The sequence below is a fragment of the Nycticebus coucang genome, chromosome 5, assembly GCF_027406575.1.
Source record: "Nycticebus coucang isolate mNycCou1 chromosome 5, mNycCou1.pri, whole genome shotgun sequence".
In the NCBI taxonomy this organism is placed as follows: Eukaryota; Metazoa; Chordata; class Mammalia; order Primates; family Lorisidae; genus Nycticebus; species Nycticebus coucang.
In genome coordinates, this window is record NC_069784.1 from 20,404,343 (window position 1) to 20,548,521 (window position 144,179).

The following is a 144,179-nucleotide window of genomic DNA, read 5'->3' on the forward strand; positions in this document are numbered from 1 at the left end:
ATGACACCTTGGGAGCTTAATCCAGGTGACCGTACCCATTTTTTCTAAGGGAGATAAGTTAGAATATTTTTTCACACAAAGGCTGCTATTAAGCAAATATCTACCTCAATTTCCAAATGGCAAATGATGAACTATATGAAGGAAGGCACAGCAAAGTTCAGCATATAACAAATTGTTGTGTCAACTCTCTCATGGGAAAATGGAACGGTATCCATTGATCCTGAGTAAAATGGGGCAATATTAAAGGACCCTATTTGTTTGGATCTATAAACACTGCTTTTCTAGTGACTTTCATCCTGATTTTCTAGTGACATCTAAAATACCTATATGAAGTTGGGCATGGCAGCTCACACCTGTAATCCTAGCACTCTGGAAGGCCAAGGTAAGTGGATTGCCTGAGCTCAAGAGTTCAAGACCAGCCTGAGTAAGAAGGAGATCCTGTCTCTAAAAATAGTTGGTCATCAGATGAGCACCTGTAGTCCCAGCTACTTGGGACTGAGGCAAGAGGATCACTCGAGTCCAAGAGTTTGAGCTTGTTGTGAACTATGATGCCACAGCACTCTACTCAGGGTGACAAAGTGAGTCTGGGTCTCTAAATAAATAAATACATAAATAAATAAAAAATAAAGTATCTATATGTGAAGGGGCACGGTTCTCAGCACTCCAGAAAGGCAGCTTTGTCTCATTATGTGCTCCTTGTGGTACGAGAACCTAAGACGGGAAAATTCCATTCTCGGCTATAAGCCAGACTCGGGGGTTAATTCCTCCCTGCTTGCTGAAAAGGCCTTGAGAGATGATTCCCTGAGGTCCCTGCCAAGTCAATAGCTGGAGATTTAGCACCTATCTGGAGCTGAAGTGTTACTCTTCATTCCCTAACTTCAAATTACACAAAAGCTTCATTTAACTTGTTAGGGAGGTGGGCAAACAGGAACAGACAGCCTGGTGTCCTTGTAGTTTATCTTCAAGTTATATGCTCCAGATTTAGAAATGACGTATATGTGCTTTGCAACATTTATGCTGAGAAGAACTTTTTTATAGCAGTCTCGATTAATGCTTTTGTTCTTTATTCTTACTTATTCTTATCTGATTGTACATCTGAATAAAGATGTACAATCACTGTAGGCCTGAGCGAGCCTCAGTCTTCCCTTAATAAATCATTCCATCTGCAGTGATATCTCTGTGTCGTTGATTGGGCTGGTGGACAGCAACATATATGGATGTGCTTGGTTCTGCCTACTTAATAATACAATGGTGATCTATTTTTTCTAAATTTTTGTAGAGAGGACATATTTTTGCTATTATTTTCCTTCACCAACTATATGAAAGAAATAAATTTACTATTTCCCTTCCATACCCATTTACAGAAGAAATCAAATTGTAATGTATACATAAGATGGATATATTGGTTAAGAATAATTCAGTACATCATACATATAAAGTCATTCTAGTCACAAAAACTTACGAATCAGAATCAGAGGGAGCAAGATGGTGGCTGAGTAACTGCTTCTTTGCAACCAGGAGCAGTGAGATTGGGGAGAGAAGACTCCAGGTATCTCTGGCTCGTGGGTCCTGTCCAGAAACATCCTTTTGGGGACACAAGGAGACAGCAAGAGACTTCTGGACCCCGGGATGAGGACAAAAGCAGTAGAGAAACCCTAAGAAAAGAAATAGCAGAGGATATTAACAAATGGAAGAATATACCATGTTCATGGCTGGAAAGAATCAACATTGTTAAAATGTCTATACCGCCCAAAGCAATCTACAGATTCAATGCCATCCCTATTAAAATACCAAAATGGTACTTTCAAGACTTGGAAAAAATAATTCTTCGTTTTGTATGGAACCAGAAAAAAACTAAGCTAAGGCAGTTCTTAGTAATAAAAACAAAGCCAGGGCATCAGCATACCAGACTTTAGGCTGTACTACAAGGCCATAGTCATCAAAACAGCACGCTACTGGCACAAAAATAGAGACATAGACATTTGGAACGGAATAGAAAACCAGGAAATGAAACTAACATCTTACAGCCACCTAATCTTCGATATACCAAAAGAACATACACTGGGGAAAAGAATCCCTATTCAATAAATGGTTCCGGGAGAACTGGATATCCACATGTAAAAGACTGAAACTGAACCTGCACCTTTCTCCACTCACAAAAATTGATTCAAGATGGATAAAAGACGTAAATTTAAGGCACGAAATGAAAAAAATCCTCAAAGAAAGCATAGGAAAAATACTTGATGATATTGACCTGGGGAAAGACTTTATGAAGAGACTTCTGTGGCAATTGCAACAACAAAAATAAACAAATGAAGCTTAATTAAACTGAAAATCTTCTGTACAGCTAAGGAGACAACAACCAAAGCAAATAGACAACCTACACAATGGGAAAGGATATTTGCATATTTTGAACCAGACAAAAGCTTGATAACTAGGATATATAGAGAACTCAAATTAATCCACATGAAAAAAGCCAACAATCCCATATATCAAAGGGCAAGAGAGATAAACAGAACCTTCTCTAAATAAGATAGTCGAATAGCTAGCAAACATGAAAAAAATGCTCATTGTCCCTAATTATTGGAGAAATGCCAATCAAAACCACCCTGAGTTATCATCTAACCCCAGTGAGAGGGGTCCGCATCACAAAAATCTCAAAACTGCAGATGCTAGCATGGATGTGGAGAGAAAGGAACACTTTAACACTGCTGGTGGGACTGCAAACTAGTACAACCTTTTGGAAGGAAGTATGAAGAACCCTTAAAGAACTCAAGATAGACCTCAGAAGGAAAAAATCCCTCTACCGTAAAGACACTTGCAGTAGACTGTTTATCACAGCTCAATTTACAATTCCCAAAATGTGGAAACAGCCTAAATGCCCACCAACCCAGGAATGGATTAATAAGCTGTATACCATGGAATACCATTCAGCCATTAAAAAAGATGAAGACTTTACATCCTTTGTATTAACCTGGATGGAAGTGGAACACATTCTTCTTAGTAAAACATTACAAGAATGGAGAAGCATAAATCCTATGTACTCAATTTTGATATGAGGACAATTAATGACCTAGTACATGGTAGGGGGTGGGAGAAGGAAGAGCAGAGAGAGGGAAGGAGGAGGGTGGGGGTCTTGGTGTGTGGCACACCTTTTGGGGGCAAGACACAATTGTAAGAGGCACTTTACTTAACAAATGCAATCAGTGTAGCATGGTTTCTTGTACCCTCAATGAATCCCCAACAATAAAAAAAAAAAAATTTAAAGATGTGATTAATCAGAATGGTCCCCTTGCAAACCTCTCTATTTCTGCTCAGAAGCAGGATGATGATGCTTGAGGACAGGAGGATAGGTATCATTTTCAGTGAGATTTTGATGCTTATATAAAGAGCATGGCTCTACTATTTAACAAAAGTAGCCTGAATTAATAGAAGAACTATGGCAGAAGTAAGAAGTTGGCATGACTCTGGCACTTTATTATAATTTTATTTTTTTATTTGAGACAGAGTCTTACTTTGCCCCCTTGGTAGAGTGCTATGCTGTTATAGCTCACAGCAACCTCAAACTCTTGGGCTCAAGCCATTCATTTGCCTCAGCCTCCCAAGTAGCTGGCTATGTTTTTTTTTTAGAGACGAGGTCTCACTCTGGCTCAAGCTGGTCTCACAATCAGCCTGTGAGCTCAGGCAATCAACCCACCTTGGCTTCCCAGAGTGCTTCGATTACAGGCATTAGCCACCACACCTAGCCATAATTATTCAGGGAGCAAATGGTGGTGACTTCGCCCCTCGGGAATTATCATGGGTGAGAAACTGGGGAAACATAGAACCCAGGGATTGTGTCATCCCTCCGAGGCAGCAGGGCAGCAGACTCAGGCAATTGTTCATGCCCTTTCTGAGTCAGTGAGTCCCTTCTGCACTTGTTCCTAGAATGGTGGGGAGTTTTGGTTTTGTTTTGTTTTGTTTTTTGAGAGCTGTAAGGATCAGGAAATATGTGAGGATGTGATAAACTTGGACCTTAGTGGATGGCAGCTTATGTATTTAATCAACCCACACTTATGTTTATGTGGTGGCTTTTGTGTTTATAGCTAAAGATAAGATGATGAAGACCAAGCACCTGAGATCAAGAGGAGCTAGTAAATAGTAATTTAGATTTCACAATTATATAAAACTTTCTGTGATGGCAGTGACAGCATGGTGCCATGGCAAGACAGAGAGGGGACCTCATCCAATCTTGGGAGGTCAGGAAATGGGGCAACCTAGAGAGCAGCAGTGGTTCATTGGCAAAGAGGATAGAAGGTGAGGAGTCAGAGTGGTTTGAAAAAGTCTGTGTCTCATGTGCAAAAGCCCACAACAAGACATAATGCCCAGTTTGTGGAATTACAAAGGGTCATTCTAGGTACAAGTGACTCTCAAGCATTAGACATCTGAAATGTATCCCTAAAACGTTCAGTTGAAGACACTATTTCCTTCTAACTCATCATCTTTTAATTGTGGGGCAGAATCTCTACTCCACATCCCAGGGGGCTGTGTCTGAAAATAGGTTTGGGAATAAACTTTGAAATCCTCATTGAAAGGCCATGATAAAAACGTGAGGGTGCATATATTATGCTCTTTCTAGTTCCCTGTTCTGATGAGCAGACTTTTCCTGTAGAGCTGATTTATACTACTTCTAGCAGTAATCACTTTCATCCTGTCCTGGGGACTCTCCCATTCATGTACTATTATTTAATTTTTAATTTTAATAATTATATTTATTCCTATTCAAATATACAATCCACTCATACACAATATTAAAGGCACATAAGAATATACAGTTTAAAGTTATCATCTCCTTTCTCACCTCAACTATTCAGGTCCTCTACCTGGACACTAGTGTATCTTGTATTTTTCTTGAGGAAGATAATAATATATGCATATATTCATTATTTTCTATATTCAGAGGCAGTAATTATCCACACTCCCTGAATCACAGTTGTTTGGCTTATGACACATCTTGGAGACCTCTCATCTTGGAGACCTTCTCAAGAGGCACAAATAGAGCTTCTTGTTTCATTTTAGTAACTGCGGAGTACACCCTTTTAAAAAACAATTTATTTCAGATTAATATGAGGGTGCGAACGTTGAGGTGACATTGTTTTCATTTCTAAGGTAAAGTTCAAGTTGTAGCTGAGCCCTTCACCCAGGACATGCCGAACACCTTCGCATTCTGTGTATTAGGTGAGATCCCCCCAATCGCCCTCCTATTGAGTATTCCTTTGAAAGTGTTTTCTCAGATTTACCTTATCCATAGCTACCAGAGGAAGTTAAAATTCATTTTCCGTCTCTTGGCATTACAGAGATGCTGCAACACATGTACTGTTACTTAGGTTATTTTCAACTCGAGTAAACAAATATATACACAAATACCTCCATGTGGAATTGCTGAATCAAAGGTATGTGCGTTTGCATTTTCAATACATGATTCCAACTGTTCACATGCTCACTAGCCAGTATTAGACGCTGCCAATTTTCCTAAACTGTTACCCTCTCCGTGTCCTGTCAGGCTGTTCTTCTTTGCCCATCGTAGAGGTGAACAAGAACCTCCTACTTTAACTTCATCCATCTTTTACTATCAGTAAAGTGAAACATTTTCATTCTCATATTTTTGCCTATTTAAACAATGTCATGTTGCCTTTTTCTAATTGACTTGCAAGAGCTAATTATAACTGAAATCATCTCTGGGACTGGATTATAAATTGTAAATGTTTTCTTCATCTGACCATTAGTCTTTTTGCTTTACTTAAATCTTTCTGTGACTAATTTTGCTATCTTCTAACATAGGCCCAATTCCTATAAATTAATTCAATCAAAATTAAGCTTGATTTTTGTGGATGTCAAGTCCTGATATTCTTTGTTCATTGCTTTTTATTTTTAGACTGTCCTTGAAGGAAACCATTGTGACACATACACTGAAAAAATGAGCAACGATGTTATCCAATTATAACAAAAGAAACTTTATTTTATAATTTCCTTGCCAGGAATTCAGCCTATACCATACCTGAGGTGAGAAATTTCATCCCTGCACCAAGAAGCTTACCAGCTCCAGGTAGGGCAAAAATCAAAAAGTCGGCAACCAGATCAAGGATAAGTGAAAACACTGAGGGTTTTTCCTTGTTAGTTCTTTCCATCTCTTCTTTTAGTTGAATTATCTCTTTATTTAAATCCTCAGATTTCTTTTGAAATCCTTCATTAAGCATTTTTTCTTGGAGCTGTAAAGGAAGAATAATCCACTTTTGAAAATCCCCAATTTGTAAGTGTCAGAGTTTTCTATCTGACATTTTATTACTTAAGTGTGTGCCTATTTTTGCTAACATCTATGACACTTTTTGAGGAGTTTATCCAAAATTTCCAGATGATCGGGCGTCAGCAGTGGGAGTGCCCTTTGTAAATTCCCTTACTGGAAGGAGGAGTGGAGTTTTCCTCCCATACAAGGAATGTGCTTTGAGAGGGATGCAGCTTTCATTCTAACTCATCCTTAGTTACTCTGAGGGAGCAGGGCCAGGCTCCTCTCACAAATACTGGGAACTGCTGACCCTGGATACAATGCTACAGGTTGGGACAAAGAATGCATGTTACTCTCATATGGGCTGAATCAGGTAGAAATGGAAACATGAAGCAATTTCACAGCTTTCAGCATGCCTCATTTCACATCATGCCAAACCTGCTACCTTCAGATCAGATGGATCTAATTCAGGTCTCTCTGATGGGGGTGTCGGGAATCTGAAGGACCTGTAGACTAAACCTGTTCACTGGGGCATGGTGAGAGCATCCTACAGTCTCCACACCCAGCAGCCAGCACCCTGGGATGTCCCGTGTGCTCTCCAAGGGCTAACGCTACAGAAGGTGCTGGAGTCTGCAGACTTACAGGCTTCCCGAGGAACCAGTCCCCCCGCCCCCACCCAGCGTCGTCAGGCTTCGTCCAGACTCACCTGCAGCTTGTGCTCCAGCATCCTTTCGTGCTCTCTCACCAGGTCTGCCTGTTCCCTCTCCATCTTCTCTTTAAGTTGGGCCATGTTTTCTCGGAAGCTTCTCTCCTGAGCCTGCATCTTCTGCTCCAGCTCCTCCTGCTTCTGTTTTTCCACCAACATTTCCTGCTCAGCTGCCTCTTTCATGGCCCGTTCCGCTGTTTTACAAACATTTTGCAGAGGAAGAAAATTACAGCCAGGCCAGAGTTCTACCCTCCTGAACTCAGCGAACAAACCAACTTTAAAAAACTCAGAGAGGTGACCTATCGGGAATATCTGAATTCTCCACCAGCCACGTCAGACAGAGCGTGTTTCAGACTACAAAGGAAAGGAAGTGACTGGCCAGATGTGAAGCCCCAACTCTCCTTGTGGCTGTAAGATTTAGCAGAGCACGTGTTCTCCACCAGGATGAAGCTCCTGGTGTCAGGAAGATCCTTCTGTCTGACCAGGCAGAGGGCACTGCAGGAACCTGCCCACCCAGTGAGAGCTGAGCCCTGCCCCTCACCTGCTATGGCCTTCTCTCCAGCGGTGAGGGCTTTGTCTGCCTGCAGGATGGATTGCTCTGTAACCACCTGCTGCTGCAGGAAGCTCTGGAGAACCTCGTTTGCCTGAGGAACCAAGAAGGAGTAAGATCTGTGAGGCTGCAACGATCTTGTCTTCTAATGAGGAAAGTAATGTTCAACAAAATTAAGTATGGAAATGCTGTATCCTCCTTAGGATCCCACAGTGTTTTGTCCTTCCCCAGCCCGAACAAGAGGTCTGAGTTCTTTATGGAGACATGAGGACCCTCGCCAGCAGTCCCCTTCCCAGCTCTCCAGCTCCTCTCCCAGGGAAGCTGCCACCACTGACCCCAGGGAGCAGACAACCAGATTTCCTGCATTGCTACCAGCACTGGTCCTCCATTGTTTGGAATATTTTCATTCTTTTTCTTCTGCCTGGATGCTGTGCCGCTCTTTCTTACCTACCATAATATCTCTCAGTCCTTCAACTGAGAGTCCCCCCCTGATGCCAGAAAGCTTTCCAGGCTGCCTCTGAGATTTTTCAAACCTTTACTGAGGTATGATAGATAAATAAAACTTGTATGCACTTAAGGTATACAACATGATGTTCTGATGTATGTATACACTGTGAAATGATTACTACAATAGAACCAAGTAAACTATCCATCACTTTGTATACAGTTACCTTTTTTATGTTCTGAGAACACTTGAAATCTAATATCTTATCAAATTTCAGTATATAATTCATAATTTTGATTAGAGTCACCACGCTAGAAATTAGGTGTTGAGAACTCACTTATATATGAATAGTTCTGACTTTTGGCCATGATGATCCATTTCACCCCATCCCCCAGCCCCTGGAAACCAACATTCTTCTCTCCATTAATATGACTTTGACTTTCTTCTTTTAAATTTCACATAAAAGTGATGCATGCAGTATTTGTGTTTCCAGGTTCATTCATATAGTAACAAGTGGCAGGATTTCCTTCTTCTGAAGACTGAATAATAATTCATTATATTGTATATGCATCTTCTTCACCCATCCATTTGTGGATATATATGCACTTAGGTTGTTTTCATAGCATAGCTAATGTGAATAATGCTGCAATGAACATGAAAATACAGATATTTCTTCAAGCTAGTGATTCTGTTTCCTTTGGAAACATAACCAGAAGCCCACCAATAGCTGTTAAGAGTAATAAATTCATTAAACCTGAAGGAATAATAAATTCAGTAAAGTCAAAGGATAAAAAATTAACATACAACGATAGTTGCATTTCTACACACTAAGAAGAAACTATCCAAAAAGAAATGAAGTAAACAAACATATAAAATAACATGCAAAAGAGAAAAAGACTTATACATATATTTAACCAAGGAGATGGAAGAGCTAAAGTGAAATCCAAAAAGTATTGTTGAAAGAACTTGAGGAAGACACAGAATAAATTGAGATGTTTTCAGTGTTCATGGATTGGAAGAATTAATGTTGTTTGAAATGTCCATACTACCCAAAGCCACCTACAGGTTTAATGTAATCCCTAGGAAAATTCCAAAGACATTTTTCATAGAAATAAGGAAACGTTTTGAAATTTGTATGGATGTAAAAGATCCCAAATAGCCATATTAATCTTGAGCAACAATAATGAAGCTAGTGGAATATGCTGTTTTCAGTGAAATATTCTGATTTCAAAATCTACTACAAAGATATATTAACCAAGTAAGATGGTACCGGCATAAAAGCAGACACATAACCCAGTCCTACAGAATAGAGCCCAGGAAATAAACCAAATAATTTTCAACAAATATGCCAAAAAACACAATGTGGGAGAGTGTCTCCAATAAAAGGTACAGAGAAAACTGAATACCCACAAGCATGAAGTGGACCCTTATCTTACATCATACACAAATCTCAACTAAAAATGGATGCAAAATTTAAACATAAAACCAGAAATAATATAACTCCTATAACAAACCACAAAGGGAAAGGTCCTTGCCATTAATCTTGGTGATAATTTTATGAATTAGATACTAAAAGCACTGACAAGTGCAAAAATAAACAAGTGAGACTTTATCAAACTAAGAGTTTCTGCAGCAAAGGAAATGATCAACAAAATAAAAAGGTAACATATAGTCCAGTTCGGGAGTAGAGGGAAGTGGGAAAAAATACTTACAGATGTATATTGGTAAGAGGCTAATACCACGTATCTATCACTATTGGGATCTCATACAGCACAATAGCCAAAAACCAAACAACAAAAAACAAATAACCCAATTTAGAAAAGGACAATGTAACCTAATCATTTATGCCCTCATGTTAATCTGAAAATTTTTTAAAGGGACAAAGAACCTAATAGGTATATCAAGAAAAAGATATGTAAATGGTCAGTACCCAAGTGAAAATATGCCCAACATCACTAAGTATCAGGGAAAAGGAAATTAATACCACAATTTGATATTATCTCACATCCATTAGAAGGACCATTATAAAAAAATCAAAAGATTACTATTATTGGCAAGAATGTGGATAAAAGGAAACCCTTGGATACTGTTGGTAACAATCTATGTTGGTATAGTACACTGTTTCCTCAAAATTAAAAAGTTCTTTTTTTTGAGTATTATTTTTATTTTTTCAAATTAATATGAGAGTACAATTTTTAGGTTACATTGTTTTCATTTCCAGGGTAAAGTTCCATTTGTAGAAAAGCTCTTCACCCAAGGGGCATCTTATACACCCTCACAATGTGCACATTAGGTGAGATCCCACCTCATGCCCTACCTCTTTTCTGCCAAATATCCTCCTCCCTCTCCCCTCCCACTTCCCTCTACCCCTGAACTGGACTATTTTCATTTATATATCGATTTCATATTAGTATGAAGTGCATTGGATATTTATTTTTCCTGTCTTGCAATACTTTAAAAAGAGGAATGTATTTCAACTCCATCCAGGTAAATGTAAAAGGTGTAAAGTCCCCATCTTTTTTAATGGCTGAATAATATTCCATGGTATACATATACCACAGTTTGATGATCCAGTCATGGAAAATTAAAAAGTTCTGAGTGTCAGGCTGGGCCTGTGGCTCAATGGAGTAGGGCACTGGCCCCATACGCCGGAGGTGGCAGGTTCAAACCCAGCCACGTCCAAAAAAACTGCAAAGAAAAAAAAAAAAAGTTCTGAGTGTCTAATGGATGCCAAGAGCACAGGTGAGCCCTCTCAGCTCTGCCTCTTGCTGGCTTCATCATCTCAAGCACATTACTAGCTTCCCCATGCATTACATTTCTCACTGCCTGATGTGGAAGACAGTAATACCTACTTTATGTTATTATGAGAATTAAACTGATAATCCAACAAATCACTTAAAACTGTACCTGGTACAGAAAGTGAACGGTTCCTGTGTGTGAGCCATGATGCTCACCACCACGGTCATCATAGCGATCACTGCATACCACTATGGTAACCTAATCACACCAGAGCCAATCGACTCCCAAGCTGTCAACGTCAGGTGAGAGCATAATCTTCCTGAAGACAAAGTTGTTTCTTTCATGATGTCTCCTCCATCCTGAGCACGAAAAAACTACCCCATTGTTTGATAAATAAAGGAAATGATTTGTGTCACTTGGATTCCTGATTCTAAATCCTCTTCGGGAAAAAATATTTCTGGTTTCTTTAAGATTATCTAACTAATTGCAAATGTAAAACTAGAAATGTAAAGGTATCATTATGTTCTGCTTTCACTCTACAAATGGTACTGTGGTCTTAGACTTCCAGAAGGGGCAACAAAGACCCTCTGACCATCCTCTGGTGGCCATCCCCCTGGTCCCTATTCCTCACCTTAACTCCTTTCCTGGGCACTAGCTCATACTCCTGTTCAACCTTTTTCTTTGCTTCTAAATATAGCTCGTGTCCTCCAGTAACAGAGAAAATTCCTCTTGAAATGCTTTCCATCAGGGGCTCTGAAACACGTGAAAGCTCAGCCTGGCAATATTTGACAGATGCCTCTTCATTCTGCAGCACAAATTCTTCTTTCTTTTTTTCTATGGCTACCTGCCAGGAAATGTAGGGAAATGGAATGGAGAGAAAGTGTTAAAAGGGAAGGTCGAAGTGTGATCCTTTTAGAGGAGATAGTCTCATGGTCTGTGAGTGGACTGGGATGTGGGATGGAGAAGACTCATTTCCATCCCAGTTCTGATCACCTCTCTGCATGACTTCTCGCTTAATTCCTCTGGGGTTACACCCAATTTCCATAAAATTAGGAGGTGACAAGATAAACTCCATGTTCATTGAGCTATAGAATGATTATCAGAGATTCAGAATCCAAATATGAGTAATAGAAAGCTGAATTATTGCTGTAAGTGAAATTTCCTTGGAAATCATAGATCTCTATGGATAAAAATATATACATGGCAAATTAATTCCCCAGTAAGGAGTTAGGTCTATTCTGAAGAGAGTATGAACCATCTGTGCATTCTTCCAATAGAGTTTGAACCATGTGGGGATTTAAGAAAAAAAGTTATTTTGCTTTTATTTTTTTTACTTGTAAATTATAGTCCAGCTAGATTTCATCATTATGAATTGAGAGAATTTTGTCCTTTTAGGTCAGTCCCAGACAAACTGAAAGGCCCTTTCACTAAATGTGTTAAGGAGAACCATGATATTACATAGGATTTATCCCCCATTGGTATCTGCACCCTGCAAAGTTCCTGAGACTGTGTATACAATGGATGGAGTCTTGTGACTAGATTATGCTACATAGCACATGTTGAATTTAACAAATAGGGGGACCTTATTGTGCATTACCCAATCACATGAATCCAATTAATTAATTAATTTATTTATTTATTTAATACTGAGCTTCCCTCTGTCACTATAGTGCTAGGCATCAGCCTAGTTGACAGTAACCACAAACTCCTGGGTTCAAGTGATCCTCCTGGCTTAGCCTCCTGAGTAGATGGGATTACAGGTACCTGCCCCCCATGCCCAACTAATTTTTCCATTTTTAGTAGAGATGGGGTTTTGCTCTTGCTCAAGCTGGTCTCATACTTGTGAGCCTGCCAGAGTGCTAGGATTACAGGAGTGAGCCACTGTGCCTGGCCATGTGAACCCTTTAGAAGCAGTTTTCTCTACTTGCTGTCACAGGAGGCAATCAGAGAGATTAGAAACACAATGGTTTGATGCATCATTGTTGGCTGAAACACAGAGAGTGTTTCTCCAGCACCTCCATGTAAATCTGAGCCCACTGACATGCTGTTTTCAGCTTGTGCTACACTAAGCAGAATGCCTGGACACCCTGATTAGGACTTGTAACCACAGAACTGTGAGCTAATAATGTGTGTTTTTTTAAGTTGCTAAACATGGCCTAGTCTGGTGGCTTACGCTTGTAGTCCCTCCCATCTACTCAGGTGGCTGAGGCAAGATGGTTTTTAGAGCCAAAGAGTTTGAAGTTTCTGTGTGAGCTTAGGCTGATGCCAGGGCACTCTACCCTAAGTGACAGAGTGAGACTTCATCCTAAATAAATAAGTAAGTTGCTAAACTTATTGTAGTTTGTTTTAAAGCAATAGAAGTAGTGACCTTCTTTTAGAAAAAGTGTGATCAGTAGCCCACAGAGCCCTTTCGTTTGCAGGAACTCAGTGTATTTCTACCATGGTAATAAGATAAACTATGGGGTCACAGACATCAAGTTTAGGCATCACCCAGAAGGACCAGAATCAGGAAGGATAAATACTAAAAGTACCAAGAGCTGTCTGTGGAACTCCCGTGTGTCATCTTTGAAGGAGTGCTCCATGAAGATGGCAATGGCCTCACTCTCACAGGCCGTGTGCACCTCCAGCAGCTCCTGGAGCGTGTCCGTGGGAAGCCGCGCTCGCTGCGCCATCTGCTGGCTGTAGTGGTCAGCTGCCCACTGCAGAGCTGCTGCGTTCTCACGCTGGGCCAGCATTGTCACTGCATTCTCCAGACAAGGCACTGCTCCGCTGTTGATGGCATCCACATAGGTCACCACCAGAGTCCCCAGCCCTGAATGGCATATATTTAGGAAACAGAGAGTGCTATTTAGTTTTTTTCAAATGTTAAGAATCAACATTCTAAAAATTATAGAAACTTTATTTATATTTTCTCCTCTTCCTCCCCCTGCTCTTCCTATTTCATCTTGCTTTATGAATCCAGCTATTTATAACACAACTGAGTCTCCTATTTCACTCTTTTATGGCTTTTGAATTCACCCCATTACAAAATTAAATTACTCACTGTAAAATACAACAAAACCTCTGTAAGCTGAACACCAAAGGGACTGTCACAACTGTTAAACATACAGAGGTGATCAACACGACAAATTAGGCCTACTGTACTGACATGTATATATGGTGCATGCCCAGTCTATGAAAATTAGATCAACTTGAGGTGGTCAATGTAGGTACATGGTCAACTATGGAGGTTCTATTATATATGTCCTGTTAAATACTTTCTCAGCTAAATAAAGTATACATGAGTTTACTAGACAAGGAAAGTATATTACAAAATTTATGAATCTTAGTTCCAAATAAAAATTCAAGTCCCCTTATAATAAATATCATAAGGAGTTTTAAGACATGAACATAAGGGTATTGAAACAAGCTTGGGTCATCTCAGCATGGGGTCTGGGTGAATGCACAGGTCTCATGTCAGGAAACCAGTCCTGTACTAAGTGATATTTAAGTTTGTTTCTCAAACTCTCAATGAGCTTTCATGGGACTCATGGCCTACTATTTATTTTCTGACTGATGTAAATTTGTAAAATGTCCTGCCTATCTTCACTGAGAAACATTCATCCTGTACGATGTCTCCTCATCAGCAGATTTCTCTCCTGAGTGTAGTTTAAGCTTACAACGTACATGTATTAATTTAATGAGATATATTAGGCTTTAATTAATACCCATGAAAGGAAACTTTATTTAAGAAATATGCATTTAATTCTTAGAAATAAAAACAAAACTAGAGGCATCACTTTACCAGACTTTAGGTCTATAGTGATTAAAACAGCATGGCATTGGCACAAAAAATACAGACACAGATCTATGGAAAAGAAGAAAATACATAGAAATGAAACCAGCCTCATATCACTAGCTGATCTTACCAAACAACCATACACTTGAGAAGATAATTCCTGTTTAATAAATGGTGCTGGGAGAACTGGTTAGACACACATGAAAGATTAAAACTGAACCTGCACCTCTTAGAACTTACAAAAATTGACTCATGATTGATAAAATATTTAAATCTAACAGAAGAAATGACAAAAAGAAAGTGAGGGGAAAACTCTTGAGGATATTGGCCTGGGAAAAACTTTTACGAAGAGATCCTAGTGACAATTATAGTAACACCGAAAATAAATAAATAGGATGTGGTCAAGCTAAAAAGCTTCTGCACAGCTAATGGTACAACAATTAAAGCAAATAGACAGCCTTCAGAATGGGAGAAGATATTTTCATGTTATAAAACTCACAAAGGGATAATAATGAGAATCTACATAAAACTCAAACTAATCATCAAAAAAATAGCAAACACTCCCATTTATCATTGGGCAAGAGAAATGAACAGAAACTTCTCCCAAGAAGACAGACAAATGGCCAACAAAAACATGAAAAAAATATTCATCATCCCTAATCATCAGAGAAATGTAAATCAAAACCATCTGAGATATCACCTAACCCCAGTTAGAATAGCCTACATCAAAAAGTCCCAGAGCTGCAGATGCTGGCATGGGTTTTGAGAGAAGGGGACACTTATACATCATTGGGGGAACTGCAAACTAATACAGCCTTTTCGGAAAGAAGTATGGAGAATCCTCAAAGAACTAGAAATAGATCTTCCATTTGACCCTGCAATCCCAATACTAGGCATCTACCTAGAAGAAAAAAGTCATTTTACCAAGGACATTTGCATTAGAATGTTCATCAAACTTCAATTCACAATCACCAAGATATGGAAACACCCCCAGTGTCCATCAGCTCATGAATGGATAGATAAACTATGGCATATGTGTACCACAGAATACTATTCAACCATAAAGAAAGATAGAGAATTTACATCTTTTGTGTTTACCTGGAAGGATATGGAGAACATCCTCCTCAGTAAAGTATCATAAGAATGGAAAAGCAAGTATCCAAAGTATTCAGTACTAATAGGAAACCACACAGACAAACAACTATATGCCCTCACAACAAAAAAGTAATTAAAAGTTTCTTCACACACACAAAAAATAAAAAATAAATAGAAGTATCATTTCTGGGTGGACCAGAAATGGGACCATTCAACTGAGTTGTGATTGTGACTGGATGGGACCAGCTGGCATCAGTCAGCCACCCACAGACACCTAGGAGGGGAGGAAAATGCCTTTCTGGAGTTTTCAGTTGTTGGGGGAAGCTGTGCATTGAGTGGAAAGCTTAGAAGTATGGGCAGACTAACAGTACACAGCAACCAGATTTGAATGCCAGTTACAGTGGACTTGCCATAAGTTTGGTGGCTGGCAATGCAGCCATACAGAGAAGGTCTCGGCTGCAGGGGGCTGCCAGTGTGGGAAAGTCGTTAGAAGGTCTTAGCAGGGGCCTAAAGCATGGCCATCTTAATTCCACCTGCCAGGATCAGAACTCCACTCTTAGTACAGGCTGAGGAACTCTCACACCCCACAGGAACGAGTCAGGGGGCACTATGAGATCTGCCCCTGAAGGATTCTTGTGAACTTTAAGATCAACATAGCAGGTTCTGTATGCTAAGGAAATACAGAGGAGATCACTGGAGGCAACTAAGTTAGGAATAAGGACCATAGAGTTTGCTGGCTGTGCTCTCTGACTTCTAAAAAACCACAGCGTCATCTGGTGTCCTAGTGACATATTATAACATATTGTCATCAAGAGCAAGGACTTCTGTTTGAAACAGAGGAGGCAGTGAGAAGGAAAAAGGAAGACAAGGAGGTGAACAAGAAGAAAGAACACATGAGGAGGAACCAACAGAAAAATTCAGGCAACATAAAAAACCAAAACGGAGGAACTCCCCTAAGGGACCATGAGGCAGCTACTGCAGAAGACTTCACCTATAAAGAATTAAAGAGAATTAATTCTTTTTTTGACAGAAAGAGAATTTAAAACATGGGTGGTAAAGACAATAAAACGAATGGACAAAAAAAAAAATAGAAAGATAGAACCAAAAGTCAGACAAGAGATATACAGAATATAGAAAGGATATGGCAGAGCTTAAAGAAGTGAGGAGACAATCAGGGAATGTAAAGATGCAGTAGAAAGTATCAAAAATAGGTTAGGGCATGGAGAAGAAAGAGCCTGAAAGCTAGAGGATAAAGTTTCAAGTTAACCCAGGTAGTAAAGAGACAGGAAAGAAGAGAAAGAAAGCAGAACAGATGCTTAGAGAACTACAAGACTTCATGAAGTGTTCAAATATATGAATAAAAGGGATTCATGAAGGAGAAGAAGATTGTCTCAAAGGAATGGAAGCCATACTAGAGACCATGATAAAGGAAAAGTTCCCAAGTTTTACTAAAGACCTGGACACACTCCATTCAGATGGATATCAAACCCCAGGTCATCTCAACTCAGAGCCTCTCCAAGATACATTGTAATGAAGTCAAGATGAATGAAAAAATTCTGCAAGCAGCTAGGAGTAAGCGCCAACAGATGCAGGGCCATTAGGATGACAGCAGACTTTTCAACGGAAACCTTTCCGGCCAGAAAAGCATGATTATCCACCTTCAACATTCTTAAACAATTTTCAGCCCAGAATTCTGTATCCTGCTAAACTAAGCTTCAAAATTGATGGAGAGGAAGAACATTCCAACCCCAAACCCAGTAGAAGAAAAGAAATAACCAAAATTAGAGCAGAATTAAATGAAATTGAAAACAAAAGAATAATACAACAGATCAATAAATCAAAAAGCTGGTTTTTTGAAAAGGTCAATAAAATAGATAAACCTCTGGCCAACCTAATCAGGAAAAAAAGAGTAAAATCCCTAATATCATCAATCAGAAACAACAAAGACGAAATAACCACAGACTCATCAGAAATCCAAAAAATCCTTAATGAATATTACAAGAAACTTTATTCTCAGAAATATGAAAATCTGAAGGAAATAGACCGATACTTGGAAGCACGCCACCTTCCAAGACTTAACCAGAATCAAGTGGAAATGTTGAACAGACCCATATCAAGTTCAGAAATAGCATCAACTATACAAAACCTCCCTAAAAAGAAAAGCCCGGGACCAGATGGTTTCACGTCAGAATTCTACCAAACCTTTAAAGAGGAATTAGTACCTATATTACTCAACCTGTTCCAAAATGTAGAAAAAGAAGGAAGACTACCCAACACGTTCTATGAAGCAAACATCACCCTGATCCCCAAACCAGGAAAAGACCCAACAAGAAAAGAAAATTATAGACCAATATCACTAATGAATATAGATGCAAAAATATTCAACAAGATCCTAACAAACAGAATCCAGCAACACATCAAACAAATTATACATCATGACCAAGTCGGTTTTATCCCAGGGTCTCAAGGCTGGTTCAATATACGTAAATCTATAAATGTAATTCAGCACATAAACAAATTAAAAAACAAAGACCATATGATTCTCTCAATTGATGCAGAAAAAGCTTTTGATAATATCCAGCATCCCTTCATGATCAGAACACTCAAGAAAATTGGTCTAGAAGGGACTTTTCTTAAACTGATAGAGGCTATCTACAGCAAACCCACAGCCAATATCATATTGAATGGAGTTAAATTGGAATCATTTCCACTCAGATCAGGAACCAGACAAGGCTGCCCATTGTCTCCATTGCTTTTCAACATTGTAATGGAAGTTTTAGCCACCGCAATTAGGGAAGAAAAGGCGATCAAGGGTATCCATATAGGGGCAGAAGAGATCAAACTCTCGCTCTTCGCAGATGATATGATTGTGTATCTGGAAAACACTAGGGACTCTACTACAAAACTCCTAGAAGTGATCAAGGAATACAGCAGTGTCTCAGGTTACAAAATCAACATTCATAAATCGGTAGCCTTTATATACACCAACAACAGTCAAATTGAAAAAGCAGTTAAGGACTCTATCCCATTCACAGTAGCGCCAAAGAAGATGAAATATTTGGGAATTTACCTAACAAAAGACGTGAAAGATCTCTATAAAGAGAACTATGAAACTCTAAGAAAAGAAATAGCTGAAAATGTTAACAAATGGAAAAACATACCATGCTCATGGCTAGGAAGAATCAACATTATCAAAATGTCCATACTACCCAAAGCAATATATAATTTCAACGCACTCCCTATTAAAGCTCCACTGTCATATTTTAAAGATCTTGAAAAAACATTACTTCGTTTTATATGGAATCAGAAAAAACCTCGAATAGCCAAGACATTACTCAGAAATAAAAACAAAACAGGAGGAATCACACTACCAGACCTCAGACTTTACTACAAATCGATAGTGATCAAAACAGCATGGTATTGGCACAAAAACAGAGAAGTAGATATCTGGAACAGAATAGAGAACCAAGAGATGAATCCAGCTACTTACCGCTATTTGATTTTTGACAAGCCAATTAAAAACATTCAGTGGGGAAAAGATTCCCTATTTAACAAATGGTGCTGGGTGAACTGGCTGGCAACCTGCAGAAGACTGAAATTGGACCCACACCTTTCACCATTAACTAAGATAGACTCTCATTGGATTAAAGATTTAAACTTAAGACATGAAACTATAAAAATACTAGAGGAGAATGCAGGGAAAACCCTTGAAGAAATTGGTCTGGGTGAGTATTTCATGAGGAGAACCCCCCGGGCAATTGAAGCAGCTTCAAAAATACACTACTGGGACTTGATCAAACTAAACAGCTTCTGCACAGCTAAGAACACAGTAAGCAGAGCAAGCAGACAGCCCTTAGAATGGGAGAAGATATTTGCAGGGTATATCTCTGACAAAGGTTTAATAACCAGAATCCACAGAGAACTCGAACGCATCAGCAAGAAAAAAACAAGGGATCCCATCGCAGGCTGGGCAAGGGATTTGAAGAGAAACTTCTCTGAAGAAGACAGGCGCACGGCCTTCAGACATATGAAAAAATGCTCATCATCTTTAATCATCAGAGAAATGCAAATCAAAACTACTTTGAGATATCATCTAACTCCAATGAGACTAGCCTATATCACAAAATCTCAAGACCAGAGATGTTGGCGTGGATGCGGAGAAAAGGGAACACTTCTGCACTGCTGGTGGGAATGCAAATTAATTCATTCCTTTTGGAAAGATATATGGAGAACACTCAGAGATCTAAAAATAGATCTGCCATTCAATCCTGTAATTCCTCTGCTGGGCATATACCCAGAAGACCAAAAATCACAACATAACAAAGATATTTGTACCAGAATGTTTATTGCAGCCCAATTCATAATAGCTAAGTCATGGAAAAAGCCCAAGTGCCCATCGATCCACGAATGGATTAATAAATTGTGGTATATGTATACCATGGAATACTATGCAGCCTTAAAGAAAGATGGAGACTTTACCTCTTTCATGTTTACATGGATGGAGCTGGAACATATTCTTCTTAGTAAAGTATCCCAAGAATGGAAGAAAAAATACCCAATGTACACAGCCCTACTATGAAACTAATTTGGGACTCTCACATGAAAGCTATAACCCAGCTACAACTTAACAATAGGGGGAAGTGGGAAAGGGGGGGAGGTGGGTAGAGGGAGGGGAATCGGTGGGATCACACCTGTGGTGCATATTACAGGGGTATTTGCGAAACTTGGTAAATGTAGAATGTAAATGTTTTGGCACAGTAACTGAGATAACGCCGGAAAGGCTATGTTAACCACTGTGATAAAAATGTGTCAAATGGTTTATGAAGTGAGTGTATGATGCCCCATAATCATATCATTGTATACAGTTATGATTTAATAAAAAAAAAAAAGTCATTTCAAAAAAAAAAAAAAAAACAAAATTGATGGAGAAATCAAATCTTTTCTGTATATACAAACACTGAGGAAAATCGCCACAAGAAGACCAGCTCTACAGGAAATACTTAGACCTATTCTCAACACTGACAACCAAAATGGACCACCAGCAAAGTAAACACCCAGAAGCTACAGGTCAAAACTTGGCTTCCACAATGGTGCAAAGCATAAAACTACACCACAGGCTTTCACAAAATAAGAATAGAACTCCAGCACACTTATGAATTCTTTCAATAAATTTCAATGGACTGAATTCACCAATAAATGTCAATGGACTTAATTCATTGAAGAGGCACAGGCTGGCTGATTGGATAAAAAAGCACAAGCTATCCACATGCTGTCTTCAGGAGACACACCTAGACTTGAAGGACAAATCAAGACTCAGGGTTAGGGGATGGAAAGCATTATTTTAAGCAAATGAAATCAGAAGAAAGGAGGGGAAGCAATTTTATTTTTAGAAACAGGTGTATTTAAAGCAATTAAAGTTAAGAAAGACAAAGATGGACAATTTATACTTGTCAAAGGGACAATTCAACAAGAACACATTTCAATTTTAAATATTTATGCACCCAACTTAAATGCTCCCAGATTTATGAAACAGACCTTCAATGGTCTGAGCAATGTGATATCCCATAACACCATAATAGCTGGGGACTTTAACACCCCTCTGACAGAACTGGACAGATCCTCTAAATAGAAACTAAACAAAGATACAAAGGACTTCAATGTGACCCTAGAACAAATGGGATTAATAGACATATACAGAACACTCCATCCCAAAGGTAAGGGATATACATTTTTTCTCATCAGTCCATGGTACATACTCCAAAATCAACCACATCCTAGACTACAAATCAAACCTCAGCAAAATTAAAAGAATAGAAATGGCGTCTTGTATCTACTCTGACTATAAGGCAATAAAGGTGGAACTCAACTCCAACAAGAACGTTCATCCCCACACAAAGACATGGAAATTAAACAACCTTATGCTAAATGATAGTTGGGTTCAGTAAGAGATAAAAGAGGAAATCATTAAGTTCCTCAAACATGACAACAATGAAAACAAGTTACCAAAACCTATGGGATACAGCCAAAGCAGTCCTAAGAGGGAAATTTATCACATTAGATACCTACATTTGAAAAATAGAAAGACAGCACATCAACAAACTCATGAACCATCTTATGGAATTGGAAAAAAGAGAACAATCTAATCCTAAACCAAGCAGAAGAAAACAACCAAAATTAAATCAGAGATTAATGAAAATGAAAACAAAAGAATCATTTAGAAAATTAATGAAACAAAAAGTTGGTTTTTCAAAAAAATAAGTTTGGCCAGATTATCTAGAACCAGAAAAGTAAAATGTCTAATAACCTCAACCAGAAATGATAAAGGAGAAACAACAAAAGATGCCTCAGAGATACAAGAGATCAACTCTGAGTACTACAAGAAGCTCTATGCCCAGAAATGTGGAAATGTGGAGGAAATGGATCAATACCTGGAATCACACCCTCTCCCTAGACTTAATCAAGAAGAAATAGATCTTATGAACAGACTGATTTCAAGAACAAAGATCGAAGAAACAATAAAAAATCTCCCCCCCCCCGAAAAAATTCCCTGGTCCAGATGGCTTCACACCAGAATTCTAGCAAACCTTCAAGGAAGAGTTTATGCCCATACTACGGAAATTATTCCAAATAATTGGAATAATGGAGAAGGAAAGGCTCGGTGCCTCTAGCTCAGAAGCTAGGGAGCCAGCCACATACACCAGAGCTGGCAGGTTCAAATCCAGTCCAGGCCTGCCGAGCAACAACGACAACTACAACCAAAAAAATAACCAGGCGTTGTGGCAGGTCCCTGCAGTCACAGCTATTTGGGAGGCTGACGCAAGAGAATCACTTAAACCCAGGAGTTTGAGGTAGCTCTGAGCTGTGACGCCACAGCGCCCTCCTGAGGGTGACATAGAGGGACTCTGTCTCAAAATAATAAATAAATAAATGAATAAATAATTGAGAAGGAAGGAATCTTCCCCCAACACATTCTTATGAAGCAAACATCAAAACCAAGAAAAGACTCAACAAAAAATGAGAACATCAGACCAATTTCACTAATGAACATAGATGCAAAAATTCTCAATAAAATCCTAGCCAATAGATTCCAGCAACACATTAAAAAAAAATCATTCATCACAATCAAGTAGGTTTCATCACAGGGATGCATAGCTGGTTTAACATACACAAGTCCATAAACATAATTCATCATATGAACATAAGCAAAAACAAAGAACGCATGATCCTTTCAAAAGATGCAGAAAAAGCATTTGATAAAATTCAGCATCTTTTTCTAATTAGAACACATAAGAATTTAGGCATAGGTGGCATATTTCTTAAACTGATGAAAGCCATCTATGACAAACCCACAGTTAATATTATACTGAATGGAGTATAACTGAAAGATTTTCCACTTAGAACTGGAACCAGAGATGGTTGTTCTCTATCACCACTACTATTCAGCATAACGCTGGAAGTTCTAGTCAATACAATCAGGCAAGAGAAGGAAATAAAGCACATATGAATGGGTGCAGAAGAGGTGTAAATGGTCGCTCTTTGCCAACGATATGATCTTATATCTTATACTTAGGAAACCCCAAAGACTCAACCACAAGAATCCTGGAAGTGATTAAAAACTACAGTAATGTCTCAGGATATAAAAATCCATGTCCACAAATCAGTAGCCTTTATATATGCCAATAACACCCAAGATAAGAAGCTAATCAATGACACAATTCCCCTCACAATAGCTTCAAAAACAAACAAACAAAAAAAAATGAAATAACTGGGAATATACATAACCAAAGAGGTGGAGGATTTCTACAAAGAAAATTACAAAATCCTAAGAAAAGAAATAGCAAAAGATATTAACAAATGGAAGACATACCATGCTCATGGCAGGGAAAAAGCAACATTATTAAAATGTCTACACTTCCCAAAGCAATCTATAGATTCAATGCAATCCCCATTAAAATACCATCATAATACTTTCAAGATTTGGAAACAATTATTCTTCATTTTGTATGGAACCAGAATAAACCCCATATGGCCATAGCAATTCTTACTAATAAAAACAAAGCCAGGGTTATCACTCTACCAGACATTATACCAGAAGGCCATAGTGATCAAAACATGGTATTGGCACAAAAATAATTGGCACACTGACATTTGGAACCAAATAGAAAACCATGAGATGAAACTGACCTCTTAGAGCCATCTGATCTTTGACAAACCAAAGAAGAACACACACTGGGAAAAAGAATCCCTATTCAATGAATGGTACTGGGAGAATTTTTCTAGAATGACTTGTGTTGTTCAGTCAATTTAAAGCTTAACATAACAAAATTGTCCTCTAAGCCCACAGTCCTTATTCCCCATGTTGTTTCCTTACTGCCTGGAAGAGACTCTTTCTCCCTTTCTGCACATCAACATTCTACCCCAAATTTAAGGTGTGGCCCCTTTACTTCCTCCTTAATGTCTTCCCTGAAAAATGTTATTTTAGAGTAGGATCTAGTCTTCTCTCTTTCCCAGTGACATAGGGGATCGTTAGGTCTTTTTTTGTAAGTGGGGAGAGGTGTGAAGACTGAAACTGGAACCACACCTCTCCCCACTTACAAAAATTGATTCAAGATGGATAAAAGATTTAAATCTAAGACATAAAACAATAAAAATCCTTAAAGAAAGTGTGGGGAAAACACTTGAAGATCTCGGCCTGGGGAAAGATTTTATGCAGAAGACTTCTGTGGCAATTGCAACAACAAAAATAAACCAATGGGACTTAATTAAACTAAAAATCTTCTGTGCATCTAAGGAAACAACAACCAAACCAAAAAGAGAAACTTCAGAATGGGAAAAGATATTTGCATATTATGAATCAGACTAAAACACGATAACTAGGATCTATAGAGAACTCAATCAATCAACAACAAAAAAGACCTAACAATCCCCTATATCACTGGGAGAGAGAGGAAGACTACAACCTACTCTAAAGAAGACAGACGAATGGCTAATAAACCCATGAAAAAATACTCTTCATCCCTAATCATCAGAGAAATGCAAATGAAAACTACCTTGAGATATCACCTAACCCCAGTGAGAATGACTCACATCACAAAGTCTCAAAGCTGCAGATGCTGGCGTGGATGTGGAAAGAAGGAAACTTTCACACTGCTGGTGCAGCTGCAAACTAACACAACCTTTTTGGAAGGAAGTATGGAGAATCCTCAAAGAAGTCAAATTAGACCTCCCCTTTGATCCTGCAATCCCATTACTAGACATCTACTCAGAAGAAAAGAAATCATCGTATGATAAGGACATTTGCACTAGACTGTATATGGCAGCTCAATTTATAATCTCCAAAATGTGGTAACAGTCTAAATGCCCACCAACCCAGGGATGGATTAACAAGCTGTGGTATATGTATACCATGGAATACTATTCAGTCACTAAAAAACATGGAGACTTTATATCTTGTATATTAACCTGGATGGAGGTGGAACACATTCTTCTTCGTAAAGCATCACAAGAATGGAGAAGTAAGAATCCAATGTACTCAATTCTAATAGAAAGGTGGTACATAAGGCAATACAAGGGGGTATTGGGGAATGAGCAAGTGGGAAGAAGGGAAGAGAGAAGAGGATGGGGGAATCATGATGAATGGCACACTTCTTAGGGACAGGACACAATTTTATAACTGTGATGGCCTTATCTAACAAATGCAATACCCAATTCTTTGTACCCTCAATGAATCCCCAAAAAATAAGAAAAAAGTAAGTATCATTTCTATGTGTAGCATAAAGATCTGCTCCACCATGTTTTTTCAGAAGGAAATAAAATTATTGACCAACCCACAGAGGCATCCCACCTTCATCTCACACACTGGACCAGAGTCTAGCTGTGGGTAAAAAGTGACTCACGGTTCCCAGTGACAGTGATACCCTCTGTCAGAGTTTTGGTCTTCGCATGGGTGAAGATGTAAGAACAGAAATTTGCAGACTGCACCCGGAAATTCCCTTCCAGTTGGTCTTCTGGTATATCTTCCAGATGAAATAAATCTTTTGTGTTACTTGTAGGTCGGTCAAAGACAAAGCACTTCCGTTTGGGAAAGAAACGCCTAATACACTCTCTAGGCATGTTGGAATTGAGGATTTTGGGGTTGTTCCCTGTGGAATTGTAAAAAGAAGGCTTATTCAAGAGACAAATTGTAGGCAAGGGCCAGGACTATTTACTTTTCCAAGGATCACTGCATCGGTGCAGCTCCCTGCCTTGTAAATCTTCTTTTATCCAGTTATACAAAGCAGCTTGATTCTAATCCTCCCAAGCCTTGGAAAACTCATCTTTGTACAGGGTGAGAAGAAAAAATGTACTTCTGGAGAGGAAAGAGAGGTACACACAACAAGTAAAAAATTTATGATTGGTTTACTCAGTCCTTGAATGGTGGCCGGGACATAGATTATTTCTTAAATGTTTTTCAGTAATTGATTAGTCACATAATTTGTCATAAATACCTTTCTGATATGTGAGTCCCACATTAGAAATGGAATCTGGGCCTTAAAGCCAACTAATGCTCTAAAAGGATAAGATGATGTTGGAAATGATCTCATGAGGAGGACAGATGATACCCATGTCAGTAAGGAAAAATGGATCAAAATCAGAGCCAAAAATTATAAACACCATAAATATGTTTAGAGAATCCTTTAGCAGTAAATTCCAGATTAGAGTTAATCTAAATTTGGAGAACTCTTCACTTTTCTCACTTTTCTACATCAGAATATATTGGATTTGACATTGTCATCCAGAGGGATTCTGTGGTCTATATCATGTTTTAAATAAAGGCCTGTTGAAAGGATGAATAAATGGATGAACACATATTGATACTGATTTCAATTGTCATCAGTTATCCACTCCACTAAATGTAATCCATGTGATAACTTTATGGTAGATTGACAATATATTGATAAGGTTGTACAAAGAAGGTGATGGTATGGAAATGTAAAATGAAGAATTTGACAGTCTTGTCAGCAGAACATATCAGTGTTGTTTTATGTATTTCAGAATCATTTAGCGTATAAATATCCTTTTCCCTGAAAATTTAACTATCCAGGCTAGTAAAATATATTGAAAGAAATGTATTTTCAAATTTTTATCATTTGATTTTTAAGATTCTGTGTTTACCAACATGCAATCAGAAGAAGTGGTTTTTTACACATTGAATAAGAGGAACACTTAGATTTGATTTAATGAGGAACACAAATATGTGAGTCTTAGGACATGATAGCATTGATTGCAACGTTGAAGTTTTTCTTTCATGGAACTGACTGGTCTAAAATCATTTGTAAGAACATTAAGACCTAAATTTCCTCAGCAAATTTAAATGCCAGCTTCTGGAAATTTTTACGCAGTAATGACCACCAAAACCCTAGTCACCTGTGTTCATCACCAATAACCATTACCCTGGGCCTCACACCAGTCTCCTGCAAACACTGATGTAAGCTGCTGAATGACTGGGCTTATTTGATCCCACCCCTGCTACTGAAACTTCCCCTCCCAAGGCCACCATCCGATACCTGGAATCAGCTTCAAGGCGTTCTCCAGGTACTCATCTTCCGTGATGACACGTTCATTTAACTTCAGCTCCAAAGCAAAATCCCGTACGGTCCAAACAAAGTCTGGAAAAAAACTTACAAACTCAGCGGCACTCCCTGCTCCATCAGTTCCTGGGGAGGATTTTGCCTTGATTAGCTCTGTTAGTTCAGTCACGTAGCTGAAGTCTTAGCTAAGGAACGAGAAGCACCCTACACAACAATCTCCACACTGCCCCTACACACGAAGTTCACAAACGTTGCCTTTGCCCTGTGTCCATTCTTCCTCAACGAGGACAACGGAGTCTCAGCCAAAAAGACCCAGTCAGTTTCCATTCTGATAAACTCAGTGAACATTCTGGAAGGATACTGCAGCTGCTCCAGGGCCTGGTGGTTGATGGTGTGCATGCTGTTGTAGACAAAGGTGCTGCTCAGAAGCACAGCCAGGGCAAAGATCCACGAGTCGTTCTTAGGGTCACCCTAAAATGCATGTTTCAGAAAAGGATTTAGGAGACTGCTCTTCATTTGTTCACATGGTTGTTCATTCACACTTCAGCTGTGCGGTAGCTGAGTAACAGGGAAAACGGGAGAGCCTCATGCAGAAGAATGAAACTGGGTCCCTGTCTCTCACCATATACCAAAATAAGATGAATTAAAGACTTAAATGTAAGCTAAGAAACCATTAAAAGATGAGAAGGAAACCTGGAGAAACTATACTTATCATTGGCCCAGGTAAAGAATTTATGGCTAAGATGTCAGAAACAAATGAAACAAAAATAAAAATAGATGGGACTTAATTAAACTTAAAAGCTCTGCACAGCAAACGAAATATTGAACAGAGTTAACAGAGATCCCATAGCAGTGATTTTCAACTGGTGTGCTGTGGCATCTGAGTGTGCCAGGAAAATTTTTAAAGATCATTAATTAAATTATTTTGAAAAGAAGTTCAAAACCCCTGAAACATATTCGTTTTTTTACTCTTTCTTTTTATCAGTATAATTGATAAGAGTGCCATGGACATTTCCCTATAGGTTTAAGTGTGCTGTGAGGTAAAAAAGAAAAAGTTGAAAAACGCTGTCCTTTGGAATCAGAGAGAATACTTGAATGCTATGTATCTGACAAGGGACTAATATCCAGTAGCTATAAAGAACTTAAAGAAATCAACAAGAAAAAACAAATAATCCCATTCAAAAGTAGAAAAAAGACATGAAAAGATCTTTTACAAAAGAAGATAAACAAATGGCTGACAAGCGTATGAAAAATGCTGAACATTACTAGTCATCATGGAAGTGCAAATCAAAACCCAACGAGATACTGCCTTACTCCTTTCAGAAAGTTAACAAAGAGATGTTGGCATGAATGCAGTGAAAAGAGAATTCTCATCCTCTGTTGGGAAAAATATAAATTAGTACAACCTCTATGGAAAATAGCATGGAGATTTCTCAGAGAACTAAAAGTAGATGTACCATTACTGGGGATCTACCCAAAAGAAAGAAATCATTTTATAAAAAAGACATTTGCACTCATTTATCAGAGCACAATTTGCATTCACATGCACATGGAATCAACCTAAATGTCCATCAACTGATATGTGGGTTAAAAAGTGTTAAAAACACACACACACCCCACAGATATGCAAAACATGGAATACTACTGAGACATGAAAAAGACTTCAACAGTATGTTCTGCAGAAACCTGGATGGAACCAGAGGCCATGATCCTGAGTGAAGTTACCCAGGAACAGAAAAACGAAATACTACATGCTCTCACTCATAAGTGGGAGCTGAGCAATGGGCATGCCTGGTCAGACAGATTGACTTAATAAATACTGGTGACTCACAAGGGGGAGAGTAGGAGGGAGTAAAGGACAGAAAAAATCACCTGTTGGGCATGGTGTACAGAGCTATTCAGTGACAGGTACAAAAAGCTCCCATTGACTTCTCCACTACACAATTCAGACATGTAATAAAAACAATTTAAGCCCTATATCTATTAAAACTAAATTAAATTAAATACACACAGAGAGAGATAAGACAAGGATTTTGGAACCAGAATATGATCTTCAATATTTAAAAAGTAGGTTTAAAAGTCCAAGAAAAAAATAAGAGAATGATCATGAGCAGAGAAGATTCTCTGCCTTACCTTTTCCACATCGCCCAGGCCCTCGGTGTCCAGAAGGACCAGGGTGTGGTCCGGCTTGGAGGGGTGGGGCACACACCACATCCAGATGCCTTTGGTTTCAGACCTCACCGTGGAGCCCAGAGGGAAGCCTGCAAGGGGACGGAAGGAACAACAGTGACAGCAGGCAGACCAGGGGATGCAGGGGTCACAGTGGTTAAACTTGCAGAAAAGTTAAGTGCCAGGCTGGGGAAAAGGGCTGCTTCAATTTCAGCAAAAACTATCAGTACAATCTTTATACACACACACACACACACACACACACTTAGGAATTCCTCAAATTTGTGTTCTTTCTTAACCTTGTTTAGTAGACTGAGGTTGCTGCTAAGCTGCTGAGTAAGAGAAGAAGTGAGACATTAGAGGGAAAAAATAGCTGCATGGTTTTTAAAGACAGGATCACCTAACAGAACCATAGGCAGATTGTCTTAAACATTAACGAGAACCACAAGAGACAACCTGGTAGAAAAACAATATGTCACAAAATAGGAAATACAAATGGCGAATAAATATGTGAAAAGGTGCACAGACTTATTTATAGTGGAATAAATAATGAAACTGTACAGTCTACAGATTCACAAAAGTTACTAAAGTTTTGTAGGATGTGTAGAATTCTCAATTACTGCTTGTAAGTACGTAAATTGCACAAAAAGTTTGAAAAGCTGTTTAATGCCAGCTATTATAGGGTTGAAGAAACTCTCTGATCCAGAAATTTCACTTTTGAGCATAGTACACAAGGGAATTTTTATACACGTGCATCAAGAGGGAAATCCAAGAATATTCACGACTGCCTTATTCAGTAATGACAAAAACTGGAAATAATACTAAAGTTCGTGAATGGCAAATGAATCCTCCAACAGTGACATCCTATCCAGTAGCAAAAATAAATAACTTTCAGGTGTATATGACAAGTAGAGGAACCTTAGAAACTTTTTTTTTTTTTAAGTTAATTTCAGAGAGTTTTTACAGGCATCTGCAAGCAGACGGGCTGCCACCAAGAATGGAAAATGGTGGCAGCCCTTACAAACTTCTTATTGATCAAAAGAAGCAGGACACCCGAGAACACATAAAATATAATTCCCCTTATAAAAATTTTAAAGGTAGAACCATTTTTAAGAAGTGAGAGTGGATGAAGTATGCTGACTACCAAAATATTCGGGGACTCTAATGAAAATATGAGTTTGATTTTTGGCTTTTGGGGTTGGTAATGTTTTATTTCTTGATGTGACGAGTGATTACACGGGTATATTCACTAGCTTTATCCCACATGTATGTTATATGTACTCTTCTCCACATGTCATAGTTCACGTATTAGAAAAACTAAATAGAGAAGGAGAAGGGGGTGTAATCTATCAGAATTTTGCTATGATATAGAACCAAAAAAATTGGATACTATCTCACTTTACATATGAAATATACAAGGATCTTACTATCTGCTCTTCTGCTCACCCATTTTTATAAACAGGGTGTATTAAATTACATTTGTGTGCTATTGGAAATGACCATGTACCTTGAGCAAAAGTGGTGTAAGATAAAGAAAAGGAATCCCTGCTGAAGCTGAGCTCCTGAGCAGGTGAGAGTGGATGGGATGGAGAAGAGCAGAAGAGCAGATCCTTTGATAGGATTATTAGAATTATTCACTACTGAACAGGAATGAGATTTTGTGGATGTCTTGGTGTTGAGATTGTAAATTTGGTGGAGGTAATTAGAAGTTTTCTTCATAGGGAAGAGTCATGCTCTTCTTTAAGATGACCCTAGAGGAGGTGTGATCTGCTTGTGTTATCCCTGGTGACAAGGAAATAGCTCCTGCCCCAGGACCACACTCACCATGCCTCTGTCCTGCAAGACGATTCAAGAGATAGGATTTTCCTGTACGATATAGCCCCACGATGGCCACCACCACCACAGGCTGAGAAATGTTGTTCAGAATCTGTAATGCTTTTGGATTCACCATCATCCTCTCTTTCGAGTTTTCCACTAGACAAATGGGGGCCTTCATGGTGGATTCAGATGCCGTGGTACCCTGCAAACCCAGAAATACCACTCAGCAGAATGCAAGAGCCTGCAGTCATCTGCAGTGGTTACCCAAAGCACATGCCTATCAGCTTTCTGCTCGCAGAAGGTACACATCCATTTCCTGTGTTTTGTATGTTTCCTAAAGAAACGTTATCTCAGGATTCTAACAAAAACTCTAAAGAGCCTCACCCCAGGGATCTTAAAATGAATAGAATGAGAACCTCAAGAATATTAAAATTGATGGCGACTCCTATAGCTCAGTGCATAGGGCTCTGGCCACATACACTGAGACAGGCGGGTTTGAACCCGGCCAGGGCCTGTTAAACAACAATGTCAACTGCAATAAAAAAAAAAAAAATCCAGGTGTTGGGGTGGGTGCCTATAGTCCCAACTACTTGGGAGGCTGAGGCAAGAGTTAGAGGTTGCTGTGAGCTGTGACACCATAGCACTCTACCGAGGGCAACATAGTGAGGCATTGTCTCAAAATAAAAAAAAATAATACTGAAATTGTGTGACAAACAGAGGCAGAAAGTAACATAAAGGAATTGAAGAGTTGTCAGAAAAGGTTCTGGCATTTAGGAAGAATTTGTTCTCTCATTAATTTTGGAAATATTATTGAATACTGACCATGTGTTAGACACAGGTCTAGATAGTGTCAAATACAAAATAATACAAATTTCTGCATCTTGGAGCTTTATTTATTATCTGTTAAGGGGACAGGTAATAAATAAAGCAAATAAGCAAAAACATTTATATATTTCTGCTAGATGATAATATTTCTCAGGAGAAAATACAAGGAATGGGGATAGAGAGTTGGGACTTAAGTTTATATGAAGGGTAGTTACTTGGGGAAGGTTCCCCAAGAAAGAGACAGAAAGAAGGTAAGTACTGATTGACTTTGATCAGGATAAACTTAGTAAACTGGTGAAAGCAGGAGAAAGCTAGATAGAGGAGTGATTGTGAAAAAAGGAAAAGGAGATAAACGATGTATCTCTCTCTTAGAAGATAACCGGATAGATTTTTCAAGTAACTAGACAAATATATGAGTCCAGGATTTACATTTTATAGCTTGAAGGAAAAGATGTCTCTTATTTATAGGCTAACAGAAAAAATATCCCATAGCCAGGGTTTTCTAGGGCCTCCCCAGATTTACTTAGGGTCCCACATCTTGTCGAGGCTTCTTCAAAGGTTTTTTCCATAACGAGTAAGGTTCTGCATGGACCAAACAGAGGGCAGTGAAAGAGCATTGATGGTTCCTGTATTTCTCAAGACAATGTTCAGCAACATTCTCATGTTCCCATCCTCTATTAGTGGTGTGAGCCTTGGGAAGATTATTAATTTCTCTGCCTCAGTTTTATCTTCTATAAAATGGAAGAATCTATTGGGGATTAGGAGTAGTAAATATTTCAGTATAATGCTCTTAAAAATCTTCCCTGGTACACAGTATATCCTCTATGGCATTGTATAAAAACTGAGTGTCTAAGAAGCCAAGGAGGGTAATTTCTAATCAAGATGAGGAGTTGACTTTGGACAGCAACAGTGACTTTGCTCTCCAGGGTGCAAGTAAGTGAAGGACGTAGCTCATGAGGAGGATGAACAGGCAGGAGCTGACCCAGTGGGAAGAGCTGGCAAGAGGGCACCACACAGATGAGTCAGGGGGGACCCAGAGCTGTCCTGGGATGTCACAGCATAGTCCTGGAGTCAGGCTGCTGGAATTCAAACCCTAGGTTCAGATCACCTATTGCTTGAGAAGCCTTGAAAATAGAATTCACCTCTGCAAACCTGTATTTGCTTATCAGTGTTATAGGTAAGCAATAATGAGTGCCTGATTCATTACTGTAATGCTGACAAAAAGTAAACTCAAAATCATATCCTGTTTCTACAGTGGAGGCAGTGTATGTGTGCAGGAGGTGCTGTTTGGTTTTTATTTTGTTTTTGTTTGGTTTTTATTTATGGAGAGACAGGGTCTCACTCTGTTGCCTGGGCTAGAGAGCGCAGTGCTGTCAGTGTAGCTAACTGAAATCTCTATCTCTGGGATTCAAGTCATTTCCCTGACTCAGCTTCCTGTGCAGCTAGGACTGTAGCCAAGCATGGTGATGCTTGGCTAATTTTTCTGTTTTTGTAGTGACATTATCTTGCTGTCTTGCTCAGGCTGGTTTTGAACTCCTGCCTTTAAGCAACCCATCTTCCACCTTAGCCTCCCAAAGTGCTGGGACTACAGTCATGAGCCACAACACTTGATAGCAGTGTGTTAGAATGTGTCAGTATGTTCTGTGAGGTGCCAGATTACCGAGAAATACAAATTATCAGAAATGTCCTTGTCAGCAAAATCATCATTTTGTTTCTTACCAGATTTCCTTTACGGAATTTCACTTCTTTTTCCATAGGTGCTTGGAAGCAGGATTGGGGAAATGAAACATGAGCCTTTCACTGGTGTGTAGTAAGCAAGAAGAATTGTACACGATTTATCTTATACTGAATATTTTAAAAGCTTTGTGTGGGAATAGATGAATTCACAGAGTTATGTTTGTTTGTGCAATGCAAACATAATGAGGTTTCCACATCAATCACCACCCTTTCCAATCCAATTCTTCTGCCACCTGCATACTCCCCAACTCTTATTTATTTGGGGCCAGAGAGAGGTTGGTGGATTACTTGTAATTATCTTATAGTTTTAAAAAGAAAAACATAATTACAAATTCACCTGATGAGTTCAGCTTAGGTTACACAAGATAATTAAAGTGTTTTGTTTATATTTGTTTATAATTTTTTTGAGTGTGATACCCCTTGAAGCAATGTCCAGGATAAAGTCAGAGTTTCCTCTTGCATGTCTCACAGTAGAAAATAGTTTCCCTCTTCCCACCTTTCTCATTTCTTCTGCGGCATACCAGGCAATCCTGGGCGGACATTTTTCATTTTGCATCTTCCCATGTAGCCTTTCATCAGTGTCAGAAGATAACGGTCTTCCTCTTTCTTAAATTTCTCTTCCTCACAGTGCTCACAAGCTGAGTGATGAGATTTCTCCTATAAGAAAGGTGTGTCTGCACTTCTTCTCCATTCTTATTCTAATCTAATAAGTCAAGGATGTAGCTGTTCATAACTACAACGTCCATCAGCCAGAAGAACAACTTTTTCCAACATTTGTAGGACATTTTTGTTATCCATAACACCCATAGTACTGATCAGCTCTGTCCTCTCTTCTCATAAACTTTGTGTATTATAAAATAAGTGTTGGTTTTTCAAATTGAATAGGCTTTTCTTCCTGTAATCAGTGATGAACTGTGTTTTAAGCCAAAGAAAGTCATCAGCATTGCCACTAACCTCTTATCATGCAGTGAGAGGCACGTCATCTTCATATCATATTAATAGGCACATAATTCGTATTCCTGAAGTTTCTTCTTTTTTCATATCACTTGGAAAATCCTTCCTAGAAGCCATAACTGTTGTTGTTATATGTATTTTCATTTTATGCAATTCCTGTGGAAGTTGAGGGCGTATGTGGACTACACCCAAAAACGTGTCAAATGTCTTCTGACATTGGAGTGGAACTAAAAAATCATTGTATTGGATGAGGCCCAACATAGGATGAGAACCAAAATAAACGCATAGAAAAAGACAGCTGTTTTATCTATGGGTAGGCAATCAATGGTCTTCAAAAGTTACTGTTCATGGAGACATCTGAGCAATGGTTAAAAATACCTGAGCCCAGACCGTGCCTCAGGCCTGTAATCCCAGCAATTAGGGAGCTCAAGACTGGAGGATTACTTAAAACCAGAGATGGATCCAGCCTGGACAACATAGGTAGAATTGCCTCCACAAAATAATATAAAATACAAGTAGCCAGGTGTGCTGGTGGTTGGCTGTAGTCCCAGTTCCCAGAAAGCTCAAGCAGGATGATGCTTGAGCCCAGGAGTTTGACGCTGCAGTAAGCTGGGATAATGCCACTGCACTCCAGCCTAGACAACAGAGAAAGTCCCTGTATAAAGGAAAGAAAAAACCCTGCCCGAAGTGGTGGCTCCTGCCTATAATCCTAGCACTCTCGGAGGCTGAGGCGGGTAGATTGCTTAAGCTCAGGAGTTCAAAATCAGCCTGAGCAAGAGCCAGGCCCCATCTCTAAAAAATAGCCAGGCGTTGTGGTGGGAGCCTGTACTCCCAGCTACTTGGGAGACTGAGTCAAGTGAATCACATGAGCCCAGGAGTTTGAGGTTCCTGTGAGCTATGATGCCACTCTACCCAGGACGACAAAGTGAAACTGTTTCAAAAAACAAACAAACAAAAAAGCCTGCAACCCTGTTTTTTCAACCAGTATAACATGTTTTTCTGACGCAGTTCTTGCAAGGTTTAGGCATTAAAACCACAACATGATAAACACACAGCATTAGAGCTTCGAGTTATTTTAAACTTTAAGGTCACCTTTTGTCCTACCTTATTCCTGTAGGTCCACAGATCATATTTCTCCTCCCCGTTTCCCAAAGTCCAAAGTCCAATTAAGAGAAGTCCCACAAGGAATTTCCTCCAGCTTTGGCCAGGTGTTGAACAGCCAGCTCCTGGTCTGTGGCTGGGGCAGGGCATGTTGACCGTCTCCGAGCTACCTTGTAGGGGTTGGCTGGATCAGTTTTTGCTTCCCACAGTAGCGGTGAAGTTATCTTCAGCCTGCTGTGATGGAGCCAGGTGGGGATCCCTTCCGCTTTTGCTGCAGTGGGTGTGGTCAGGATGACTCTGGAGGGTCCCTTCCACCTTGGTATGACGTGGACCAGGTTCCAGATCTTGACCCAGACCTGGTCCCCTAGAGAGAAAGGGTGGACAGACATGAAAAAAACTATACAGAACATGGTTAATTATCCCGGTGGAAATCCTCTGTGCTACTCTTCCTGGGGCTTCTAACAGTCGTGCAATTCAGCCTCTCCCAGTTGTTTGAGGAGTCCCTGGTAAACTGTGGGGATCGGTGGAGGCCCGTTATACATTATCTCATAAGGGGAGTACCCTGACCTCTTAGAAGGGGTACATCTAATATTGAACGAGACTAGTGGCAAGGCCTCTACCCAATTAAGCCTCACTTCCTGGCAGACTTTACTGATTCCTGCTTTTATGGTTCTATTTACATGCTCTACCCTGCTCCAGCTCTGAGGCCTGTATGTCACATGTCGTTTCCAGATGATAGTCAAGGCTTTGGCTGTCATCTGCACTATCTCTGTTATGAAGGCTGGTCTGTTGTCAGATCCTATCTGGAGCAGCAAACTAAACCATCGGATGATTTCTCTGAGCAACACTCTTACCACCTCGCTAGCCCTCTTTATCCTGGTTGGGGAAGCTTCCACGCATCCCGGTAAGTGCAGACCAGAGCGAGTAAGTGCCGGGTCCCTTCCACATCTGGGTAACTCAGTATAGTCCACCTGCACATCTCCAAAAGGGGCTGCCCCTTAGGGCTGAATTTCAGGCGACAGGGATGGCTCCTGATTAGCATTGCTGCACGCCACTTGGAGCGTGCTTTCTTGGCAGGAAGCTTCTTAGTTATTATTTCTTTTTTTTTTTTTCCTGCCCTAAGTGGTTGGCCTCAGGCATAGTGAGGACACCTGGAGACGAGAGCGACAACTCTCCCACCTGGCCGCCTGGTCCATCCTCTCTGGCACCTCTAGCTCCCCCTCCGTCATCCCTTCTCTTTCCCGGGCAGTGTACACGGGGGTTAAGTCCAGGGCACACGGATTAAAGGGGCAGCGGTGGCCGCCCAACGCGGGAGTGTCGCTGCCTTCTCAGTCTCCGGGTCCCTCTCTGCCTTCCCGGTGCCTCCCCGGGTCCTGCTCTCTGCTGCCCCTGACGGCTGCTCCGGTACTCGCTGGGCTTTCCAGACAGCCTCCCGGAGCTGCGGAATTTCACCTGGGAATTTCAGATCCCCACCCCTCCTACGAGGTCCCCGCCACTCCCCAAGCCCCCACCCCACCCCGTCCGCACCCTGCGGCAACGCCCGGCTCTCCGGCGCCCCCGCCCCCGCCCAGCGCAGTCCGCCCTGGGGGATGCGATCTCGGATGTTTGTTCAGCCAAATATTCGGGAAAAGTAAAGCTCAGGAGCCACCTTACCTGCGCTGGCGCCGGCGCTGCAGCCAGAAGACCAACTCCCAGCTGCCCTTGTCACCCTCACTTCTCCTCCTGAGTCGGCCTCGGAAACCCGCTGTTCTCCGAAGCTGAAAGCGGCGGGTGTCACAGCGTCACCTCCAGGGCTGCAGGGAGGGAACTGAAAGCGAAAGCGCGAGCCTTTCCCGGGACGTGAACTGTTGAGTTTTGTTGGTTTTTGGGTTTTTTTTAACTTCTTTCTCTCTCTCTCTCTCTCTCTCTCTCTCTCTCTCTCTCTCTCTCTCTCTCTCTCTCTCTCTCTCTCTCTCTCTCTCTCTCTCTCTCTCTCTCTCTCTCTCTCTCTCTCTCTCTCTCTCTCTCTCTCTCTCCTCTCTCTCTCTCTCTCTCTCTCTCTCTCTCTCTCTCTCTCTCTCTCTCTCTCTCTCTCTCTCTCTCTCTCTCTCTCTCTCTCTCTCTCTCTCTCTCTCTCTCTCTCTCTCTCTCTCTCTCTCTCTCTCTCTCTCTCTCTCTCTCTCTCTCTCTCTCTCTCTCTCTCTCTCTCTCTCTCTCTCTCTCTCTCTCTCTCTCTCTCTCTCTCTCTCTCTCTCTCTCTCTCTCTCTCTCTCTCTCTCTCTCTCTCTCTCTCTCTCTCTCTCTCTCTCTCTCTCTCTCTCCTCTCTCTCTCTCTCTCTCTCTCTCTCTCTCTCTCTCTCTCTCTCTTCTCCTCCCCTCCCCTCCCCTCCCCTCCCCTCCCCTCCCCTCCCCTCTCCTCTCCTCTCCTCTCCTCTCCCTGTTTTGCTGAGCAGAAGAGGTGGGAGAAAAGTGCGGGCTCCTCCGCACCAGGACTCTGAAATCCGGGCTCGTCCCTCTTCCACCGTTGGCTCCAGCCCCCAAATGAACACAGAGCAGCAGCTGCGGGTGTAAACACAGGGGACAGATTCAGGGGGTTGCAACAGCCGGTTCAGCAGGGTTAACTTAGGGAGCAGTGGGGGATTTTGCTTTACTTGTTCGCGTGCTTTCTGTCTCTCATCTCCTTTTGTAAGCTCTTTTTCATTAACTGTAAAAATACATAGGTGTGTGTTTGTGTCTATGTTACAAAGATTAAAATTGGAAGGAGGCTTCTAACATGATTCCTAGAGTTCTAGCTGGGTAACCAGTACATATTGTTAAAAAGTAAGAAAAACAAAAACATAAATATGGTTTTAGTACACACTGAATTTTTGAACGTCTTTAATTTCTGATATACTCATAGGTTATTCTATAGAATTGTGTATATTTGAATACTAGGGTGTCAGACTAGTAGAGTTTATCATGCTGGTTGTTGCGTGACTGGAGACGCGAACGAACAGCAGCTTTGCCGTGGGTGTAAACTTGCTCCTGTAATTATTAAGAAACAGACTACACACGGTCAGATGAGATGAAATGGCATGTAGCAAAAACTTTATTCCAGTTTTAGTTTTATACTCTTCCAGTCACGTACACACCTAATCCATTATCTGTTAGTTTCATCATTATCTTCTTTTACCTATTTGAAATTTAACATGAAAGGAAATTTAACTTGAAAGAAAATATTTATTATCATATCAATACAATCACTTTGTAGTAAACCTCTTCTTCTAAACATTGATTAATTTTCGAGCAGGGCACAAAGACGAAAGTAGCCACAGGGGAACAGAGTTAATAGAAGAATATCTTCAAGCATTCACTCAGTTTACTCAGTATGAAGTAACGACTGTGTCTTCTCCTCACGGCAGAGCACCTATAGACCTCTGACAATATGTTGTAAACATAAGTCAACCCTCTGGCCCGCATCTCTGAGGAAGGGCGGCATGCCCTTTGATCTCAGGCTTCACAGGTTGTACAGCTTCAGAGAAAAGGCCTAAGGAATGTACAACTCCAAAAAAGCCTAACTCTGTGAGTAACCCAGAGTCCAGGTCTCTTTAAGCCTCTGGAAGAAAAGCAAGTCATTTTAAACTCACACTGAATTTACTTTGTGTGCTTGATGTAGGATAAGTTTAGTTCTAAATATTATCCTACACTGGTTCCTATCTCCTGACATTGAATTAGGTGGGGGATGGGCCCATCCACTTTCTCACCAATGTGAATCCAATTCTCAGCAGATACTACACACTAAATAAATATTGCTGACGTGAATTGATATGCAGCTCAACTTATTGTGTGAACCGTTAGACATAAATGCTATAGTAAATGCAATGAGAAAGTGGGGATGGTTTGATCTCAGCTTGCTCAGAAAATGAATAAAATGGGAGAAAAGCAGGGACAGAAGGCGAAGCTCTCAGAACACCAATATTCTGGGTGTACTACAGGCATAATGGGACATGTAGGAGGAAGATGGGCAAAAGTAGTCAGAGGAGGTTCTAGGGTTTTTAAGAGAGCACATGTCCCATTAGCCTACAGATGAGTGTGAAGAAAGAGGAAGTGATCAATGCTAATTGCATGGGGAGAGTACATGGAGGAGACCAAAGATATTAGCTTATTAACAAATGTATGTTGAGTACTTGGCACTCACTGCACTGTTCTACGTTCTCAGGATCCAGCAGTAAAAGAAAAGGATACAAACTCCTGCTTCATGAAGTTATACTTTAATGGAAACACAGATAAAATAAATAAGAAAAGTGTGTGTGTGTCTACATATATATACAGTATGTATACACACACAGAGACCAAAACATGTGAAATGCTTTGAGGCCACATGGGCAGGGAATGGCGATACGGTATGATGGGAGTTGACTTTATATATAGGGCAGTCCAGAAAGGCCTCCATGTGAAAGAGACAAAGTGGAGGTGATTATCCACCTTGGTGAGAACAAATGTAGTGAATGGATGGGGAAGGAGCAGGATGGATGAAGAAGTTATGAAGAAAGAAGGCAGAACAGGCAAAAATGAACATTTTAAAGATAGTACAGGACACATCTTTATAGTGGCTAGGCAAAAATGTGAGTCTAGGAAATAATTTGTTGAACTAGAAGAAAGGGTATTTTCTGTTCACTGGGTGACAGAGAAGAGAGACAGAAGTGTAAGTGTCTGGGGACTTGCCCAATGTGGACAGAGTTCCTACATCTGGGTGAGCCTGTACTTTGGATTTTTTCATATTAATGAGTGGAACATTTCATAACCCCCTCAAAATGGGACATCCATTGAGAAGGAAGGGCAGGGGGGAGAGGAGCCCTATGGAGGAGGAATTAGACAAGGGATGCCCAGAACAGCTCAGGGATGCCACAGCCTAGAGCATGACCTCTGAAGCCAATGTGAGCAAGAAACAAATAGTTGTTTTTATAAACTGCTTACATAGTAAAATTATGCATGACATGTAGTAATTATGCATGACGTGTTCTGTAAGACACAGAGGCCATCAGAGAGCTTCGATTACCCTCTTATCATCTCCGTAACATTAGGAAGCAGCACACCACTTCTGATGCTCCTCTCAAGATAGGTTGACGACTTTGAGCCATCATTCAGGCAGTCCTGGAGCCCAAGTGAGAGGAGCTCTTGAAGGCATTGATAATAATGAAAAAGAACTCCAGTAGGCTAAAATAGGGCAGAAAAAATGTGAGCAGAAGTGAGAAGAACAGGGAGAAAAATGTAGAGGGGGAGAGAGAGAGAGAAGACTAAAGATCCCAGAAAGGGAGGCCTGACCAATAAGCTGAAAAAATGTACATGATACATACAGTATATTTGAAGCCCAGTGTCTGGGTTCAGATGCTGGATTGGTTCTTTACTGGTTGAGCAGAACCTGTTCTCTGTTCCTTAGCTTCTTCCTAAGATGAAAATACTCATAGTAACTATCTCATCAGGACATGGGAGAATTAATTACTTTGTAATATTCACAGCACAAGTAAAATATGACCAATTCCTTGTAAGTATTATGTAAATGTTTGTTCTAATCACACACACACACACCCATACACACACACAATGTCCATAAAGTTTGTGTGCGATGTAAAATAATGTCCCTGACTGTATGGACACCCTATGTATGTCCATGTACTAGGAGGCAGGATGGATGGAATGCCAAATGAAGGCGAAGGACTCTCTCTAGATAGGCATAGCAACAGGTCTCCCAACCAGGGGTCAGTGGGGCTATGAAGGACATCAAGACCTGCACATGCAAAAAATGGGACATCCAATGAGGAGGAAGGGCAGGGGAAGAAGAGCCCCATGGTGGATGAATCAGGCAAGAGATGCCACAGCCTAGAGCATGACCTCTGCAGCCAATGTGAGCAAAAAGCAAATAGGTTGTTTTTATAAACTGTTTACATAGTGAAGATGATTTTGTGGAGTGTTATTGCAGTAAAAACTGAATAAGAAACTTCCTGCTTCTCCTTTAAATACAGGTCTGCATTTTCTACCTAGCAAGGTAACTAGATCCCCTTTCCTGTTGTCTTTGCCCTGGAAATTTTCTGAAACAGTGTGAGGAATGCTAAAATGTGATGTCAGCTGGGAATGCAGCAACTTCTCCAGATACAGGGAGATGCAATGCTGTCTGTTGACGAGGAGGACATCCTGAGTATTTGCCAAGGAAAGGATATCTAGAAAACGTCTTTCATTAGGGAGTGGAAATGACACTCCTGATAGAAGACACGCTGTCATTTACACAGTAACACCTCTCCATTCTGATCCTTCCTTGTGCAGGCTTGGGTATGGGAATCACATGTGGCTGCCATTATTTATCCTTAAGTAAAGATCATGGCCCTCTCATCTCTTTTGGACATCAGGATCACTTGGTCATTGAAAACATAGTCCAGCATTTGGAGTCTCACACAAGCTACAAGGAAACCAGCTCAGATCCTAACTTGATCATTCAAACATAATCCAGAATTTGGAGTCTTACAAGTGTTGTGCCCAGGAGTTCCACAAAGACCACAGTGCCAAGAAAGCCAAATTCACAGCAGAGTGCCTTTATTAAAGGGCCGCTGGTGACTGCCTCACACCCAACACAGGGGTTCAGAGAGCAGCCCCGAGACATCTGAGGTTCTGATTTTTATAAGGCAAAATTTTTCTGGGGGGCAAGCAAGCATTGTTACACAAGTGAAAACAGCAATTAAAGGGGTATGGGAATCAGAGAGTCGGGTGGTTAGTCAGTTTACACAATGCTATGACCAGAGAGCAAGTAGCAATTCTTTTCTCTCCTTTACATAGCAGGTACAACTCACAATGTCCTAAGGAAAATATAGGGAGGGAGACTTAACAGGTGAGGGTTGTAAACAGCATGATCATAAAACATGATAATCACCAGGGACATAATCACAAGTGCAGTCAGTAACTTACATCACTAACAATTTTAGTTGAATGCATTCACAGTTACACAATGGGAGGGCAAATAAGAGGAACCAGTTTTGAAGGTAATGGAATGTAATAGCAAAGGAGTAAATAGTAAAATGGAATCAAACTTGCTCTTTTAACATTTCAATATCATATACAGATGGCATGAAGACCACTTTGACACAAGCTGCAAAAAAAAAACCAGCTCAGATCCTAAAATGACCACTTTGTCAACAGAATTTGGGGAACTTATGTATGAAACAGATGAGAAATGACTCTCGGATGTCTATCTTCTTGCCATTTCTAATTTATCAATGTGACTGATTAAACATTTGCAAATTACAAAGCCCAAATTGTTTGACACTTCCTCATGGAGATCAAAGTTCTGGTATCAGTTTAAAGACAAAATTTAAAGGCTGGATGCAGTTGGCTCATGCCTGTAACTCTAACACTCTGGGAGGCCAAGGTGGGAGGATTGTTTGAGTTCAGGAGTTCAAGACCATCCTGAGACCCTGTCTCTACTAAAATTGAAAAAACTGGCTGGTTTGAATTAAAAAAAAACTGGCTGGTTTGAATTAAAAAAAAAAAAGAAGTAAAAGACGTCAGAGATAAAGAGTACATACACTATGATTCCAAATACATCAAGTGTCAAAGTAGGATAGTGATTACTCTAATGGGATAGGGAAGGATCAGCACAGAGAGGTGTCACTGTGTAAATGACAGCAAGTCTTCCATCAGGAGTGTCATTTCCACTCCCTCCTGCCAGACATTTTCTAGATATCTTTTTCCTTAGCAAATACTCAGGATTTCCCCTTGTCAGTAGACAGCATTGCATCCCCCTGTACCTGGAGAAGTTGCTCCATTCCCAGCTGACTTATCACATATCAGCATTCCTCACACTGTTTCAGAAAATTTCCAGATTAAAGACAACAGGAAAGGGATCTAGTTACCTTGCTAGGTAGAAAATTCAGACCTGTATTTAAAGGAGAGGCAGGAAGTTTCTTATTCAGTTTTTACTGCAATAACACTCCATGAAATCATCTTCACTATGTAAGCAGTTTATAAAACCAACTATTTGTTTCTTGCTCACATTGGCTGCAGAGGTCATGCTCTAGGCTGTGGCATCCCGGAGCTGTTCTGGGCATCCCTTGTCTAATTCCTCCTCCATAGGGCTCCTCTCCCCCCTCCTCATTGGATGCCCCATTTTTTGCATGTGCAGGTCTTGATGTCCTTCATAGCCCCACTGACTCCTGGTTGGGAGTCCTGCTGCTGTGCCTGTCTAGAGCCAGTCCTTCACCTTCATTTGGCATTCCATCCATCCTGCCTCCTAGTACATGGACATACATAGGGTGTCCATACAGTCAGGGACATTATTTTACATCGCACACGAACTTTATGGACACAGTGTGTGTGTGTGTGTGTGTTTAGAACAAACATTTACATAATACTTACAAGTTATTGGTCATATTTTACTTGTGCTGTGAATATTACAAAGTAATTAATTCTCCCATGTCCTGATGAGATAGTTACTATGAGTATTTTCATCTTAGGAAGAAGCTAAGAAATAGAGAACAGGTTCTTCTCAACCAGTAAAGAACCGATCCAGCATCTGAACCCAGACACTGGGCTTCAAATACACTGTATGTCATGTGCATTTTCTTCAGCTTATTAGTCAGGCCTCCCTTTCTGGGATCTTTAGTCTTCTCTCTCTCTCTCTTCCCACTCCACCCCCCTCTACATTTTTCTCCCTGTTCTTCTTGCTTCTGTTCACATTTTTCCCTGCTCTACGTTTAGCTCTACTGGACTTCTTTTTCATTATTATCAATGCCTTCAAGCAACCCAGTTTTATTAGCTGAATATCTATGGGCATTTGCAATGCAATAAACACACTTTTTCATTTGTCTTAGCTAACAAATGAACAATGTTATTTAAAACTGTACAAATGTTATTTAGTCTCAAAAAAAGGTAGAGGGAAAATATGATATTGAAAAGTTATGGAGGAGGCAGTCTTCTTCCAGACATTATACTAGGTTGCTATTTAATATTTCATTTAGTGTCTCAAATGAGATAAGAGGGTTGTTACTGCCTATCACCATTTACCCTGCCCCAGATCACACAGCATTGTCCATGTGTATTACACAGACTCACAGTAATTACACAGGGGTGGCCAGCATGCTCCCCTCTGACAAGCAGAGGCTCAGTTGTGCCCAGAGATCTCAGCTTTGCCTTGTGGGCAGAGCTTCCGAAGTGTGAGAACTCCTCTCATCCGGGCTCCAGGACTGCCTGAATGATGGTTCAAAGTCGTCAACCTATCATGAGAGGAGCGTTGGAAGAGGTGTGCGGCTTCCTAATGTCATAGAGATGATAAGAGGGTAATCAAAGCTCTCTGATGGCCTCTGTGTCTTAGGGTTATGAAATGCTCCATTCACTAACATGAAAAAATCCAAAGTACAGGCTCACCCAGATGTAGGAACTCTGTCTACGTTAAGCAAGTCCCCAGACACTTACACTTCTGTCTCTCTTCCCTGTCACCCAGTGAACAGAAAATACCCTTTCTTCTAGTTCAACAAATTATTTCCTAGACTCACATTTTAGCCTAGCCACTATAAAGATGTGTCCTGTACTATCTTTAAAACGTTCATTTTTTGCCTGTTCTGCCTTCTTTCTTCCTAACTTCTCCATCCATCCTGCTCCTTCCCCATCCATTCACTACATTTGTTCTCACCAAGGTGGATAATCACCTCCACTTTGTCTCTTTCACATGGAGGCCTTTCCCGGACTGCCCTATATATAAAGTCAACTCCCATCACACCGTATCGCCATTCCCTGCCCATGTGGCCTCAAGGCAATTCATATGTTTTGGTCTCTATGTGTGTATAAACATACATATATGTAGACACACACACACACTTTTCTTATTTATTTTGTCTGTGTTTCCATTAAAGTATAACTTCATGAAGCAGGAGTTTGTATCCATTTTGTTTACAGCTGGATCCTGAGAACGTAGAACAGTGCAGTGAGCGCCAAGTACTCAACATACATTTGTTAATAAGCTAATATGAACAAATCTAGAAATACGTTTGGTCCTCCTCCGTCTACTCTCCCCATGCAATTAGGAATGATCACTTTAACAGCCTCTGTTAAAAAAAAAAAAAAAAAAAGCAAAGAGTTCCCCTAACAGTTCTAATTGGGAAGTGACTTTTCAGTTTCAGTTTCCTTTCCTTAGACCCTTACTGGAATGGCTGTAATATCCGGCTTTACTTTCTGCTTCTAAGCACAGTTGGGTCTCCAGAACAGCCACACCCAGGATCAGAGCACAAGGAGCGAGAGAGGACAGCTGAGAGTTTGTCCCCTGGCTGCAGCGCCAGGGCCAGGTAAGTTCACTTCTAAACTTGGCCCTCCACGCCTATTCCCCTCAACTGATTAACAACAACAACAACTTCATTTTCAGAGTATATAGTAAGGCTGCAATAAGCCCTAACTCTCAAGGCTTTTATGAATATCAGTGAGGTCAGGTGAGTAACTCACATCTCACAGAGTTTAGCGCAATGTAGACCCTCCGTGCATTGCTTGCGTTTTATTTTTTTAGGTAAGTAAAAGTTTGGATTAATTATGTATAATATTTCATTACTACCATCGCTGAGATTATGGAAGTCCTCTGGTTTGTGAATGTTGTCCTGCACTTTGTGCCTTAAACAAGTGTAGAGGTCCCACCAGGCCTTCAATGATGCACGCATGCTTTGATTAAACTTGAGACCGAGCAAGAATCCACAAGATTATTTCTACTGAGAGATCCTTTTGCAGTTGCAGGTACCATGCCGACTGGACCCATCATGCTGGTTCCCCTATGTCTGGTTGAAAACAAGAACGAGCAGTTTTCTGTGAACCAGAAAGCCTTGAAGATTCTTTGCAAGATATCTCAGCCTGTGGTGGTTGTGGCCATTGTAGGGCTGTATCGTACAGGCAAATCCTACTTGCTGAACCGTCTGGCCAGAGAAAACCGCGGTGAGGTCTTGTGGGTGGTGGGACTGCTTACTTCATTCCCGCTCCATCTGAGCTTCACACCATTCCTCTAGGTCACACGAAGGGTCAATTCAAACCTCTGGTTAACAAATATTCTAATTCTCATAGCAAAAGGGCAACCTTACCTCTTTCAATTCTTTGATTTACACCTGTTATTTCAGCTTCTTATAAAAAAAAAAAACAAAAAAACTCCCAAACCAGTGCTATTAACCTCCTCTTTTCTAACCTGCTTAGACACTGAGCTCTTACAGCAATCCCTGCACCTGTGTTGTGTTTTTTCTGCTGGATTATTCTTCCTACCTAGCCAACACACCTGAGTAGCTATCATCTCAAAACTCCTCCTGGACCCTGCATCTGATTTTGACAATCACTCCACTATTTTTCTTTTCAAGAAAAATAATGTTGTTCAATTTCCTATTCCTACTTCTCCCCTGCCTGTCTCCTCAGTTGACTCCACACTGGTTTTAAACTCCAACATTCTACTGAGCTGTTCTTGTTAAATTCTTGCTTTAGTAGACCTTTCTTGGGATTCATTTTAGTCACCTGTCTGGCATCATTTCTCATGGTTGATTTTCCTCTGTGCTTAGAGTGATCCATCCTTCCTTTTTTTTTTTTTTTTAAGACAATGTCTCACTATGTTGCCCTCGGAACTGTGCCATGACATCACAGCTCAGAGCAACTTCAAACTCTTGGGCTTAAGTGATTCTCTTGCCTCAGCCCCCCAAGAAGGTGGCACTACAGGCTCCTGCCACAATGCCAGATATTTTTTGGTTGCAGTTGTCATTGTTTAGTAGGCCTGGGCCAGGCTCAAACCCGCCAGCCTCAGTGTATGTGTCTGGCGCCCTACTCACGGAGCTATGGGCGCCGAGCCCTTCATTATCTTCTGTGGCACCACATCCTTCTGAGTTTCCACCTGTCCCTGAGTCTAGTTCTCTGTACTCCACCAGCCTCCAACTTTTCTTCCAGTCATCTGAATTGTATGCTCCTCTAGGACTTGGCTCTGGGAGTTTTTCTTTCCTCTGTTTATAATCTCTCTAAAATTAATCTTTATTTCGATACCTCTCAAATTGATTTTTTCTTTTCTTTAATCTCTCTTCTGAAATTCAGACTGAAAAATCAAGTAAATCACCTGTTTCTTTTTGAAAATTGTCACCTTAAAGTTATCTTCTTCACAGAAGTCTTCAATAATCCTCTTTTCCAAACCCAAATGAAACCAATTAAAATCAAACGAAATAAAAATACTCACCTATTTTCTTCTCAACATTATAGACCCCCAACTTCCCCATCTCAGGCTACAAACCTTACATCTTTGCTTACTTAGTTTCTCTCCCACATCCGATCCATGCATCTGTCTTCCTTTTTCTCCTTCTACATATAGCTCAAAGCATCAATTTCTCTATAATTGTATTGTACTGTGTAAGGCTCAGTCGCCCTCATCTTCTGCCTGAAATATTTACTAGAATCCTAAGTGTCTTCCTTGCTTCAACCTGACCCTTTCAAAGCAACATGAGAGATCTTTAATCTAGCTGCTTTTAATATCACATTTAAGCTTTCAGTAGACTTATATAGCATCTAAGCTCCTTGTAGGCCCAATATGGCCTAGCTAATTCCTATTTCTCTAAACCCATTTTTAAAAAATATTTGGTGGCTCACACCTGTAATCCTAGCACTCTGGGAGGCCAAGGTGGATGGATCACTTGAGCTCAGGAGTGGGAGGCCAGCCCAAGCAAGAGGAAGACCCTGCCTTTCTAAAAATAGAAAAACTAGCTGAGTATTGTGGTGGGTGCCTATAGTCCTGGCTATTTGGGAGGCTGAGGCAAGGGAATCAGTTGAGCCCAAGAGTTTGAGGTTGCTGAGAGCTATGGTATTACAGCTCTCTACCCAGGGCAACAGAATGAGACTCTGTCTAAAAAAAAAAAATTATATATATGATTAAAAAATAAAATTAAAATTATATATATAAATTATATATATATATATATATATAATGTAAGATCCTCCCAAGTAGCTGGGACTACAGGTGCTCACCCCAGTGCCCAGCTATTTATCGAGTTGAAGTCTTACTCTGGCTCAGGCTAGTCTCAAACCTGTGAGTTCAGGCAATCCACCCGCCTGGGCTGCTCAAATGCTAGGATTACAGATGTAATCCTGAGCCACCACGCCCAGCGTAAGAGTCATCACTGTTGAACAGTTGAAGTCCTAACTCCCAGTACTGAAGAATATGACCTTATTTTGAAATAGGTTCTTTGCAAAGGCAATTAAGTGAAAATGAGATCAGAGGGACCAACATGGCTGGTGTCTTTACAAAAAAGGCAAAATTTGGATCCAGAGGTATTCAAGATCAAGGTGAAGACACAGAGGAAGAAGATGGCCTTTGATTGCCCCTGATACATCTACCAACAGGAACTCCAAGAATTGCTAGAAACCACAGAAGTGGATTTTCCCTTAGAGCCATCAGAGAGAGCACGATGATACTGAAATCTTGATTTCTGACTTCTAGGCTGCAAAACTGAGACAATAAATACTTGTTATTTTAAGCAAAAAAAAAAAAAAAAAAATTAAAGTTTGCTTCTATAAAACATTCCTTTTCTCTGAGTTAACCCTTTGGGGGCCACACAGACATTAATATAGATTTTCTTACTTTTGGATGTGGAATTAGCAATTATCAACACATCAAACTTTTAAAAGTGAAAGAGTGAGATGTCCCTGATGCAGTGGAGGAAGCGCCATCTTGTATCCTGGGGCTCTGACAATCCTCTAGGTCTGATTTTGTAGCCCAAGGACTCCTTGGACTATCTGCTGTCACTCTGTGTTGTTTCTCCCTTCCCTTGCAGGCTTCCCTCTGGGCTCCACGGTGAGGTCTGAAACCAAAGGCATCTGGATGTGGTGTATGCCCCACCCCTCCAAACCGGACCACACCCTGGTCCTTCTGGACACTGAGGGCCTGGGCGATGTGGAAAAGGTAAGACAGACAGTCAGATCTTTTTTACTCTGGATTTTCTCCTTAGCTCTCTGTGATCCTTTGTAATTTAACTATTGTCATCTAGTTCTGAAATCTCAAAATCCAGCTTTGTGGAACCAGGCTTACTAATGTTTCTTTGAAAATCATATCATATAATGTGATATATTAGGTAAAATCTCCATAGACTTCTGAAAACTAAAGTGAATAAATTTCTTTCTTTTTATTTTTTTAAAGACAGACTCTCACTCTGTCACCCAGACTAGCATGCAGTGGCATCATCATAACTCACTGCAACGTCAAATTCCTGGGGAGCTCAAGCAAATATCCTGTGTCAGCCTCCTGAGTAGCTGGAGCTACAGGTGCACATCACCACACTAGGCTAATTTTTCTATTTTTTGTATAAATGGGAACTCACTCTTGCTCAAAGCCAGTCTCAAATTCCTGACCTCAAGCAATTCTCCCATCTCGGCCTCCCAAAGTGCTAGGATTGCAGGTGTGAGCTACTGTGTTTGGCTAAAGTGAATAATTTCAACCACTTTAATAACCTTTAATGAGAACCTGAGTTACATGATTTGGGGCCTACAGATATTACTGAATAAGGTAAAGGGTCTAGTCTCAAGGAGACCAGCCTAGTTGAGGGCACCAAATCCTATCTGATATAACATAGGATTTGTTCCTGGAAAGCAGACTCAGAGACAGACGGACGCAAGTGTGTTAATTATGGATGTTAGGTTGTCTTTATATTGTGAAGGAGATGAATGGTCTCTTTCTTTCTGTCTCTCTTTCTCTCCCCTTCATTCATTCTCTCCTGTCTCCTTACTTTGAGATTACATTGGAAACAATATCTCTATTTCTGTTTGTCTCCACTTCTGCTCAAAAGGAGGTAGAAATTCTTTTCTTACTTCTAAAACAACATATCAAACCAAGATATAGTGCCAGTATCAGAACCAGTTATTATTTTTCCTAAGTCCTACTTCTTCTCTTCTTAGGTGGTTATTTTTTCAATAATTAGAGTTTGAAAATGGAGCACATCCGTATTTTCTTTTCCAAATTCCAACATTCTAGGTTTAGATTTCATGGATTGCATTTTCTCAAGAATTTTCAGAACAAGTGATTTTTTTACAACCTTTTTATGTTACAACTAATTACTGGCCACTGCAACAATTCAGGCAATGCAAAACCTAGTTTGTCTTTTCTCCTCCCCCCCCCCCAATATTAAACTGATATTATTTTACTTGAGGATGATGGAAATTTCCAAAAAGCATGACCAGGAGATGATAAAATGTCCATCTTTATATATTTTTGTATGCCAACAAGCAGAGTCCTAAAAAATTAGCAATTACAAAAGACTTGGTAAAAATAGCTTTTTTTTTTTTTGTAGAGACAGAGTTTCACTTTATGGCCCTCCGTAGAGTGCCGTGGCCTCACACAGCTCATAGCAACCTCCAGCTTCTGGGCTTAAGCGATTCTCTTGCCTCAGCCTCCCAAGTAGCTGGGACTACAGGCGCCCACCACAACGCCTGGCTATTTTTTGGTTGCGGTTTGGCCGGGGCCGGGTTTGAAACCACCACCCTCGGTATATGGGGCCGGCGCCCTACCGACTGAGCCACAGGCGCCGCCCTAGACTTGGTAAAAATAGTTGCTGGGAGCTGTGTGAGGCCACGGCACTCTACTAAGGGCCATAAAGTGAGACTCTGTCTCTACAAAAAAAAAAAAAAAAAAAGTTGTCCCAGGAGATACGTAAAATCAACCCCAAATTTTCAGGACAATTCACTCTCCCTTGTTCTCTACAGATTCCGTGTTCTGCGCCTTCCTCTCCAGCTTCCTGCTTCTCCTCCCTCTTCTCTTCAGCACCCCTGTTGAGCTTTGTTCCAGGTTCTTTCTTAGCAGATGTTTTTCTTGGTTTGGGTTCGGGTTTCAGAGGAGCAGGTTGTGCTGATAATCTGGCAGATCGTCTTGTGGGCTCCTGTTTAGTTACTTTACATCTGTCTTTGCCCTCTGCATTCTCTGGAGACTTTCTCTTCGGCGTAATGACTGTGTTGGTGCAGCAGAAAGTAAAGCAACAGGCTGGAAGTGCTGGCTCCGCCGCCGGATGCAGCCTCAGCCACCCACTTTGTCTGTTTTTAAGGCTCTTCCTCATCCCTCACTGGACCTTGGTATCAAGCCTTGTCATCTTCACCGCGTTCTGCTCCAGACCAGACCCACCTAACAGTATTATGCTTATCACGTTCCAGTGCTCATTTTGCTTCTACAAGTCTTTCTACTTGCCTGATTCTTGCATTTCTTCAAGTTCACATTTTACAAATCTTTTAACACCCAGCAGAAAATTTCCAGGATGGTTCTGTGTAGCATGTGTACTGTCTCTAACTCTGATAGCTCCTGTTCCCTCTTGACACCAATTTTTTTTTATTTTTTGAGACAGAGTCTTACTTTGTTGCCCTCGGTAGAGTGCCATGGTGTCACAGCTCACAGCAACCTCAAACTTTTGGGCTCAAATGATTTTCTTCTCTCAGCCTCCCAAGTAGCTGGGACTACAGGTGCCCTTCACACCAGGCTTTTTAGAGACGAGGTCTTGCTCTGGCTCAGGCTGGTCTTGAACTCATGAGCTCAGGCAATCCACCCACCTCCGCCTCCCAGAGTGCTGAGATTATAGGCATGAGCCACCGCACCCGGCCCTGGCACTCATTACTTTTATTCAATATAATGGTGATTGGTTTTACTTCTTCTTCTTCTTTTTTTTTTTTTTGCAGTTTTTGGCCAGGGCTGGGTTTGAACCTGCCACCTCCGGCATATGGGGCCAGTGCCTTACTCCTTTGGGCCACAGGCGCTGCACCCATTTTACTTCTTAATCCGTTACTAATAAGTAAACTCCATGTATGTTTTATCATCTGTGTTATATTTGTTTTTAAAATGCTTTGTAAATACCGGAAGATAGACATCTTGAGTCTAACAGTTATCAATTTATCTTTGTTTCCTTATAACTAAGCAAGGCGCAAATCATTTTTTTAGTAGCCTGCAGACATTTAAATAAATTATATGTATTTAATTTTAGTGCTCAGTTGAGACTACCATGTTGTATATTACATAGCCTGTGTGTTACATGAACATCTGGTGTTGGTTATTATTGAACAACTAATTAATCATTGAGCATACTATTTATTTTTTTGGACACATTTGTCTTATTTCATACCTTTCAGAGATAAAGGACCTTCAAGAAAACTGTTCTTAGAATCCTTTACTAGATGAAGGAACTGAGGTCACAAGAAATGTCAGTGGCTGGGCGTGGTGACTCACACCTGTAATCCTAGCACTCTGGGAGGCTGAGGCAGGCGGATTGCCTGAGCTCAGGAGTTTGAGACAACAAGCCTGAGCAAGAGTGAGACCCCACCTCTAAAAATAGCCGGGCGCTGTGGCAGTCGCCTGTAGTCCTAGCTACTTGGGAGACTGAGGCGAGAGGATCAATTGAACCCAAGTGTTTGAGGTTGCTGTGAATTATGACGCCACAGCACTCTACCAGGGGGTGGGGAGTGAAAGGGTGACAAAGTGAGACTTTCTCAAAAACAAAATAACAAAAAAAGAAATGTCAGCATAATTGCTCAAGCTGATATTTACCTTTAATTCTGTTTTCAAGGTTTGTTCTTTGTACCAACACTGCCATCTGAAATAACAAATGGGAAGTGATTGAACAAACGACTTGATGACTTCTGAAGACTGCTAAGACCTTGCTCTAATGTTGTTTTCTAGGGTGACCCTAAGAACGACTTGTGGATCTTTGCCCTGGCTGTGCTTCTGAGCAGCACATTAGTCTACAACAGCATGAGCACCATCAACAACGACGCCTTGGAGAAGCTGCAGTATCCTTCCAGTTTTATTGAGAAATTGGTGGGAATGGAGATCAACTTCCCTGTGGATGAGGAGTCTTTGTTATAAGAGAAACTCAGGACAAAAGACAGTGTTTATGATATTTATGTATATTTTGCAGTTTTTGGCCGGAGCTGGGTTTGAACCCGCCAGCTCCAGTATATGGGGCCGGCGCCCTACTCCTTTGAGCTACAGGCGCCACCTTGTTTATGATATTTTTAATAAGAAAAATGTGGTAATTGTGGATAGGAATTTCCTTTTCCTTAGCCAACTTCTAGTTATGTGGCAGAGCTCGCAGAACTAATTAGGGTAAAGTCTTCCCCAAGAACTGATGAAACCAAAGATGCCACTGAGTTTGCGAGTTTCTTTCCAGACTTTGTCTGGACTGTGCGGGATTTCATGCTGGAGCTGAAGCTGGATGGTCACCGTATCACAGAGGATGAGTATCTGGAGAATGCCTTGAAGTTGATTCCAGGTATCAGAGCACAGCCTGGGTGGGGGATGTCCAGTCAAGAGTGGCATCAGATAAACATTGTCCATTATCTCTGTGATTGCACTTGCTTTTGAACTGGTTGGGGTCTGTAGGAATGGTGACTGAGACATAGGTTATCATTCCTTGGTAAGTGCTAATTACTAGAATTTAAGCTCATTCAGGAAGAGTAGGGCCTAATATAGAGTGAAATTATTATTCAAAACCCATTTGCACTTCAGATAATTTGTACTTTAGCATGGAGATTACAATGGGTGCTAAAAATTTCCAAAGACCCAGACACTCATGTTTCCTATTATGATTCTCCTTTTTTTGTGTTGAGGAAGACAATGAACTAGATAATCATTGATAAAACATCACTATGAGGAACATATTTCATTCAGTTATATCTTATTCTTTTGAAGGAGGGATATAACTCTCTAGTGCTTGGGTAGATATGTCTTCTACAGAAAGTGATTTAATAACCTACATAGACCTGAGGAGTCATATTCGGTCTATATTTATCTCACATGTTTGTAACTGCCAGATCCATTATTTTCCTTTCTTCCTCCTGTCATCCTTCTTATTCTAACTTATTTATTTACTATGTCACTATCTTAAGTAAATATATCATTTAATGAATTGCATTTAGAATAGTGAGTACTTGATAAAACCAAGCAGTTTATTAGTAGTAGTTAGACTTCAATTACATTTAGGTAGCATTTAATCTTACAGCTTTTTCCACAACAATCTATTTATGTATGTGAATTCTTATTGGCATCAATCTAAAACATTTTCCTTCACTGAACTGACCTTTATTAATTTTTGTTCCGTTTTTCTTGTTTGTACCTCTTCCTTCTTTTGTTCCTATAGTTGACTTTCAACATGGGTGGGAATACACCAGAAATTAATATTTGACTACTCATTCATTAAATCATTCAGTTGATCAATGTCTCACTAGGCCCCAGACTTTTTTCTATGGACATCTGTCACACATTTCTTTACCTGGGGAAATTTTTCCAAATTTCTCTCTAGAGACATGTCTGTCATTGATTTGCGCTTGATTTGTAATCAGTATTAAATGAATACCTTAATGGAGTTCTATGAGCATGCAAGATGCTGGAGGTATAAAAAATAAATAAATAAGTAAATAAAGATGCTGGAGGTAAAAAAAATCCTTGGACGTAAAAAATCTTTAGCTGTCTTTTCCCAAGACTGTACTTACTACAACTCTGTTTAACCTCTTCCACAGGTAACAATCCCAGAGCTAAAATTTCCAATGCAACCAGGGCATGTATCAGGCGTTTTTTTCCACAGCGGAGGTGTTTTGTCTTCGACCGGCCAAAATATGAAAAGGATCTCCTAGCTCATATCGAAGATGTGTTGGAAAAACATCTTAATCCTATATTCCTGGAACAATCAAATAATTTCTGTTATTACATTTTCACCCATGCAAGGCCCAAGACCCTCATGAAAGGATTCAAGGTCACTGGGAATCGTGAGTCTCTTTTTTCCAAAATCCTATTTCTGTGTGGCCTTACGTGTGTTGACCATTTATTATACACATTCATGAGTAATTTTGTTTTATTCTATATAGCAGCGTGCATTTATAAATACTCATACTCCCAAAAGAAATGTGTATTTTAATAATTATCTCTCATCATGGAGTTTACAAATTCTTTTCCAAAATCTTAAATATTGTTGTCAATATCTGGAGCTACCACATATGTGAGTAAGCCAACTATTGATGATACGATCAGTAACTGGGCACAAAATCAGAAAGCAGTGTCTTTTCAAGGGAAGTTTTGTGAGATAAATGTTTTTCTCAAGGACATTTCTTGGGAGTTTAAGCCAGTCCAAAATAAGTACTAGTTGGTAAGTCTCTGAAAATCCACTGAGGGCTTAAGAATTAGGAATAAACATTAACTGAATTAACCTGCCTCACCTGTCTATGTATGTATCCTAATTTTCTTTTAATTCATATTAATGTTAAATATTTTTCCCCTGGACACTCCTAATTTTGTTAGATGATGACAGGTATTTCAATTTTAATGTTATGATCTGGAGAACAATAGAATAAAGAATAAATGTGAAAATGAAGCGATGATAGCAGAAGTAAGTAGAGGGATGTGTGTGTGTGTGTGTGTGTGTGTGTGTGGTTTCAGAATTGTGATATCGGAAAATAGAATCCCATCGACTGAAAACTTTACATTAATCCCTGTTTCCTACCTCATGAGAGTTGGGGACTCTGGTGGTGACCTACGTGGATGCCATCAACAGCGGAGCAGTGCCTTGTCTGGAGAATGCAATGACAATGATGGCCCAGCGTGAGAACGCAGCAGCTGTGCAGAGGGCAGCCGACCACTACAGCCAGCAGATGGCGCAGCGAGTGCGGCTCCCCACGGACACGCTCCAGGAGCTGCTGGACGCGCACGCGGCCTGCGAGACGGAGGCCATCGCTGTCCTGATGGAGCGCCCTTTCGAGGATAACCTGTGGGAGTTCCATAGACAGCTCGCGGTACTCGGTCTTAGCATTTGTCCTTCCTACTTCTGGCCAATTTGGAATTATGTGAAGGGGTCTATATCTTGGTCCCACGACCCATCTCCTATTTGTGATAAAACTTTATTTCCTTCCTTTACCACAAAATTTGGGATCTTTATTCAGGCTCTGTTTGATCTCTCAAGCAAAATCAACATTTTTTCCTCCTGAAGTGCATGGTGGCATAGTTCCCCAATTCCCCCAAGTCATCACTTAGTTGGTCACCCTCTATATACCCATTCCTTGGGTACTTGATTTTCCTGGAGAGATTTTCTTAACAGATCATTCTTTCTATTTACTTCATTTTTATTTGCATCATTGCATTGCAAAAGAGAGAATTGGATGATTCTACAGCTACTAGGAACGACAGAGGTTACATAATGCAACCTCAACATTTTACAGGTGAAGAGCTCTTGCTCAGGGAGATTAAGAATCTTTCCCACAGTTCTGAAGAGACTTTTCAGAGTTGGGAATAAATTAAGCCTCTCAATTCTTTCCATATTGCCTGGGCTGCTCCACTGGAAAGTTTTTCTCAAGAGGAACATGATTACATCATCTGTATAATACATTATTTGAAATTTTACCTCCACTTCCCTTTATCCTGGTGACTTTGCTCTATGTTTCCCTTGCAGGAAATCATAAAGAGTAAGAAAGAGGAGTTTTTGCAACAGAATGAAGAGGCATCTGTTAAATACTGCCAGGATATACTTAATCAGCTTTCGAAGACCCTAATGGAAAGGTTTTCAGAAGGAAGCTTTTATGTTGTTGGAGGACACAACCTCTACATGGATGCAAAGAAAAGGATTGAATGGAACTACTCAAAAGTGCCTGGGAAAGGAGTAAAGGTAAGAAATACAGGGAGCAAGGGGAAGCCTGCAGTCTCCTGAAAAACCTGAGAGCACAGCACCCGTGGGTGGAATGAACACAGCCACAGCGTGGGGATATACTATACCTTTAGCTTTCTGTGTTCACAGAAATTTATTCCTGAAAAGAGTAGACATGCTTATTCTCAAAAAAAGAGTATAACAATCTGAAATCCAGGAAAGAAAGAACAGAATCATTCCTTTCATTTCTTCCACAATGTATCTGATGTGCCAAGTGCTAAGAATTTACAAGGTCAAGACTTAATCCAAGTGAGAGTTGAATTTAGAGACAGTTGTATACAGAGTCATGCTTATGAACTGTCATGCTGGGCTGTAGTTGTGTGGTAATAAGCGTAACAATGTAGGGTGCACCTGTAGCTCAGTGGAGAGGGCGCAGGCCACATGCACTAAGGCTGGTGGATTTGAACCCAGACTGGGCTTGCAAAAACCAAACAAAAATATAGCCGGGCATTGTGGCAGGCACCTGTAGTCCTAGCTACTTGGGAGGCAGAAACAGGAGAATCACTTGAGCGCAAGAGTTTCAGGTTGCTGTGAGCTACAATGACACAGCACTCTACCAAGGGCAGCACAGTGAAATTCTCTCTCAATTAAAAAAATAAAAAAGCATAACAATGTACCAAATGCAGTGTGAAGTGCTTTTTTTGTTTGTTTTTGAGACAGAGTCTCACTGTGTTCCCCTTGGTAAAGTCCTGTGGCGTCATATCTCACAGCAACCTCAAACTCTTGGGCTTAAGGCCTTAAGTGATTCTCTTGCCCCAGCCTCCCGAGTAGCTGGGACTACAGGCGCCCACCACAATGCCTGGCTATTTTTTTTGTTGCAGTTGTCATTGTTTTTCAGCAGGCCCAGGCCTGGTTCGAACCTGCCTGCCCTGGTGTGTGTGGCCAGCACCCTATGAACTATGGGGTGCTGAGCCACAGTGTGATGTTCTTTCCCCAGATGTTTTAATTTAATTCTCCAAAGAATGTTGTGAAGATTTACTCGTATTACCTACATTTTGTACATGTGAATTGGGAGGCCCAGGTAGCTTAAAGAACTTGCTTAAAGTTCTATGTCTAGCAAGTGGCAGGGGAGAGTAGCGGCAGAGACAGAGGATACTTTCTATATAGGAAATGTGGTCCAGGAAACCTCTGAAAAAAAGAGGATGATATAAATTTTGAAATATTTGTACATTATTTCAGTCTGTTTAGGATGCTATAACAAATTACCACGAACTTGGCAATTTATAAACAACAGAAATTTGTGTGTCACAGTTCTAAGGCTGAGAAGTTCAAGACCAAGGCATTAGTAGGGTCAGTATGTGGTGAGGGCGCACTTTCTGGTTCATAGATGGCATCTCCTCACATGGTGAAAGTGGAGAACTCTGGTCTCTTCTGCCCCTTATAAGGGGACCAATTCCACTCATGAGGGCTCCACCCCAATGGTGCAATCACCTCCCAAATGCCCCATATCCTAATGCCATCATGTTGCAGATTCTGTTTGAACATCTGACTCTGAGGGGACACAAACATTCAAACTATAGTGTACATGTCCAGACTGAAGTGTCCTGCAAGGGAAAGAGTCCCACTCAGCACAGAATACACAAAGCAGCAGAAGCTGTGGATTGTACAACTGCACATAGTTCTGACTGTCTGGAACCCAGCAGAGGTGACTCAGGTAGCGCTGAGCGGGGCCTGGAGGCAGACGGGAAGCAGGAGCTGAGGAGGCCTCTGGTCACACAGAGGAGCTTGCACACTTTACAAAGGCGGTTTCTGGGGCATTTTAGGCTGAAAGAGAAATGACATGGATGGACCTGTTTGTCCAGAATGAAGTGTCCGCAGTGGAAACCTAAGTTCTTTGTTCTTTCTTTGTTCCTCAGGCAAATGAGGTCCTCCAGCACTTCCTGAAGGGCCTGGAGGAGATAGAGGGCTGCATCCTGCAGGCTGACAGCGCCCTGACCGACCAGGCGAAGGCTGCCTCAGGTACACGGGCAAGGCTCGCTCTTAGCATGGGGGTAGGGTTCTGCAATGCCTTCTGACGCTGCGAGAGGGAGAATTTCCCCAAACCCGAGCTTCCTTTCCTTCTGTGGAATACACGCTGTCCTAGATCTGAATATGACCAGGGCAGGGTGGTTTTACGTCATCCAGACAGTCAGGCTTTTCCTGTGACACTCTCAACTCTGCTCTTGATAGGGGTGAGGGACCAGGTAAATATTGAAGTTTCCTACCCTCCCTTTTGCATTTGATTTGCTTTCTCTTCTCAAAAGAATGGAGGGTGGGACTGATCCATTCCTTTTTTCTCTTTCTGAAACCTTCATGTTGGCAGCAGTGGGGGCCAGGAAGGAAGCAGCTGAGAAGGAATGGGAGAAGCTGTTGCAGCAGATGCAAACTCACTGGAGAAGCCCTGATGAAAACGTAAGTCAGTCGAGAGAGAAGGTGGAGAGAGAAAGGGACAAAGAGCTGCAAGATTTGACAAGGACACTGAAGCACAAGCTGAAGGTGCGTCTGGCCTCTGTCGGTCGGTTCTGACTGGTCACTGCTGTGGCACTGTGTCATTGTGGAATTGGCAAAGGCTAAAGCAAAGTCATAAAGAGAAGTTCACCTCCATTTACTGCATTGGATTTTAAAGGTTTTATATCCTGAAGCCTTTGAATTTTGCCTCATCCTGAAATTGTAGAGAATGCAGATGGCCTTGGCCCCTCTGTGTTCTGGGAGGACAGAAATAACCTCTCCAGGGCTTGATCAGCTATTTTGGTGTGATTCTAGGATGATCTCAGATCAAACATCCCAAATCAAGCAGGCTTTCATGGATTATTTAGTAGAAATTCCAACCAGGTGGATTTATTATAGTAGAAGCAGCAACTAGGTTGCTGTACCAAGGTCACTGAGAATTATCAAGAAACCCACTAACACTAATGATCCTGATTTGAATCAGTGTTGATTTAAAACTAGCAGATATATCCAGACTTGGAAATGTGAGGTAATGATCCCTTCTAAACCTGCTGCAGGTGTCACCTGAAGAGGTTGGCCTGCCCAAGTCACCACTCAGCACTGGGAGAATTCTCTTTGTCTGTTTGGAAGGGTTGATATCTGATTTTCTGATCCAGTTTCAGCTGTGCAATAGAGTAACCATGCCATTCCAGTGGGACTGAAAGTTCATGCAGGTGGATTAATGACTCCCTCCCAAATAGCGCTTTTGGTTGGAATCTGTTCTAGCATTGGTCCTTATGTCTGGCTTGCACCCTAGCAAAGACCTCATGGTTGTGACTATTAGTAAGGCTGTGAACTATATTACCTCCCATTGTCTAAGGTATAAGCCAGAAGATAATCTCTGCTTAAAATATTATCCTTTCATGATGCAATAAGAAATAATAGTTTTATACATAAAATAGAGAAAATAGGCCAACGTTCTTAGACATAAATAAAACATATCTCTTGAAAATATTTTTAAAACTCTACTTTTCTCCCATACCTTTTGTTTTAGATCTAAGCAGATCGTTTAATGAAGAACTTCGGAAGAAATATGGGGACATGAATGCAGAGATAAATTGCGTGGGAAATGTGATTGAGACTACTAAAGACGATAAAACTCTCTGGATTGCACAGACTCTAAAAGTACTTGCCACTGAACCATCTGTGGTCCTGTCTGTTCCTGCAAAATTGGTTGATCTGGGTCTGAGGAGCCTGAGCTCACTATGTGAATGAGATTAGCTTTTCTTTTAAGGAAATTATAGCATGTGGCTATGTACTCTGGCCTAATTTTGCTGTGTGTGTTTTCCAGTTTCATTCAGCAAAGCTTTAAACATAAAAAGTGCTTCCTGGAAATATAGTCTGACAGACATTAGAATAAACACTGAATTTGTTTGTGTGAAAGGAAAAGAAACTGCTGTTTTAGAACCAGAGTTGGCATATTTGGTCTGTGAGCCAAATTTTTCTTGCTGCCAGTTTTTATAAATAAAGTTTTATTGGGACACAACCATGCCATTCTTTTATCTATAGTCTATGGCAATTTTCATGCCATAACAGCAGAGTTTAGTACTTGTAACAAATACCGTATGTGTCACAAAACCTAAGATATTTCCTTTTGAAGACTTTATAGAGATAGTTCTCCCTGTTGATTCAGGCACTATAATAGAGGAAGGGACTAAATTTGTGATCAAGTTAAAAAATGTCCTTGGAATGAACTCATCAAGAATACTGCTGAAAACCAGCCACAAGAGAATTGTACAACACGTATATATAAATATTCAAGTCAGTTCTCCCTTAATTCATTCATGAATTTAATGCTTTCTGAAGATGTAGACAACATGCCTTCATGTAAGTTTAAATTGAAGTGCTTAGAATACTTTAAAAAATTGCCAGGGTAACACAGAAGAATTAAGAAAAGGGACTCTACCTATTCCATATGAAACCTATTCTAGAGTTACAGAAATTAGACCAGCGCAGATCTGGGTCATAAGAAGTCGGACAAAGCTATAGAGCATTCTGTATATACTAGAGACAGATACAAATACTTTCAGAAGCTGTTTATTTTAAGGGTTTTGTTTCAAGTTAGTGTGAAATGATGAACTGTTCAATAAATTACCTATGACAATTATATAAAAGTTTAGAGAAAATGGAGAGTTTCTCTACTATGCATCTTATATCAAAGTAAATTCCAGATTTACTACCAAGTTAAACTTGAAGCTTCAAACCATAAAATTTAGAAATCTCAGGCAATTTAAAAATAATCTGATAGTGTAGAAGTTTTATTTATTTATTTATTTTATTATTACTTTCTTTGGGAAAGACTCTCACTATGTCACCCTGGGTAGAGTGCCATAGTGTCACAGCTCACAGCAACTTCAAACTCTTGGGCTTAAGTGATTCTCTTGCCTCAGCCTCCCAAGTAGCTGAGACTACAGGTGCCCGCCACAATGCTTGGCTATTTTTGTTGTTGTTGTTGCAGTTGTCATTGTTGTTTAGCCAACCTGGGCTGAGTTCAAACCTGCCAGGCTCGCTGTATGTGGCTGGTGCCATAACCACTCAGCTACAGTGCTGAGTCAAGAAATCTTCTTGGTTAAGTCTAGGGACAGTATTGATCCATTTCCTCCACATTGTCAAATTTCTGGGCATAAGATTTCTTGTAGCATTCAGAGATGATGTCTTGTATCTCTGTGGCATCTGTTTTTACTTCCCTTTTATCAGGGGAAGTTGAGGTTATTAGAGATTTTACTTTTCTGTTTCCAGTTAATCTGGCCAAAGGTTTATAAATTTTATTGATTTTTTTGAAAAACGAACTTTTTGTTTAATTAATTTTCTGAGTGATTCTTTAGTTTTCAATTTCATTAATCTCTGATTCAATATTGCTTATTTCTTTTCTTCTGCTGGATTTAGGATTAGATTGTTCTTCTTTTTCCCATTCCATAAGATGGTTCATGAGTTTGTTTATGTGCTTTCCTTCTGTTTTTTGAATGTTGGCATCTACTGCAATAAATTTCCCTCTTAAGACTGTTTTTGTTGTGTGCACGGGTTTTGGTAACTTGTGTTTTCATGGTTGTTATGCTTGAGGAATTTAACAAATTCTTCTTTTATCTTTTCCTGAACACAACTATCATTCAGCATAAGATTGTTTAATTTCCATGTTTTTGTGTGGGGATGAACATTTTTGTTGTACTTGAGTTCCGCCTTTATTGCCTTGTGGTTGGAGAAGATACAAGGTATAATTTCTGATACTTTAATTTTGCTGAGGTTTGCTGAGGTTTGTATCCTAGGATATAATCTATTTTCAAGTATGTACCATGGGCTGAAGAGAAAAATGTATATTCTTTAGCATTGGGATGGTGTGTCCTGTACATGTTTATTAATCCCATATTGTTCTAGGGTCACGTTTAAGTCCTTTATATCTTTGTTTAGTTTTTGTTTAGAGGATCTGTCCAGTTCTGTCAGAGGGGTGTTAAATTCCATGGCTACTATGGTGTTATGGGATATCATATTGCTCAGACCCATTGAAGTCTGTTTCATAAATCTGGAAGCATTTAAGTTGGGTGTATAAATATTTAAAATTGAAATGTCTTCTTGTTGAATTGTTCCTTTGACCAGTACAAAGTGTCCATCTTTGTCTTTCTTAACTTTAGTTGCTTAAATGCACTTGTATCTAAAAATAAGATTGCAACCCCTCCTTTCTTCTGAATTCCATTTGCTTGAAATAATGCTTTTCATTCCTTAACCCTGAGTCTTGATTTATTATTCAAGGGTAGTTGTGTCTCCTGGAGACAGCATATGGATGGTTTGAGCTTTTTTTTCTTTTCTTTTCTTTTTTTTTTTTTTTTAATTGAGACAGAATCTTACTTTATTGCCCTCAGTAGAGTGCCGTAGTGTTATAGCTCAGAGCAACCTCCAACTCCTGGGCTTAGGCAATTCTCTTGTCTCCGCCTCACGAGTAGCTGGGACTACTGGCGCCTGCCACAACGCCTGTCTATTTTTCATTGCAGTTGGCCAGGGATGGGTTTAAACCCACCACCCTCGGTATATGGGGCCTGCGCCCTACCCACTGAGCCACAGGCGCCACCCCTGGCTTGAACTTTTTTATCTAATCAGCCAGCCTGTGCCTCTTCAGTGGTGAATTCAATCTATTGACATTTATTGAGAGAATCGATAAATGTGGTGGAGTTCTATTCATCTTATTTGTGAAAGTCTGCTATGTAGTTTTATGCTTTGTACCTCTATGGAAGCTAAGTTTTGACCTTTAGCTTCTGGGTGTTTACTTTGCTGGTGGTCCATTGTGATGGTCATTGTCAAGAATAGGTCTAATTATTTCCTGTAGAGCTAGCCTTGTTGTGGCAAATTTCCTCAGTGTTTGCATATCTGAAAAAAGTTTGATTTCGCCATCAATTTTGAAACTTAGTTTGCCAGGATACAGAATTCTGGGCTGAAAATTCTTTTGTTTAAGAATGTTGAAGATTGGCTCAGTGCCCATAGCTCAGTGAGTAGGGCACCGGCCACATTCACTGAGGCTGACAGGTTTGAGCCTGGTCTGGGCCTGCTAAAGAGCAATGACAACTGGAACCAAAAAATAGCTGAGCATTGTGGCAGATGCCTGTAGTCCCAGATACTTAGGAGGCTGAAGAAAGAGAATTGCTTAAGTCAAAGAGTTTGAGGTTGCTATGAGCTGTGACGCCATGGCACTCCAGTGAGGGTGACATAGTGAGACTGTGTCTCAAAAAATAAAAATAAAAAAAGAGAGAGAGAGAATGTTGAACATGGTGAACATGTATGAACAGTCTCTTTTGGCTGGGAAAGTTTCAGTTGAAAAATCTCCTGTCAGGTGGCACCTGTAGCTCAGTGAGTAGGGTGCCAGCCCCATATTCTGAGGATAGCAGGTTCTAGCCCAGCCCTGGCCAAACTGCAACAAAATAATAGCTGGGCATTGTGGCAGGCACCTGTAGTTCCAGCTACTTCGGAGGCTGAGGCAAGAGAATCACCTAAGCACAAGAGCTTGAGGTTGCTGTGAGCTGTGATGCCATGACACTCTACTGAGGATGACAAAGTAAGACTCTGTCTCTAAAAAGAAAAAGAAAGAAAAAGAAAAATCTGCTGTCATTCTAATAGCTCTGCCTCTGTGCAAAATTTTTTATTGCATCTTGACTTTGGGCAGGTTAATTACAATGTATCTTAGAGAAGCTCTGTTTGAGTTGAGATGACCCGGGCTTTGATATCCATCTGAAAGGAGTGTGTTGTGATCTTTGGTAAAACTTGGTAAGCTTTCATTTATGATAGTCTCCAGTAGGGCTTCCATTCCTTTGGGACAATCTTTATCCTCATCAGGGATCTCTATTATTCATATATCTGAATGCTTCATGGTATCTCATAGCTCTCTAAACTACTGTTCTGCTTTTTCTCTTTTCTTTTCTGCCTCTTTGACTCAAGAACTTTATCCTGTAGCTCTGACATTCTTTATTCTCCATGGTCTAACCTATTTTTGATACTTTCTATTGAAACTTTATGTTCTGGTGATTGTCTTCCTCATTTCCTTAAGCGCTGCTATATCGTTTCTATTTTCTACATATCTCTTCTCTTACTTTTAGTTCTGTCTTTCCATTTTCTTGTCCATTCCTTTATCATCCCTTTTTCAAATTTCCTTTATTTGAAATCCATAAAATCTTTATAGGTGGATTCTTCTGTAATAGCTGCCTCATGGTCCCTTGTGGGAGTTGCTCTGTTTTTTTGTGTTTTTTTTTTATGTTGTTCAAATTTTTCTGTTGGTTCCTCTTCGTGTAATCTTTCTTTTTGTTCACCTCCTTGTCCTCCTTTTTCCTTTTTGCTTCCTCCTTTGCTTTACATTACCTTGTCTCAGAGCTTATGCCAAAAAGAATGAATGGGTAAAGTGCAAACTGAGACAAATAAGAGGAAGAGAAAGAAAGAAGAAAAAAGAAGAAAAGAAAAAATAGAAAAAAAAGGAAGTGGGATGAAAGAAATGAATTGAAGAACAGGAGACAATGATGACAGGAAGAGAGAATGAGAATGATAAAAGAAATGGTATTTGTTGGCATGGTATTAAGGCCACACCTGTAATTCAAGGATTTTGAGGGGCTGGCCTGGGTGGGTTCCTCGAAATTAGGAGCTCCTACCCAGCCTAAGCCAAACTCTTCCTCTGCCATAATCAAAAATACAGGAATCCTTGCTCTTGATGAAAGTAAAAAATGTAAGTTAAGAATAGAACCAGGGTGGTTCCTGTGGCTCAGTGAGTAGGGCGCTGGCCCCACATACCAAGGGTGGTAGGTTCAAACTAGCCCCTGCCAAACTGCAACAAAAATGTAAACGGGTGTTGTGGTGGGTGCCTGTAGTTCCAGCTACTCAGGAGGCTGAGGCAAGAGAATCGCCTAAGCCGAAGAGCTGGAAGTTGCTGTGAGGTGTGATGACACAGCACTCTACTGAGGGTGATAAAGAGATACTCTGTCTCAAAAAAAAAAAAAAAAAAAAAAGAATAGAACCGACCAAACAATTTTTAGCAAAACAAAACAACAACAGCAACAAATAAAAAGCTCCAATAGCTCAAAACAGCAACAACCTCAGCAACATAGAAAAGAAGAGGAAAAATATAAAAATAGTAAAAAAATCAAATAAAATAGAAAAATAAAAAAATTACTAAAAAATATGTATGTGTATGTATATATACATACATATATATGGTAGAAGGGACCAACTTTAATAGGAATATATATGTTTCAATATGTTTCCAGGACACCAGGTGCTGGTGTGCTTTTTTGTAGGAGACAGAGAACACAGCCAGCAACCTATATGGTCTTTATTCCTAACTTAATTGCCCTCAGTGATCACCTGATTGTTTTCTCAGCATTCAGACACTGCTGGGTTGGAATCTTAAAGCTCTCTAGAATCCTTCAGGGGCAGGTCTCACAGTGCCCCCTGACACCAGTTACTGTGAGGTGTGGGAGTCCCTCAGCCTCTCCCAAAAGTAGAGCTAATTACAACTGAAATCACCTCGGGGACTATCTTATAAAGTGCAAATGTTTTCTTCATCTGACCATTAGTCTTTTTGCTTTACTTAAATCTTTCTGTGAATAATTTCTCTATCTTCTAACATGTTCCTATTTCTGTAAATTATTAATTCAATCAAAATTAAGCTTGATTTTTGTGGATGTCAAGTCCTGATAGTCTTTGTTCATTGCTTTTTATTTTTAGACTGTCCTTGAAGGAAACCATTGTGACACATACACTGAAGAAATGAGCAACGATGTTATCCAATTATAACAAAGAAACTTTATTTTATAATTCCCTTGCCAGGCATTCAGCCTATTCCATACCTGAGTTGAGAAATTTCATCTGTACATCAACTGGCTCAGCAGCTCAAGGCAGGGCTGCCATACCTGTGGTGGCCACCGTGCAAAGGGTTTTACAGAACATCAGTGCCTTTTCGCTTTTTCCATCTCTTCTTTTAGTTGAATTATCTCTTTATTTAACTCCTCAGATTTCTTTTGAAATCCTTCATTAAGCAGTTTTTCTTGGAGCTGTAAAGGAAGAATAATCCACTTTAAAAAATCCCCAATTTGTAAGTGTCAGAGTTTTATGTCTGATAATGTCATCAGTTAAGTGTGTACCTATTTTGCTAACATCTTATGACTTTTTGATAAGTTTGTTCAAAATTTCCAGATGATCGGGCATGAGCAGGGGGAGTGCCCATGGCTTGTGCCTTTGTGACATTGCCTTACTGGAGTGAGGAGAGGAGTTTTCCTCCCATACAAAGAATGCGCTTTGGGAGGGATGCAGCTTTCATTCTAACTAATGCTCAGTTACGCTGAGGGAGCAGGGCCAGGCTCCTCTCACAGATACTGGGAACTGCTGACCCTGGATACAATGCTACAGGTTTGGGTGAAGAATGCATATGACTCTCAGAAGAATGCATGTTACTCTCATTGTAAGGCCTGAATCCGGTAGAAATGGAAACATGAAGCAATTTCACAGCTTTCAGCATGCCTCATTTCACATCAGGCCAAACCTGCTACCTTCAGATCAGATGGATCTAATTCAGGTCTCTCTGATGGGGGTGTCGGGAATCTGAAGGACCTGTAGACTAAACCTGTTCACTGGGGCATGGTGAGAGCATCCTACAGTCTCCACACCCAGCAGCCAGCACCCTGGGATGTCCCGTGTGCTCTCCAAGGGCTAACGCTACAGAAGGTGCTGGAGTCTGCAGACTTACAGGCTTCCCGAGGAACCAGTCCCCCCGCCCCCACCCAGCGTCGTCAGGTTTCGTCCAGACTCACCTGCAGCTTGTGCCCCAGCATCCTTTCATGCTCTCTCACCAGGTCTGCCTGTTCCCTCTCCATCTTCTCTTTAAGTTGGGCCATGTTTTCTCGGAAGCTTCTCTCCTGAGCCTGCATCTTCTGCTCCAGCTCCTCCTGCTTCTGTCTTTGCACCAACACTTCCTGTTCAGCTGCCTCCCTCATGGCCTGTTCCGCTGTTTTACAACATTTTACAGAGGAAAGAAAATTACAGCCAGGCCTGAGTTCTACCCTCCTGAGCCCAGAGTCCCAACCAACTTTAAAACACCCAGAGATGTGGATGATTGGAAATATCTGAATTCTCCACCAGCCACGTCAGGCAGAGTATGTTTCAGACTGTGAAGGAAAAGCACTGACTGGCCAGATGGGAAGCCCCTGCCCTCCGGGTTAGTGTAAGATTTAGCAGAGCACGTGTTCTCTAGCAGGATAAAGCTCCTGGTGTCAGGAAGATGCTTCTGTCTGATCAGGCAGAGGACACTGCAGGAACCTCCCCACCCCATAAGAGCTGAGCCCTGCCCCTCACCTGCTATGGCCTTCTCTCGAGTGGTGAGGACTTTGTCAGACTGCAGGATGGATTGCTCTGAAACCACCTGCTGCTGCAGGAAGCTCTGGAGAACCTCGTTTGCCTGAGGAACCAAGAAGGAGGAAGATCAGTGAGGCAGCAAAGATCTAGTTTTTTAACGAGGAAAAATACTGTTCCACCAAACTGCAAATCTAACCCCAGGATCCCACAGTGCTTTAGTCTTTCTGTGGCCACAACAATGGGCCCAAGCTCTTTCCTGTAACAAGAGAAGCTTCCCCAGCAGCCCCCTTCCCAGCTGCCACCACCCGCCCCAGTGTGCACACAGCCAGACTGACTGCACTGCTAGCAGCACTGGGCCTGCATGGTTTGGAATATTTTCACATTCTTTCTCTTCTGCCTGGATGCAGTGCCGCCCTAACTGACCTACCATAACATCTCTCGGTCCTTCAACTGAGAGTTCCCACCTCGATGCCAGAAACATCAAGGCTGCCTTTGCAGGCTGCCTCTGAGATTTTTCAAACCTTTACTGAGGTATGATAGACAAACAAAACTTGTATGCACTTAAGGTATACAACATGATGTTTTGATGTATGTGTGCATTGTGAAACCATACAGTTCCCTTTTTGTATGTGGTGAGAACACTTGAGATCTACTGTCTTAGCAAATTCCATTACATAATACATAATTTTGATTAGAGTCACCATGCTAGAAATTAGGTATTGAGAACAGACTTATAAATGAATGATTGTGACTTTTGGCCATTATTTCCCATTTCACCCCATCCCCCTGCCCCTGGAAACCAACATTCTCCTCTCTATTAATATGACTTTGACTTTTTTCTTTTAAATTTCATATAAAAGTGATGCATGCAGTATTTGTGTTTCCAGGTTCATTCATATAGTAACAAGTGGCAGGATTTCCTTCTTTTGAAGGCTAAATAATAATTCATTATATTGTATATACATCTTCACCTATCCTTTTGTGGATTTATATGTACTTAGGTTGTTTTTATAGCATGGTTAATGTGAATAATGCTGCAATGAACATGAAAATACCGATATTTCTTCAAGCTAGTGATTCTGTTTCCTTTGCAAACATAACCAGAAGCCCACCAATAGCTGTTAAGAGTAATAAATAAATTCAATAAACTTGAAGGAATAATAGATAAATTCAGTAAAGTCGAAGTAAAAAATTAACATACAACAATAGTTGCATTTCTACACACTAAGAAGAAAGTATACAAAAATGAAATTAAGGAAACAAAAATATACAATAGCATCCAAAAGAGAAAAAGACTTACACATACATTTAACCAAGGAGATGGAAGAGCTGTAAGTGAAATCTATAAAGTATTGATGAAAGAACTTTAGGAAGACACAGAATAAATTGTGATGTGTTTAATGTTCATGGATTAGAAGAATTAATGTTGTTTGAAATGTCCATATTACCCAAAGCCACCTACAGGTTTAATGTAGTCCTGATGAAAATTCCAAAGACATTTTTCACAAAAATAAGAAAAAGTTTTAAAATTTGTATGGATGTATAAAAGATCCCAAATAGCTATATTAATCCTGAGCAATGAAAATAAAGCCAGCAATATATTTCCTGACTTCAAAATCTATTATAAAGATGTATTAATCAAGTCATGTGGTACTGGCATAAAACTAGACACATAACCCAGTACTAAAGAATAGAAACCCAGGAAATAAACCAAATAATCGTCATCAAACATGCCAAAACACATGGGAAAGAGAATGTCTTCAATAAATGGTACAGAGAAAACTGAATATCCACAACAATGAATTGGATCCTCATTTTACTTCATGCACAAATATGAACTAAAAATGGATGCAAATTTAAACCTAAAACCAGAAATATTAAAACCCCTGAAACAAGAAACAGAGGGAAAAGTCCTTCCCATTATCTTGGTGATGATTTTTTAAATTAGACACCAAAAACACAGATGAACAAGTGCAAAAATAAACAAGTGAGATGTCATCAAACTAAAAGGTTCTGCACAGCAAAGAAAATGATCAACAAAACAAAAAGCTTAACATACAGAATGGGAAAAAATACTTATAGACATATACCTGGTAAGAGGCTAATACAACATATCTACCACTATTGGGATCTCATATAGCACAATGGCCAAAAACCAAACAATAACAGAAAACAAATAACCCAGTTGAAAAAAGGACAATGTAACCTGATCATTTATGCCCTCATATGTATATATATATATATATATATTTTTTTTTTTTTTTGAGACAGAGCCTCAAGCTGTTGCCCTGGGTGGAGCACGGTGGCATCACAGATCACAGCAACCTCCAAATCCTGGGCTCACGCGATTCTCCTGCCTCTGCCTCCCAAGTAGCTGGGACTCCAGGAGCTCGCCACAATGCTTGGCTATTTTTCGGTTGCAGCCATCATTGTTGTTTGGCGGGCCTGGGCCAGATTCGAAACCCCCAGCTGAGGTGTATATGTGGTTGGTGCCTTAGCCGCTTGAGCCACAGGTGCCGAGCCTATGCCCTCATATTAATCTGAAATTTTGAAAAAAGGGACAAAGAACTTTAATAGGCATTGCTTAGAAAAGGATATGTAAATGGCCAGCACCTAAGTGAAAATATGCCCAACATCACTAAGTGTCAGGGAAACGGAAATCAAAACCACAATTTGTTATTATCTTACACCCACTAAAAGGACCCTTATAGAAAAATCAAAAGATGACAATTACTGGTAAGGATATGTAGAAAAGAGAACGCTTGGATACTGTTGGTAGCCATGTACATTGGTATAATATGCTGTTTCCTCAAAAGGAAAAAGTTCTGAGTGTCTAATGGATGCCAAGTGCACAGGTGAGCCCTCTCAGCTCTGCCACTTGCTGGCTTCATCATCTCAGGCACATTACTAGCTTCCCCATGCATTACATTTCTCACTGCCTGATATGGAAGACAGTAATACCTACTTTATGTTATTATGAGAATTAAACTGATAATCCAACAAATCACTTAAAACTGTACCTGGTACAGAAAGTGAATGAAATGGTTCCTGTGTGTGAGCCATGATGCTCACCACCACCGTCATCATAGCGATCACTGCATACCACTATGGTAACCTAATCACACCAGAGCCAATCGACTCCCAAGCTGTCAATGTCAGGTGAGAGCATAATCTTCCTGAAGACAAAGTTGTTTCTTTCATGATGTCTCCTCCATGCTGAGCACAAAAAAACTACCCCATTGTTTCACACACATTCCTGATTCTAAATCCTCTTTGGGAAGAAATATTTCTGGTTTCATTAAGAGTGTTTAAATTATTGTGGATGTAAAACCTAAAAATGTGAAGATATTTCCATGTTCTGGTTTCTTTCCACAAATGGTGCTGTGGTCTTAGACTTCCAGAAGGGGCAACAAAGACCCTCTGACTATCCTCTGCTGGCCATCCCCCTGGCCCTTACTCCTCACCTTAACTCCTTTCCTGGGCACAAGTTCATAGTCCTGTTCAACCCTCTTCTTTGCTTCTAAGTAAAGCTCATGCCCTCCAGGAACAGAGAAAGTTCCTCTCAAAATGCTTTCCATCAGGGGCTCCGAAAGACGCTTAAGCTGAGCCTGGCAATATTTGACCGATGCCTCTTCATTCTGCAGCACGAATTCTTCCTTCTTTTTCTCTATGGCTGCCTGGCAGGGAAATGTAGGGAAATGGAATAGAAAGAAGCTCTTAGAAGGGAAAGTCCAACTGTGATCCTTTTTTTTTTTTTTTTTTGCAGTTTTTGGTCAGGGCTGGGTTTGAACCCGCCACCTCTGGTATATGGGGCCAGCGCCCTACTCCTTTCAGCCACATCCTTTTATTTTTTATCTATTTATTTTGTTTCTTTTTTAGTGGCAATTTTTTTTTGTTTTTTTTTTTTTATTGTTGGGGATTCATTGAGGGTACAATAAGCCAGGTTACACTGATTGCAATTGTTGGGTAAAGTCCCTCTTGCAATCATGTCTTGCCCCCATAAAGTGTGACACACACCAAGGCCCCACCCCCCTCCCTCCTTCCCTCTTTCTGCTTTTCCTCCCCCCCAAACCTTAATTGTCATTAATTGTCCTCATATCAAAATTGAGTACATAGGATTCATGCTTCTCCATTCTTGTGATGCTTTACTAAGAATAATGTCTTCTACTTCCAGCCATATCCTTTTAAAGAAGACAGTCTCATGGTCTCAGAGGGGACTGGGATGTGGGATGCAGAAGACTCATTCCCATCCCAGTTCTGATCACCTCTCTGCACGACTTCTGAAAAGTTAATTCCTCTGGAATTCCTCTTAATTACACACAATATCTGTAAAATTATGAGGTGACAAGAAAAACTCTATTGTTCGTTTAACTAGACTATGATTATCAGGGACTCGGGATCCAAATTTGAGTAATAGAAAGCTGAATTATTGCTGGAAGTAAAATTTCCTTGGAAATCATAGATTGGGATAAATTAATTCTCCAGTAAGGAGTTAAGTCTATTCTGAAGAGAGTATGAACCATCTGTGCATTCTTTCAATAAGGGTTGGACTATGTGAAGATTTAAGAAAAAAACTCTTTTGCTATGTCACCCTCAGTAGAGTGCCATGGCGTCACATCTCATAGCAACCTCAAACTCCTGGGCTTATGTGATTGTCTTGCCTCAGCATCCCAAGTAGCTGGGACCACAGGCACCCACCACAATGCCCAGCTATTTTTTGGTTGCAGTTGTCATTGTTGTTTAGCTGGCCCAGGCTGGATTTGAACCCGCCAGCCTTGGTGTATGTGGCTGGCACTGTAACCACTGAGCTGCCGGTGCCGAGCCATGCTTTTTTTTTTTTACTTGTAAGTTTACAGACTAGCTGGATTTCATCATTATGAATTAAGAGATTTTTGCCCCTTTTAAATCAGTCCCAGACAGACCGAAAGGCTCTTTTAGTAAATGTGCCTGTGTTAAGCAAAATCAAGATATCACGTAAGATTTCTCAGCCATTGGTATCTGTACTCTGCAAAGTTCCTGAGACTGCAAATACGATGGATGGAATCCTGTGACTAGATTATACTATGTAGCACATGTTGAATTTAAGGAATAGAGACCTGATTGGACATTTTATTTATTTATTTATTTGGGACAGAGCTTCACTCTCTTCCCAAGGCTAGAGTGCTGTTGCATCAGCCTAGTTGACAGCAACCACAGACTACTGCGTTCAAATGATTCTCCTGCTTCAGCCTCCTAAGTAGCTGGGATTACAGGTATCTGCCCCCCCCCTCCCCCGCCCAAATCCCCCGACCCCCTGCCCAACCAATTTTTCTATTTTTAGTAGAGATGAGGTCTTGTTCAGGCTGGTCTCAAACTCATGAGCTCAAGGGACTCCCAGCCTCAGCCTCCCACAGTGCGAGGATTACAGAAGTGAGCCACTGTGTCTGGCCATCTGAACCCTTTAAAAACAATTTTCTCCAGTTGGTGTCAGAAGAGAGAATTAGAGAGATTAGAAACACAATGGTTTGATGCATCATTGCTGGCTGGAACACGGAGAGTGTTTCTCCAGCACTGCCACATAAATCTGAGCCCACTGACACGTTGTTTTCAGCTTGTGCCTGGACACGCTGATCAGGACTTCTAACCACAGAACTGTGAGCTAATAATGTGTGTTGTTTTAAGTCACTAAACTTGGCCTACCCTGGTGGCTCACGCCTGTAGTCCCTCCCAGCTACTCAGGCGGCTGAGGCAAGAAGATCTTTTGAGCCAAAGAGTTTGAAGTTTCTGTGTGAGCTTAGGCTGACGCCAGGGCACTCTAGTCTGGGCAACAGAGTGAGACTCCATCTTTAATAAATAAATAAATCATTTGCTAAACTTATGGTAGTTTGTTTTGAAGCAATAAAAATAGTGACCATCTTTTAGAAAAAGTGTGATTTGTAGCCCACAGAGCCCTTCATTTGCAGGAACCCAGGTTCCTTCTACTGTGGTAAGATGAGAGAGTCACAGACGTCAAGTTTAGGCATCACTTAGAAGGACCAGAATCAGGAAGGATAAATAGTAAAAGTACCACGAGCTGTTTGTGGAATTCCCGTGTGTCGTCCTTGAAGGAGTGCTCCATGAAGACGGCAAGGGCCTCCCTCTCGCAGGCCGCGTGCGCGTCCAGCAGCTCCTGGAGCGTGTCCGTGGGGAGCCGCGCTCGCTGCGCCATCTGCTGGCTGTAGTGGTCGGCTGCCCTCTGCACAGCTGCTGCGTTCTCACGCTGGGCCAGCGTTGTCACTGCATTCTCCAGACAAGGCACTGCTCCGCTGTTGATGGCATCCACGTAGGTCACCACCAGCGTCCCCAGCCCTGAATGAAAAATATTTAGGAAACAAACAGAGAGTTCTACTTACTTTTTTTCAAATTTTAAGAATCAACATTCTAAAAATTACAAAAACTTTATTTACATTTCTCTTCCTCCTCCCCCTGCTCTTCCTTTTTCATCTTGCTTTATGAATCCAGCTGTTTATAATAACAACTGCTTTTCCTACTTGCTATTTCCTTTATAGCTCTTGGATTTATCCCATTGGAAAATTAAACTACTCACTGCAAAATACAGGAGAACCTCTCTAAGTTGATGACCCCAAGGACTGTTACAAACTGGTCAACATACAGAGGTTGTCAACACAAAAAAATTAGGCCTACTGTATAGATATGTATATGTGGTGCATGTCTGGTCTATGAAAATTAGGTCAAGTTAAGGAGGTGGTCAATGTAGGGACGTGTAGTCAACTATGGAGTTCTACTGTACATGTTTAAGTTCCCTGGAGAAAATATATTCTCAGCTAAGTAAAATAGAAACAAATTTATTAGACAAGGAAAGTATATTACATAATTTATGAATCTTAATTCCAAAGGAAAATCAAGTCCCCCTGTAAAAGATACCATAAGGAATTTGAAGACAGCAACGCAGAGAATTCAAACAAGCTTGGGTCATCTCAGCATGGGGTCTGGGTGAATGCACAGGTCTCATGTCATTAAACCAGGCCTGTACTTAGTGATATTTAAGTTTGTTTCTGAAAATCTCAATGAGCCTTTATGAGACTCGTGGTCTGCTATTCATTTTCTGACTCATGTAAATTTGTAAAATCTCTTGTATATCTTCACTGAGAAACACTTCTCTTCAGCAAGCAGACTTCTCCCCTGACAGCAGTTTGTGTTTATAACACTCGTGTATTGATTTCATGAAATATTTTAGGCCTCAATAAATATCCATAAAAGGAAACTTAATTAAGAAATAAGCTTCTTAGAAATAAAAACAAATCTGGAGGCCTCACTTCACCAGATTTTAGTTCTATAGTGATCAAAATACAGACAGAGCACCAAAGTACAGACAGAGATCTATGGAACAGAACAGAATACCTAGAGATGAAACCAACGTCATATCACTACCTGATCTTATAAATCAAACAAAAGCATACACCTGAGAACAGAATCCCTGTTTAATAAATAGTGCTGGGAGAAATGGTTAGACACATGCAAACGACTAAAACTAAACCCGCACCTCTTACCACTTACAAAAAACGACTCATGGTGGGGGAGCACCTATGGTTCAGTGAGTAGGACGCCGGCCCCATATACCGAAGATGGCAGGTTCAAAGCCGGCACCGGCCAAACTGCAAAAAAAAAAAATAGCTGGACATTGTGGCGGGCGCCTATAGTCCCAGCTACTGGAAGGCTGAGGCAAGAGAATCACCTAAGCCCAGGAGCTGGAGGTTGTTGTGAGCTGGGATGTCACGGTGCCCTACGAAGGGCGACAGAGTGAAACTGTCTCAAAAAAAAAAAAAAAAGACTCATGGTGAATAAAAGATTTAAATCTAACAGAAGAAATGATAAAACCTCTAGAAGAAAGTGTGGGAAAAACTCTTGAGAATATTGGCCTGGGAAAAAATTTTATGAAGAAGACCCTTCATCATAAAGGGTCAATGGCAATCATACCAACAACAAAAATAAGTAAATAGGACATGATCAAGCTAAAAAAGCTTCTTCATGGCTAAGGGTACAATGATTAAAGCACATAGACAACCTTCAGAATGGGAGAAGATATTTTCCTATTATGAATCTCACAAAAGGATTATAACCAGAATCTACAGAGAACTCAAAGTAATCAAGGAAACAGCAAAGAATCCATCCCATTTATCATTGGGCAAGAGACATGAACAAAATCTTCTCCCAAGAATACAGATGAATGGCCAACAGACACATGAAAAAATATTCATCATCCCTAATCATCAGAGAAATGCAAATCAAAACCACCTGAGATATCACCTAACCCCAGTGAGAATAGCCCACATCACAAAGTCCCAAAGCTGCAGATCCTGGCATGGGTCTGGAGAGAAGGGAAGATGTGTACATGATTGGGGGGACTGCAAACTAATACAGCCTTTTTGGAAAAATGCATGGAGAATCCTCAAAGAGCTAGAAGTAGACCTTCCATTTGACCCTGCAATCCCATTACAGGGTATCTACCCAGAAGAAAAAAAGTCATTTTGCTATAAGGGCATTTGCACTAGAATGTTTATTGCACCTCAATTCACAACTGCCAAGATGTGAAAACAACCCAAGTGCCCATCAGCTTACAAATGAATAAATAAACTATGGTATCTGAGTAGCACAGAATACTATTCATCCATAAAGAAAGACGGAGAGTTTGCATGTCCTGTATTTACCTGGAAGGATCTAGAGAACATCATTCTCAGTAAGTCTCACAAGAATGGAAAAGCACGTATCCAAAGTACTCAATACTAACAGGAAACCAACAGGCAAACAACTATATACCCTCACAAGAGAAAAACACAATTAAATTCAAGTAGGGAGAGAAGGAAGGAGAGAGGCAGTTTGGTAAACTACTGTCTTAATGGGTACAACATTGGGGTAAAAGGCCCACCTACTGGGTGAAGGGCTCAACTACAACTTTGACTTTAACAAATGCAAACAATGTAACCTAAATGTCTATACCCTGATACTAATCTGAAATTTTTAAAAATGAACAATAAAAATGTGATTAAACTTTCTTCACACAATAAAGAAATCAAAAAAGAACAGAAATATGCATTTGCATGTGTGGCATGAAGATCTGCTTCTCCACATCCTTATTCAGAAGTAAACAAAATTATTGACCAACCCACAGAGGTATCCCAGCTTCATCTCACACACTGGACCACAGAGTCCAGCTGTGGGTAGAAAGAGACTCACGGTTCCCGGTGACAGTGATACCCTCTGTCAGAGTTTTGGTCTTCGCATGGGTGAAGATGTAAGAACAGAAATTTCCAGACTGCACCTGGAAATTCCTTTCTAGTTGGTATACTGGCACTTCTTCCAGATGAAGTAAATCTTTTATGTTATTTGTAGGCCGGTCAAAAACAAGGCACTTCCGTTTGGGAAAGAAACGCCTGATACACTCTCTAGCCATGTTGGAATTGCGAATTTTGGGGTTGTTACCTGTGGAATTGTAAAAAGAGTGCTCAATCAAGAGACAAATTGTAGACAAGGACCAGTGCTGAGGACTGTTCCAAGGATCACTGCATCACTCCCTGCCTTGTAAATCTTCTTTTATCCAGCTCCCTGCCTTGTAAATTTTCTATTATACAATCATACAAAGCTGCTTGATTCTAATCCTCCCAAGCCATGGAAAACCCATTGTTGTACAGGTTGAAAAGCAAGAAGGTACTTCTGGAGAGGAAAGAGAGGTTCACACAACAAGTAAAAAGTTTATGGTTGGTTTCCTTGGTCCTTGTATGGTGGCTGGAGATAGACTATTTATTAAATGTTTTTGAGTGATTGATTAGTCACACAATTTGTCATAAATACCTTGCTGATTTGACAGTCCCATGTTTGAATGGAATCTGGGCCTTAAAGCAAACTAATACTCTAAAAGGATAAAATGATGTTGGAAATGATCTCATGAGGAGGACAGATGATACCCATGTCAGTAAGAAAAATGGATCAAAATCAGAGCCAAAAATTATAAATACCATAAATATGTTAAAAGAATCCTTTAGCAGTAAAGTCCAGAGAAAAGTTAATCTAAATGGAATTTGGAGAACTCTTCATTTTTCTCACTTTTCTATGTCAGAATAGATTGGATTTGACCTTTTGTGCAGAGGGATTCTGTAGCCTATATCATATTTTCAAAATAAAGGCTTGTTGAAAGGATGAATTAATGAATGAACAAAAAATTGACATTTATACCAATTGTCATCAGTTAGCTACTCCACTTAATATAATCTGTGCAATAATTTTATGATAGATTGACAACAGCCTTATACATTGCCTTGTATAAGGCTGTTGAAAGAAGGTGATGGTATGGAAATGTAAAATGAAGAATTTGACCATCTTGCTGGAACATATCAGTGTTGTATTTATTTTAGAATCATTTAGCATATAAATATCCTTTTCCCAGAGAATTTAGCTATCCAGGCTAGTAAAATATACTGAAAGAAATGTATTTTCAAAATTTTGTCATTTGATTTTTAAGATTCTGTGTTTACCAACATGCAATCAGAAGAAGTGGTTTTTTTCCACATTGAGTAAGAGGAACACTTAGATTTAATGAGGAACACAAATATGTGACTCTTAGGACATGATAGCGTTGATGACAACGCTCAAGTGTTTCTTTTATGGTGCTGACTGGCCTAAAATTATTTGAAAGAACATTAAGTGCTAAATTTCCTCTGTGAATTTAAATACCAGCTTCTGGAAATTTTCAACTAGTAATGACCACTAAAACCCCAGCCACCTGTCCAACACCAATCTCCACTTCCATGGGCTTCACACCAGTCTCCTGCAAACACTGATGTAAGCTGCTGAATGACTGGGCTTATTTGATCCCACCCCTGCTACTGAAACTTCCCCTCCCCAGGCCACCATCCGATACCTGGAATCAGCTTCAAGGCGTTTTCCAGGTACTCATCTTCTGTGATGACATGTTCATTTAACTTCAGCTCCAAAGCAAAATCCCGTACGGTCCAAACAAAGTCTGGAAAAAAACTTGCAAACTCAGCGGCACTCCCTGCTCCATCAGTTCCTGGGGAGGATTTTGCCTTGATTAGCTCTGTTAGTTCAGTCACGTAGCTGAAGTCTTAGCTAAGGAATGAGAAGCACCCTACACAACAGTCTCCACACTGCCCCTACACACGAAGTTCACAAACATTGCCTTTGCCCTGTGTCCATTCTTCCTCAACGAGGACAACGGAGTCTCAGCCAAGAAGACCCAGTGTCAGTTTCCATTCCAATAAACTCAGTGAACATTCTGGAAGGATACTGCAGCTGCTCCAGGGCCTGGTGGTTGATGGTGTGCATGCTGTTGTAGACAAAGGTGCTGCTCAGAAGCACAGCCAGGGCAAAGATCCACGAGTCGTTCTTAGGGTCACCCTAAAATGCATGTTTCAGAAAAGGATTTAGGAGACTGCTCTTCATTTATTCACATGGTTGTTCATTCACACTTCAGCTGTGCGGTAGCTGAGTAACAGAGAAAACAGGAGAGCCTCATGCAGAAGAATGAAACTGGATCTCTGTCTCTCACCATATACAAAAAAATAACTCAAGGTGAATTAAAGACTTAAAGGTAAGAGAAGCAACCATTAAAATATGAGAAGGAAACCTGGAGCAACTATCCTTGACATTAGCCTAGGTAAAGAATTTATGGCTAAGATGTCAGAAACAAATGAAACAGAAACAAAAATAAATGGGGCTTAATTAAACTTAAAAGCTCTGAACAAACTATTGAACAGAGTTAACAGACATCCCGTAGCAGTGATTTTCAACTGGTGTGCTGTGGCACGCTGGTGTGCCACGAGAGGATCTTAGGTACACCCTATAAATTTTAAAGATCATTAATTAAACTATTTTCAAAAGGAGTTCAAAGCACAATAAGTGTATGTTTCCTCGCTCTATTTTTTTGATCGACATAATTTAAATGTGCCATGGAAGATTCACTATAGGTTTAAGTGTGCTGTGAGATAAAAAAGGTTGAAAAACACTGTCCTCTGAGATGGGAGAAAATACTTGAAAGCTGTACATCTCACAAAGGACTAAAATCCAGTAACTATAAAGAACTCAAACAAATCAGCAAGAAAAAACAAATAATCCTATTAAAAAGTAGACAAAAGACACGAAGAGACTTTTTCAAAAGAAGATAAACAAATGGCTGACAAGCATATGAAAAACTGCTGACTATTACTAGTCACTAGGGAAATGCAAATCAAAACCCAACAAGATACTGCTTTACTCCTTTCAGAATGGCCATTATTACAAAGTTGACAAACAACAGATGTTGGTGTGAATGCAATGAAAAGAGAATTCCCATCCTCTTTTGGGAAAAATATAAATTAGTACAACCTCTATGGAAAAAAACATGGACATTTTCAAAAAACTAAAAGTGGATGTACCGTTACTGGGGATCTACCCAAAGGAAAGAAATCATTTTATAAAAAAAGACATTTGCACTCATTTATCACAGCACAATTCACATTCACATGTACATGGTATCAGCAAAGTGTCCATCCACTGACACGTGGGTAAAAAAGTGTTATAAATACACACACACATACACACAGATATGTACAGCATGGAATACTACTCAGACATGAAAAAGAATTAAACAGTATGTTTTGCAGCAATTTGGATGGAACCAAATTGGTCCTGAGTGAAGCAACCCAGGAACAGAAAAACCAAATACCACATGTTCTCACTCCTCGGTGGGAGCAGAGCAATGGGCATGCATGACAGATTGACTTAATAAATACTGGTGACAATGGGGAGAGTAGGAAGGAGTAAAGGATAAAAAGTCACCTGTTGGGTATGATGTACAGAGCTATTCAGTGATGGGTACAAAAAGCTCCAGTGACTTCTCCACTATACAATTCGGACATGTAGGGATTATCCCTATAGCTATTAAATTAATAGATTAATTTAATCCCTATATCTATTAAATTAAATTAAATACACACACACATATACACAAGAAGGATTTTGAAACCAGAACATGATCTTCAACATTTATTTATTTATTATTATTATTATTATTATTATTTTGAGACAGAGTCTGAAGCTGTCGCCCTGGGTAGAGTGCCCTGCGTCACAGCTCACAGCAACCTCAAACTCTTGGGCTTAAGCAAGAATTTGCCTCAGCCTCCCAAGTAGCTGGGACAACAGGTGCCTGCCACAATGCCTAGCTATTTTTTGGTTGTAGTTGACATTGTCATTTGGCAGGCTCAGGCTGGATTGGAACCCGCCAGCTCCGGTGTATGTGGCTGGTGTCCTAGCCACTTGAGCTACAAGCGCCAAGCTGATCTTCAATATTTAAAAAGCAGGTTTAAAACTCTAAGAAAAAAAAAGGAAAACCATCATAAGCACAGAAGATTCTCTGCCTTACCTTTTCCACATCACCCAGGCCCTCTGTGTCCAGAAGAACCAGGGTCTGGTTTGGCTTGGAGGGGTGGGGCATACACCACATCCAGATGCCTTTGGTTTCAGACCTCACCGTGGAGCCCAGAGGGAAGCCTGCAAGTCAAGGGAAAAAACAGCGAACAGTGCCAGCAGGCAGACCAGGGGGCGCAGGGGTTACAGAGGTTAAACTTGTAGAAAAGTAAGTGCCAGGCTGGGAGGTTGGGGGGAAGAGTTGCTTCAATTTCAGCCAGAACAATCAATCCAATCTTTACACATATATACATATGCACACACACTTAGGAATTTCTCAAATTTGTGTTCTTAAGCTTGTTTAGTAGACTGAGGTCGCTGCTAAGCTGCTGAGTAACAGAGGAAGTGAGATATTAGAAGGAAAAAATAGCTAACTGGTTTTTAAAGACAGGATCACCTAACAGAACCATAGGCAGATTGTTTTAAAAGTTAATGAGAACCAAAAGAGACCAAACTGGTAGGAAAAAAAAAGTCACAAAATAGGAAATAAAAATGGAGAATAAATATGTGAAAAGGTGCACAGACTTATTTATAGTGGAATAAATAACATGAAACTATAGTCTACAGATCCGCGAAAGTTACTAAAATGTTACTAAATTTCTATAGGATGTGTAGAATTCTCAATTACTGCTTGTAAGTGTGTAAATTGCATATAAAGTCAAAAAGCTGTTTAATGCTATCTAAAAGGTTTGAAGATACTCTCTGATCCAGAAATTTCACTTCTGAGCATAGTACACAGGGAATTTTTATATACATGCATCAAGAGATAATCCAAGAATATTCACGACTGCCTTATTCATTAATGACCAAAATAGAAAATAATACCAATGTACATAAATGGCAAATGAATACTCAAACAGTGACATCCTATCCAGTAGCAAAATGAATAACTTTCAGATGTATATGACAAGTAGAGGAACCTTACAAACTTCTTATGGATCAAAAGAAGCAGAAAACCCAAGAACACATGAAATATAATTCCCCTTATGTAAATTTTAAAGGAAGAACCATTTTTAAGAAGTGAGAGTGGATGAAGTGCTCTGATTACCAAGATAACGGGGGACTCTAGTGAAGATGTGAGAGGGTTTGATTTTTGGCCTTTGGGGTTGGTATGATACGGAGCAAAAAAAAATTGGACAGTAGCTCAATTAACACACAAAATATACAAGGATCCTACTATCTGCTCATCCATTTTTATAAACAGAATGTATTAAATTACATTTGTGTGCTATTGGCAATGACCATGTACCTGGAGCAAAAGTGGTGTAAGATAAAGCTCCTGAGCAGGGGAGAGTGGACGGGATGGTGAAGACCAGAAGAGCAGATACCTTGATAAGGTGAGGACAATTATTCACCACTGGACAAGAGTGAGATTTTGTGGACATCTTGGGGTTGAGATTGTAAATTTGGTGGAGGTAATTAGAAGTTTTCTTTATAGGGTAGAGTCCCATTCTTCTTTAAGATGACCCTAGAGGAGGTGTGATCTGCTTGTGTTATCCCTGGTGACAAGGAAATAGCTCCTGCCCCAGGACCACACTCACCCCGCTTCTGTCCTGCAAGACGATTCATGAGATAGGATTTTCCTGTACGATATAGCCCCACGATGGCCACCACCACCACAGGCTGAGAAATGTTGTTCAGAATCTGTAATGCTTTTGGATTCACCATCATCTTCTCTTGTGAGTTTTCCACTAGACAAATGGGGGCCTTCATGGTGGAGTCAGATGCCGTGGTACCCTGCAAACCCAGAAATACCACTCAGCAGAATGCAAGAGCCTGCAGTCATCTGCAGTGGTTACCCAAAGCACATGCCTATCAGCTTTCTGCTCGCAGAAGGTACACATCCATTTCCTGTGTTTTGTATGTTTCCTAAAGAAACGTTATCTCAGGATTCTAACAAAAACCCTAAAGAGCCTCACCCCAGGGATCTTAAAATGAATAGAAGGAGAACCTCAAGATACTAAAATTGGGGGACAAACAGAGTAGGACTGTGACATGGAGGAAATGAGGAGTTGTCAGAAAAGGTTTTGGCATTCCAAAGGAATTTGTTCTCTCCTTACTTTCAGAAATATTATTGAATACCTACCATGTGCCTGACACAGGTCTGGGTGCTCAGTGTCAAGGAAGGAACAAAATTAATACAACTTTCTGTCTATTGGAGCTTCATTTATTATCTGTGAGGGGACAGGTAATAAATAAAGCAAATAGGCAAAAACATTTATTATTTATACTAGATAATGGTATATCTCAGGAGAAAACGCAGGGAATGGGGATAGATAGTGTTGGGAACTGAGTTTGTAGGAAGGGTAGTTCGTTAGGGAAGCTTCCCCGAGAAAGAGACAAAGCGAGAGTGAGCATTGAATGACTCGATCAGAATAAACTTTGTGAATCGGTGAAAGCAGGAGCAGGCTGGATAGAGGAGTGATCCTGAAAAAAGGAAAAGGAGATAAATGATATAGCTTTCTCTTAAAACACAGCCAGATAGGTTTTTAGAGTAACTAGATAAACATACAGGTCCAGGATTTTCCTTTCATAGCTTGAAGAAAAAGATATGTCTTATTCACAGGCTAAAAGAGAAAATATCCCATAGCCAGGGTTTGTTTGTTTGTTTGTCTGTTTTGAGACAGTCTCACTTTGTCACCCTCCATAGAGTACTCTGGCATCACAGCTCACAGCAACCTCCCAGTCTTGGGCTCAAGTGGTTCCCTTGCCTTACCCTCCCAAATAGCTGGAACTACAGGCGCCCACCACAACGCCTGGCTATTTTTAGAGACAGGATCTTGCTCTTGCTCAGGCTGGTCTCGAACCTATGAACTCAGGGCATCCACCCGCCTCAGCCTCCCACGTGCTGGGATTACAGGCATGAACCACCATGCACGGGCATCCCATAGCCAGGGTTTTCAAGGGTCTCCCCAAATCTACCAGGATCCCACGTCTTGTTGAGGCTCCTTTTCAAATATTTTTTTCATGAAGAGTGAGGCTCTGCATAAGCCAGACAGAGGGCAGTGAAAGAGCATTGATGGTTTGTGTTTTTGTCAAGACAATGTTCAGCAACATTCTCATGTTCCCATCCTCTACTAGCTGTATGAGCCTTGGGAAGATTATTAATTTCTCTCTGCCTCAGTTTTATCTTCTGTAAAATGGAAGAATCTGGTCATTGGGAGAAGTAAATATTTCAGTGTAATGCTCTTAAAAGTCTTGCCTGGCACATAGTATATCCTCTATGGCACTGTATAAAAACTCTGTAAGAAGCCAAGAAGGGTAAATTCTAAATGAAGGTGAGGAGTTGACTTTGGACAGCAACAGTGACTTTGCTCTCCAGGGTGCAAGTAAATGAAGGACGTAGTTCATGAGGAGGATGAGCAGGCAGGAGCTGACCCAGTGGAAAAAGCTGGTGACAGGGCACCACGCAGATGAGTCCAGGCGGAGGTGGGACGGACCCAGAGCTGTCCTGGGATGTCATGGCATAGTCTTGGAGTCAGGCTGCTGGAATTCAAACCCTAGGTTCTGATCACCTATTGCCTGGGAGGCCTTGAAAATGGAATTTACCTCCGCAAACCTGGGGTAATAAGTATTTGCTTATCAGTTTATAGGTAAGCAATAATGAATACCTGATTCATTATTGTAATGCTTATAAAAAGTAAACTCTCAATAAGTAATGATTTAAAATTTTAAGATTAATATCCAGTTTCTACAATGAGTAGGCAGTGTATGTGTGCAGGGGTTGCTGTTTGGTTTTGTTTTTTCTTTATTTATGGAGAGACAGGGTCTCACTCTGTTGCCTGGGCTAGAGAGTGCAGTGGTGTCATCACAGCTAACTGAAATCTCTATCTCCAGGATTCAAGCCATTTGCCTGCCTCAGCTTCCTGTGTAGCCAGGACTACAGCCAACTGTCACCATGCCTGGCTAATTTTTCTCTTTTTTTTATAGAGACAGGGTCTTACTGTGTTGCTCAGGCTGGTTTTGAACTCCTGGCTCCAAGCAATCCATCTTCCACCTCAGCCTCCCAAAGTGCTAGGACTACAGGCTTGAGCCACAACACTTGATAGCAGTGTGTTAGAATGTGTCAGTGTGAGGTGCCAGATTACCAAGAAATACAAATTATCAGAAATTTCCTTGTCAGCAAAATCATCATTTTGTTTCTTACCAGATTTCCTTTATAGAATTTCGCTTCTTTTTCCATAGGTGCTTGGAAGCAGGATTGGGGAAATGAAACATGAGCCTTTCACTGGTGTGTAGTAAGCAAGAAGAATTGTACAGTATTTATCTTACATTGAATATTTTAAAAGCTTTGTGTGGGAATAGATGAATTCACAGAGTTATGTTTGTTTGTGCAATGCAAACATAATGAGGTTTCCAATCCAATTCTTCTGCCACCTGCATACTCCCCAACTCTTATTTATTTGGGGCCAGAGAGAGGTTGGTGGATTACTTGTAATTATCTTATAGTTTTAAAAAGAAAAACATAATTACAAACTCACCTGATGAGTTCAGCTTAGGTTACACAAGATAATTAAAGTGTTTTGTTTATATTTGTTTATAATTTTTTTGAGTGTGATACCCCTTGAAGCAATGTCCAGGATAAAGTCAGAGTTTCCTCTTGCATGTCTCACAGTAGAAAATAGTTTCCCTCTTCCCACCTTTCTCATTTCTTCTGCGGCATACCAGGCAATCCTGGGCGGACATTTTTCATTTTGCATTATCAAATGCATCTTCCCATGTAGCCTTTCATCAGTGTCAGAAGATGACGGTCTTCCTCTTTCTTAAATTTCTCTTCCTCACAGTGCTCACAAGCTGAGTGATGAGATTTCTCCTGTAAGAAACGTGTGTCTGCACTTTTTCTCCATTCTTATTCTAATCTAATAAGTCAAGGATGTAGCTGTTCATAACTACAACGTCCATCAGCCAGAAGAACAACTTTTTCCAACATTTGTAGGATCTTTTTGTTATCCATAACACCCACAGTACTGATCAGCTCTGTCCTCTCTTCTCATAAACTTTGTGTATTATTAAATAAGTGTCGGTTTTTCAAATCGAACAGGGTTTTCTTCCTGTAATTAGTGATGAACTGTGTTTGAGGCCAAAGAAAGTCGTCAGCATTGCCACTAACCTCTTGTCATGCAGTGAGAGACACGTTGTCTTCATAGGCACATAATAGACACATTGATAGGCACATAATTCATATTCCTGAAGTTTCTTCTTTTTCAGATCACGTGGAAAATCCTTCCTAGGAATCATAAGTGTTGCTGTTATATGTAGTTTCATTTTATGCAATGCCTAAGCAAGCCGAGCGTTTATGGATAATGTAACAAAAAAAATGTCAAATGTCTTCTGGCATTAAAGTGGAATAGAAAAACCATCATGTCAGATGCGGTCCAACATAGGACAAACCAAGATAAACATGTATAAAAGGAAAGTTGTATTAATTGTGGGTAGGTAATCAATGGTCTTCAAAAGTTAAGTGTTTGGGGAGAACATGGGGAGGAATTGTTAGAAATGCCTGAGCCCAGTGTGAGCTCGGTCCCGGTGTGGGCTCAGGTGTATAATCCCAGCAATTAGGGAGGCCAAGACTGGAGGATTGCTTAAAGCCAGAGGTGGAAACCAGCCTGGACAACATAGGTAGAATTGCCTCCACAAAATAATATAAATACAAGTAGCCAGTGGGTGTCTGTAGTCCCAGTTCCCAGAAGCTCAAACAGGATGATGCTTGAGCCTAGGAGTTTGAGGCTGCAGAGAGCTGGGATAATACTACTGCATTACAGCCTAGATAACAGAGAAAGTCCCTGTCAAGAAAGAGGAAAGCCTGTAACCCTGTTTTTTCAACCAGTATAACATGTTTTTCCGATGTAGTTCTTGCATGGTTTAGGCATTAAACCACAGCCTGATAAAGAAACAGGATTAGACCTTAAAGTTATTTTAAACAAGGTGATTAGTCACCTTTTGTCCTACCTTAGTTGTGTGGGTACATGGATCACATATCTCCCTCGAAGTCCAAAGTACAATTAAGAGAAATCCCATGACGAATGTCCTCAGGCTTCGGCCATGTGTTGACCAGACAGCTCCCGGTCTGTGGCTGGAGCAGGGCATGTTGACCATCTCAGGGGGTCAGGGGTTGGCCGGATCACTTTTTTGCTTCCCACGGGGCGGTGAAGTTCCCTTCAGCCTGCTGTGGTGGAGGCAGGTGGGGATCCCTTCCACTTTTGCTGCTGTGGGTGTGGTCAGGATGACCGTGGAGGGTCCCTTCCACCTTGGTTTGAGGGGCTTAACCTAGACCTGGTCCCCTGGAGAGAAAGGGTGGACAGACATGAAAAAAACTATACAGAGCATGGTTAATTATCCCGGTGGAAATCCTCTGTGCTACTCTTCCTGGGGCTTCTAACAGTCTGTGCAATTCGGCCTCTCCCAGTTGTTTAAGGAGCCCCTGGTAAACTGTGGCGCATCGGTGGAGGCCTGTTATACATTATCTCATAAGGGGAGTACCCTGACCTCTTAGAAGGGGTACATCTAATATTGAACGAGACTAGTGGCAAGGCCTCTACCCAATTAAGCCTCACTTCCTGGCAGACTTTACTGATTCCTGCTTTTATGGTTCTATTTACATGCTCTACCCTGCTCCAGCTCTGAGGCCTGTATGTCACATGTCGTTTCCAGATGATAGTCAAGGCTTTGGCTGTCATCTGCACTATCTCTGTTACGAAGGTTCGACTGTTGTCAGATCCTATCTGAAGCAGCAAACTAAACCATCGGATGATTTCTCTGAGCAACACTCTTACCACCTCGCTAGCCCTCTTTATCCTGGTTGGGGAAGCTTCCACGCATCCCGGTAAGTGCAGACCAGAGCGAGTAAGTGCCGGGTCCCTCCACATCTGGGTAACTCAGTATAGTCCACCTGCACATCTCCAAAAGGGGCTGCCCCTTAGGGCTGAATTTCAGGCGACAGGGATGGCTGCTGATTAGCATTGCATTGGCTGCACGCCATACAGTTGGAGCTGACTTTCTTGGTAGGAAGCTTCTTCGTTATTATTATTTTTTTTTTCCTGCCCTAAGTGGTTGGCCTCAGGCATAGTGAGAACACCTAGAGACGACAGCGACAACTCTCCCACCTGGCCGCCTGGTCCATCCTCTCTGGCACCTCTAGCTCCCCCTCCGTCATCCCTTCTCTTTCCCGGGCAGTGTACACGGGGGTTAAGTCCAGGGCACACGGATTAAAGCGGCAGCGGTGGCCGCCCAACGCGGGAGTGTCGCTGCCTTCTCAGTCTCCGTGTCCCTCTCTGCCTTCCCGGTGCCTCCCCGGGTCCTGCTCTCTGCTGCCCCTGACGGCTGCTCGGGTACTCGCTGGGCTTCCCAGACAGCCTCCCGGAGCTGCGGAATTTCACCTGGGAATTTCAGATCCCCACCCCTCCTACCCGGTCCCCGCCACTCCCCAAGCCCCCACCCCACCCGGTCCGCACCCTGCGGCAACGCCCGGCTCTCCCGCGCCCCCGCCCCCGCCCCCGCCCAGCGCAGTCCGCCCTGGGGGATGCGATCTCGGATGTTTGTTCAGCCAAATATTCGGGGAAAGTAAAGCTCAGGAGCCACCTTACCTGCGCTGGCGCCGGCGCTGCAGCCAGAAGACCAACTCTCAGCTGCCCTTGTCACCCTCACTTCTCCTCCTGAGTCGGCCTCGGAAACCCGCTGTTCTCCGAAGCTGAAAGCGGCGGGTGTCACAGCGTCACCTCCAGGGCTGCAGGGAGGGAACTGAAAGCGAAAGCGCGAGCCTTTCCCGGGACGTGAACTGTTGAGTTTTGTTGGTTTTTTGGGTTTTTTTTAACTTCTTTCTTTCCTTCCTTCCTTCCCCTTCCTTCTCCTTCCTTCCCCTTCCTCCCTCCCTCCCTCCCTCCCTCCCTTCCTCCCTTCCTCCCTTCCTCCCTTCCTTCCTTCCTTCCTTCCTTCCTTCCTTCCCTGTTTTGCTGAGGCAGAAGAGGTGGGAGAAAAGTGCGGGCTCCTCCTCACCGGGCTTCTGAAACCCAGGCTCGTCCCTCTTCCACCGTTGGCTTGTTCGTGTGCTTTCTGTCTCTCATCTCCTTTTGTAAGTTCTTTTTCATTAACTGTAAAAATACATAGGTGTGTGTTTGTGTCTATGTTACAAAGATTAAAATTGAAAGGAGGCTTCTAACATGATTCCTAGAGTTCTAGCTTGGGTAACCAGTACATATTGTCAAAAAGTAAGAAAAACAAAAATATAAATATGGTTTTAGTACACACTGAATTTTTGAACGTCTTTAATTTCTGATATACTCATAGGTCATTCTATAGAATTGTGTATATTTGAATACTAGGGTGTCAGACTAGTAGAGTTTATCATGCTGGTTGTTGTGTGACCGGAGACGAACGAACAGCAGCTTTGCCGTGGGTGTAAACTTGCTCCTGTAATTATTAAGTCAAGAAACAGACTACACACGGTCAGATGAGATGAAATGGCATGTAGCAAAAAACTTTATTCCCAGTTTTAGTTTTATACTCTTCCAGTCACGTACACACCTAATCCATTATCTGTTAGTTTCATCATTATCTTCTTTTACCTATTTGAAATTTAACATGAAAGGAAATTTAACTTGAAAGGAAATATTTTATTATCATATCAATACAATCACTTTGTAGTAAACCTCTTCTTCTAAACATTGATTAATTTCTGAGCAGGGCACAAAGATGAAAGTAGCCACAGGGGAACAGAGTTAATAGAAGAATATCTTCAAGCATTCACTCAGTTTACTCAGTATGAAGTAACGACTGTGTCTTCTCCTCAGGGCAGAGCACCTATAGACCTCTGACAATATGTTGTAAACATAAGTCAACCCTCTGGCCCAGATCTCTGAGGAAGGGCGGCATGCCCTTTGATCTCAGGCTTCACAGGTTGTACAGCTTCAGAGAAAAGGCCTAAGGAATTTACAACTCCAAAAAAGCCTAACTCTGTGAGTAACCCAGGGGGGTCCAGGTCTCTTTAAGCCTCTGAAAGAAAAGCAAGTCATTTTAAACTCATACTGAATTTACTTTGTGTGCTTGATATAGGATAAGTTTATTTCTAAATATTATCCTACACTGGTTCCTATCTCCCGACATTGAATTAGGTGGGGGGATGGGCCCATCCACTTTCTCACCAATGTGAATCCAATTCTCAGCAGATACTACACACTAAATAAATATTTGCTGATATGAATTGATATGCAGCTTAACTTATTGTGTGAACCGTTAGACATAAATGCTATAGTAAATGCAATGAGACAGTGGGGATGATTTGATCCCAGCTTGCTCAGAAAATGAATAAAATGGGAGAAAAGCAGGGACAGAAGGCGAAGCTCTCAGAACACCAATATTCTGGGTGTAACTACAGGCATAATGGGACATGTAGGAGGAAGATGAGCAAAAGTAGTCAGAGGAGGTTCTAAGGTTTTTAGGGGAGCACATGTCCCATTAGCCTACCAAGATGAGTGTGAAGAAAGAGGAAGTGATCAATGCTAATTGCATGGGGAGAGTACACGGAGGAGGACCAAAGATATTAGCTTATTAACAAATGTATGTTGAGTACTTGGCACTCACTGCACTGTTCTACGTTCTCAGGATCCAGCAGTAAAAGAAAAGGATACAAACTCCTGCTTCATGAAGTTATACTTTAATGGAAACATAGATAAAACAAATAAGAAAAGTGTGTGTGTGTCTCTACATATATATACAGTATGTATACACACACAGAGACCAAAACATGTGAAGTGCTTTGAGGCCACATGGGCAGGGAATGGCGATACAGTGTGATGGGAGGTTGACTTTATATATAGGGCAGTCCGGGAAAGGCCTCCATGTGAAAGAGACAAAGTGGAGGTGATTATCCACCTTGGTGAGAACAAATGTAGTGAATGGATGGGGAAGGAGCAGGATGCATGGAGAAGTTATGAAGAAAGAAGGCAGAACAGGCAAAAAACGAACATTTCAAAGATAGTACAGGACAGATCTTTGTAGTGGCTAGGCAAAAATGTGAATCCAGAAAACAATTTGTTGAACTAGAAAAAAGGGTATTTTCTGTTCACTGGGTGACAGAGAAGAGAGACAGAAGTGTAAGTGTCTGGGGACTTGCCCAATGTGGACAGAGTTCCTACATCTGGGTGAGCCTGTACTTTGGATTTTTTCATATTAATGAGTGGAGCATTTCATAACCTCCCCAAAATGGGACATCCATTGAGAAGGAAGGGCAGGGGGGAGAGGAGCCCTATGGAGGAGGAATTAGACAAGGGATGCCCAGAACAGCTCAGGGATGCCACAGCCTAGAGCATGACCTCTGAAGCCAATGTGAGCAAGAAACAAATAGTTGTTTTTATAAACTGCTTACATAGTAAAATTATGCATGACCTTTTGTAATTATGCATGACATGTGTTCTGTAAGACACAGAGGCCATCAGAGAGCTTTGATTACCCTCTTATCATCTCTGTGACATTAGGAAGCAGCACACCGCTTCTGATGCTCCTCTCAAGATAGTTTGATGACTTTGAACCATCATTCAGGCAGTTCTGGAGCCCAGGTGAGAGGAGCTCTCACACTTCCGAAGCTCTGCCCACAAGGCAAAGCTGAGATCTCTGGGCACAACTGAGCCTCTGCTTGTCAGAGGGGAGCATGCTGGCCACCCTGTGTAATTACTGTGAGTCTGTGTAATACACACGGACAATGCTGTGTGATCTGGGGCAGGGTAAATGGTGATAGGCAATAACAACCCTCTTATCTCATTTGAGACACTAAATGAAATATTAAATAGCAACCTAGTATAATGTCTGGATGAAGACTGCCTCCTCCATAACTTTTTAATATCATATTTTCCCTCTACCTTTTTTTGAGACGAAATAACATTTATACAGTTATAAATAACATTGTTCATTTGTTAGCTAAGACAAATGAAAAAGTGTGTTTATTGCATTGCAAATGCCCATAGATGTTCAGCTAATAAAACTGGGTTGCTTGAAGGCATTGATAATAATGAAAAAGAAGTCCAGTAGAGCTAAACGTAGAGCAGGGAAAAATGTGAACAGAAGCAAGAAGAACAGGGAGAAAAATGTAGAGGGGGGTGGAGTGGGAAGAGAGAGAGGCCTGATCAATAAGCTGCAGAAAATGTACATGATTCATACAGTGTATTTGAAACCCAGTGTCTGGGTTCAGATGCTGGATTGGTTCTTTACTGGTTGAGAAGAACCTGTTCTCTATTTCTACCTAGCAAGGTAACTAGATCCCCTTTTCTTTGTCTTTAACCTGGAAATTTTCTGAAACAGTGTAAGGAATGCTGATATGTGATAAGTCACCTGGGAATGGAGCAACTTCTCCAGGTACAGGGGTATGCAATGCTGTCTACTGACAAGGGGGAAATCCTGAGTATTTGCCAAGGAAAAAGATATCTAGAAAATGTCTGGCAGGAGGGAGTGGAAATGACACTCCTGCTGGAAGACTTGCTGTCATTTACACAGTGACACCCCTCTGTGCTCATCCTTCCCTATCCCATTAGAGTAATCACTATCCTATTTGACACTTGATGTATTTGGAATCATAGTGTAGGTACTCTTTATCTCTGACGTCTTTTACTTCTTCTTTTTTTTTTTTTAATTAAAACCAGCCAGTTTTTTCTATTTTTAGTAGAGACAGGGTCTCACTCTTGCTCAGGATGGTGTTGAACTCCTGAACTCAAACAATCCTCCCACCTTGGCCCCCAGAGTGTTAGAGTTATAGGCATGAGCCAACCACATCCAGCCTTTAAATTTTGTCTTTAAACTGATACCAGAACTTTGATCTCCATGAGGAAGTGTCAAACAATTTGGGCTTTGTAATTTGCAAATGTTTAATCAGTCACAATGATAAATTAGAAATGGCAAGAAGATAGACATCCGAGAGTCATTTCTCATCTGTTTTATACATAAGTTCCCCAAATTCTGTTGACAAAGTGGTCATTTTAGGATCTGAGCTGGGTTTTTCTGCAGCTTGTGTTAAAGTGGTCTTCATGCCATCTGTATATGATATTGAAATGTTAAAAGAGCAAGTTTGATTCCATTTTACTATTTACTCCTTTGCTATTACATTCCATTACCTTCAAAACTGGTTCCTCTTATTTGCCCTCCCATTGTGTAACTGTGAATGCATTCAACTAAAATTGTTAGTGATGTAAGTTACTGACTGCACTTGTGATTATGTCCCTGGTGATTATCATGTTTTATGATCATGCTGTTTACAACCCTCACCTGTGAAGTCTCCCTCCCTATATTTTCCTTAGGACATTGTGAGTTGTACCTGCTTTGTAAAGGAGAGAAAAGAATTGCTACTTGCTCTCTGGTCATAGCATTGTGTAAACTGACTAACCACCTGACCCTCTGATTCCCATACCCCTTTAACTGCTGTTTTCACTTCTGTAACAATGCTTGCTTGCCCCCCAGAAAAATTTTGCCTTATAAAAATCAGAACGTCAGACGTCTCGGGGCTGCTCTCTGAACCCCTGTGTCAGATGTGAGGCAGTCACCAGCGGCCCTTTAATAAAGGGACTCTGCTGTGAATTTGGCTTGCTTGGCACTGTGGTCTTTGTGAAACTCCTGGGCACAACACTTGTAAGACTCCAAATTCTGGATTATGTTTGAATGATCAAGTTAGGATCTGAGCTGGTTTCCTTGTAGCTTGTGTGAGACTCCAAATGCTGGACTATGTTTTCAATGACCAAGTGATCCTGATGTCCAAAAGAGATGAGAGGGCCATGATCTTTACTTAAGGATAAATAATGGCAGCCACATGTGATTCCCATACCCGAGCCTGCACAAGGAAGGATCAGAATGGAGAGGTGTTACTGTGTAAATGACAGCGAGTCTTCCATCAGAAGTGTCATTTCCGCTCCCTGATGAAAGACGTTTTCTAGATATCCTTTCCTTGGCAAATACTCAGGATTTCCTCCTCGTCAACAGACAGCATTGCATCTCCCTGTATCTGGAGAAGTTGCTCCATTCCCAGCTAACTTATCACATATCAGCATTCCTCACACTGTTTCAGAAAATTTCCAGGGCAAAGACAACAGGAAAGGGGATCTAGTTACCTTGCTAGGTAGAAAATGCAGACCTGTATTTAAAGGAGAAGCAGGAAGTTTCTTATTCAGTTTTTACTGCAATAACACTCCACAAAATCATCTTCACTATGTAAACAGTTTATAAAAACAACCTATTTGCTTTTTGCTCACATTGGCTGCAGAGGTCATGCTCTAGGCTGTGGCATCTCTTGCCTGATTCATCCTCCATGGGGCTCTTCTCCCCCTGCCCTTCCTCCTCCTTGGATGTCCCATTTTTTGCATGTGCAGGTCTTGATGTCCTTCATAGCCCCACTGACTCCTAGTTGGGAGTCCTGCTGCTGTGCCTGTCTAGAGCCAGTCCTTCGCCTTCGTTTCGCATTCCATCCATCCTGCCTCCTAGTACATGGACATACATAGGGTGTCCATACAGTCAGGGACATTATTTTACATCACACATGAACTTTATGGGCACAGTGTGTGTGTGTGTTTAGAACAAACATTTACATAATACTTACAAGTTATTGGTCATATTTTACTTGTGCTGTGAATATTACAAAGTAATTAATTCTCCCATGTCCTGATGAGATAGTTACTATGAGTATTTTCATCTAGGAAGAAGCTAAGAAATAGACAACAGGTTCTTCTCAACCAGTAAAGAACCGATCCAGCATCTGAACCCAGACACTGGGCTTCATATACACTGTATGTATCATGTACATTTTCTGCAGCTTATTGGTCAGGCCTCCCTTTCTGGGATCTTTAGTCTTCTCTCTCTCTCTCTCTCTCTCTCCCCCTCTACATTTTTCTCCCTGTTCTTCTCACTTCTACTCACATTATTTCTGCCCTACTTTTCGCCCACTGGAGTTCTTTTTCATTATTATCAATGCCTTCAAGCAACCCAGTTTTATTAGCTGAATATCTATGGGCACTTGCAATGCAATAAATACACTTTTTCATTTCTCTTAGCTAACGAATGAACAATGTTATTTAGTCTCAAAAAAAGGTAGAGAGAAAATATGATATTGAAAAGTTATGGAGGAGGCAGGCTTCATCCAGACATTATACTAGGTTGCTATTTAATATTTCATTTAGTGTCTCAAATGAGATAAGAGGGTTGTTATTGCCTATCACCACTTACCCTGCCCCAGATCACACAGCATTGTCCGTGTGTATTACACAGACTCACAGTAATTACACAGTGTGGCCAGCATGCTCCCCTCTGACAAGCACAGGCTCAGTTGTGCCCAGAGATCTCAGCTTTGCCTTGTGGGCAGAGGTTCAGAAGTGTGAGAGCTCCTCTCACCTGGGCTGCAGGACTGCCTGAATGGTGGTTCAAAGTCATCAACCTATCTTGAGAGGAGCGTTGGAAGCGGTGTGCGGCTTCCTAATATCATAGAGATGATAAGAGGGTAATCGAAGCTCTCTGATGGCCTCTGTGTCTTAGGGTTATGAAATGCTCCACTCATTAACATGAAAAAATCCAAAGTACAGACTCACCCAGAGGTAGGAACTCTGTCCACGTTGGGCAAATCCCCAGACACTTACACTTCTGTCTCTCTTCCCTGTTACCCAATGAACGGAAAATACCCTTTCTTCTAGTTCAACAAATTGTTTTCTAGATTCACATTTTAGCCTAGCCACTATAAAGATGTGTCCTGTACTATCTTTAAAATGTTCATTTTTTGCCTGTTCTGCCTTCTTCCTTCCTAACTTCTCCATCCATCCAGCTCCTTCTCCATCCATTCACTACATTTGTTCTCACCAAGGTGGATAATCACCTCCACTTTGTCTCTTTCACATGGAGGCCTTTCCCTACTGCCCTATATAGAAAGTCAACTCCCATCACACCGTATCGCCATTCCCTGCCAATGTGGCCTCAAAGCACTTTACCTGTTTTGGTCTCTGTGTGTGTATACATTCTGTATATATATATGTAGACACATACACACACTTTTCTTATTTGTTTTATCTGTGTTTCCACTAAAGTATAATTTCATGAAGCAGGAGTTTGTATCCTTTTCTTTTACTGCTGGATCCTGAAAACGTAGAACAGTGCAGTGAGTGCCAAGTACTCAACATACATTCGTTAATGAGCTAATATCTTTGGTCCTCCTTCGTGTACTCTCTCCGTGCAATTAGCATTGATCACTTCCTCTTTCTTCACACTCATCCTGGTAGGCTAATGAGACATGTGCGCTCCTAAAAATCCTAGAACCTTCTCTGACTACTTTTGCCCATCTTCCTCATACATATTTTTTAGTAATTTTTTTTATTTTTCTATTTTATTTCTTTTTTTATTGTTTTTATTTTTTTCCTCTTCTTTTCTATGTTGCTGAGGTTGTTGCTGTTTTGAGCTATTAGAGCTTTTTATTTGTTGTTGTTGTTGTGTTTTGTTTTGCTAAATTGTTTGGTTGGTTCTACTTTTTTTTTTTTAGAGACAGAGTATCACTTTATCACCCTCAGTAGAGTGCGGTGGCATCACAGCTCACAGCAACCTCCAGCTCTTGGGCTAAGGCAATTCTCTTGCCTCAGCCTCCTGAGTAGCTAGAATTACAGGTGCCCACCACAACACCCGTCTACTTTTTTGTTGCAGTTTGGCAGGGGCTGGTTTGAACCTGCCACCCTTGGTATATGAGGCCAGCGCCCTACTCACTGAGCCACAGGCACCACCCTGGTTCTATTCTAAACTTTCATTTTTTACTTTCATCAAGAGCAAGGATTCCTGTATTTTTGATTATGGCAGAGGAAGAGTTTGGGTTAGGCTGGGAAGGAGCTCCTAATTTCGAGGAACCCACCCAGGCCAACCCCTCAAAATCCTTGAATTACAGGTGTGGCCTTAACACCATGCCAATAAATACAATTTCTTTCATAATTCCTATTCTCTCTTCCTGTCATCATTGTCTCCTGTTCTTCAATTCATTTCTTTCATCTCCCTTCGTTTTTTTTCTATGTTTTTTTCTTTCCTTCTGTTTTCTTCCTTCGTCTTCCTCTTATTTCTCCCAGCTTGCACTTTACCACTCCGTTCTTTTTGGCATAAGCTCTGAGACAAGGTAATTTGAAGCAAAGGAGGAAGCAAAAAGGAAAAAGGACAAGGAGGTGAACAAAAAGAAAGATTACATGAGGAGGAACCAGCAGAAAAATTTAAGCAACATATAAAAAACAAAACAGAGCATCTCCCACAAGGGACCATGAGGCAGATATTACAGAAGAATCCACCTATAAAGATTTTATGGATTTCAAAGAAAGGAAATTTGAAAAAGGGATGTTAAAGACAATAAAAGGAATGGACAAGAAAATGGAAAGACAGAACCAAAAGTCAGAGAAGAGATATGTAGAAAATAGAAAGGATATGGCAGCACTTATGGAAATGAGGAAGACAAGCACCAGAACACAAAGTTTCAATAGAAAGTATCAAAAATAAGTTAGCCATGGAGAATAAAGAATGTCAGAGCTAGAGGATAAAGTTCTTAAGTTAACCCAGGTAGTCAAAGAGGCAGAAAAAGAAAAGAGAAAAAGCAGAACAGTAGTTTAGAGAACTATGAGATACCATGAAGCATTCAGACATATGAATAATAGAGATCCCTGAAGAGGATAAAGATTGTCCCAAAGGAATGGAAGCCCTACTGGAGACTATCATAAATGAAAGCTTACCATGTTTTACCAAAGATCACAACACACTCCTTTCAGATGGATATCAAAGCCCGGGTCATCTCAACTCAAAAAGAGCTTCTCTAAGATACATTGTAATGAACCTGTCTAAAGTCAAGATGAAATTAAAAAAAATTGCACAGAGGCAGAGCTATTAGGATGACAGCAGATTTTTCTTTTTCTTTCTTTCTTTTTTTTTTTTTAGAGACAGAGTCTTACTTTGTCACCCTTGGTAGAGTGTCATGGCATCACAGCTCACAGCAACCTCAAGCTCTTGGGCTTAGGTGATTCTCTTCTCTCAGCCTCCCAAGTAGCTGGGACTACACACGCCTGCCACAATGCCCAACTATTTTTTTGTTGCAGTTTGGCCAGAGCTGGGCTTGAACCTGCTATCCTCAGAATATGGGGCCGGCACCTACTCACTGAGCCACAGATGCCGCCCCACCCCGCTATTTTGTTGTTGTTGTTGCAGTTTGGCTGAGGCCAGGTTCGAACCCTCCATCCTTGGTATATGGGACTGGCGCCTGACTCACTGAGCCACAGGTGCCACCTGACAGCAGATTTTTCAACTGAAACTTTCCCAGCCAAAAGAGACTGTTCATACATGTTCACCATGTTCAACATTCTCTTTCTCTCTCTCTCTCTCTTTTTTTTTTTAAGACACAGTCTCACTATGTCACCCTCAGTAGAGTGCCATGGCATCACAGCTCATAGCAACCTCAAACTCTTTGACTTAAGCAATTCTCTTTCCTCAGCCTCCTGAGTGTCTGGGACTACAGGCATCTGCCACAATGCCCAGTTATTTTTTGGTTGCAGCTGTCATTGCTCTTTAGCAGGCCCAGACCAGGCTCAAACCTGTCAGCCTCAGTGCATGTGGCTGGCGCCCTACTCACTGACCTACAGGCACTGAGCCAATCCCAACATTCTTAAACAAAAGAATTTTCAGCCCAGAATTCTGTATCCTGGCAAACTAAGTTTCAAAATTGATGGCGAAATCAAACTTTTTTCAGATATGCAAACACTGAGGAAATTTGGCACAACAAGGTTAGGTCTACCTGTTCTCAACACTGACCATCACAATGGACCACCAGCAAAGTAACACCCAGAAGCTAAAGGTCAAAACTTAGCTTCCACAGTGGCACAAAGCATAAAACTATATAGCAGACATTCACAAAATAAGATGAATAGAACTCCACTACACTTATCGATTCTGTCAATCAATGTCAATAGATTGAATTCACCACTGAAGAGGCACAGGCTGGCTAATTGGATAAAAAAGTTCAAGCCAAGGGTGGCGCATATGGCTCAGTGGGTAGGGCGCAGGCCCCATATACCGAGGGTGGTGGGTTCAAACCCGGCCCCGGCAATGAAAAATACCCAGGCATTGTGGCAGGTGCCTGTAGTCCCAGCTACTCGTGAGGCTGAGGCAAGAGAATTGCCTAAGCCCAGGAGTTGGAGGTTGCTCTGAGCTATAATGCCACGGCACTCTACCAAGGGCGATAAAGTAAGATTCTGTCTCAATAAAAAAAAAAAAAGAAAGAAAGAAAAAATAAGCTCAAGCCATCCATATGCTGTCTCCAGGAGACACAACTACCCTTGAATAACAAATCAAGACTCAGGGTTAAGGGATAAAAAGCATTGTTTTAAGCAAAGGGAATTCAGAAGAAAGGAGGGGTTGCAATCTTATTTTTAGATACAAGTGCATTTAAAGCAACTAAAGTTAAGAAAGACAAAAATGGACATTTTGTACTGGTCAAAGAACAATTCAACAAGAACACATTTCAATTTTAAATATTTATACACCCAACTTAAGTGCTCCCAGATTTATGAAACAGACTTCAATGGGTCTGAGCAATATGATATCCCATAACACCATAATAGCCATGGAATTTAACACCCCTCTGACAGAACTAGACAGATCCTCTAAACAAAAACTAAACAAAGATACAAAGGACTTAAATGTGACCCTAGGACAATATGGGATTAATAAACATGTACAGGACACACCATCCCAATGCTAAAGAATATACATTTTTCTCTCCAGCTGATGGTACATACTTGAAAATAGATACAAACCTCAGCAAACCTCAGCAAAATTAAAATATTAGAAATTATACCTTGTATCTTCTCCGACCACAAGGCAATAAAGGTGGAACTCAAGTACAACAAAAATGTTCATCCCCACACAAAAACATGGAAATTAAACAATCTTATGCTGAATGATAGTTGCGTTCAGGAAAAGATAAAAGAAGAATTTGTTAAATTCCTCAAGCATACCAACAATGAAAACACAAGTTACCAAAACCCGTGCACACAACAAAAACAGTCTTAAGAGGGAAATTTATTGCAGTAGATGCCAACATTCAAAAAACAGAAGGACAGCACATAAACAAACTCATGAACCATCTTATGGAATTGGAAAAAGAAGAACAATCTAATCCTAAATCCAGCAGAAGAAAAGAAATAAGCAATATTGAATCAGAGATTAATGAAATTGAAAACCAAAGAATCACTCAGAAAATTAATTAAACAAAAATTTTGTTTTTCAAAAAAAATCAATAAAATTTATAAACCTTTGGCCAGATTAACTAGAAACAGAAAAGTAAAATCTCTAATAACCTCAACTTCCCCTGATAAAAGGGAAGTAAAAACAGATGCCACAGAGATACAAGACATCATCTCTGAATGCTACAAGAAATCTTATGCCCAGAAATTTGACAATGTGGAGGAAATGGATCAATACTGTCCCTAGACTTAACCAAGAAGATTTCTTGACTCAGCACTGTAGCTGAGTGGTTATGGCACCAGCCACATACAGCGAGCCTGGCAGGTTTGAACTCAGCCCAGGTTGGCTAAACAACAATGACAACTGCAACAACAACAACAAAAATAACCAAGCATTGTGGCGGGCACCTGTAGTCTCAGCTACTTGGGAGGCTGAGGCAAGAGAATCACTTAAGCCCAAGAGTTTGAAGTTGCTGTGAGCTGTGACACTATGGCACTCTACCCAGGGTGACATAGTGAGAGTCTTTCCCAAAGAAAGTAATAATAAAATAAATAAATAAATAAAACTTCTACACTATCAGATTATTTTTAAATTGCCTGAGATTTCTAAATTTTATGGTTTGAAGCTTCAAGTTTAAGTTGGTAGTAAATCTGGAATTTACTTTGATATAAGATGCATAGTAGAGAAACTTTCCACTTTCTCTAAACTTTTATATAACTGTCATAGGTAATTTATTGAACAGTTCATCATTTCGCACTAACTTGAAACAAAACCCTTAAAATAAACAGCTTCTGAAAGTATTTGTATCTGTCTCTAGCATATACAGAATGCTCTATAGCTTTGTCCGACTTCTTATGACCCAGAGCTGCGCTGGTCTAATTTCTGTAGCTCTAGAATAGGTTTCATACGGAATAGGTAGAGTCCCTTTTCTTAATTCTTCTGTGTTACCCTGGCAATTTTTTAAAGTATTCTAAGCACTTCAATTTAAACTTACATGAAGTCATGTTGTCTACATCTTCAGAAAGCATTAAATTCATGAATGAATTAAGGGAGAACTGACTTGAATATTTATATATACGTGTTGTACAATTCTCTTGTGGCTGGTTTTCAGCAGTATTCTTGATGAGTTCATTCCAAGGACATTTTTTAACTTGATCGCAAATTTAGTCCCTTCCTCTATTATAGTGCCTGAATCAACAGGGAGAACTATCTCTATAAAGTCTTCAAAAGGAAATATCTTAGGTTTTGTGAGTCATACGGTATTTATTACAACTATTAAACTCTGCTGTTATGGCATGAAAATTGCCATAGACTATAGATAAAAGAATGGCATGGTTGTGTCCCAATAAAACTTTATTTATAAAAACTGGCAGCAAGAAAAATTTGGCTCACAGACCAAATATGCCAACTCTGGTTCTAAAACAGCAGTTTCTTTTCCTTTCACACAAACAAATTCAGTGTTTATTCTAATGTCTGTCAGACTATATTTCCAGGAAGCACTTTTTATGTTTAAAGCTTTGCTGAATGAAACTGGAAAACACACACAGCAAAATTAGGCCAGAGTACATAGCCACATGCTATAATTTCATTAAAAGAAAAGTTAATCTCATTCACATAGTGAGCTCAGGCTCCTCAGACCCAGATCAACCAATTTTGCAGGAACAGACAGGACCACAGATGGTTCAGTGGCAAGTACTTTTAGAGTCTGTGCAATCCAGAGAGTTTTATCGTCTTTAGTAGTCTCAATCACATTTCCCACGCAATTTATCTCTGCATTCATGTCCCCATATTTCTTCCGAAGTTCTTCATTAAACGATCTGCTTAGATCTAAAACAAAAGGTATGGGAGAAAAGTAGAGTTTTAAAAATATTTTCAAGAGATATGTTTTATTTATATCTAAGAACGTTGGCCTATTTTCTCTATTTTATGTATAAAACTATTATTTCTTATTGCATCATGAAAGGATGATATTTTAAGCAGAGATTATATTCTGGCTTATACCTTAGAAAGTGGGAGGTAATATAGTTCATAGCCTTACTAATAGTCACCACCATGAGGTCTTTGCTAGGGTGCAAGCCAGACATAAGGACCAATGCTAGAACAGTTTCCAACCAAAAGGGCTATTTGGGAGGGAGCCATTAATCCACCTGCATGAACTTTCAGTCCCACTGGAATGGCATGGTTACTCTATTGCACAGCTGAAACTGGATCAGAAAATCAGGTATCAACCCTTCCAAACAGACAAAGAGAATTCCCCCAATGCTGAGTGGTGACTTGGGCAGGCCAACCTCTTCAGGTGACACCTGCAGCAGGTTTAGAAGGGACCAGTACCTCAAATTTCCAAATCTGGGTATATCTGCTAGTTTTAAATCAACACTGATTCAAATCAGGATCATTAGTGGTAGTGGGTTTCTTGATAATTCTCAGTGACCTTGTTGCAGCAACCTAGTTGCTGCTTCTACTATAATAAATCCACCTGGTTGGAATTTCTACTGAATAATCCACGAAAGCCTGCTTGATTTGGGATGTTTGATCTGAGATCATCCTAGAATCACACCAAAATAGCTGATCAAGCCCTGGAGAGGTTATCTCTGTCCTCCCAGAACACAGAGGGGCCAAGGCCATCTGCATTCTCTAGAATTTCAGGGTGGGGCAAAATTCAAAGGCTTCAGGATATAAAACCTTTAAAATCCAATGCAGTAAATGGAGGTGAACTTCTCTTTATGACTTTGCTTTAGCCTTTGCCAATTCCACAATGACACAGTGCCACAGCAGTGACCAGTCAGAACCGACCGACAGAGGCCAGACGCACCTTCAGCTTGTGCTTCAGTGTCCTTGTCAAATCAGCTCTTTGTCCCTTTCCCTGTCCACCTTCTCTCTCGACTGACTTATATTTTCATCAGGGTTTCTCCAGTGAGTTTGCATCTGCTGCAACAGCTTCTCCCATTCCTTCTCAGCTGCTTCCTTCCTGGCCCCCACTGCTGCCAACATGAAGGTTTCAGAAAGAGAAAAAAGGAACGGATCAGTCCCACCCTCCATTCTTTTGAGAAGAGAAAGCAAATCAAACGTGAAAGGGAGGGTAGAAAACATCAATATTTACCTGGTCCCTCACCCCTATCAAGAGCAGAGTTGAGAGTGTCACAGGAAAAGCCTGACTGGATGACGTAAAACCACCCTGCCCTAGTCGTATTCAGATCTAGGACAGCGTGTATTCCACAGAAGGAAAGGAAGCTCGGGTTTGGGGAAATTCTCCCTCTCGCAGCGTCAGAAGGCATTGCAGAACCCTACCCCCATGCTAAGAGCGAGCCTTGCCCGTGTACCTGAGGCAGCCTTCGCCTGGTCGGTCAGGGCGCTGTCAGCCTGCAGGATGCAGCCCTCTATCTCCTCCAGGCCCTTCAGGAAGTGCTGGAGGACCTCATTTGCCTGAGGAACAAAGAAGGAACAAAGAACTTAGGTTTCCACTGCGGACACTTCATTCTGGACAAATAGGTCCATCCATGTCATTTCTCTTTCAGCCTAAAATGCCCCAGTAGCCGCCTTTATAAAGTGTGCAAGCTCCTCTGTGTGACCAGAGGCCTCCTCAGCTCCTGCTTCCTGTCTGCCTCCAGGCCCCGCTCAGCGCTACCTGAGTCACCTCTGCTGGGTTCCAGACAGTCAGAACTATGTGCAGTTGTACAATCCCCAGCGTCTGCTGCTTTGTGTATTCTGTGTTGAGTGGGACTCTTTCCCTTGCAGGACACTTCAGTCTGGACATGTACACTATAGTTTGAATGTTTGTGTCCCCTCAGAGTCAGATGTTCAAACAGAATCTGCAACATGATGGCATTAGGATATGGGGCATTTGGGAGGTGATTGCACCATTGGGGTGGAGCCCTCATGAGTGGAATTGGTCCCCTTATAAGGGGCAGAAGAGACCAGAGTTCTCTACTTTCACCACGTGAGGAGATGCCATCTATGAACCAGAAAGTGCGCCCTCACCACATACTGACCCTACTAATGCCTTGGTCTTGAACTTCTCAGCCTCAGAACTGTGACATAAATTTCTGTTGTTTATAAATTGCCAAGTTTGTGGTAATTTGTTATGGCATCCTAAACAGATTGAAATAATGTACAAATATTTCAAAATTTATATCATCCTCTTTTTTTCAGAGGTTTCCTAGACCACATTTCCTATATAGAAAGTATCCTCTGTCTCTGCCGCTACTCTCCCCTGCCACTTGCTAGACATAGAACTTTGGGCAAGTTCTTTAAGCTACCTGGGCCTCCCAATTCACATCTACAAAATGTAGGTAATACGAGTAAATCTTCATAACTTTCTTTGGAGAATTAAATTAAAACATCTGGGGAAAGAACATCACACTGTAGCTCAGCACCCCACAGTTCAGTGGTTAGGGTGCTGGCCACACACACCAAGGAAGGCAGGTTCAAACCAGGCCTGGGCCTGCTGAACAACAATGACAACTGCAACAACAAAAATAGCCAGGCATTGTGGTAGGCGCCTGTAGTCCCAGCTACTCGGGAGGCTGAGGCAAGAGAATCATTTAAGCCCTTAAGCCCAAGAGTTTGAGGTTGCTGTGAGCTGTGACGCCACAGTACTCTACCAAGGACGCCACAGTACTCTACCAAGGGCGACACAGTGAGACTCTGTCTCAAAAACAAACAAAAAAAGCACTTCACACTGCATTTGCTACATTGTTATGCTTTTTTTTTTTTTTTTTCTGTAGAGACAGAGTCTCACTTTGTCACCCTCGGTAGAGTACCGTGGCATCTCAGCTCACAGCAACCTCCAATTCCCGGGCTTAGGTGATTCTCTTGCCTCAGCCTCCCGAGTAGCTGGGACTACAGGCACCTGCCACAATGCCTGGCTATTATTTTTATTGCAGTTTGGCTGGGGCTGGGTTTTGAACTCACTACCTTGGGTACATGGGGCCGGCGCCCTACCCACTGAGCCACAGGTGCCCTCGGTAGAGTGCTGTGGCATTGCAGCTCACAGCAACCTCAAACTCTTGAGCTCAAGTGATTCTCCTGCCTCAGCCTCCGGAGGAGCTGGGACTATAGGCGCCTGCCACAACATACGGCTATATTTTTTGTTTGGTTTTAGCAAGCCAGGGCTGGGTTCAAACCCAACAGCCTTAGTGCATGTGGCCTGCGCCCTGTCCACTGAGCTACAGGTGCCACCCTACATTGTTACGCTTATTACCACAACACTACAGCCCAGCATGACAGTTCATAAGCATGACTCTGTATACAACTGTCTCTAAATTCAGCTCTCACTTGGATAAGTCTTGACCTTGTAAATTCTTAGCACTTGGCACATCAGATACATTGTGGAAGAAATGAAAGGAATGATTCTGTTCTTTCTTTCCTGGATTTCAGATTGTTATACTCTTTTTTTGAGAATAAGCATGTCTACTCTTTTCAGGAATAAATTTCTGTGAACACAGAAAGCTAAAGGTATAGTATATCCCCACGCTGTGGCTGTGTTCATTCCACCCACGGGTGCTGTGCTCTCAGGTTTTTCAGGAGACTGCAGGCTTCCCCTTGCTCCCTGTATTTCTTACCTTTACTCCTTTCCTAGGCACTCTTGAGTACTTCCATTTAATCCTTTTCTTTGCATCCCTGTAGAGTTTGTGCCCTCCAACAACATAGAACTTTCCTTCTGAAAACCTTTCCATTAGGGTCTTCGAAAGCTGATGAAGTATATCCTGGCAGTATTTAACAGATGCCTCTTCATTCTGTTGCAAAAACTCCTCTTTCTTACTCTTTATGATTTCCTGCAAGGGAAACATAGAGCAAAGTCACCAGGATAAAGGGATGTGGAGGTAAAATTTCAAATAATGTATTATACAGATGGTCTAATCATGGTCCTCTTGAGAAAAGCTTTCCAGTGGAGCAGCCCAGGCAATATGGAAAGAATTGAGAGGCTTAATTTATTCCCAACTCTGAAAAGTCTCTTCAGAACTGTGGGAAAGATTCTTAACCTCCCTGAGCGAGAGCTCTTCACCTGTAAAATGTTGAGGCTGCATTATGTAACCTCTGTCGTTCCTAGTAGCTGTAGAATCATCCAATTCTCTCTTTCACAGTGCAAGGATGCAAATAAAAATGAAGTAAATAGAAAGAATGATCTGTTAAGAAAGTCTCTCCAGGAAAATCAAGTACCCAAGGAATGGGTACGTAGAGGGTGACCAACTAAGTGATGACTCGGGGGAATTGGGGAACTATGCCACCATGCATTTTAGGAGGAAAAAGGTTGATTTTGCTTGAGAGATCAAACAGAGCCTGAATAAAGATCCCAAATTTTGTGGTAAAGGAAGGAAATAAAGTTTTATCACAAATAGGAGATGGGTCGTGGGACCAATATATAGACCCCTTCACATAATTCCAAATTGGCCAGAAGTAGGAAGGACAAATGCTAAGACCGAGTACCGCGAGCTGTCTATGGAACTCCCACAGGTTATCCTTGAAAGGGCGCTCCATCAGGACAGCGATGGCCTCCGTCTCGCAGGCCGCGTGCGCTTCCAGCAGCTCCTGGAGCGTGTCCGTGGGGAGCCGCACTCGCTGCGCCATCTGCTGGCTGTAGTGGTCAGCTGCCCTCTGCACAGCTGCTGCGTTCTCACGCTGGGCCAGCGTTGTCATTGCATTCTCCAGACAAGGCACTGCTCCGCTGTTGATGGCATCCACGTAGGTCACCACCAGAGTCCCCAACTCTCATGAGGCAGGAAACAGGGATTAATGTAAAGTTTTCAGTCGATGGGATTCTATTTTCCGATATCACAATTCTGAAACCACACACACACACACACACACACAGACACACACATCTCTCTACTTACTTCTGCTATCATCACTTCATTTTCACATTTATTCTTTATTCTATTGTTCTCCAGATCATAACATTAAAATTGAAATACCTGTCATCATCTAACAAAATTAGGAGTGTCCAGGGGAAAAATATTTAACATTAATATGAATTAAAAGAAAATTAGGATACATACATAGACAGGTGAGGCAGGTTAATTCAGTTAATGTTTATTCCTAATTCTTAAGCCCTCAGTGGATTTTCAGAGACTTACCAACTAGTACTTATTTTGGACTGGCTTAAACTCCCAAGAAATGTCCTTGAGGAAAACATTTATCTCACAAAACTTTCCTGAAAAGACACTGCTTTCTGTTTTTGTGACCAGTTACTGATCGTATCATCAATAGTTGGGTTACTCACATATGCGGTAGCTCCAGATATTAGCAACAATATTTAAGATTTTGGAAAAGAATTTGTAAACCCCATGATGAGAGATAATCATTAAAATATACATTTCTTTTGGGAGTATGAGTATTTATAAATGCACGCTGCTATATAGAATAAAACAAAATTACTCATGAATGTGTATAATAATTAAATAGTCAACACACGTAAGGCCACACAGAAATATGATTTTGGAAAAAAGAGACTCACGATTCCCAGTGACTTTGAATCCTTTCATGAGGGTCTTGGGCCTTGCATGGGTGAAAATGTAATAACAGAAATTATTTGATTGTTCCAGGAATTTAGGATTGAGACAGGTTTCCAACACATCTTCGATACGAGCTAGGAGCTCCTTTTCATATCTTGGCCGGTCGAAGACAAAACACTTCCGTTGTGGAAAGAAACACCTGATACATGCCCTGGTTGCGTTGGAAATTTTAGCTTTGGGATTGTTACCTGTGGAAGAGGTTAAACAGAGTTGTAGTAAGTACAGTCTTGGGAAAAGACAGCTAAAGATTTTTTATGTCCAAGGATTTTTTTTACCTCCAGCATCTTTATTTACTTATTTATTTATTTTTTATACCTCCAGCATCTTGCATGCTCATAGAACTCCATTAAGGTATTCATTTAATACTGATTACAAATCAAGCACAAACCAATGACAGACATGTCTCTAGAGAGAAATTTGGGAAAATTTCCCCAGGCAAAGAAATGTGTGACAGATGTCCATAGAAACAAGCTTGGGGCCTAGTGAGACATTGATCAACTGAATGATTTAATGAATGAGTAGTCAAATATTAATTTCTGGTGTATTCCCACCCATGTTGAAAGTCAACTATAGGAACAAAAGAAAGAAGAGGTACAAACAAGAAAAGCAGAACAATTAATAAAGGTCAGTTCAGTGAAGGAAAATGTTTTAGATTGATGCCAATAAGAATTCACATACATAAATAGATTGTCATGGAAAAAGCTGTAAGATTAAATGCTACCTAAACGTAATTGAAGACTAACTACTACTAATAAACTGCTTGGTTTTATCAAGTACTCACTATTCTAAATGCAATTCATTAAATGATATATTTACTTAAGATAGTGACATAGTAAATAAATAAGTTAGAATAAGAAGGATGACAGGAGGAAGAAAGGAAAATAATGGATCTGGCAGTTACAAACATGTGAGATAAATATAGACTGAATATGACTCCTCAGGTCTATGTAGGTTATTAAATCACTTTCTGTAGAAGACGTATCTACCCAAGCACTAGAGAGTTATATCCCTCCTTCAAAAGAATAAGATATAACTGAATGAAATATGTTCTTCATAGTGATGTTTTATCAATGATTATCTAGTTCATTGTCTTCCTCAACACAAAAAAAGGAGAATCATAATAGGAAACATGAGTGTCTGGGTCTTTGGAAATTTTTAGCACCCATTGTAATCTCCATGCTAAAGTACAAATTATCTGAAGTGCAAATGGGTTTTGAATAATAATTTCATTCTATATTAGGCCCTACTCTTCCTGAATGAGCTTAAACTCTAGTCACTAGCACTTACCAAGGAATGATAACCTACATCTCAGTCACCATTCCTACAGACCCCAACCAGTTCAAAAGCAAGTGCAACCGCAGAGATAATGGACAATGTCTATCAGATGCCACTCTTGACTGCACATCCCCCACCCAGGCTGTGCTCTGATACCTGGAATCAACTTCAAGGCATTCTCCAGATACTCATCCTCTGTGATATGGTGACCATCTAGCTTCAGCTCCAGCATGAAATCCCGCACAGTCCAGACAAAGTCTGGAAAGAAACTTGCAAACTCAGTGGCATCTTTGGTTTCATCAGGTCTTGGGGAAGACTTTACCCTAATTAGTTCTGCGAGCTCTGCCACATAACTAGAAGTTGGCTAAGGAAAAGGAAATTCCTATCCACAATTGCCACATTTTTCTTATAAAAAATATCATAAACAAGGTGGCGCCTGTGGCTCAAAGGAGTAGGGCGCCGGCCCCATATACCGGAGGTGGTGGGTTCCGCAAAAAAAAAAAAAAAAAAAAATATATATATATATATATCATAAACACTCTCTTTTGTCCTGAGTTTCTCTTACAACAAAGGCTCCTCATCCACAGGGAATTTGATCTCCATTCCCACCAATTTCTCAATAAAACTGGAAGGATACTGCAGCTTCTCCAAGGCGTCGTTGTTGATGGTGCTCATGCTGTTGTAGACTAATGTGCTGCTCAGAAGCACAGCCAGGGCAAAGATCCACAAGTCGTTCTTAGGGTCGCCCTAGAAAACAACGTTAGAGCAAAGTCTTAGCAGTCTTCAGAAGTCATCAAGTCGTTTGCTCAATCACTTCCCATTTGTTACTTCAGATGGCAGTGTTGGTATAAAGAACAAACCTCGAAAACAGAATTAAAGGTAAATATCAGCTTGAACAATTATGCTGACATTTCTTTTTTTGTTATTTTGTTTCTGAGAAAGTCTCACTTTGTCACCCTTTCCCCTCCCACCCCCCAGTAGAGTGCTGTGGCATCATAATTCACAGCACCCTCTAACTCTTGGGCTCAAGTGATCCTCTTGCCTCAGCCTCCCAAGTAGCTGGGACTACAGGTGACCACCACAGCGCCCGGCTATTTTTAGAGGTGGGGTCTCACTCTTGCTCAGGCTTGTTGTCTCAAACTCCTGAGCTCAGGCAATCCACCTGTCTCAGCCTCCCAGAGTGCTAGGATTACAGGTGTGAGTCACCACGCCCAGCCACTGACATTTCTTGTGACCTCAGTTCCTTCATCTACTAAAGGATTCTAAGAACAGTTTTCTTGAAGGTCCTTTATTTCTGAAAGGTATGAAATAAGACAAATGTGTCAAAAAAAATAAATAGTGTGCTCAATGATTAATTAGTTGTTCAATAATAACCAACACCAGATGTTCATGTAACACACAGGCTATGTAATATGCACCATGGTAGTCTCAACTGAGCACTAAAATTAAATACATACAATTTATTTAAATGTCTGCTGGCTACTAAAAAATGATTTGCGCCTTGCTTAGTTATAAGGAAACAAAGATAAATTGATAACTGTTAGACTCAAGATGTCTATCTTCCGGTATTTACAAAGCATTTTAAAAACAAATATAACACAGATGATAAAACATACATGGAGTTTACTTATTAGTAACGGATTAAGAAGTAAAATGGGTGCAGCGCCTGTGGCCCAAAGGAGTAAGGCACTGGCCCCATATGCCGGAGGTGGCAGGTTCAAACCCAGCCCTGGCCAAAAACTGCAAAAAAAAAAAAAAAAGAAGAAGAAGAAGTAAAACCAATCACCATTATATTGAATAAAAATAATGAGTGCCAGGGCCGGGTGCGGTGGCTCATGCCTATAATCCCAGCACTCTGGGAGGCGGAGGTGGGTGGATTGCCTGAGCTCATGAGTTCAAGACCAGCCTGAGCCAGAGCAAGACCTCGTCTCTAAAAAGCCTGGTGTGAAGGGCGCCTGTAGTCCCAGCTACTTGGGAGGCTGAGAGAAGAGAATCATTTGAGCCCAAGAGTTTGAGTTTGCTGTGAACTGTGACACCATGGCACTCTACCGAGGGCAACAAAGTGAGACTCTGTCTCAAAAAATAAAAAAAAATTGGTGTCAAGAGGGAACAGGAGCTATCAGAGTTAGAGACAGTACACGTGCCGCACAAAATGATCCTGGAAATTTTCTGCTGGGCGTTAAAAGATTGGTAAAATGTGAACTTGAAGAAATGCAAGAATCAGGCAAGTAGAAAGACTTGTAGAAGCAAAATGAGCACTGGAACAGTGATAAGCATAATACTGTTAGGTGGGTCTGGTCCGGAGCAGAATGTGGTGAAGATGACAAGTCTTGATACCAAGGTCCAGTGAGGGATGAGGAAGAGCCTTAAAAACAGACAAAGTGGGTGGCTGAGGCTGCATCCGGCGGCGGAGCCAGCACTTCCAGCCTGTTGCTTTACTTTCTGCTGCACCAACACAGTCATTATGCCGAAGAGAAAGTCTCCAAAGAATGCAGAGGGCAAAGACAGATGTAAAGTAACTAAACAGGAGCCCACAAGACGATCTGCCAGATTATCAGCACAACCTGCTCCTCTGAAACCCGAACCTAAACCAAGAAAAACATCTGCTAAGAAAGAACCTGGAACAAAGCTCAACAGGGGTGCTAAAGAGAAGAGGGAGGAGAAGCAGGAAGCTGGAGAGGAAGGCGCAGAACACGGAATCTGTAGACAACAAGGGAGAGTGAATTGTCCTGAAAAATTGGGGTTGATTTTACGTATCTCTTGGGACAACTTTTAAAAGCTATTTTGACCAAGTCTTTTGTAATTGCTAATTTTTTAGGACTCTACTTGTTGGCATAGAAAAATATATAAAGATGGACATTTTATCCTCTCCTAGTCATACTTTTTGGAAATTTCCATCATCCTCAAGTAAAATAATATCAGTTTAATATTGGGGGGGGAGGAGAAAAGACAAACTAGGTTTTGCATTGCCTGAATTGTTGCAGTGGCCAGCAATTAGTTGTAACATAAAAAGGTTGTAAAACAATCACTTGTTCTGAAAATTCTTGAGAAAATGCAATCCATGAAATCTAAACCTAGAATGTTGGAATTTGGAAAAGAAAATACGGATGTGCTCCATTTTCAAACTCTAATTATTGAAAAAATAACCACCTAAGAAGAGAAGAAGTAGGACTTAGGAAAAATAATAACTGGTTCTGATACTGGCACTATATCTTGGTTTGATATGTTGTTTTAGAAGTAAGAAAAGAATTTCTACCTCCTTTTGAGCAGAAGTGAAGACAAACAGAAATAGAGATATTGTTTCCAATGTAATCTCAAAGTAAGGAGACAGGAGAGAATGAATGAAGGGGAGAGAAAGAGAGACAGAAAGAAAGAGACCATTCATCTCCTTCACAATATAAAGACAACCTAACATCCGTAATTAACACACTTGTGTCCGTCTGTCTCTGAGTCTGCTTTCCAGGAACAAATCCTATGTTATGTCAGATGGCATAATTATGGTGCCCTCAACTAGGCTGGTCTCCTTGAGACTAGACCCTTTACCTTATTCAGTAATATTGTAGTACTAGGCCCCAAATCATGTAACTCAGGTTCTCATTAAAGGTTGATTAAAGTGGTTGAAATTATTCACTTTAGCCAAACACAGTGGCTCACACCTGCAATCCTAGCACTTTGGGAGGCTGAGATGGGAGAATTGCTTGAGGTCAGGAATTTGAGACTGGCTTTGAGCAAGAGAGAGTCCCCATCTATACAAAAAACAGAAAAATTAGCCTAGTTTGGTGATGCGCACCTGTAGCTCCAGCTACTCAGGAGGCTGACACAGGATATTTGCTTGAGCTCCCCAGGAATTTGACGTTGCAGTGAGTTATGATGATGCCACTGCATGCTAGTCTGGGTGACAGAGCGAGAGTCTGTCTTTAAAAAAATAAAAAGAAAGAAAATTATTCACTTTAGTTTTCAGAAGTCTATGGAGATTTTACCTAATATATCACATTATATGATATGATTTTCAAAGAAACATTAGTAAGCCTAATTCCACAAAGCTGGATTTTGAGATTTCAGAACTAGATGACGATAGTTAAATTACAAAGGATCACAGAGAGCTAAGGAGAAAATCCAGAGTAAAAAAGATCTGACTGTCTGTCTTACCTTTTCCACATCGCCCAGGCCCTCAGTGTCCAGAAGGACCAGGGTGTGGTCCGGTTTGGAGGGGTGGGGCATACACCACATCCAGATGCCTTTGGTTTCAGACCTCACCGTGGAGCCCAGAGGGAAGCCTGCAAGGGAAGGGAGAAACAACACAGAGTGACAGCAGATAGTCCAAGGAGTCCTTGGGCTACAAAATCAGACCTAGAGGATTGTCAGAGCCCCAGGATACAAGATGGCGCTTCCTCCACTGTATCAGGGACATCTCACTCTTTCACTTTTAAAAGTTTGATGTGTTGATAATTGCTAATTCCACATCCAAAAGTAAGAAAATCTATATTAATGTCTGCGTGGCTCCCAAAGGGTTAACTCAGAGAAAAGAAATGCTTTACAGAAAAAAACTTTAATTTTTTTTTTTTTTTTTTGCTTAAAATAACAAGTATTTATTGTCTCAGTTTTGCAGCCTAGAAGTCAGAAATCAAGATTTCAGTATCATCGTGCTCTCTCTGATGGCTCTAAGGGAGAATCCACTTCTGTGGTTTCTAGCAATTCTTGGAGTTCCTGTTGGTAGATGTATCAGGGGCAAACAAAGGCCATCTTCTTCCTCTGTGTCTTCACCTTGATCTTGAATACCTCTGGATCCAAATTTTGCCTTTTTTGTAAAGACACCAGCCATGTTGGTCCCTCTGACCTCATTTTCACTTAATTGCCTTTGCAAAGAACCTATTTCAAAATAAGGTCATATTCTTCAGTACTGGGAGTTAGGACTTCAACTGTTCAACAGTGATGACTCTTAGGCTGGGCGTGGTGGCTCAGGATTACATCTGTAATCCTAGCATTTGAGCAGCCCAGGCGGGTGGATTGCCTGAGCTCACAGGTTTGAGACTAGCCTGAGCCAGAGTAAGACTTCAACTCGATAAATAGCTGGGCACTGGGGTGAGCACCTGTAGTCCCAGCTACTTGGGAGGATCTTACGTTTTATATATATATATATATATATATAATTTTAATTTTATTTTTTAATCATATATATAATTTTTTTTTTTTAGACAGAGTCTCATTCTGTTGCCCTGGGTAGAGAGCTGTAATACCATAGCTCTCATCAACCTCAAACTCTTGGGCTCAAGTGATTCCCTTGCCTCAGCCTCCCAAATAGCCAGGACTATAGGCACCCACCACAATACTCAGCTAGTTTTTCTATTTTTAGTAAAGGCAGGGTCTTCCTCTTGCTTGGGCTGGCCTCCCACTCCTGAGCTCAAGTGATCCATCCATCTTGGCCTCCCAGAGTGCTAGGATTACAGGTGTGAGCCACCAAATATTTTTTAAAAATGGGTTTAGAGAAATAGGAATTAGCTAGGCCATATTGGGCCTACAAGGAGCTTAGATGCTATATAAGTCTACTGAAAGCTTAAATGTGATATTAAAAGCAGCTAGATTAAAGATCTCTCATGTTGCTTTGAAAGGGTCAGGTTGAAGCAAGGAAGACACTTAGGATTCTAGTAAATATTTCAGGCAGAAGATGAGGGCGACTGAGCCTTACACAGTACAATACAATTATAGAGAAATTGATGCTTTGAGCTATATGTAGAAGGAGAAAAAGGAAGACAGATGCATGGATCGGATGTGGGAGAGAAACTAAGTAAGCAAAGATGTAAGGTTTGTAGCCTGAGATGGGGAAGTTGGGGGTCTATAATGTTGAGAAGAAAATAGGTGAGTATTTTTATTTCGTTTGATTTTAATTGGTTTCATTTGGGTTTGGAAAAGAGGATTATTGAAGACTTCTGTGAAGAAGATAACTTTAAGGTGACAATTTTCAAAAAGAAACAGGTGATTTACTTGATTTTTCAGTCTGAATTTCAGAAGAGAGATTAAAGAAAAGAAAAAATCAATTTGAGAGGTATCAAAATAAAGATTAATTTTAGAGAGATTATAAACAGAGGAAAGAAAAACTCCCAGAGCCAAGTCCTAGAGGAGCATACAATTCAGATGACTGGAAGAAAAGTCGGAGGCTGGTGGAGTACAGAGAACTAGACTCAGGGACAGGAGGAAACTCAGAAGGATGTGGTGCCACAGAAGATAATGAAGGGCTCGGCGCCCGTAGCTCCGTGAGTAGGGCGCCAGACACATACACCGTTTGAGCCTGGCCCAGGCCTGCTAAACAACAATGACTACTGCAACCAAAAAATATCTGGCATTGTGGCAGGAGCCTGTAGTCCCAGGTACTTGGGGGCTGAGGCAAGAGAATCACTTAAGCCCAAGAGTTTGAAGTTGCTCTGAGCTGTGATGTCATGGCACTGTGCCGAGGGCAACATAGTGAGACATTGTCTCAAAAAAAAACAACAAACAAACAAACAAGGAAGGATGGACCACTCTAAGCACAGAGGAAAATCAACCATGAGAAATGATGCCAGACAGGTGACTAAAATGAATCCCAAGAAAGGTGTACTAACGCAAAGTGGAGGTCACTGGTAAATTTAACAAGAACAGCTCAGTAGAATGTTGGAGTTTAAAACCAGTGTGGAGTCAACTGAGGAGACAGGCAGGGGAGAAGTAGGAATAGGAAATTGAACAACATTATTTTTCTTGAAAAGAAAAATAGTGGAGTGATTGTCAAAATCAGATGCGGGGTCCAGGAGGAGTTTTGAGATGATAGCTACTCAGGTGTGTTGGCTAGGTAGGAAGAATAATCCAGCAGAGAAAACGCAACACAAGCGCAGGGATTGCTGTAAGAGCTCAGTGTCTAAGCAGGTTAGAAAAGAGGAGGTTAATAGCACTGGTTTGGGAGTTTTTTTTTTTTTTTTTATAAGAAGCTGAAATAACAGGTGTAAATCAAAGAATTGAAAGAGGTAAGGTTGCCCTTTTGCTATGAGAATTAGAATATTTGTTAACCAGAGGTTTGAATTGACCCTTCGTGTGACCTAGAGGGATGGTGTGAAGCTCAGATGGAGCGGGAATGAAGTAAGCAGTCCCACCACCCGCAAGACCTCACCGCGGTTTTCTCTGGCCAGACGGTTCAGCAAGTAGGATTTGCCTGTACAACACAGCCCTACAATGGCCACAACCACCACAGGCTGAGATATCTTGCAAAGAATCTTCAAGGCTTTCTGGTTCACAGAAAACTGCTCGTTCTTGTTTTCAACCAGACATAGGGGAACCAGCATGATGGGTCCAGTCGGCATGGTACCTGCAACTGCAAAAGGATCTCTCAGTAGAAATAATCTCGTGGATTCTTGCTCGGTCTCAAGTTTAATCAAAGCATGCGTGCATCATTGAAGGCCTGGTGGGACATCTACACTTGTTTAAGGCACAAAGTGCAGGACAACATTCACAAACCAGAGGACTTCCATAATCTCAGCGATGGTAGTAATGAAATATTATACATAATTAATCCAAACTTTTACTTACCTAAAAAAATAAAACGCAAGCAATGCATGGAAGGTCTACATTGCGCTAAACTCTGTGAGATGTGAGTTACTCACCTGACCTCACTGATATTCATAAAAGCCTTGAGAGTTAGGGCTTATTGCAGCCTTACTATATACTCTGAAAATGAAGTTGTTGTTGTTGTTAATCAGTTGAGGGGAATAGCGTGGAGGGCCAAGTTTAGAAGTGAACTTACCTGGTCCTGGCGCTGCAGCCAGGGGACAAACTCTCAGCTATCCTCTCTCGCTCCTTGTGCTCTGATCCTGGGTGTGGCTGTTCTGGAGACCCAACTGTGCTTAGAAGCAGAAAGTAAAGCCGGATATTACAGCCATTCCAGTAAGGGTCTAAGGAAAGGAAACTGAAACTGAAAAGTCACTTCCCAATTAGAACTGTTAGGGGATTTCACCTTTTTTTTTTTTTTAATAGAGGCTAGAAACTTAAGTGAGTGGGTCAGGTAAAGTGGACAGCCTGTGTTTCCCTCCCACCACCACGACCACCACCTGGCTTCAGAACCCAGGGACTACATGCTGTCACAGTTTGACCCCAAATCTACGTAGGACAGCTGGTGGGAATGTAAACCCAGGGAAGGTGGGCTAAGTGCACAGTCAGCAGCCGTCCCTCAGGGGTGTATCTGTTAAGGTGAGACATTTGCTTTTGCTTAATTTTTTCATTTACTCACTTGTTCTTTTCTATTGCTTCAAGTATTTTTATTATTCAGTGAGCAGTTTTTTCATTAACAATAACAATATGTGTGCTTATACCCCTAATTTTGTGTTCCTGACATAATCAGTATTATTTTGTCGCATATGCGTTATTTTTGCAGTTGTTTTGCTTGAGTGGCTCCAAGTTAGCAGGGGACTGGGGTTTATATAGTGTGTTTGCTTTAACCAAAACAATTCAAAAACGCTAATTCAACAGTGAATATTTATTTAAAATGAGCCGAAAATCATAACCATCAATAAAATTTTAAAAGCTGATAAATACTACAAATGCGTTCTCTCAGTTTTTAGTGTTATTTTCTTTAAAGTTACTTCCTTTCTCTCCCATTTGATTTTTAGCATGAGCAAGAATTTAGAAAAAAATATGCACATGAATTGAAGCCATTCCATTCTGTTAAGCTCCAGAACAAGGGTTAGGTAATCAAATTACTCTTTGGTTACATCTGTTGCCTTCTGGAAAGACACAGGTAGGAGCTGTGTTATTCAAACATTGGTGAGCATGGTTTCACTGGCTGTTTTCTCTGCCTAGAATGTTCTCAGTTGGTGGAAAAGACCTAAGCGCTAATTCCATTTTCAACCATGTGTTTGTGTGAAATTGGCTCTTTGATAATAACATGGGAAAAACTAAGTAACAACTAGGTGTTAGAGATTCCTTTTTAATGGCTCTATCAAAAATAGATTACTAAAATGACAAACTTGTTCCAAGAAAGCTGTCGCATTGAACATAATATCAGAGAACAAATTTGGTGGTTGTTTTTTTTTCATTTTTTAAAATTTCAGATGAATTTTGTTGGTGATTAGGTTACACTGTTTGCATTTGTTAAATAAAGTTCAAGTTGTGGTTGAGCCTTTCACCCATGAAGTGTGCTGTCTACCTTTCACTGTGCATGTCAGGTGAGAGTCCATCAATCGCCCTCCCTCCGTCCCTCTCCCCTTTCCCCAGAAAATAAATTTCAAGTTAAAAAATTTAAATTGTGTCATTTGTTTTGCCATGTGATGTAATTCTAGCAATCACATTTTATCGGAATATTTACCTTCTAATTTGTGTTCATATCCTACACTTCCTAATTTTAACAGTCAAAATGTACTCGTATTTTGTGAAATTGGTTGACCAATTTTTTATAAATTGCCTTTCCTTGTATTGTTTCTAATGTCCCTTTTTCCCAGTTTTGTTGAGCTATAGGTGACAAATAGCCTTGTATTTATTCCAGGTGTAGATAGGTAGAGACGATGTAACGATGCCGCATTAAAATTAACACATCCTACACCACACATGGTTAACATTTGTTGGGTTGGAAGAAGTGAAGATGCTTAAAATCTGCTAACTTTGCAAATTTCAGGTAAACAAACAACAGAGTATAAGTATAGTCACAATGCTGTACATTAGATGCCCAGTTCTTATTTATTCTCTGTAACCGAAAGTTTGTACCCTTTGAGCAACATCTTATTTCCCCTCAACTCCCCAACCCCATGCAAAGAGCATTCTTCTCTGTTGCTATGAGGGGCAGTTTTGCAGATTTCACATGTAAGTGAGATCATACAATATTTGTCTTTCTGTGTCTAGCTTATTTCATTTAGATTAACCTTCTCCGGGTTCATCCATGCTTTTGCAAATAACAGGATTTCCTTCATTTTATGGTAGAACACTATTCTGTTCTGTATATGTACGTCATTTTTATCTATTCAACCTGGGAAGAATTTGAGTTGTTTCCCTTTCTTAGTTCTTATGGATAAGGCTACAGTGAGAATGTGGGTACAGATAGCTCTTCAAAATACTGGTATCACTTCCTTTTGGCATATAGCCAGAAAGGGATTTACTGGATCATACGTTAGTTCTAGTTTTAATTTTTTGAGGAACTTCTTTACTGTTTTCCAAAATGACTATATCTATTTATGTTCTCACTAACAGTGTACAAGTGTTTGCTTTTCTCCACACCACCACCAATGCTTACCTTTTGTCTTTTTTATCACAGCCGTTGAAACAGATGTGAGGTCCTATGGCATCGTGATTTTCATTTTCATTTCCCTGGTGATTAGTGACACTGAGCACCTTTTCATATGCCTGTTGGCTTTTTGTATGTATTCTTTGGAAAAATACCTTTTCATGTCCTTTGCCCATTTTTTTTTTTGAGACAGAGCCTCAAGTTGTCACCCTGGGTAGAGTGCTGTGGCATCACAGCTCACAGCAACCTCTAACTCTTGGGCTTAAGTGATTCTCTCGCCTCAGCCTCCCAAGTAGTTGGGACTACAGGCGCCTGCCACAATGCCCGGCTATTTTTTGGTTGTAGTTGTCATTGTTATTTGATGGACCTGGGCTGGATTCAAACCTGCCGGCTTTAGTGTATATGGCTGGCGCCGTAGCCACTTGAGCTACAGGCGCTGAGCCCCTTCGCTCATTTTTAAATCAATTTATCTGGTTGGGTTTTGTTGTTGTTGTTGGTAGTGGGGAGGGTTGTTTGTTTTGTTTTTGCTACTAATGTATATGAGTTCCTTATACACAGGGTACTTTGGATCTTAATCTCTTATCAAATGTATGATTTGTAAATATTTTCTCCCATCCTATAGGTTTTGTTTTCATTTTGTTGATTATTTCCTCTGCCATGCAGAGCATTTTAGTTTAATAAAGTCCCAATTGTCCGATTTTGCTTCTGTTGTACATGCTTTTGTAACAAATCCAAATAATCATTGCCAAAACCAATGTCAAGGAGGTACCCCCATGATTTCTTCTATGAATTTTATGGTTTCAAGCCGTACATTTAAATCTTTAATGACCATTTCAAGTTAAATTTTGTATATGGTATAAAATAAATGTCTCTTTTTTTGGATATGGATATCAAATTTTCTCAACACCATACATTGTAGAGACTACCTTTGCCTCATGTGTATTCTTAGGTCCCTTGCCAAAGATTAGTAGACCATGTATGGATGTCTGTATGTTTGGGCTCTTTATTCTGTTCCATAGGTTGGCCTGTATGTTTTAAATACCAGTACCACACTGTTTCAATTACTATAGCTTTGTAATACAGTTTGAATTCAAAACATGTGATGCCTCCAACTTTGCTCCTCTTGCTCAATATTGCTTTTATTAAATATCTTTTGTGTTTCTATACGAATTTTAGGATTTTTTAAAATTCATGTGATTAATGTCATTACAATTTTTGTAAGGATATAATGAATTTGTAGATTGCTTTGGCTAGTATGGCCATTTTAACAATATTAATTTTTCCAATCCCCAATCACAGGATATTATTCCATTTGTTTATTTCTTCTTTAATTTCCTTCATAAATATCATATAGTTTTCAACATGCCCATTTTTCACCTCCTTGGTTAAATTTATTTCTAAGTATTTTATTTTATTTTTTGATGCTGACATAAGTAGGATTGTTTTCTCAATTTCTTTTCTGGGTAGTTTGTTATTAAAGTATAGAAATGCTACTGATTTCTGTAGTTTAATTTTGTATCCTGCAACTTTGTCAAATTTGTTTATTAAATCTAATAGCTTTCTAATGAAGTCTTTAAGGTTTTTTATAAGATTATCTGATCTGTAAACAGAGGCAATATAACGTTGTTTCTATTTTAATGTCTTTTATTTTATTTTCTTGCCTAATTGCTGTATCTAGGACTTTGAGTACTATGTTGAATAGAACTGGTGAGAACAGGCATCTTTTTCCTATTCTTGAATTTGGGAGAAAACCTTTCAACTTTTACCACCTAGTATGATGTTAGTTGTGGGCTTTTTATATATAGCCTTTATTATGTTGAGGGACCTTCCTTTTATACCTAACTTGTTAAGAGTTTTTATGATGAAAGCATGTTAATTTTTCTCAAGTGCTTTTTCTGCATCTATTGGAATAATTACATGATTTTTTATCATTTATTGTATAATATGTTGTATCACATTGATTTGTCCATATTACATGATCCTTGTATCCCAGCATTACATTTCACTTGATTGTGGCATATATTAAGCACTTTAAAATACTGTTTAATTCAGTTTCCTAACATATGTCTTCCTCAGGGATACTGTCCTGTAATTTTGTTTTCTTAGAAAGTCCTTATCTGTTTTTGGTATAACAGTAATGCTTGCCTCCTAAAATGGGTTTGGAAGTGTTCTCCCTTCAATTTTTTGGAAGAGTTTGAGTATTGCTGCTAATTCTTTAAATGCTCAAATTTATGGGTGAAGCCATTTGGTCCTAAGCTTTTGGTTTTTGGAATTTTTCAGATTACTGATTCAATCTCCATCCTAGTTACAGACTTGCAAAGACTTTCTATTTCTTCTTGATTCAGTCTTGGTAAAGTGTATTTTTCTAGAAATTTATTCATTTCTTCTAGCTTATTTCATTTATTGAAATATAATTGCTTATAGTAGTTTCTTATGATCCTTTGTATTTCAGTGGTATCAGTTGTGATGTCTCCTTGCCTTTTATTTACAATTTTATTTATTTGAGCTCTCTCTCCTTTATTCTCAGTTAGTCTAGCTAACAATTTGTCAATTTTATTTGTCTTTTTTAAAAAGTCAACTTTTAGGCTCCGTGTCCATAGATCAATGAGCAGGGCACTGGCCACATACACTGAAGCTGGTGGATTTGAGCCCCGGCCAGGGCCTGCTAAACAAGGACAACTGCAACCAAAACGTAACCAGGTGTTGTGGTAGGTGCCTACAGTCCCAGCTACTCGGAAGGCTGAGGCAAGAGAGTCACTTAAGTCCAAGAGTTTGAAGTTGCTTTGAGCTGTGACACACAGCACTCTACCGAGGGCAACATAGAGAGACTCTGTCTCAAAAAAAAAAAAAAAAAAAAAAATCAACTTTCAGTTTTACTGATATTTTCTCTTACAGTTTCTAATTCATTTATTTCTGCTCTGATTTTATTATTTCCTTTCTTCTGATAACTTTGGGCTTAGTATTTTTTCTCTTTTTCTAATTCCTAGAAGTGTAAAGTTGAATTGCTAATTTGAAATATTTTTTTCCTTAATGAAGACATTTATTTTTATGAATTTCCATCATAGTACTGCTTTTCCTACATCCCATAAGTTTTGGTATATTGTGGTTCCATTTTCACTTATCTCAAGACAGCTTTTTGCTTCTTTGATTTTTCCTTTGACTCATTGGTTGTTCATAAGTGCATTGTTTAATTTCCATGTATTTGTGAATTTTCCAAAATTCTGTCCCTGATTTCTAGTTTAATTCATGAAAGTCTTTTGATCTTCATGAATCTGATGTCCATATCTTTTCCAATATTTTTTCACAGTTTCTATTTATATGCATCTCATTTTGTTTATGTGTTGCTTTCCTGATTTCATTTCACTCTCCGTATTTTCTTGTTGCTCACTGAGCTTCTTTAAGATGGTTATTTAGAATTTCTTGTCAGGAAATTTTTTCAAATAGGCATTTCTCTCCAAAGGACCTCCATGGACACAACTGCTCATAGTATCTAGCTGAGAGGGAGGAGATAGACCCAATTTACAGGACCACTTCAGGGACAGTCAGAATGAAAGGAATCAGGACCACTTCAGGGACAGTCAGAATGAAAGTAATCAGGTTTGTCACTAGAGGGGCAAATGAGTGTTACTCCTCCTAGTTCTGGTTGGCAAGGCCAAGGATAAACAAGGCTGTGGGAAACTTCAAATAAAAAATAGGCCATTTCCTTCTACCAAACCTTCAAAGAGGAACTAGAGCCTGTATTGCATAATTTATTTCAAAACAGAGAAGGGCAGAATCCTCCCCAACACATCCTATGAAGCAAATATCACCCTGATTTCAAAACCAGTAAAGGACCCAATAAGAAAAGAAAACTATAGACCAATATCATTAATGAATATTGATTCAAAAATATTCAATAAGATCCTAGCAAATAGAATACAGCAACACATTAAAAACATTATATATCATGATTGGGTGTGTTTTATCCCAGGGATGCAAGATTGGTTCAACATACATAAATTCATAAATGTAAATCACCATATGAATAAAATAAAAACAAAGACCACCTGATTCTCTCAATTGATGCAGAAAAGGCTTTTGCCAAAATGCAGCATCCTTTTCTGACAAGAACACTTAAGAAAACAGGAACATGCTGAGAAACTGATGAAGCTGCAGAATCAATGAGGTGGCCGAATCTTCCTTCAGGATATCAAAAAAAAACCAGACTGTGATGACTGGGAGAGCAGGCTGAATGCGATGGAGTGTGCGTTACACTTGGAAAAAAGCGTGAATCAGTCACTACTGGAACTGCACAAACTGGCCACTGACAAAAATGACCCCCACTTGTGTGACTTCATTGAGACACATTACCTGAATGAACAGGTGAAATCCATTAAAGAACTGGGTGACCACGTAACCAACCTGCGCAAAATGGGAGCCCCTGAATCTGGCATGGCAGAGTATCTCTTTGACAAGCACACCCTGGGAGACAGTGATAATGAGAACTAAGCCTTAGGCTAACTTCCCCATAGTCACGGGGTGACTTCTGTGATCACCAAGGCAGTGCATGCATGTCAGGGTTTCCTTTACCTTTTCTATAAGTTGTACCAAAACATCCACTTAAGTTCTTTGATTTGTACCATTCCTTCAAATAAAGAAATTTGGTACCCAAAAAAAAAAAAGAAAACACTTCTTAAACTGATAGAGGCCATCTACAACAAACCCATAGCCAATATCATATTGAATGGCCTAAAGCTGAAAGCATTTACACTTAGAACTGGAACTAGACAGGGATGCCCACCATTGTCACCACTATTGAACATAGTGCTGGAAGTCCTAGCCATTACAATCAGGCAAGAGAAGGAGATCAAGAGTATTCAAAAAGGGACAGAGGAGGTCAAACTCTCACTCTTTGCAGATGACATGATCTTCTACCTGGAAAACCCTAGGGACTCAATTACAAAGCTCTTAGAAGTGATCAAGGAATATAGTAGCATCTCAGGATATAAAATCAATGTCCACCAATCACTAGCCTTCATATATGCCAAAAGCAGTCAAGAATAAAATCAAAGACAAAATACCTTTTACAATAGCTCCAAAGTAATTAAATACCTGGGAATATATCTAACAAAGGATGTAAAGGATCTAGGATCTCTGAAAATATAAACATGAAACCCTGAGAAAAGAAATACCAGAAGATGTTAACAAATGAAAGAACATACCATGCTCATGGCTGGGAAGAATCAACATTGTTAAAATGTCAATACTATCCAAAGCAATCTACACATTTAATGCAATCTCCATCAAAGCACTAATGTCATACTTTGAAGAACATGAAAGTTTCACATGGAAGCAGAAAAAAACCTGAATAGCCAATAAAATTTTAAGAAGTAAAAACAAATCTGGAGGCAGCACTTTACCAGACTTCAGGTTATGCTACAAGTCTATAGTGATCAAAACAGCATGGTACTGGCATAAAAATAGAGACATAGCTATATGGAATAAAATAGAGAACCTAGAGATGAACTCAGACACATATTGCCATCTGATCTTTGATAAACCAAACAAAAGCATGCACTGGGGAAACGAATCCCTATTTCATAAATGGTGTTGGGGACACTGGTTAGCCACATGCAGAAGACTAAAACTGGGCCCACACTTCTAACCATTAACAAAAATTTACTCTTGCTGGATAAAAGATTTGAATTTAACACAAAACAATAAAAATTATAGACAAGAGTGTAGAGAAAATGCTTGACACAATTGGCCTGGGAAAAGATTTTATGAAGATCCCCTTGGCAATTTCAGCAACACCAAAAATAAATAAATGGGAAATGATCAAGCTAAAAAGCTTCTGCACAGCTTAGAGTGTCACAACTAGAGCAAACAGACAGTGTTTGGGATGGGAGAAGATATTTTCATGCTATGAATCTAACACAGAGCTGAAAACTAGAATCTACAGAGAACTCAAATTAATCACCAAGAAAAGAGCAAATAACCCCATTTATAAGTGGGCATGAGACTTGAACAGAAACTTCTCTGAAGATGGCAGACAAATGGCCAACAAACACATAAAAAAATGTTCATCATCCTTAATCATCAGAAAAATGCAAATCAAAACCACCCTGAGATATCACCCAACTCCTGTGAGATTATCCCATATCTCAACATCCCAAATCTGCAGATGCTGGTGTGATATGGAAAGAAGGGCACACTTTTGGAGTGCTGGTGAGATTGCAAACTACTCCATACTTCTTTTTCAAAAGAAGTATGGAGAATTCTGAAAGAACTAAAAATCAACCTTCAATAGATCCCACAATCCCATTGCTAGGATCTACCCAGAAGAACAAAAAGTATTTACCACAAGGACATTTGCACCAGAATGTTTATTGCAGCTCAATTCACAATTGCCAAAACATGGAAGCAAACCAAGTGCCCATCAACCCAAGAATGGATTAACAAACTGTGATATACGTATACTGTGGAGTACTACTCAGACATAAAGATGGAGATTTTACATGTTTCATGTCTACCTGGATAGAGTTGAAACACATTCTTCTTAGTAAAGTGTCTCAAGAATGGAGAAGCAAGAATCCAATATACTCAATACCAGTATGAAACCAATATATAAACGACTACACGTCCACATTAAAGAAAACTCACAAGTATAGTTTAGCAAGGAGGAGAGGAGAGGGGAAGAGGAGGAGGGAAGGCGATTGGTGGGATCTCACCTAAAGTGCACAATGTGAGGGTGTTCACCACTGTCCCTGGGTGAAGGGCTCAACTACAACTTAAACTTTAACTTAGAATTGAAAACAGTATAACGGAAACATTTGTACCCTCATATCAATCTAAAATTTTAAAAAAAGAAAGGCCACGTCCAGGCCTGGAGCCAGGATGGCAGCTGGTAACCCTGTGACCAAAGCATGGGCTCGCCCTCTCAAAACGACCTTTTCTTTTCTTTTTTATTCTCTCTTTCTTTTTTCTTTTTGGAGTATTTTTTTTTTCAAATTAATATGAGGGTACCATTTTTTAGGTTGCATTGTTCTCACTTCCAGGGTAAAGTTCCATTTGTAGAAGAGCCCCTCACCAGGGGGTGTGTCATACACTCTCACAATGTGCACACCAGGTGAGATTCCCCTTTATGCCCTCACCAGGGGGCGTGTTATACACTCTCACAATGTGCACACCAGGTGAGATTCCCCTTTATGCCCTCCCTCCTTCTGCCAAATGTCCTCCCCCCTTCCCTCTACTCCCGAATTGGGTATATTAGTGTTTTATTCTTCTTATGCACATGTAATTGTTTAGATATTGATTTCATATTAGTATGGAGTACACTGGATATTTATTTTTCCATTCTTACAATACTTTACTAAGAAGAATATAAAACAACCCTTTTCTACCTTGAGCAACAAAAAAATTTTGCAACCTACTACCTGGGCACTAAAGCTCCACAAATGATATTTGAGCTGATATTTATGACATTAGTTAAAAATATGCACGACAATTTCAGAGATATCTTTTTTTATCCTGAAATTAAATACGGCTATTTCTAAAGCCGAACCCAAGCTTAGCTAAGTATAGTAGCCCTGGACTTACTGAGGACAGAGATGAACGTAGGGAGAGAGATGGCACCAACCCAGGCCAAAAAAGAGTCCTTTCCTCCCAAATGGGTCAAAGAAGCCTCTCCCTTCCCTCCTCTTTCTCTCTTAATTATGTTTTTATCTTATTTATGAGGGTATAAAGATATGACTCCAAAAATGAAGACTCTGAGGCTTGGTGTTAATTTTTCTTTTTTTCCTTTTTTTTTTGGACTTTAAGTCAAGATTTTGTTAATTTTATTATTATTTATTATATTTTAATATTTATTATTAACTTATTTATTTTTATTATTGTTTTTATTAACAATAGACTTGATGTCTTTCTTCCAGCTTCCATCGTGGATAATTGTTACAAGAAAAATACCTTTAATATTATGTTCTTAAGTCTAAGTCATATGACCATAATATTAATAAGGGAAGAATTATCAAATGATTTTCTAAACTAATGGAAGTTAAAGTGACTTGATTTAACTGGAGTTAGTTTTTTCACGTTCTATTAATTTAACTCTAGAAAAGATTATCAAGCATTTTGTTTTATAAGTTGTGCTTTTTTGACACATCTTGGGTCAATAATCACAAGGCGCAGGAAGAGGTCCCCATGCTAATAATTGACCATATTGAAGTAAGGACTGCTGCTATGCAGTGGATGCAGAAAGGTGTATGTTTGCCTGCGATATTAACACAGAAGTCCTGGAGGCAAACAGGTTTTTTTGCAGACCTTATTTCAGAAAGATAAAAAAGTATTGATTACTATTAACTCATGATATATTAGGAGTACACATTTTACTTTCTGAGGAAACATCAAAATAACTGATTTTAAATTTGCTCTTTCCAGACAAATGAGAAAGGAGATGGAGAAATAAAATAATCTATTTAAAAGGGAAAAGAGACAAAAAAAAAATGCAGAAAATAAAGCAAGTACCTGATTCTTCCCTTTGATCCTGAGCAATGCATTGACACATCTCCAAAACTATTTATCTAACTGTCCTAAACATAGCACTGCCCCTACGTCCTATAGAAGCCAAAAAGAAACAAATAGTGAAGGAACATAATTGGTGCTTATAAGGAATAGACCCCTGCGAGAGAGTCAGGGATGCATTTCATGACTCCAGCGAGCCTGAGTAGGACAAAGGTTATAAATACATACGTTACAGGAGTATTTCTGCTTGCATTTGCTAGACATAGCCTGTCCACTCCAAGATTAAGAACAACACAGTGCCCCTGGGTGCAACAAAGGCTTTACCTGAGAGACAAAAGTTTGCAGGCACTGCCATCGTGTGGTAACTCAAAATCATAATTGATTCACTAATACACGAATGATTGCATCTTCTTGTAAAAAGTGATTTATTGATATCAAGACAGAATTTATAGAAAATTATTAATGGTTACAAAGAACTTATATAAATACATAATAAATTATGAATTATAATAAAATATAGATTATATCTAAAAATTATTTGTTACATTTGAATTATAGTATTTAACATATATTAATAAATTTGTTATAATGCAAATATTTAGACATAAATATTTATCATTTATTAACTATAAATAATGCTATTTATGCATTATTATAAATAATATTCGGATATTATTTATACATATTACTGTTTAAATATAAATTATTATGAAATGAATACTTATTAACATATTAATAATATTGTATGCTATTATACATTTAAATTATAATAAAATAAATTACGTTATAAAATTTAAAATATAATTAAATAGAAATCCATATATACAAACAAATCAAATGATGTTCAGTGATAACTCTGCCTCTATATGTAGCCTAATGTAAAAGTTAATTATAATGTAGCCTCTTTTTTTTTTTTTTTTTTTTTTTTTGTAGAGACAGAGTTTCACTTTATGGCCCTCGGTAGAGTGCCGTGGCATCACACAACTCACAGCAACCTCCAACTCCTGGGCTTAAGCGACTCCCGAGTAGCTGGGACTACAGGCACCCGCCACAACGCCCAGCTATTTTTTGGTTGCAGTTCAGCCAGGGCTGGGTTTGAACCCACCACCCTCGGTATATGGGGCCGGCGCCTTAAGGGCTGAGCCACAGGCGCCGCCCAATGTAGCCTCTTTACAGGATAACTGAACTGATGGGAAAGATAATAAGATTTTAAGTTTCTATGGGGATATTGTATTTTTATTGGATTCTCTTTCCAACAGAGACTTAGATTTAAGTTTCTTTGGGAAATAATGAAAGGAAGCCAGAGGAAAAGGAGCATAAGACAGGGAAAAATGAAAAAGCCAAAAGGGTGAATTATCGAGTCGGTTGCCATTATTGGCAACTTGGAGATCAATACCAATATGGATATTCTAAAGGATGATGTAGAATGCATTTAAAATAATCTCTTTGAGGGAAATTGTGGAATATTTATCCAATAGTCTATAGTTCCTATTGGCTGAGAGTTGCCCCAGGGGTCTTTATAAACATATAGGCTATGCTTATTCAAAAAGTTAGAGAAAAGCCTGAATGAGCAGAGAGGAAAGACACTTAGCGTAGGACATGGCCGGCTGCTGGAACTGCCCCCCAGGACTGCACTGCTGTGAGTTTGAGAATGAGGCAAATGGCGGGATATGTCGATACAGGTGTCAGAAAAAAGTTAAGCTGAGGTTTTGGAGAATGTGGTGGGCTAATCTAAATAATCTATTCAGACAAAGAGACAAAGACCTGTGCTGCAAACAATTTAAACTTTTGGATTAAAAAAATGTTTAATCTTTTAGGCTCAGTGCCCCTAGCACAGTGATTATGGCACCAGCCACATACACCGAGGGTGGGGGGGTTCAAACCCAGCCTGGGCCAGCTAAACAACTGCAACAAAAAAATAGACAGGCATTGTGGCGGGCGCCTGTAGTCCCAGCTACTTGGGAGGCTGAGGCAAGAGAATCGCTTAAGCCCCAGAGTTGGAGGTTGCTGTGAGCTATGATGCCACGGCAATATAATAAGAGTGACATAGTGAGACTCTGTCTCAAAAAAAAAAAAAGTTTAATCTTTTAAAAAGCAACATTAAAAACTGGCTTAATAGTAATGACATTACAGGCCAAATTTCAAGGGAAAGTGAAAGCCAGAAGAGTTAAGTGAAGCACTGACCCTGCTTTTCCCTGATAGCATTTTCCAATGAGGGGGATGTAATCTTGAGTTTTGAAAGCCTTTATGAAGTGAGAGGCCAGAGGTCAAAGGCCACAGGTTGCCCAAAGTGAAGAGTCTAGTAAGAGACCTAGATGTTAAAAGATTAAATCAGTAAGTCTTAACATTTGCTCCACATAAACATCAATTGGGGTGCTCTTTAAAAATCCTCATATTTGAGCTCTGGCTCTATCACCAGAGACTGTAATTTATCCTAATATAGTATAATAAATTACCATTAAGCCTGGCTATTTTCTTGTTGTAGTTGTCATTGTTGTTTGGCAGGCCCTGGCCAGGTTCAAACTGACCAACCCCACTGTACGTGGCCGGTGCCTTAGCCACTGAACTACAGGCACTGAAATCATCCTACTTCTTGATGTAGGCAGTTACTGCTATATGCTTCCCTCTTAGCACTGATTTTTTCTGTATCCCACGGGTTTTGGCATGCTATATTTTCACTTTCATTTGTTTCAAGACATATTTTGATCTCCCTTTTAATTTCTTCATTGACTTATTAGTTGTTCAAGAGCATGTCGTTTTATTTCCATGTATTGTATAGTTTCCAAAGTCCCTCATGGTATTGACTTCTAGTTTTTTCCACTATAGCCTGAGAAGAATCTTGATATGATTTTGACTTCTGTTAATATTTGTTTTGTGGCCTGACACATGATCTATCCTGAGGAATGTTCTATTTGCTAAAAAGAAAAATATGCACTCAACAGTTCTTAGATAAAATGTCTTTTAGGTTGAGTTAGAGGCCAGTTTAAATCCAATGTTTCTTTGTTGGTTTTCTTTCCTTCTTTTATTTTGAGACAAAGTCTCACTTTGTCACCCTTAATACACAATAGAGTGCTATGCCGTCATAGCTCACAGCAACCTCAAACTCTTGGGCTCAAGCAATTCTCTTGCCTCAGTCTCCCAAGTAGCTGGGACTACAGGCTCCCACCACAACTCCTGCCTATTATTTTTACAACATAGATCAGAAGAATTAATATCACTAAAATGACTATACTGACAAAAACAACAACAACAACAACAACAAAAAAAAAACTATGGATTCTACATAGTCCCTATGACAATACTTTTCACAGAATTAGAAAAAAAATCCTAGGCTGGGTGTGGTGGCTCACGCCTGTAATCCTGGCACTCTGGGAGGCCGAGACTGGTAGATTGCCTGAGCTCATGAATTCAAGACCAGCCTGAGCCAGATCGAGACCTTGTCTCCAAAAATGGCTGGTCGTTGTGGCAGGCACATGTAGTCCCGGATACTTGGGAGGCTGAGGCAAGAAAATCTCTTGAGCCCAAGAGTTTGAGGTTTCTGTGAGCTGTGATGCCACAGCACTCTACCGAGGGGCAACAAAATGAGACTCCCTCTCTCTCTCAAAAAAAAAGAAAAGAATCCTAAAATTAATATGGAACCAAAAACAAACAAACAAACAAAAACCTTGCATGGCCAAAGCAATTCTGAGGAAATGAAAAAATCTAGAGGCATTATGTTCCCTTAAGTCACCCAAAGCTATAATACCCCAAACAGCATAATATTGATATGAAAACAGATACACAGAAGAGAAAAAAATAGTGTCCAGAAATAAATTCATATATTTATGGCCAACTGAGTTTTGATAAAGTTGCCAAGAACAGACACTGAGGAAAGGACATGCTCTTCAATGAATGGTGTTGGGAAAACTGAGAACCCATATGCAGATTAGAGACTTAAATGTACGACCTGAGAATAAAAACTACTGGAAAAAACATCTTTCCATCTAGGCAAAGAGTTCATGGCTAAGATCTCAAAAGCACAGACAATTATGAAAAAAAATAGACCAAAGGGACTTTATTAAACTAAAAACCTTCTGCACAGCAAAGGGAACAATCAACAGAGTGAAGAGACAGCCTGTTGAACAAGAAAAAATATTTGCAAAGTATTCCTTCAGCAAAGAACTAATACCAAGAAAATACAAGGAACTCAAACCCCTCAATAAAGAAAATGAATAATCTCATTTAAAAGTGGGTTAAGAACACAGACATCTTTCAAAACGAGACATACAAAATGGTCAATAGACATAAAAAATGCTCAGCATCACCAATCATCAGAGAAATGCAAATCAAAACCACAATGAGATACCATCTTACCCTGGTTAGAATGGCTATTATCAAAAAAGATGAAAAATAACAGATGCTGGTAAGAATGCAGAAAAAAAAAGGAACTCTTATGCCCTGTTGGTAAGAAAGTAAATTCGTGCAGCTACTATGCAACAAAACAGTATGGCTATTTCTAAAAAAAAAAAATAGAACCACCATATGATAGTTCTGGCAATCTCATCACTGGGCATGTGTCCAAAGGAAAAGAAATCAATTTATGAAAGGGTATCTGCCCTCCCATGTTTATTGGGCATTATTCACAATAACTGAGATATAGAACCAACCTAAGTGTCCATCAACAGATCAAAGAATAAAGAAAATGTCACACACACACACACACACACACACACACACACAGAGAATATTATTCAGCCGTAAAAAGGAATCAAATTATGTCATTTGCAGCAAATGGTTGGAACTGGAAGCCACGTGTTAAGTGAAATAAGCCAGGCACAGAAATATTACATGTTCTTACTCATATTTAGGATCTAAAAACATTGATCTCATGGAGGTAGAGTGTAGAAAATAGATTTCAGAGCAAAAACTGGGAAAGGTGTGAGGATGGGAGCAAAGTCAGGTTGCTTAATAGGTACAAACATACAGTTAGGTAAAGGGAATAAGTTCTAAGGTCCCATAGCTGAGTAGAGTGACTACAGTCAACAATGTATTGTATAGTTCAAAATAGGTGAAGGAGAGGACTTGAAAGGCTGAATACTGGAGGTGAGAGACACCCCAAATACCCTGATGTGATCATTTCACAGTCAATGCATGTATCAAAATATCACCCATATCCCATTAATATGCATAAATATTATGAATCAGTAAAAATGTTAAATAAAATAATATAAAATAATAAATAATATTTGTAAAAGAAAAAATATTAATAGGGTCATATGAAAAATGTATAGGAGGTAGTGTAAAGGGACATCCTGTGGACAAATCTGGGACAATGTAAACATCAAAAAAGAATCCGTGACTATAATTGATCATAATCAAATAATCTGAGCCAGTATCTAAATTTAGCTTTCACTGAATGGGAAACATAGAGGAAAGAAAAACAAGACTACACCGGGAGGAAATAAAAGCAGGCAGATTCTAGGGGACGTAAGAAAACTGGTCTGGATTTTTAAAAATATCAGTGTGATTTAAAACGTAAATAATAAATTTTAAAAGGAAGACAGCTATTCTATATTGAATCTAAACAGATACACAAATACAAGGCATGAAACTTGGTTTGACCCTGATTCAAAACTATAAATAAATAAAACAGCCATACGAGTATTTTTAGAGAATTGTAGATATTTGATTATGGGAGTATTACCAGATTGAATTAGAGGATTATTATTTATTATTAATTATTATAATTTACCTTTGTATGCTAATAGCATTTATTACTTTATTACATAATAAACACTAAAATAGTGTTTATTTGGGAAAATGTACTGATCTTAGGAAATGTATACTACAGCATTTAAGGGTGATGTATCATAAAGTCTGCAAATTACAATTTTATTTTATTTTATTCTTTTTATTTCATTATATTTATTTATTTATTATTATTATTATTTTTTTTTGTAGAGACAGAGTTTCACTTTATCGCCCTGGGTAAAGTGCTATGGCATCAGAGTCTCACTCTTGCTCAGGCTGGTCTCCAACTCCTGAGCTCAAGCAATCAATCCACGTGCCCAGGCCTCCCAGAGGGCTATGATCACAGGCGTGAGGCACCCTGCTATGATCACAGGGGTGAGGCACCCTGCCTGGCCTGCGAATTACTTTTAAATGGTTCACCAAAGAAAGTATGCAGAGAGAGAAAGAAAAAGTGTGCTGGCAAGATGGCGGCCGAGTAACAGCTTCCTTGCATCTGGACACCGTGAGTCTGGGGTGATAGGACTCCAGGCATCTCTGGCTGGTGGGATCTGCCTATCATCACCCCTCTGAGGATACAGGGAGTCAGCAAGAGACTTCTGGACCCCAAGAGGAGGACTAAAATAGTGGAAAAATGGCAAGTGGTTGCATGTGTTCAATCCGTCTAAACCCGCCTGCAACTTCCCCAGGCACGAGAACTTAAAGAGGAAGAGGAAGTGAAAAGAAAATTAGGGCAAGGAAACAGATAAAGAAATCACTCACGAGGAAGAATCAGCAGAAAACTCCAGGCAACATGAAGAACCAGTCCAGAACAACCCCACCAAGGGACCATGAGGTAGCTACTGCAGATGATTCCACCTATAAAGAAATGTTAGGAATGACAGAAAGGGAATTTAGAATACACATGTTGAAAACAATGAAAGAAATGATGGAAACAATGAAGGAAACTGCTAATAAAGTGGAAAATAACCAAAAGGAAATCCAAAAACAGAATCAAATAAGAGATGAACAATATGAAGAATATAAAAAGGATATAGCAGAGCTGAAGGAACTGAAACAGTCAATTAGGGAACTTAAAGATGCAATGGAAAGTATCAGCAACAGGTTAGACCATGCAGAAGAAAGAATTTCAGAGGTAGAAGACAAAGTTCTTGCGATAACTCAGATAGTAAAAAAGGCAGAAAAGAAGAGAGAGAAAGCAGAACGTTCAATGTCAGAATTATGGGACTTTATGAAGCATTCCAACATACGAGTTATAGGAATCCCAGAAGGGGAAGAAGAATGCCGCAGAGGAATGGAAGCCATACTAGAGAATATTATAAAAGAAAATTTCCCAAATATCACCAAAGATTCTGACACACTGCTTTCAGAGGGCTATCAGACCCCAGGTCGCCTCAACTCTAACCGAGCTTCTCCAAGACACATTGTGATGAACCTGTCCAAAGTCAAGACAAAAGAAAAGATTCTGCAAGCTGCCAGGAGTAAGCGCCAGTTGACCTACAGGGGCAAATCCATCAGAGTGACCGCAGACTTCTCTAATGAAACTTTCCAAGCAAGAAGACAATGGTCATCTACCTTTAATCTACTTAAACAGAACAATTTCCAGCCCAGAATTCTGTACCCTGCTAAGCTAAGCTTCAAAATTGACAGAGAAATCAAATCATTTACGGATATACAAACATTGAGGAAATTCGCCACAACAAGACCAGCTCTACAGGAAATACTTCAACCTGTTCTGCACACTGACCACCACAATGGATCAGCAGCAAAATCAGAATTCAGAAATTAAAGGACAGAACCTAACCTCCTCACTGATGCAAAAGATAAAACTAAGCAATGGACTCTCACAAAATAAGACGAATAGAATACTACCACACTTATCAATTATCTCAATAAATGTTAATGGCTTGAATTCCCCACTGAAGAGACATAGATTGGCTGACTGGATTAAAAAACACAAGCCATCCATTTGCTGTCTGCAAGAAACACACCTGGCTTCAAAAGACAAATTAAAGCTCCGAGTCAAGGATTGGAAGACAATTTTTCAGGCAAATGGAATTCAGAAGAAAAGAGGAGTTGCAATCTTATTTTCAGATTCATGTGGATTTAAAGCAACTAAAGTCAAAAAAGACAAAGATGGTCACTTTATATTGGTCAAGGGAAAAATACAACAAGAAGATATTTCAATTCTAAATATTTATGCACCCAATTTAAACGCTCCCAGATTCTTGAAACAGACCTTACTCAGTCTGAGCAATATGATATCTGATAATACCATAATAACAGGGGACTTTAACACTCCTCTTACAGAGCTGGACAGATCCTCTAAACAGAAATTAAACAAAGATATAAAAGATTTAAATGAGACCCTAGAACAACTGTACTTGATAGACACATATAGAACACTCCGCCCCAAAGATAAAGAATATACATTCTTCTCATCACCCCATGGAACATTCTCCAAAATTGATCATATCCTGGGACACAAAACAAATATCAACAGAATCAAAAGAATTGAAATTTTACCTTGTATCTTCTCAGACCATAAGGCACTAAAGGTGGAACTCAACTCTAACAAAAATGCTCGACTCCACCCAAAGGCATGGAAACTAAACAATCTTCTGTTGAATAACAGATGGGTGCAGGAAGAAATAAAACAGGAAATCATTAACTTCCTTGAGCATAACAACAATGAAGACACAAGCTACCAAAACCTGTGGGATACTGCAAAAGCAGTTTTGAGAGGAAAATTCATCACTTTAGATGCCTACATTCGAAAAACAGAAAGAGAGCGCATCAACAATCTCACAAGAGATCTTATGGAATTGGAAAAAGAAGAACAATCTAAGCCTAAATTCAGTAGAAGAAAAGAAATATCCAAAATCAAATCAGAGATCAATGAAATTGAAAACAAAAGAATCATTCAGAAAATTAATGAAACAAGGAGTTGGTTTTTTGAAAAAAATAATAAAATAGATAAACCATTGGCCAGACTAACAAGGAACAGAAAAGTAAAATCTCTAGTAACCTCAATCAGAAATGATAAAGGGGAAATAACAACTGATCCCACAGAGATACAAGAGATCATCTCTGAATACTACCAGAAACTCTATGCCCAGAAATTTGACAATGTGAAGGAAGTGGAATCACACCCTCTCCCTAGACTTAGCCAGGAAGAAATAGAGCTCCTGAACAGACCAATTTCAAGCACTGAGATCAAAGAAACAATAAAAAATCTTCCAACCAAAAAATGCCCTGGTCCAGATGGCTTCACTCCAGAATTCTATCAAACCTTCAAGAAAGAGCTTATTCCTGTACTGCAGAAATTATTCCAAAAAATTGAGGAAGAAGGAATCTTCCCCAACACATTCTATGAAGCAAACATCACCCTGATACCAAAACCAGGAAAAGACCCAAACAAAAAGGAGAATTTCAGACCAATCTCACTCATGAATATAGATGCAAAAATTCTCAATACAATCCTAGCCAATAGATTAGATTACAGCTTATCATCAAAAAAGTCATTCCTCATGATCAAGTAGGCTTCATCCCAGGGATGCAAGGCTGGTTTAACATATGCAAGTCTATAAACGTTATCCACCATATTAACAGAGGCAAAAATAAAGATCACATGATCCTCTCAATAGATGCAGAAAAAGCATTTGATAAAATCCAGCATCCTTTTCTAATTAGAACACTGAAGAGTATAGGCATAGGTGGCACATTTCTAAAACTGATTGAAGCTATCTATGTCAAACCCACAGCCAATATTTTACTGAATGGAATAAAACTGAAAGCTTTTCCTCTTAGAACTGGTACCAGACAAGGTTGTCCTCTGTCACCTTTACTGTTCAACATAGTGGGGGAAGTTCTAGCCAAAACAGTGAAATAAAGGGAATCCAAATGGGAGCAGAGGAAGTCAAACTCTCCCTCTTTGCTGACGACATGATCTTATACTTAGAGAACCCCAAAGACTCGACCACAAGACTCCTAGAAGTAATCAAAAAATACAGTAATGTTTCAGGATATAAAATCAATGTCCACAAGTCAGTAGCCTATACACCAATAACAGTCAAGATGAGAAGCTAATTAAGGACACAACTTCCTTCACCATAGTTTCAAAGAAAATGAAATACCTAGGAATATACCTAACGAAGGAGGTGAAGGAACTCTATAAAGAAAACTATGAAATCCTCAGAAAGGAAATAGCAGAGGATATTAACAAATGGAAGAACATACCATGCTCATGGATGGGAAGAATCAACATTGTTAAAATGTCTATACTTCCCAAAGCAATCTACCTATTCAATGCCATTCCTATCAAAATACCAACATCGTACTTTCAAGATTTGGAAAAAATGATTCTGCGTTTTGTATGGAACCGGAAAAAAACCCGTATAGCTAAGGCATTCTTAGTAATAAAAATAAAGCTGGGGCATCAGCATACCAGATTTTAGTCTGTACTACAAAGCCATAGTGCTCAAGACAGCATGGTACTGGCACAACAACAGAGACATAGACACTTGGAATCGAATTGAAAACCAAGAAATGAAACTAACATCTTACAACCACCTAATCTTCGATAAACCAAACAAGAACATACCTTGGGGGAAAGACTCCCTATTCAATAAATGGTGTTGGGAGAACTGGATGTCTACATGTAAAAGACTGAAACTGGACCCACACCTCTCCCCACTCACAAAAATTGATTCAAGATGGATAAAGGACTTAAATTTAAGGCATGAAACAATAAAAATCCTCCAAGAAAGCATAGGAAAAACACTGGAAGATATTGGCCTGGGGAAAGACTTCATGAAGAAGACTGCCATGGCAATTGCAACAACAACAAAAATAAACAAATGGAACTTCATTAAACTGAAAAGCTTCTGTACAGCTAAGGAGACAATAACCAAAGCAAAGAGACAACCTACACAGTGGGAAAGGATATTTGCATATTTTCAATCAGACAAAAGCTTGATAACTAGGATCTATAGAGAACTCAAATTAATCCACATGAAAAAAGCCAACAATCCCATATATCAATGGGCAAGAGTCATGAATAGAACTTTCTCTAAAGACGACAGACGAATGGCTAACAAACACATGAAAAAATGTTCATCATCTCTATATATTAGAGAAATGCAAATCAAAACAACCCTGAGATATCATCTAACCCCAGTGAGAATGGTCCACATCACAAAATCTCAAAACTGCAGATGCTGGCGTGGATGTGGAGAGAAGGGAACACTTTTACACTGGGCTGGTGGGACTGCAAACTAGTAAAACCTTTCTGGAAGGAAGTATGGAGAAACCTCAAAGCACTCCAGCTAGACCTCCCATTTGATCCTGCAATCCCATTACTGGGCATCTACCCAGAAGGAAAAAAATCCTTTTATCATAAGGACACATGTACTAGACTGTTTATTGCAGCTCAATTTACAATCGCCAAAATGTGGAAACAGCCTAAATGCCCACCAACCCAGGAATGGATTAACAAGCTGTGGTATATGTATATACCATGGAATACTATTCAGCCATTAAAAAAAATGGAGACTTTACATCCTTTGTATTAACCTGGATGGAAGTGGAAAACATTATTCTTAGTAAAGCATCACAAGAATGGAGAAGCATGAATCCTATGTACTCAATTTTGATATGAGGACAATTAAGGTTATGGGGGGAAGCAGAAAGAGGGACGGAGGGAGGGGGGGTGAGGCCTTGGTGTGTGTCACACTTTATGGGGGCAAGACATGACTGCAAGAGGGACTTTACCTAACAATTGCAATCAGTGTAACCTGGCTTATTGTACCTCAATGAATCCCCAACAATAAAAAAAAAAAAGAAAAAGTGTGCTAACATATTAACAAATCTTTAATTGGATGAAGGCTATTTGCAGTTTCATTGCTCAATTTTTTTCTTGCAGATTCTCTGCATCAAATAAATGGACAAGATCATTTCAAGAAAGTGACACGTGGCATAAAGAAATGACAAGTGACATAGGAGGCTTCTTAGACTGAGGGATTAGAGAAGGGCATATGGGGTGGCAATATGTGAGCTGAGGATTGAATGAGCACCCAAGACAACCAGAGGGAGACTTCAAATCGTCCTATCCTCAGAAAAGGGAACCCGGAGTAACACACCAACGGGAGTCTGAGAAAGGCCGCGGATGATCTGACACAGAAACATGCTTGCAACGTGCTGCTGGATGGAGAGAATGGTAGCAATCCACTTCCATAATGGGAAACAATGTTTCTGAGATGTATATACAAACAGGAGGATGCCATGCGAACTGTCAATAGTTTGACAGTATGTTGAGATTACTGAGGACTTTCGTTCTTCTTTCACTATCTGCTCTCCCAAAGTATGTACAAATAAACATGTGTTACTTTTAAATTAAAAAAAAAAAAAGTTTACATCCAGCCTTAGGGGTAAAAAAGAAGTAGAAGAAGCTCACAGATAGTGTCCAGCATGAAGGTCAATCTGAACACTAGACAAGGACGGTTCTGCTCCCACCTAGTGATGATCCACCCAAGGGCTGTGTGCCCCGTTCCGAAGTAAGAAGTCAGCTCTCCCCAAGAAGCAGCTCCACGCAGTTTAACCAAGACAACGCTTTTGCTTACTTGTAGACTCCATGCCTTGAGACTGAGAGAAAATAGGAAAAGCTACTTATATGCTCCCAGCCACAGGAAACTAGCTGAGTCTACCAAATTAAATCAAAGAATGGGTATATCTGTGAGTGTGGGCCAATGTCCTGGCTTCTGCCACGGTAGAAGCAGCCCATTGGTGGCAGCCAGCTGACGCTCCCACCAGTTCCCTGGTAGCCATTTTGCCGTCCAGAGTCCATCCGTTCAGGAGTTTGCCTGCTTCTCAGCAGATACCCACAAGAGGGCAGCAGAGGGATTTTGATTTTTATTTTTATTAATCGCGGCGCTCTTTAAAGGACTGAAAGAAAAATACTGAGACAGAGCAGGTGGGGGGGGGGAAGAGGAGAAACAGAGGAGTAGAACAACGGCTATATTTACATACTGACCTTTTTGTGGAACAAGACTGGATTTCCAAGCAGCAATAAATACTCTGGGCTTCCAGTGGTGAAAGTTCTTGCATGGAGGGAAAAAAAAATTAAGATGCAAATTCATAGGAAAAGACTCAGGGCAGATAAGCTAAAGGTGGTAGAAAAGAGAGGTGAGGAAATCTGAATCCACCAGAAGCCGCATATGACTAAGTGGAAGACGCCAGCCTGAGAGGGCTACATACCATATGATTCCAACTTTATGACAGTTTGGAAAGTGCACTAAAAAGATGGTGGTTGCCACGGGTTGGGAGCAAGGGAGAGGTGAACAGATCGAGCACAGAGGATTTTTAGGGCAGTAAAATACGATGTATAATACCATAATGGTGGGAACACGTCATTACACATTTGTCCCATAGAACCCCCAGAATGCATAACACAGAGCGAACCCCAATGGAAGCTGTGGACTTTGGGGGACCCCAAGGTGTCAGTGGAGCTTTGTCAGCTGGTCCACGGATAGGCTGTGTCCTACGGTGTGGATGGTGGGCAGGAGATACTCCTGTGGGAGTCGTGGTTATGTGGGAAATCTCTCTACCTTCTGCCCTATATTGCTATGAACATAAAACTGCTCTAAAAAAGTAAAGTGTATTAAGGCGGAGAAACCACAAGACCATTTGCTTAGTGTTTCTGGACTGCCACATGGAGTTCTCATGGCCTAAAAGTCTGAACATCCACTGGAGCAGAACTGCCTTTACTGTGGTCTTAAGTATTCTAATCCTCTTTGCCTTTAAAGCACCTTCTTCTCTATTCTCTGCCTTAGGCTCTCAGCACTCCACCCCCCAAATTCCACTGTCTTGTGTCCTGCCCTTTGGAGCCAACATAGATGTCAGCTACCTTAGTCTGATAAATTAATGTCTTGCTTTGTGTGTTTACACTCTCCTCTCGTTTTTACACATGGATGTGACTATAACTTAGAAGGCTTTGATTTTTTTTAAATGAACTTAAGTTTGTACAACCTTTTGGATTGAGGGGCTTCAAGTAATGAAGCTGCTCAGTGCGTTAGTCTGCTGATGTCACCCTATTGTTTAATAAATATTAATTAAGCATTTACTATGTGGTGGACATTGTGCTGCATGTAAGGGAGTCAAACAAGTGAGACATGTCTACGTTTGAAAAGTTTCTTGATTACCAGGAAGGGACAAAGTGGAATTTATTACGCTCCATAATTAACTTTCTGGGACTTTCACCAAAACAAGCAGTGTGCCTCTAAAATCTGCTGGGAAGTATGATCATTTTTCCCTTGATCCATGATTGAGTATGTATCATGTCACAGTCTTGTCACAGTCAAAACATGTCTGAAATGGCTGAGTCCTTCCCAATACACACACATGCATGAGTTCTGTTCATCACTGTGCCTCACTATCTCCGTGGGCAGCCTGGGCCGGCAGGTTTTTGAAGCATGCGCCAATCCTGGGCTGAACTCAACATGACCCTTACTTCATTTTTCCCATTGGCTCTTTCCAATCCCAGTATGGCTTTGGAAAATTCAGCCTGCACTTGGCTGAAACTAGGTGCTGACTAATTGATGACCTAAGTTTTTTTTTTTCAAAGCGCAATCATTTTGAGTAAAATTCAAGCAAAACAGCTATCACGTTCCTTGCAGTTGAACTATCTTAGTACCCAAGCGATGGTTTTTCTATATTTACCTATTTAGCTGGAATGAGCCACTTCTGCAACTGGTTACTTTTCAGAAAGGTCAAATAAAACCATAGGCAAGCATTTTTATTACCTCATAGTGAAAAAGATTTTTGTATCTGTTTTTTTTTTGAGACAGAGTCTCACTATGTCGCCTTGGGTAGAGTACTGTAGTGTCACAGCTCACAGCAACCTCGAACTCTTGGGCTTAAGCGATTCTCTTGCCTCAGCCTCCCAAGTAGCTGGGACTACAGATGCTTGCCACAACTCCTGGCTATTTTTATTTATTTGTTTATTTATTTTTGCAGTTGTCATTGTTGTTTAGCTGTCCCAGGCTGGGTTTGAACCCACCAGCCTCAGTGCATGTGGCCGGCGCTGTAACCACTGTGCTATGGGTGCCAAAGCCTGAAAGTGATAATTTTTAATAAGAGTTCAAAAAAATCACAAACAACAGGGAGAAAATTGTTGGATTTCATTTCATCAAGGAAAGCCCAGACCATGAAACACATATGATTTGGCAAAGCTAGTTACCACATCTATAGCTGACTTGATATCTATATCTAGGTATATCTAGAATATATTATGTAAAGCTAACAAAAAGATGACAGATTTGGACACATACAAAAAAATTTTTTTTGAGACAGATTCTCACTCAGTTGCCCGGAGTAAGTGCCTTGTTGTCATAGCTCACAGCAACCTCAAACTCTTAGGCTCAAGCGATTCTCTTGCCTCAGCCTCCCAGATAGCTCGAACTACAGGTGCCCAGCTACTTTTTAGAGATGGGGTCTCGATCTTGTTCAGGTTAGTCTCGAACTCCTAAGCTTAGACAATCAACTCATCTCAGCCTCCCAAATTGCTGGAATAACAGGCATGAGCCACAGCGCCTGGCCACAAAATTTTAAATGTCTTATCC

General features: G+C 40.3%; 5 protein-coding genes across 13 annotated transcripts; 2 read left to right on the forward strand and 3 right to left on the reverse strand.

Moving 5' to 3' along the window:
- Window positions 1-5,969: 5,969 nt before the first annotated feature.
- LOC128585995 (guanylate-binding protein 4-like) lies at window positions 5,970-89,933 on the reverse strand. Of its 4 annotated transcripts, none has more exons than XM_053591456.1 (12): window positions 89,697-89,933; window positions 88,063-88,394; window positions 31,139-31,334; window positions 29,279-29,406; window positions 27,507-27,616; window positions 27,122-27,318; window positions 25,472-25,717; window positions 13,234-13,514; window positions 11,334-11,546; window positions 7,510-7,612; window positions 6,969-7,162; window positions 5,970-6,248 (listed from the first exon to the last, which is right to left on the reverse strand). In XM_053591456.1, exons 2-12 carry the CDS (start codon window positions 88,207-88,209, stop codon window positions 6,027-6,029), a joined length of 2,037 nt encoding a protein of 678 aa, XP_053447431.1. In that variant the 5' UTR covers window positions 88,210-88,394; window positions 89,697-89,933; the 3' UTR covers window positions 5,970-6,026. The 4 variants fall into 4 exon arrangements, with proteins under 4 accessions (XP_053447431.1, XP_053447430.1, XP_053447432.1 ...); XM_053591457.1 differs by lacking the exons at window positions 5,970-6,248; window positions 6,969-7,162; window positions 7,510-7,612; ... (5 more) ...; window positions 29,279-29,406; window positions 31,139-31,334 and adding exons at window positions 67,118-67,379; window positions 68,136-68,329; window positions 68,677-68,779; ... (5 more) ...; window positions 82,070-82,197; window positions 83,655-83,850; XM_053591455.1 differs by lacking the exons at window positions 88,063-88,394; window positions 89,697-89,933 and adding an exon at window positions 35,753-35,899.
- On the forward strand, window positions 45,907-61,368 carry LOC128585999 (guanylate-binding protein 6-like). Of its 4 annotated transcripts, none has more exons than XM_053591466.1 (11): window positions 45,907-46,027; window positions 46,459-46,663; window positions 49,516-49,643; window positions 53,388-53,497; window positions 53,783-53,979; window positions 55,226-55,471; window positions 56,211-56,491; window positions 57,145-57,357; window positions 59,253-59,355; window positions 59,699-59,787; window positions 60,857-61,368. In XM_053591466.1, the coding sequence occupies exons 2-11, from the start codon at window positions 46,474-46,476 to the stop codon at window positions 60,860-60,862; spliced, it is 1,563 nt and encodes a 520-aa protein (XP_053447441.1). In that variant the 5' UTR covers window positions 45,907-46,027; window positions 46,459-46,473; the 3' UTR covers window positions 60,863-61,368. The 4 variants fall into 4 exon arrangements, with proteins under 4 accessions (XP_053447441.1, XP_053447440.1, XP_053447442.1 ...); XM_053591465.1 differs by having other exon boundaries at window positions 45,914-46,032; window positions 46,463-46,663; window positions 60,857-61,367; XM_053591467.1 differs by having other exon boundaries at window positions 45,914-46,032; window positions 46,463-46,663; window positions 59,702-59,787; window positions 60,857-61,367.
- On the reverse strand, window positions 50,542-51,931 carry LOC128586415 (high mobility group nucleosome-binding domain-containing protein 3-like). Its single transcript, XM_053592220.1, has 2 exons — window positions 51,418-51,931; window positions 50,542-50,547 (listed from the first exon to the last, which is right to left on the reverse strand). Exons 1-2 carry the CDS (start codon window positions 51,781-51,783, stop codon window positions 50,542-50,544), a joined length of 372 nt encoding a protein of 123 aa, XP_053448195.1. The 5' UTR covers window positions 51,784-51,931.
- A 12,158-nt stretch (window positions 89,934-102,091) lies between the features above and the next one.
- On the reverse strand, window positions 102,092-117,976 carry LOC128586000 (guanylate-binding protein 6-like). 3 transcript variants are annotated; one of them, XM_053591470.1, is made up of 11 exons: window positions 117,871-117,976; window positions 117,241-117,441; window positions 114,255-114,382; window positions 110,743-110,852; window positions 110,262-110,458; window positions 108,773-109,018; window positions 107,746-108,026; window positions 106,881-107,093; window positions 104,640-104,742; window positions 104,132-104,297; window positions 102,092-103,146 (listed from the first exon to the last, which is right to left on the reverse strand). In XM_053591470.1, exons 2-10 carry the CDS (start codon window positions 117,428-117,430, stop codon window positions 104,158-104,160), a joined length of 1,608 nt encoding a protein of 535 aa, XP_053447445.1. In that variant the 5' UTR covers window positions 117,431-117,441; window positions 117,871-117,976; the 3' UTR covers window positions 102,092-103,146; window positions 104,132-104,157. The 3 variants fall into 3 exon arrangements, with proteins under 3 accessions (XP_053447445.1, XP_053447444.1, XP_053447446.1); XM_053591469.1 differs by having other exon boundaries at window positions 102,093-103,146; window positions 104,132-104,300; XM_053591471.1 differs by lacking the exon at window positions 117,871-117,976 and having other exon boundaries at window positions 102,097-103,146; window positions 104,132-104,300; window positions 114,255-114,974; window positions 117,241-117,256.
- Window positions 112,441-113,032, forward strand: LOC128586001 (high mobility group nucleosome-binding domain-containing protein 3-like). Its single transcript, XM_053591473.1, has one exon. The coding sequence runs from the start codon at window positions 112,459-112,461 to the stop codon at window positions 112,879-112,881; it is 423 nt and encodes a 140-aa protein (XP_053447448.1). The 5' UTR covers window positions 112,441-112,458; the 3' UTR covers window positions 112,882-113,032.
- Window positions 117,977-144,179: the final 26,203 nt, after the last annotated feature.

Excerpts from the sequence above, each read along its gene's own strand:
- LOC128585999 (XM_053591466.1), top strand. The coding sequence starts at position 46,474 with ATGCCGACTGGACCCATCATGCTGGTTCCCCTATGTCTGGTTGAAAAC. Across the intron at positions 56,492-57,144 it reads AGTTCCATAGACAGCTCGCG|GAAATCATAAAGAGTAAGAA; the intron begins GTACTCGGTCTT and ends TTTCCCTTGCAG. Across the intron at positions 59,356-59,698 it reads CCAGGCGAAGGCTGCCTCAG|CAGTGGGGGCCAGGAAGGAA; the intron begins GTACACGGGCAA and ends TCATGTTGGCAG.
- LOC128586000 (XM_053591469.1), bottom strand. The coding sequence starts at position 117,430 with ATGCCGACTGGACCCATCATGCTGGTTCCCCTATGTCTGGTTGAAAAC. Across the intron at positions 110,459-110,742 it reads GACGCCTTGGAGAAGCTGCA|TTATGTGGCAGAGCTCGCAG; the intron begins GTATCCTTCCAG and ends GCCAACTTCTAG. Across the intron at positions 107,094-107,745 it reads AGTTCCATAGACAGCTCGCG|GAAATCATAAAGAGTAAGAA; the intron begins GTACTCGGTCTT and ends TTTCCCTTGCAG.
- LOC128586001 (XM_053591473.1), top strand. The coding sequence starts at position 112,459 with ATGAGGAAGAGCCTTAAAAACAGACAAAGTGGGTGGCTGAGGCTGCAT.
- LOC128586415 (XM_053592220.1), bottom strand. The coding sequence starts at position 51,783 with ATGAGGAAGAGCCTTAAAAACAGACAAAGTGGGTGGCTGAGGCTGCAT.
- LOC128585995 (XM_053591456.1), bottom strand. The coding sequence starts at position 88,209 with ATGGTCAACATGCCCTGCTCCAGCCACAGACCGGGAGCTGTCTGGTCA. Across the intron at positions 13,515-25,471 it reads TATCACTGTCACTGGGAACC|GGCTGGGGACTCTGGTGGTG; the intron begins GTGAGTCACTTT and ends TATGCCATTCAG. Across the intron at positions 7,613-11,333 it reads TGCCCAGGAAAGGAGTTAAG|GCAAACGAGGTTCTCCAGAG; the intron begins GTGAGGAATAGG and ends TTGGTTCCTCAG.